Source organism: Cibotium barometz, chromosome 13 (assembly GCF_041138505.1).
Source record: "Cibotium barometz isolate CiBa-2024 chromosome 13, ASM4113850v1, whole genome shotgun sequence".
In the NCBI taxonomy this organism is placed as follows: domain Eukaryota; kingdom Viridiplantae; phylum Streptophyta; class Polypodiopsida; order Cyatheales; family Cibotiaceae; genus Cibotium; species Cibotium barometz.
Genome location: NC_141058.1, coordinates 59,366,461 through 59,510,639, shown reverse-complemented (window position 1 = coordinate 59,510,639; position 144,179 = coordinate 59,366,461). Strand labels below are relative to the sequence as shown.

Here is a 144,179-nt window from a genome sequence, read left to right as displayed (position 1 = left end):
ATCTTCCCCATATTACAAGCTAATGGCCAAGCAGAAAGCACTAACACAGTTCTATGTGCCATTCTCACCAAAACTATTTGAGGCCAGCCTCGCAACGATTGGGAACAAAAGTTGCCGGGAACACTCTGGGCCTATTGAACTTCCTCAAGGCTACCACCAATGCCACACTCTTTAGTTTGACCTATGGTACTGAAGCAGTTATGCCAATGGAGTTCTTGGTCCCAAGCTTACGCATCGCTATACAAGAAAAACTCATGGGGAACGTCTTAGGTTGTAGCCTATTCAAGCTTGAAAAGTTTGACAAAACACGCCTCCTAATTGTATATAGCATGATTGTAGAAAAGCTAAGGTGTAAACAATGGTTCGATGACCAGTTTTTTGAAGGACAAGAAAATGAATGAGGGCGACATGGTCCTCCTCTTCAGCAGAAAAACACATAAAAAGAAACTCAAGCTAAACGGCTTAGGACCCTTCCTAGTTACTGAGATAACCCCGCAAGGTGCTATGCGCATAGAGACACTCAACGGTGTCAAAATGGCGGGATACTTCAATGGTAGTAAATTAAAACGCTACTATGGCCCATTAATGGAAACCACCCTAAGGGCCATTCATGACAAAAAACAAAGAAAAAAAGACCGTGAAGTAATGAAACACACAGCCCAACAAGAGGCTAAAGCAGGCAAGCCAAACTTAGGCGCAAAAATATAGTGGTCAATATGGCCCAAGTTGTAGACCTCAAAGAAGAAGATTGGGAGGTGAAGCCTACTCGGTTATGGTTAGGAATGACCACCCCAATGAGCTTCACCCAAAAATTAGCTCTTGTAGATACTGGGGCTAATTATTACCTAATGTCTTATAAGACATGGCTTTCCCTCGGGGAACCCCCATTGAAAGATACTCCTGCCCACGATCACAACAGTGACCTCTCAAGAATTTCAGTGCTCAGGCACAATCACACTTTTATTCCACATTGGAAATAATCCCTAGGAAGGGAAGTTTTATGTGATGCCTGCAGGAACCATGCGTGAAGAGATACTTCTCAAAAGAGGTTGGATGGGACACAACCAATACAACATTGACTACGATGCAAGGACGACTACCCTATAGCTAGCCTCTGGTTACAATCCTCGTGATGGACGAAGAACGTGTACCCGCTACTCCCTCATGCCAAGAAGTTACCCCTTCACTCACCACCATCATTCCACCCTCCACTCCACACATCTCCATACCGCTCAAAAAGAGACCGCTCCCCACTCCGAACACACCACTACCTCTCATCCTCGCCCCCCACCCCACTTGGCAGCAGTAGCCCAATTCCAACTCTCAAAAGCCACCCAAGTTGCTAATCCCCCACTAAAAACTAACCACAATAGCCTCCTAACAACATTAACAAATGCACACAGAGCAAACCTTCTCCATAGTGGGTACCTAAAAGGCTCCTAACATGCAAGGGTATTATAATGGCACCTCTACTCTATGGATCCCCTGACGATCCAACTCTCATCCTCATATACCGACAACCTAATCTCCTCGTCCCTCTCGTAGAGGCAACCAACTCGACAACCACAAGCCCATAGGGTACAAGATAAATGAAGGCCCAAACACTCTCCAAGGCCAAACTATCCTCACTCACACCCTAATCCGTGCCCAACAACAACTTCCCGGTGGATCCCCAAAGCTATACTTCAGGCTCAACATTATTATGAGGGAAATTTCCACATTTGGGTCTCCAAATCACCAAGTCACCAACTCCCTACTCTTGTCACTCCACACTTACAAACCCTTCAATGGAAACCCAAAGTGGCCTCTGCCACACGAATACTGCAGAGGAGAAAAGGAAGCAAAAGCTTCGTCGACGAGACGACCCCTTCCTACCCCAACAACAGCCCACAATCCATACTGAAGATATACCCTCGACATTGACTACTCCCCCACCCGTCATTGTTAGGCTCCCTCAAAGTACACCCAATCAACGCTTAACCTCTCAAATGCATGGAAATTATGAAAAGCTAGACCCCCACCACTGAACTTGGAACACAAAACATGAAGAGCAAGGGCAAAGTGGCCAACCCAATGCATCAAAAGACGAGCTACCTTGGCTCTCTCATGGGGAAGTGCCAACAAGGAACCGTTGTCACCACATCAAGAAGGTCACGAAAGGTTTGCTAAAGGAGTGAAGTGTAATATAAATACAAGTTTGTGCAAAGTATTTGGAAACTTACCAACAAGGGACAAAGAGAGGTATGGTCACCTACCCAAACGGTTCCAAGAAGTCAATCTTAATGTCCAAAAATCTCCTTAGAGGCCCCATAGACCTACCAATTAAGAAGCCTACCCCATCCTCAAATAAAGTAGATTTCTTAAAGATCTTCCCATCGAAAAAAGTTAAAAACAATGGAGCATAGTTCACTTACGAGTCCTCCACCATCTACCATCCTCTCCAAGGTCCCTTATGCCTCCCACACTACCCTTGTCATGCTCTTCTTCCAAAACTCCATCTCCCTCATCAATTCATCTACCATCTTCCATCCTCTCTCCATGGTCCATTATGCCTCCCACACTACCCTTCTCATGCTCTTCTTCCAAAACTCTATCTCCCTCACTGAGCCCTCCGCCATCTTCTACTTCCCTGAACATATCCTTTGCCGCAACCTACTATCTTGGTGCCATGTCCTCAACTTCTCCAACTGCCTAGATGAGGGGGATTTCATAGATCTCTTTGTCCCTCCACAGCTATGCCCACACCCTTTCTCCACTAACATCATTAGTTAACCGCTCTCGAGTGGATGCACACCCATGGTTGTTGGCATGTCATCGACGATGCTTTATCACCATCTCATCCACCAAGGCAATCATTGTATATACCTCCCTTGGAATCCTTATTTTATACCATCACATCCCACAAGCAGCTTGTAGCTTATGTGCATCACCATCAAATGACAAACTATTCGACATTATTCATGTGGTGTACCCATAGGACATCGCTCAGACAAGGAATAATCCAGAGAAGCCTAGACTTCTATCAGTCCATGAAGCTTGCACTTGTAGTCAAAGATGAAGAGGAGGAAATCACAGACACTACCCAAGAAATGATGATGATTATGCATCCATGGGCAGCAAAGACCTCTTTGAAGAAGGCCTCCTAATAGCTCGTGAAGCAAGTGGTACTAGTGTGCCTCCCTAGGGCACCCTTCACCCATCATACGGCCCCTCTTCCTCCAAACCTATTTTGGCCCCCTAGATAGTGAAGTAGGTGGTACCAGTTTTCTCTCTCATGGCCCTTCACCATCACGTGGCCCCTCTTCCTCCCCGCACCTACTTCGGGGCCCTCTGCCAAAGGCAAAGAGAAGGTACGATTCTTGGCAATACTTTTCCCCCTCAACCAACCCTCTACCTCCTCTACACCTCTCCTCACCTTCACTTCACCACTATCCACTCCTCCTTGGAGATCTCACCTGCCTCAAACTCTGCTATCACCCCGCTCATCTCCCAAGCTCCTATTTCTCCCACCATAAGTCTTGGAAGAGGGTGAGATCCTTGAAGCCCCCATCAAAGAATAACAGCAAATGCACCCACCTGACTACCCATTCAACTAGCACGATCCTCTGAATGGGATAGACATTGACCATGCCCTTAGAATATAATGCCCAAACCCTACCCCCAACCCTAACAAGATCATTGATTTCCTAGATATTAACCTCATCAAGCTCAATCTAGAGCAAAAGTTCAATGAGGGTAGGGGAGACTACAAGAAACCATAGGCCAGCATAGGCCTAGTCACATATGATCTTATGGGTGTCTTTTCTAAGAGTACAGGAGAGTCAATGCTCTCCCCAACCTTGGAGATTCTTCTTTTTGAAGTTGAAATTTCTCTATGTGACGATGCCCGTATCTTTTGAAGGCCAGATATTGGAATGTGAACTGTTATTCCCTATGGTATCTCAAGATAAGCCCACTTTACTTTCCAATCGAACGCAAATAGGCATGGGACCTTTTTGATCAGGATCTGGAGAAGAATCCAAAATTGCAATTCAACTTTTCATGGATCCCTTTCCCCTGACCACCCCTTATCTTTACACCAAAGAATGGATGCTTTTGATTGTGTGCAAGTTTATCCAGGATTACGAAGTTGTGGTGGACCCAAATATGGTGGCCACACCATCCACTTTTTTAGGCTCATCATCATTGTACTTTTGGTGGAATTCCTAGAATGGCACACCTTCGATGAAGGCCTACATGAAATTCGAAATCAATAAGGTTCCCACACTTTTCCAAATACTCGCTTGCAACTTGCACATAAGAAAGATACACTTCTTGCTTTTGGCGTCAAGATTCTTTCTGAATACATCTAGTATATGCACATAACATTCATAGCCAAATGTTGTAAACTGAGACACTGAAGGTTTCTTACTAGGGTAGGCCTCTTGCAATGTGATACCCTTGAGCGCCTTTATGTAGCTCTGATTGAGGATGTAAACTACTATCCTTACTACTTTAGCCCAGAATGTGTTGTAACCCTTTCCCTTTTAGCATGCATCGAGCCATCTCCCATGATGATCCGATTATGGCATTCTATAACACCATTTTGCTGAGGTGTGTGAGTTGTGAGTTGGTGCTCATGCCATTCTCCTTAGAGTAACTATAAAATTTGGTTGAAAGAAATTCTCCTCCTCAATCTGTACATAACTTTTTCACCTTATTTCTTGTCTTATTCTCCACAAGCTTATGCCACTATTTAAACTTGCCAAAAGCTTTAGCCTGATCTCGAAGAAAATAAACCCACATCTTTCAAGTAAGAAGATCTCCCCAATGCAATAATAGACATCTTACCATAGAGATTCGCATGTATCTACTCTAGAGGAGTCTTTACCCTATTGTTGCTCTCCTGTGGAAATGCCTTACACTACTGCTCTCTTGTGGAAATGCCTTGCTCTCTTGTGGAAATGCCTTACACTACTGCTTGCCCATCATGCAAGCCTCACATGGTTCCTATGATTTTGAAAATGCAAGTAAATTAGCTACCATTTCCTTTTTCTACATCACTACAAATCCGATGTGACTAAATCGCATCATCTATGGTGGTGAAGCTCCTCTGCTCTTATCTGCAGGCACTGTAAGGGCACTTAACTCATACAAATTAAGCATCTAGAATTTCTATGTCAATTTTCTTAAAGTGTACTTCAAGCCCGTGATCTATCATATTGTAGCTGATAGTAGGTTTCTCTTGCTTTGAGATACATAGAGCACATCTCACAGCTTCTTCTCTTCACCTATAGCTGCCACAAAAGAGATGGTTCTAGAACCTTCAGCCAGACATTTAGCATTATTTCCAACAACATTGATGGGTTTCTATAGAGGCTTCCAAGAACTATATGAGCCCTTTTTCCAGGTCATGTGTAAGGATGCTCCACTATCCAAATCCATGAATCATCAACAATTGGAGCCTAAGCAGATGAACATACCTCTTCAATTGGTGACCCAAAGTTTAAGCTCGTGGTATTGGCATTGTTAACTACCTCCTTTCCCTTTCATGAAGACTTCAGGGTACCATTCTTCATGCCAGTCTGCTTCTTCCTGTAGTCTTTGATAGCATGACCCTTCTTTATCACAGTATTAGAAGCTCCCTTGAAACTTCTTCTTCTTGTCTTCAAAAGATGCCATGCCTTTTCCTTTAGCATTGGATGAAAATGCAACATCACTTCCATCGGGTCTTCATCTTAAGAAACATAGCACTAAATTCTTCAAATAATAGAGGTGGTACTCTAACATGAGTGTTTAGTGTCGGAACCAAGTCATTGTACTTCTATTATTCTTCAAATAATAGAGGTGGTACTCTAACATGAGTGTTTAATGTCGTAACTGTTGAAAATACAAGTGAATAGGGTGTGTGTGGGAACAAGCTCTTGGATAGAGGCTGTAAAAGAGAAGATGTAATTGTGAAAGAACCTATGAAAAGGTGAGAAGAATCTACTGGGAGAGAATAAAGGGTAGCATGAGAGAATTTAGGAGTGTGGAGTTATTCTGGGAGATAATCAGGGAAAAGAGAAGAGGTGGAGAGAATCAGGCAAGAGGTGGAGATATTCTGGGAGTGAATCATGGAGAAATCAATGGGATTTGATGCTTGATGTAAACTCTATAAATTGAGGCATAGCCCTAATGAGAATTTGCTGGTTTTTGAGTATCCATGCCTACATTAATCTATTTGCTAATTATTCACTAATTACATCTTCATCATTTGCTAATCACTTTGTTAATGATGTTGATTCTAGTGTTTGATCCACCATAGCTCATCATTATGCTCAACTTTCAACATGGTATCAGAGCCATGCCTAGAATCCATCAGATTTATGAGCCCATTATTTAATTAATCAAGATTAGTAGAAAATTATAATTTTCCCTCTTTTTTCAATTAGCCTCTGTACCCCCAGCCAGTGGAGGAGCTCCCTCTCCTTGCACACTCAACCATTGCCCAAACCCTTCTAGCCCAAGATAGCTAACCCATAGGAGCTCCAACCCATCAAATCAGAAGCGTAAACCGCCCACGCAAGCTCCCGATTTTCGTTGATTAAAAAGCTACGTTTTTCTGCAGTAAATCAATCATTTCTACTTCATCAAATCAAATGGGTCTAATTCCTCTTAGCCCCGGGGGTTTTCAAGCATGCTCTACAAGCTGGTGAAGACAGAATTCAGTTTCATCAAGTCTACAGTGAGATCCAAGCTCTTCATCAAATCTGCAGGTGACTTTGGTAAAACAGAGATTAAGCTTTCAATATTTGGTCAAATCTTGTGTTTCTTGGCTTAATCCTCTACTAGACTCATTGCTATTGATGCCTTTGAAAGCATTTGAGCTCATTTGAAGTGGAAGGCACTAGATCTGGACTCCCCGCATACTCTGTTTTTTGCACACAAAATAGAGCATTAATTTGCTAATAAGTGATTAATCAATGCTAATCACTGTATTTTGGTGTAATTGAGGGTTCAAATTAACCATTAGGTATCTGATACAGATCCCTATAGCTTTAGATTGCAAATCGGAGTTGGTTTGATACTCCAACCATCCCGTACGAATTGGTTACCATTAATTTAATGTAATTTCTGGTAAAATTGTGCTGATGATAAAATTGTGAAAATCATCATTTTGTATTTAACCCTTGGTTAATGCCTGTAAATCTCACTCATATTCAAGATTATTCACAGCCAGAGTTGCATTTGGAATGTGCATGAGAATGAATGCTATACGCATTATGTATTGGGCACATTGCATCAGTGTAAAAATGGGAACAAACACTGCCCTTGTCCAGAATAAGCCAAGAGGTAAGACCTCCCGCATAAATTTGGGTTTGCATTGCATAATGATACAAAATAAACATAAAAAGCCCAAAGGAACTGTCAGCAAAACATTGAAACATGTTGCTCACATGGAGCAAAAAGACCTGACGGACAAGCTCATGGCCCCAGCCATGAAAGAAGAAGAATATCTCTTTCCAAGAAGAGGATCCACACCGAGAAGAAGGAACAACGTCAAACTTCATGGAGGCTCCAAGGGAAGTGGAGTCGGATCATCTTTTCTGAGAGAGAGAGAGAGAGAGAGAGAGAGAGAGACCCCACAACCCAATGTAACCTGCCCCAACAAAGTAAAACCACCTCTGAGCCACTGATGATGTAGGCCACGTGGTAGATGTATGTGTGAGCACTTTAGTCAAGGTCGCGAGCACTTATAATAGCCTTGGACACATTGAGAGAGAGAGTGTCAAGGACTATGGAGTTTAGGGACTTGAGGCACTGGTCGCGGGCTACCAGGTAAGAGGGAAACTTGGTATAGGGTCCAGGTGTGCTAGGATTATTCACTTGAGGGGAGGTGTTGAAAATACAAGTGAATAGGGTGTGTGTGGAAACAAGCTCTTGGATAGAGGCTGTAAAAGAGAAGATGTAATTTTAAAAGAACCTATGAAAAGGTGAGAAGAATCTACTGGGAGAGAATAAAGGGTAGCATGAGAGAATTTAGGAGTGTGGAGTTATTCTGGGAGATAATCAGGGAAAAGAGAAGAGGTGGAGAGAATCAGGCAAGAGGTGGAGATATTCTGGGAGTGAATCATGAAGAAATCAATGGGATTTGATGCTTGATGTAAACTCTATAAATTGAGGCATAACCCTAATGAGAATTTGCTGGTTTTTGAGTATCCATGCCTACATTAATCTATTTGCTAATTATTCACTAATTACGTCTTAATCATTTGCTAATCACTTTGTTAATGATGTTGATTCTAGTGTTTGATCCACCATAGCTCATCATTATGCTCAAATTTCAACAGTAACCAAGCCATTGTACTTTTATAGAAGAATTTGTATGCACCTCCAGGATAGCTTCTCACTAGTCTTGTAATCCCCACACAACCATTTGATACTGTAGATTTTTAATCTCGTGATAAATGCTTTAGCACCTTCTCCTTCAGTAAACTTCTCATTAGCAACTTGATTCTCTAAGTTCTAAATCGTAGTCTAATTCCGGGTCTCATATTGATTCCTTAGTATGGTCTAGGCCTCCGACGCCTTAGTTATGTATTGAATCAAATTAAGAATATAATCACTTACATTGGTGACGATGGCACAAAGTTCATTAGCATTGCATCTATTTCATGCTCAAAGAAGTCTAGCATCTATAAGAGAACATGGGGAAGAGGGAGAGCTTGAATTCCTTGGAAGTAAACACACACACAAGAGAGCAAGACACAAGAGAGATGGATGGTTGAATTTTATTCTATCTTCTTCTCTTATATACCAACCATTAACATGAAAAGATAAGAGTACATACTATAAACGAAAGTACTCTCCTACTATAACATACAATGGTTGATCCCATAGTGTAAACTTGATAAGAGTACATACTATAAGAAAAAGTACTCTCCTACTATAACATACAATGGTCGATCCATAGTGTGAACCCGATTATATAAGCTAGCGCTATAACTATGCATGAACCCGATTATATAAGCTAGCGCTATAACTATGCAATAACTCTAACAATCCAAATGGCTGTCTCCACACAGCCTATCATCCAGTGGTGGTATATTAACCATAATCTCACCCCAATCTCACTAACCATCCCAGTGGCATAAGTGTGGAAGCCATTACCCAGGCAGGTCATCAATGTTTGTATCACTAGTTGAGCTCAATATCTCAACACTCCCCAACAAGCTCAACTCCACACACTGCACTCCAAATAAGCTCCTAAACCTGTGGCGCTTCTTTGTGCCCAATGCCTTCATGAAGATGTTAGCCACCTGATTCTTTATGCTGATATATACCAAATCTACATCAACTGCTAGAACCTTCTCCCTCACAAAGTGATAATGCACCGTAATGTGCTTTATCTTAGCATGATATAATGGGTTACTAGCTAGCTATTTGTATACTCATATTGTCACAAAAAATGATAATGACTCTATCCAACCATATCACCAAGTAGCTTCTGAAACCAAGCTACCTCACAAGCTACCATGGTAGCACCCCTATACTCGACAAGGCAATTGTCAGGTATTTCTTGCTACTCCAACTCATGACAGCACTCTCAAATGTACCAGCCTCAAAGAAAAGTCCATAATCAAATGTAGTCTAGCCACATCCAAGTGTGGCTTCCTAGGAGCCTACATAAATTGACTTAGAAGTCTAATAGCATAGCTCAAGTATGGCCTAATATGGTCATCTAGATAAAGCTACCCACTATGCACCTATGCATAGTGGGAGCCTCCAAAAGCTCACATGTATATGTGGAAAGCTTTGTGTTGTGCCTCCAATGGTACTAAAATAGGCGTATAGCCTATTATATCATACTTAGACAACATGTCTAAGCCATACTACCTTTGTAAATAGAAAAATGCCATGAGGCGATCTCACCACCTCTATGCCTAAGAAATACCGCAACTCACCCAAATCTTTCTCATCTCAAACTTTTGCTTCAAAAGCCTCCTGACATCATGTATGTCAACATCACTATCACCAGTGATAATCAAGTCATCCACATAAAAGACTAATAGCATGATCCCTCTATCTATCTTTTTCACATAAAGTGAAAAATCTACATTGGATATCTAAAATCCAATGCTAATAAGATATTCCTCAATCTTGTTTAACCATGCTCTGGGTGCCTGCTTCAAACTATACGAGGCTATGCATAACCTACACACAAAATTTGGGTGTGTATCACTCTCATAACCTAGTGGCTGCATCATGTATACTTCTTCTTATCTTGCGAATCACCATACAAGAAAGCATTGTTTACATCCATTTGATGTTAAGACCAACCCTTTGCTATGCAGCCATACCAATGACAGCTCTCACAGTTGTCATTCTTGTAACCAAGATGAATGTCTCCTCATAGTCAATGCCATATGTTTGTGCGTAAACCTTGGCAGCTAATCTTTCCTTATACTTTCTCATTGATCCATCTACATTATGCTTACACCCACTTACATCCACTTGCTTTCTATTCCTTAGGTAAAGGCACTAACTCCCATGCTGTATTTGTATCAATGTTGTCATCTCCTCATTCATTGCATCTTCCCATTTTTTATTTCCAAGTGCCTACTCAAAATAAGTGGGCTCAAATTCATGTATTTCTTTAACAATGTAAGCATAATGATGGGTTGTATCTCTATCATATCTCAACCTATCAATAGGGTACCTAACCCTCGTAGACCTACATATGCTTGGATCACTGCCACAGGTGTCCTAAAAAATATGGTTTTTCTTTCTCAAGGAGTAACCACAACCACTAATGGAATGCCAAGCTCCTCATCAAGGCTTTGCTCGGATCCGCTAGAGAGTCACCATCCATATATGAGTGACCTATGCTGACAAATCAGGCCAAAAGGTTACTCTACCTTTTCCTTTCTTTTACATAATACATGTGTACCTATATGTGTCCTCAACTTGCCTAACCATATACTAACACTGGATCCACTATTAGAGGCCTCTCTAGGTTCACTAAGCACTTGTGATATTGCTCTACATGTGGGGCATCATCATTACTTGTTACATCTATATCTTCTCTTGCCTTCACTAGTGTATACCAGCTATTCATCTCATCAAAGGCAACATCTCTGCTTACTTGCATCTCAAAAGAGATAGGACTATAACATCTATAACCTTTATTCTCTAGAGCATAACCATGAAGATGCATCTCTCTGCCTTTGGATCCAACTTTGTTCTCACTTCATCGACAACATGCACATATGCAATACACCCAAACACTCCAATGGAGGTCTAAAACTGGCTGTATTCTTTTCAAGACCATTCAAGGTCAAGGCAGCAATGAACACCATATCATCATCATCTCTACTAGTGATCCAATACACACAAGGGTGGTGTGTAAGCCCTTTAACCTTCACTGATGAGTAATCATTTATACTCAACTTTCCTCTGGGCACATTATGCAGCTCCTAATTTAGCTGCATATTTTGATCTTGGGTATTTATGCTATACATCTTCATCAAGGTACTGTACATCTTCACCAAGGTGTCCCAAACCTCCGTAGGTGTTTTTTAATCTTGTATATGCATAATCATAGAATTTGTCACACTAACAGATAACCAATACAAACAAGTGCTCACCAAGTCATTGTTTTCCATTGAGAAATTAATAGATCCAAAGGGATTCAACAATACCCTTGATCTTCAATGCATACTCATTAATGGACATGTTCTTCTTCTCCACTATATGTAGCTCCTACTTTAGTTGCAACTTCTTTGCCTTTGTGTTTGTCTGGAACATCTTCACTAGATTTTACCATGCAACTGTAGAAGTGTTGGCATCCGGTATATGCCCTATCATACTATTTGTCACACTGATTAAAATCCAACATATAACCTTCCTTGCACCTTGGTTCGAGTCTTTGAACACCTTATCTCTACTGGAGTAGCGTTCTCTTCAGGAAATCCCAGAGGCTTCTCATTGTCTCCTTTAACATAATCCCAAATCCTTTTCCCCCATATCAGCAAATTGGTCATTCTAAACTTCCACGCGTGGAAGTTGTTCTTGTGAAACTCCTTTGTCTCACTGATAATTTGATTGATGTTGTCAAACATCTTTGCTTGCAAACAACCAAAAATTGGTCATTCTAAACTTCCATGCGTGGAAGTTGTTCTTGTGAAACTCCTTTGTCTCACTGATAATTTGATTGATGTTGTCAAACATCTTTGCTTGCAAACAACCAAAAATCTACACCACACAATTTTTGTATACAACTTGCAACATAGCAATATTATCTATTGTAACTCTTGTAGCAGTATTTTTGCACAATCTATATGTCACAACATGTGACCAGAGTACATGTATATACACTCACAATTAGCAATACATGTGCAATCACTCTCTAGACAACCAAAATGCACTACTGACACTACAATAACTAGAGTTCGGATAGAGACAGTTCTAAACTCGAACTTCCCAAAAGTGCCTGAAACACCTTGCAATGGTCGAACAGAGGTCGTAACACACTCAAAACACAATTTTGATCGTAAAATTATAGTATAAAATACTACGGACCATGTAGATACCTCTATAGAGCCTCTCAATCAGAGACGTGTAGCTCTCAAAGTACTACACATCATGCATATACCTCTATAGAGCCTCTACACTTGTGAAGATAGCCCCTCAATCAGAGACATGTAGCTCCCAGAGCTACCCAAGGGGTGTCGTACACCAAAACAAGGAAGGGGAAGAGATGATGATACTCTTACCAATGTACTGCTTCCTTTACCTTCATATCTTCCTTTGCTATTGCCGCTCAGCAGCTCTGTAGATTAGGGGAGGAGAGAGAGCTTGAGATCTTACAAGCAAATTACACAACAATGGATAAGACACACACACAAAGATGGAAGGCTAAAATCTTCTTCTCCTTGTTGCTCTCAAAAGAGTCTACAAAAGATAAGTGAAAACCAACATAGGTAATAGAGTACTATGTACAAGCGGTTCTTAATGTGAACATGCTAAGTAGGTGAGCGAGTAAGATAAGTATGCCATAAAACTGAGTTAGACTAGGTAGGTGTAGTCCAGCTATAGAATCAATGGTAAAGATATGTCGTGTCAGCTACTACTACCAAACGTGCCAGTGGTGTAAAGGTGGAACAATGGTCACCCAGGAGGCACCTCATGAGTGTCAGCTCATGTTGAGCTTAACATCTTCACATTCTATGATAGGATATCTTTGGTGTTACAAAAATTTAAACTTTGTAATACCCTAGGTATATTTATATTGGTATTAAGATTTTTGGAGCTTAGCCTTCCTAGGTTTTATCTAAGTTTTCTCTAAGCTTTTTAGAAGGATGATTAAAGCTATTAAAAGCTTTAATTTTAGTTTCTAAGTAAAACCACTAAAGGTAATAGGCAACTAGCATAGAGTCCTTCTAAAACATTTACCTTTAATTTTAAGAACTGCGCCTCTCCATATTCGTGCATCCATGATTATCGGCCTACAATTAAGGATATATATATATATATATATATGTATGTATGTATGTATGTATACACATACATACATATATATATTAATTGTAATTTTATTAACCCAAAATTTAAACAAGTCTCTAGGGGCTTGAACATAGCATTTAAAAAAAAGAAATTTTTGGACGATAGGAGGGTTCTATATATTATATGTATATATATAAAAGCTTGATTATTTAGCCTTAAACAAGGCTTGTATAGCTTGATTATTAAGCCTTTAAACAAGGCTATGAACTCTTAGAATCGGCTGCTTGTGCAAAAAGGGAGAGAAGAAAAGGGAGGTATATATATATATAATTTCAAGCTTGCCCACAAGCTTTGGTAAAGGAAAATTAGCGCATAAGGGACATGAAGCCCCAAATATATATATATATATATATATATATATATATATATATATATATATATATATATATATATAACCAATCTTTTATCAAAAGCCCCTACCCAAGTGAACTGTAGACGACCGCGGGGCGCACAAAAAGAAAAAAAATAAAATATATATTTTCATTGTAAAGCTTAGTAAAAGCTTTCTTGCTAAGGGTTCTAGGCGTGAAATAGCCCGCCCTTTGCACAGCGCGAAGTAAGGAAGCCAAAAATAGAATTCGACCAAGCCGCCATGTGTCCATCCGAGGAGAGGAGATCAGAGATTAAAAATTTAATTAAGAATTTGGGTCCTAATCTCCCCATGTTGCACTTCACAAGTTTGTGATGATTGAAAAAGATAATATTTGAAAGCTAGAACCCTCGAGACCATCCATTATAGAAATCGGACATCTCCACTGGTTTAGCCGCATCTTGCTATGGCCCTCTATGTTCTTCCCCTTGCTGATTCTATCGGTACAGATGGATTATGAAGAGGATTAGTGAAATTAAAGGTGGTTTTGTGGTTTTGCAAACCCACTAATTATTTTCCACCTTACTTTACCCTTTGGGCAAAAGATTATATACCTGTAACAAGCTCGTAGGCCTATGGTGATGGTGTGAGCAATTACCATCCATCAATGATTTGGTCGTTTAGATGTGCTAGCACTTTTTGGTGGCTCTAGTCTAGCATGCTGATCTTCTTTGTTTATAATGCCTCCAATACTTCCTTAAGATCATTGACTTGTATATCATAGTTATGATAACTGAGCTTGTATATCTCTTTAGCCTATACCTTATGATCTTTAAGAGCCACTATCTAAGCCTTCAAACTAGATTCGGTAGCTTGAAGCTCCTTCTCTTTCTCTTCCAACCTCTTATGTAGGGCTTTACATATGTCCTCCTCATTGTGTTGAGTTGGGTATTTACTTCAAGAAGGTCTTTTTGAGCTTGGGACTTGATTTTCTTTAACCACATGCATTTCCTTGATTCTATTGATCCTTAGCTCTCCAACTCTTCATGGTGCTCTTTCTCTTGCACTAGTTCCTATTTATGTTCTTCAAGCTGGTGGCTAAGGGCAGAGAGGTGGGGAACTCATCGAAGGTGGTCACTAGAGGTAAGAAGGTGTTGAGGCATGAAGAGAGTCCATGGCGAGCTCCTATGAAGGTTGGAGGCAAGAAGGGAAGAGATAGTTTCTTTCACTGGTTGCACACAAATGAAGAGATAGTTTCTTTCACTGGTTGCACACAAAAGAAGGGAAGAGATAGTTTCTTTCACTGGTTGCACACAAATGAAGAGAGTCCATGACGAGCTCCTATGAAGGTTGGAGGCAAGAAGGGAAGCGATAGTTTCTTTCACTGGTTGCACACAAATGCTTTCTTTTTGTACATGCTCAATGTGCTAACTTACCAAGCATGCCACCCCTTTCATAGAAGCTCATGCGACCCACCTATACCCTAACTAGAGCTTTACCTTTTGCATTCCTTACAACTAACTATGGTGATATTTGCCTACTGCATGTCTAAATAGCATGGCTATATTAAATGCCCTGGTAGCCCATAAGAAGCAAGGGGCATAATTTTAAATTCTCGCTTAAATGTTTAAATTTCCATGTACAAAGGTTTTTGAAGGAGTACTCTTTGATCACTCTGAATTCTTGATTTTTATCTTAGCATTTTTCATGTAGAAGTTTTTGCATTTGTTATAATAAGGAATGTTTTTCGTTAACACTAGTTGGGAGACTACTGGGATTGCTACCTCTGCCTCACGACTAAGTAACACAGGCCTTAAATGCCCATGGTGGCAGATGGGATCTATGCTCAAAGACGATCATATCGCTCACCGTCATTTCTATGGAGTGTCAGATCCTAGTAAACTAGGAAAGGTAAACTAAGGGTAGTAAACTAGGGTTGCTAACGAGAAGTAAACTAGGGTTTACCGACGTGATTGTGGAAAAATAGATAAATTGGTAAACAAGATAAATTAGTAAACAGTTATTACTAGAAAAAATGGTAAACTAGGCAATAGAGTCTAATTAAGGATGGTAAATTATTAAAATGATTAAATTGGAGATAGTAAACTAGGGAGATATGTGCCTCTATGCATGTTTTTAAGCTTCAAATATTCAATGGAAAACAGGGCTAGCATCAATGACTACTTGGTGAAATGGTAGCATGAAAGTTTTCGCATGGTCTTAGGTTTGAGTCTCATCTCATGTACCCTTTTTGTGCCTGAAGATTGTCAAAAAATTTCTAATGCCCAGGTCTCACGTGTTAATTTACTTAGTTTACCATCCCTAATTTACCAACGTAACAACCTAGTTTACCTTTTCATTGTCCCAGATCCACTATCATTGCCGGTTCCTGATAGTTTATGTCTCACTAGCAACCCTAGTTTCACTCATAATTTACCTTCCTTAGTTTACTCGAATTCAATGGCCTAGAAATGGCGGAGAGTAATGCGATTATCTGTGAGAGTAGATTATATCTGTCATGTGCATTTAAGACCCCGTGTGACTCCGTGTTAGTTGAGGCTGGGACTTCCTCAACACTATATGGCATGGTTTATTAAATAAACAAGAGGTGTGGGATCTACAGTGGGGAGAGGATGCATAAAAATCAGGGGCACGTGGGTCGTCCGCTGTAGGCGATGGGCCCGATTTACTTTTTGGATAAACCAGGGCGTCAGTTGTCGATCAACCACCCGGGTCGCCCAAAAAATGCTATGTATTGAGGATATGTAGCAAAGCTCATTGCTACCTTTGGAGGGGTCGCGGGTTCTAATCTTGGTCGTGTTGGTGTGGCATGATTTACTTTTGCTACGTGCGGTCTGGTTCACTTTTTATTTTTGCCCATAGAGTAAACCCGACCCTAGAGGTAGGCATGGCTTGGTTTCCTTTTTTATTTTGTGCTCACAGAGTAAACCTGGCCTTAAACCTTGGGTTAGAGTTTTTTCACACGTCAACTAAAAAAATTTCAAACATGGGGATTGACCCATGACGTGCTGGTGGAGAGCTGGCAACCTTACCATGGGCCTTAATTTTAAATTTTTTAATGCTAGTTTACTTTAAAAAATTCTAAGTAAAAGTGTCAGGTATAAAATAAATTTTCAACGCAACACCTATGCTATGAAAGTTGAAAGACCTACCATCAAGCTATACCAACATCGAATTCCCTTCAAAAACCATATATAATAAAAAATATTAGCCGAGTTTACTCAAAAAATAATAATAAGCCTGGCCCACCGCCGTCGGTGTAGATTCCGGCGGGCCATAGTGTGCAGCCCGCAGACCACATCCCTACTTTAGATCCCGTGCCTCCTACAGTCTACTTCTTAAATACACCGTGCCATATAGTGATGAGCAGGGACTTTGCACTGTCAAATGGAAAAGCAAACATCATGAGACTGTGACTTGATGACCGCAAAGCACAAAGCACGATGAGCGTGGATGCAGATGCAGGGGCAGCATTGGAGGAACCCGAGAGTCCTCGAGAAAGGTGTGGGGAACTCTGGTGAAATTTTTGAAGGACTGAACCTCTAGGCTCTCGGCGCTCATGATGATGATGAAAACAAAAGTTACTGTGGATGCGGTGAATAATGATAAATAGTGAAAGGCTTATTCGCCTCCTTTTGATGGTGCACTGGTACTACTACTACTACTAGCTACAGGGGTCTCCAGAGTTCTTTTCTCGGTTACTACTCAGCTTGTGAGGAGAAGCCTTCTTCTCCTCTCACCACAGCCTGCTAAAAAGGGACGGTCTGCAATCTCTTGGAACTCTGATTTTGCGATAGCCTGTTAACATACAATGGCTTTTCGAGCACCCACGGCTGGTGAAGGATGTAGACAAGTGGTCTTGTTGGTAGGATGCTTGACTATAACGTTGTTAATGCTGCACTGGCCAAGGGTTGGAGGTTCAAGCGAGACGGTTGAGCTTGGAGCCAGTAATAGTATTACTGTTGTTAGTGAGAAGATGCAAAAAAAGGGGCTCAGGTTGGCCATGGTACATAGAAATTCTCCACTCTCACCAATCCACAAACTCCTCAAAAGCAAACTAGCAGAGCTCAAAGAAGCAAGAATAAGAGACCTAGCCCGCATACAAAGCGTCATTCAGAAGCTACAAAGAGCATCTTCTTCGTTTTCCTTTGATAAGGCCTTGAGAACTAGCATCGCATCAGGAGAGGCCGCTGGAGCAGGCCAGTACTTCATCAACTTCTCCATTGGCACACCACCTCAGAGCTTCTTGTTGATAGCAGACACAGGCAGTGACCTCACATGGGTAAGATGTTCCTACTGTCGTGACATTGATGATGGCAATTGTGCTAATGATAGCTCTCTGTTTCCGACCTTCATGGCAAGAGCGTCCTCGACGTACACCCCCATCTCTTGCCTGTCTTCACAGTGCTTGCTAGTGCCCCCACCCCCTCACTTCTCATGCAATTTCAAAATACCTAGCACTTGCAAGTATGATTACCCTTATGCGGACACTTCCGAGACAGTGGGGGTATTCTCTCGGGAGACAATCACAATCAACTCTTCTTCTTCGTCGTCGTCAGCAGCGATGAGGGTGCCGAACATAGCGTTCGGCTGTGGCTTGCACGACACAGGAGAGAGTTTTGTAGGCTCTTCCGGAGTCCTGGGCCTTGGCAGAGGTTCCATATCTTTCCCTTCGCAAATCAGCTCTATTGCAGGCGCCCAATTCTCTTACTGTCTCATGGATTTCTTTAATAATGTCAACGACAACAACCAGACGTCGTCATCATCACGACGCAGCTACCTTCAATTTGGAGGTGGAACCTTTACTCAGCTCAAATACACTCCCTTGCTAAGTAACCCCTTTAGCCAGAGTTTCTACTATGTGGGCGTAGAGAAAGTTATGGTGAATGGTCAAGTCCTACCCATCCCTGACTATGTTTGGGATATTGATGCGGTGGGCAACGGGGGCACAGTGGTGGACTCCGGGACAACACTCACTTTCTTTGTGGAGCCAGCTTATCGCTCGATATTGAGGGCAATATCTGAAGCCTTGATTTATCCCCCCATCTATCATGTGGAGTCGAGCTTTGATCTCTGCTTCAATACTTCTGGCATTTTGGAGAGCAACTTGACTCTGCCCAAGGTGGGCATTTGCATGCATGAAAATGCATGCTTCCAGCCCCCTCCAAGGAATTATTTCATTGATGTGGAAGATGGCCTCAAGTGCTTGGCTATGCAGGGGGTGGAGTCCCCCTTTGGTTTCTCGGTTTTGGGCAACCTCATCCAGCAAAACTTCCTCATGCAATTTGATTCACAAGCCATGCAGCTAGGTTTTGCGCCCACCGTATGCTAGCGACTATAGCATTGTATGCTTGCTAGCTGGCATGCAAGCTGGCAACCTTTCTTTGTACACACCCCCCGACCCCCCCCCCCCCCCCCAAAAAAAAAAGTCTGAGCGCACCAACCAATTGATTTTTGTCGTACCTTGCCTGTCTCTGGAGATGTCTATGTCCATCATTCTGACGGAGTGCTATAATAAATAAGCATAATAGTTATAAGCGAGCGAGTGGGGTTCAAACTTCACAAGCTCGCATTCGAATTATGACGCGCCCTTGGCTGGCCATATAAAATCTGGACTCACGAACCTATATGTGTAAGTAACCAAACAGGTGTAAGTAATGAAAAAGCTATTGCAATTGTAGGTACTAGGTATTACATGCCAGTTAACGATTCAAAGTAAGGTAAGTATAAGGGCTCCTCAAAAGATTCCAGAGTTTCCCGTGGCTCTATATACATATATATTTGGTTAATCTGAAAAAAAGAGAAGAGGTAGCGTGCACAGGTGAATGCATGTATGCGTGTGTGTGCGTGTGTAAGTGTGGGGTGCACGTGTGTACGCATACACGTGTACGTGCTATGCAAATGGGAGTGCACATACAATGCAAGTGTGAATGGGTGTGCACAGTGCAAATGTGTGCACACATGGGTGTATGTGAGCAATAGGGTGTGCACAACTATAAGGTTCCCGCCCTAGTTGGGTAGAGGGATCCTTTTGATAGGCGGCTAAGTCCCTTGGTCTTGGATTTTGATGACACTTCGATCACTCACAATTACGAGAATATGAGCAAACCGAGAGATCTAACTCTATCTCGCAAGGGAAAGGTAGTCATTCCAAAAGGAATCTATTCTTCAAATCGAATGGCACTTAATGTGTGTGATCGAGGATGGAACAAGTCTCGCACTTGGTTTATAGAAGCGAACGCTTTTTTTCCTTTCATTTTACAAGGCATCATCACTGGCTTGGTTTCCTAAAATAGAACTTGTTCGGGGCCCTACTTTTACTACAAATCATAGTAAATAAATGTGTTAACTCATCAGGTCTACCTATCCATAGGATGACGCTACAAGGGTATAAAAAAGTTACCCAACTCATCAGGTCTACCCATCCATAGGATGGCGCTACAAGGGTATCCATCCATCCACTTTCCCACCACTCACCCAATTCATTTTGTTATTAGGTCTTACCACACTATGAAACATATAAAAGCAAGTTCCTTAATTAAAGAGTGCCTTTGAAACCAACAATATTTACATATAAACAGTACTTACAACAAAATATTCACAAAAGAGACCTTGAAATCGGGTCAGCAATCAAATCCAAGCTTCCATATCCATGTCCATAGACATATCCAAACCAAACCCAAACCAAACCATCGATGATCTAGAATTCGGTCTTACAGTCTTAGCTACTTGGACATATTCCCACGGACCATACATCCTTGTTGTCAACCAGTCCAGCGAGGGCTAAGTCGGCTTGTCGCCCCCTCAGCGCTATCGCTTATACCAAACCCTCTCGCTCCTCAGAGGAGACGTCTACCCATGAGATAAACTAATCCATCGCACTAGCTTGGGGCCTACAAAACTAGGCAACATCCATAATAACATGTCCACCCTCGTAAGGTGGAAATCCAATTACCATTGGCATAGGGAGATTACCCTAGACCGATTCTTGGCCTAATGCCTCCGTGCGACTAATTGTCGTTTGCATGATGATTTGTTTTAGAAGGAGCAAATTCATTTGCATGGATGTGTGCTTTCTCATTTTCGCCTTGAATGTCGTGCAATTCTTCAATTCAGTGGCATTTCGGTGCAATAGTAGTGCCTTTACTTGCAAAGAATAGAAAGAGAATGGGATGTGTGTGAAATGTTAAGGATCACCAAGAGAGAGAATTCTAGCAAATCAAATGGATATCATTTAGGCTTTCAAAAGCTTGACTAAAATCCTAAAGCTTTATTGAGAACAAAGTCTAAGCTCACCTTTTAGTCTCTTCAAATGGGAGGGGGGGGGCTTTTGGAGAGGTATCCTTAGCCAAAGGGCTCTCAAGGGAAGGGGAGGGTAGCCTTTGGGAGAGGCTAAGAGGGTGACTTTAATTCTATTCACACATGGGGAGAAGAGTTGTAGGACATGACCCAGAGCTAGACCATAGCCTCTACGTGAGGGGTGAGGAGTACCTGTAGAAGGGAGGGAAGAGGGGTTTATATTGGTGCAAGGAGGGGTGCTTGCACATGGAGAGAGAGTGCCAACAGGGAGTCAAGTGCATTCGGGTGGGGGCACCATTTGGACAAGGTGCATGGGTGCTAGGTGCGTTGGGGAGGGAGTACCACTTGTCCAAGAGGGATCTTGAAGGGCTGTACGTGGGGGGCAGAGAGGTAGTAAAGGGCCCCAAGGGGGATATGTGCACCACTTGTCCAAGAAGAGTCTAGAAGGGGGGGAGGGGGGGTACGTGTAGGGAGGGGTGCCTGAGGGGCATAGCGGGCATTGTCAGGGAGATTGGTGGGTGGCACGTCCTTGGATCCGGGGTGTTGGTAGACAACATCTGTGGATTTAGGGGCATAGCGGGCATTGTCAGGGAGATTAGTGGGTGGCACGTCCTTGGATCCGGGGTGTTGGTAGACAACATCTGTGGATTTAGGGTGGGTGGTGCCCGTGGATGCGTGTGTGCATAATTTGGTGAGAAATGAGCTCCTGGGTGTTTGGAGGAGCTGTTCATAGGCATCGTATGTTACTTGGGCAGGGCTCACCATGCATGTGCCTGAGGGTGTCCATCGCATATCGGGTGGGACTCACTGTGCACGCGCCTGAGAGCGTCCATTGAGCCGTAGAGAAATTTTAGTAAAATTGTTTGAGGTTGCCTCATGATTCCATGGGCGCTTAATCTCCATCATTTTGACATCTGAAATGTTGCTAATTTTGATCTAAAGCCGCCATATTTCAAAACTTTATGTGCTAATTTAGGCCACTTTGGTTACTCGTTTCAATCTCGAAAAAAGGCATGTCGGGGGTAATTTCTTGCTTAACATTTCAATTTTGAATTTAGTTTTCTCATTTCATGAGTAGAAGGTTCTTAAATTTGCAATCACCTCAAAAAAGGAACTTCCTAAGGATAAAAATATCAACTAAATGTAACCATAATGAACTACCTAAACTATATTTGCAATGGATATGCCACATTGTGCTTAATGTATTACATTTACAATGGGTACAAGCGGATGCAAGTTAGTGCACGTGCATGAATGTGTGTGTGTGCACATGCACATGTGTGTGTGTGCACATGCACATGTAGAAATGACAATGTGTGGATGTGTGATGTGTGAGTGCACAATGTGCTTGTGTAGGTGTGTATGCACGTGCATGTGCACGTCCTTGATGCATGTGGGCAAGTGTGCTTGCATAAGTGTGTGGGACGCATAATGAGTAAATGGGTGTATGTGCGTGCATGAGTGCATGTGCATGTGCATATGTATGCACTTGCTTGTGCACATGCGTGTGCGTGCACGAGGTCCAAAGGTGTATGGGATGCAAATGTGAGATGTGTGTAAACATGCATATGTGACTGTGCATGCACATGCATGTGGTACATGTGCGAATGTGCATGCATGTGCATGTGGTATGATTAGAAAACAAAGTTTGTAGGCTAAAAGAAGGCACTATACAGGCTAAAACAAGCCATCTCAAGGGTATGGTATCACAGGATAGACTAATTTTTCAAAAAGATTAGGTTTACTAGTGTCAAGAGACAAGGGTAGGAATAGGGAAGAGTCGGGCGATTCATGGGAGTCCGGACAAGTGTGGACGGCAAGGGCTATAGTTAGCCGGTTAGGGTCTATATCCGGCGGTTGGGTGGAGAGCTTCCCTATTCTCTTCTAGGAGGCTTTCACGGAGGTCTCACACTGGTATCAGAGCTAAGAGATTTACGCACTAGCCAACTACGCCACCATCACCCCTCGCCGCACAGCCCCTCACCATAGTCCACGCATGAGATCATGGGAGAAAGATGGCTCACCACCTGTGTGCCGTGAGACAATAGCTGCACACTGATCGTCAATAGTATCCTCTCTCTCTCTCTCTCTCTCTCTCTCTCTCTCTCTCTCTCTCTCTCTCTCTCTCTCTCTCTCTCTCTCTCTCTCGGTACCTGTCTGCACGAGAAGGAGGAGATCAATAGTGCAACACCGTGGGGAGAGAACACATAACCACCCCTTACGGCTACGACACCACAGCGTCGGTCGTTCAAAGGCGAACAATAGTCTCTCTCTCTCTCTCTCTCTCTCTCTCTCTCTCTCTCTCTCTCTCTCTCTCTCTCTCTCTCTCTCTCTCTCTCTATCTATCTATCTATCTATCTATCTCTCTCTCTCTCTCTCTATCACCCAATGTGTGGTGGTAGATTGGTAGAGCTTCTTCAAACGGGTGTGTGGGTAAATAAACAAAATGGGCTAGCCTTTCTATCACCCAATGTGTGGTAGATTGGTTAGCTCATGGAGTTGTTATTCAACACGTCTTGTCTTCGAATCTCACTCCCCTCAGATAGATCATATTTGGTCTCTTGGGATTGTTTCTACGACGTTAAAAGAGCTTCTTCTTCTTCTTCTCTCTCTCTCTCTCTCTCCCCCATTACTTGTCTGGGAGAATCACGGTGTCTTCCAGCAGTTGTGCAATGACACACAACAGCAACCGCATAAGAGCGTAATCTCCCTTTCTCTTTTTCTCTACAGGCACACACAGTCGACTGGCTTATCAACTTCCTAGCAGCGCAAGCAGACATTATATAATGTGCGGCAAGAGGCGGCCACGAGAGCAAACATAACAACCCACAGATGATGGCCACGAGAGAACCATGAAAACACCACCAAGGGCAACAACGGCGCGTGTCGACGGCCGTTAACAATAGTAACAAAGGATACACAAGACCGTGATGAGAGTAAACAAGAAGAGTGCAGGCAAGCCACATCACTTCATAGTTAGCAGCAAAAGTTCGATTTTCTGTGAGTTGGTTTTGGTCAAGTACTAGTCTTCATCTTGCACTAGAATTTGAATTGTTACCATGACCTCAAAAGTTTTCGAGCACCTTGAGGGTCAACAGCATGGTGGTCATCCATCTTTCGATACTAATATGGCTGATCTAAATGCGTGTGATCATGGATTTGTGGATTTACATGCACACACTTTTTTAGAATCACGCACACAATGTATTGAACAAAATTTACTTGTTCTTCCTCAAAGTTTACAGACCATACAAGAGACTCTTAAGTAGTTGGTCGCTAATTAAGGATTCGGAGTGTCCCGATTGATACTCCAGGGGCATCTACTTCTGGGGAGTCAACTCAAGACACCAAAATGCTTGGGAATTAGGAAGTGGTAGCTATGCTTAAGAGCATGAAGCCTCCTGTGTTCCGCGAGGAAGAGAAGGAGCATAACAAATATGTAGTGAATACTTTTTTACAAAAGTGGACGAACTTGCACCTTTTGTGAAGCGTTCTCCTGATGTTGTTCATGCTCTCGAGGCAAGTCTTACACTTGAGGGCAAGGCCTACAAGTGGTGGATAGGCCTCCCCAGAGTGATCGATCTACGTCATGGGATGTTTTTGAGGCACTTTTTCAGAAAGAATTCTTACGTGAGAATGAGAAGGATCACAACTAGGATGCTTGGGACAACTGTAAGATGGAAGGTCTCACGTTAACCCAATATATAAGACTAAGGTTAAAACTCAATACCCTAAAACTTTAGAAGAGTGCATAAAGAGTGCACAGATCTTCGATGATAATATTTAGAAGAAATGCACAGCCAAGACACCTTGGGTTGGAGCATCCGACTTCCATAGTTCTAAGGGGAACAAACAACAGACAGCCAAATAAGGTAGTGATGCAGTTAAGAAGGCTAAGGTGCTAAGGAGTCCCTTGTCTCTACAAGATTATGAGCGAGCCAAAAAGGCAAGAATTATCCAAAGAATTGTGGCAAGGATGTTGATAAGGGCCGTAGTAAGGCAACGCATACGGTGCAAGTTTTTCACTTGATGCTTCTCAAAAGTTTTATGAGGTTCAAGTATCACATACCAATGCCACGGATGAGTGTTGTCTAACTTCTACAATGTGGGTACCCTCTTGTCAGCCTTATGATTTGATTCGGATGCATGGACACATTAACGGACGAAAAGTTCGTGTCATGATTGACGATGGGGCTACACATAACTTTTTAAATTGTCACTTGGTTTAAAAATTAAAATTGCCACAAAGCCCTAGTGATCATAAATACATGCCGTTTGGTCTAACTAATGCTCCACGTATGTTTATGATGCTTATGGATAGCGTGTTACACCCGTATCTTGGTCGATTCGTTGTAGTATTTCTTGATGATATTTTGATCTTTAGCCAAACTGAGGAAGAGCATTTGCAACACTTACGATTAGTGTTCTATTTTCTAAGGCAAAACGCACTTTACACTAAAGAGAGAAAGTGTGAGTTCTTTGCCTCTCAGAGATCCATTGTTGGGTCACATAATCTCGGCAGAGGGAATTCAGATGGATCCTACAAAAGTAGAGGCAATCCTCAAGTGGCCTCATCCAACAAATCTAGAGGAATTACAAATATTCCATAGTTTGGCAGGGTTCTATCGTAAATTCATCTGCGATTATGCTAAGTTAGCAGTTCCAATGACAGACCAATTAAAATCTAAGGGTCACAACTTTGTTTGGGGTGCTGACCAACAACATAGTTTCGATCGTCTTAAGGTTGCTATAGCTACCGCACCTATGTTGGCAATAGTAGATCCAAATCAACCGTCTATGGTTAAAACAGATGCTAGTGACCAAGGAGGAATACTGGTATCTTTTGAGAGCAAGAAGTTGGATAGAGCTCAACGAAATTATTCTTTATATGAACATGAGCTTTTTGCCATCATTTATGCTCTAGGGAAGTGGAGGCATTATGTCTACGATGCAAAAATGAAAAGAGAGAAAAGCCTCAAGAAAACATGGATTTGAAAATAAATACTCAAATCCACCAAAAAAGTAGAAAGTAGGTGGGAGCTGAGTTCAATTTAGTAAGTAACCCACCAAAAGCCCAAGTAAAAAGGAGAAGTGAATACTTGGCAAAAGTCTACACAAGGTGCCAAATGAGGCTCCCCCTAATTATCCACTTGATTAATTTTTAATAATTTAATTGCTGACATAAAACACTTATAAGATTTGAAAAGAGAACAATCAAAGATAAACAAAAATTGCAACAAGGAAGCAATAAGGATACAAATTAATGATACCAACGATTTAAGAGATACCCCCTTCATTTGCATCAATTTTTATGGAAGATGAAGCTTCTCCACATTCCCTACTTTGGTTAAAATAACTCTCCACTCACAATAGCACTTTCTAATATCCAACTCATGCATTGGTTAAATCTTTATAATAATCTATGTCTTGTCTCTCCATGTGAGGTCTTATATGTAGAAAACTACAAGTTAGAGTTTTGTCCATAACTTGAGTGAACTTTAAAGTCCACAATTAGTTCTAGAACTTTGCTATGATGAACAATTCTGATGTGATTGGTGAGAGGGTCGAAAATCAACAACAACAGAGGGGTGTCTAAATTCTAAGGCACATGCAAAAATTAAAAGAGACAAAAGCCTCATGCAAACATGGAGAATGAATCCTCAAATCCACCAAAAAGTAGAAAGTAGGTGGGAGATGAGATTTAAGTAGACCACCAAAAGCTCAAGTAAAAAGAGAACTTGGCAAAAGTCTACACAACGTGCCAAATGTGGACCCCCTAATTATCCACTTGATTAATTTTTAATTTAAAAATTGTTAGCCCATTCCTAGGGTTAACAAGAGCTACTACCATTATCTTATATCAAGGAGTCAAGGTAGATACACCAAAAGGTCATACATTCAAGATATGAAGCAATGGTGTCCAAATCTACAACTTGGACGGGCACCTGTAATGGTCCTATGGAATACTTATGGGTGATTTTCATTCAAGAGCATGTGGTAGTAGGCTAGGATGAAGTCCCAAGTGTTGTATTTCATTGATATATTATGAGATGATTCATTGTAATAGCATTAGGTCTCTCATGAGCCTAAAGTGCCCGGTTGGCCACAATTTAAGTGAGTGTGAACACTTATGGCCATGTATATAAATGAATATCTCTCATAATACAAAGAACTCTCCCATTTTGCAATAGAGTCTTACTCTTGCTAATCGTCTTGCTAATGTCTCTCTCTAATGCATGCTAGTGAGTGTGTGTGTGTGTGTGTGAGTGAGTGAAGTGAGGTGAGAGGAGGGACGAGTACACGTAGTGCAACGCAGCAGTGTGACAACACTCGCAGGAGACGTGGTGGGATTTCTTCTTAAGGAGTTATAGAGCTTGGATACCTCAAGGGTTACGAGCTCGGCCATTGAAAATATCCTCATGATAGTTGCAGTTTGCTAGGTAAATCTCTTATTGGATGTGTTTCAAAGAAGGGGGGTTTGGGTGAGCCATAACATTTTTGGCGCCACTGTCGGGGAATCATTCCTTGGCTTTTTCCATCATTTTCCTCTAATCTATGCATTACCCATTTCCCATTGTCTTTATTAATAGTTTCCCATCAAAAAGAGGTGGATTTTATGGTGATTTGGTAGAGAATAGGTCTCTTTTTTATTTTATAAAGAATGTCTTTTGTTTAATTTTTAGCTTAAATTGTTGTTTTTGTTGTTGTTAATGTGGTTTTTAATATTCCTAGGGCTCGCACATAGAGTGTCTTAAGCTTTTTTTGCTTCCCTTTTGCATCAAAAAATACAATAGAATATAAATTTTAGTGATTTTTTTAGCTTTCTTTAGAGCTAAACATAGAGTTAGAATCATTAATTTTTGCTTGATTTGTATGTCTTTTGTTTGATTTGTATACATTAGAGTGTTAGAAAGCATTAGAAGTAGCTTAATCTTTTAAAAAATTTCTCAAAACCATCAAAAAATCTTTGAAATCGACTAATCTTTCCTAATTGATTGATTTTTGTATTAAGGGTGATTAATCTAGCTCAAGAGGCAAAAAGATTAGAAAAAGTAATTTTTGGGATCAAAATTGATCATGTAAGAGGTCAAAATTAGTGTTTTTGAGTATTCTGAGAGCATCTAGATGCATCAAAACACCTAATTACATCAATTTTGGAGGAATTTCTCTCTCTTTTGCTTAATTTTGCATAAAGAGAAGAGACTAAAATTAAGAGTTTAATTAATCTCTAATTATAGATTAATTTACATATTAGTTGATGCACATAGCTTAGCAATTTCATGCTCTATCCAATGATGTGTCCAATGGTGTGAATTAATTAGTGATTAATGGTTAATTAGAGCCTTTGATTAGTCTAAAAGGAAGAAAGATTAGTGAAAGAATTAATCTTTGATTAATTTCTAAGCACTTTTGTACATAACTCATTAAGGCTAATGAGCATTGAATGAAAAGATGCCAATGATTTGTTAAATTGTCCATTTTGGGGGTCATTTATGAAGGGTGTAAGGGTGTATCATTAAAGGGTTGACTTTTTTTATTTCCACTTGCCTTTTGGAAAAATTCTCATATCTCCCCAATTTAAAATTCAAAAAATATTTCCCCCAAATAAGGAAATTTAAATTTCTCTCGACTCCCAAAAAAAAATCAAACGTTTCATACGCAATAAGATCTTTCGCCCAAAATAAATAAATAAATAAAAAGGTCCATCAGCAAAAAAAAGGCATGTTTGAAGACTCATTTTCTCCTAAACTGTGAATCCAATAAACGTGCTCTAGTGCTCATCGGAAAGATAACATCGAGCTTTTCAAAATTGGTCTTGAGTGTCTGAGGGTAAAATCCATCATTTTGGCTTCCGACTAGCAGCAATCAACCCAAAAATCGAGGCGAAAAATGACCCTTACAGCACTAAAAATCGCCCAAAAGCCTGAAAACGATTGCGAACCATATTTGGGTTATTTTTTGCGTGCCTAAATGACGAAATCACGAAAAACTCAGAGACAAAGTTGTAGTACTCCAAAAATACTACAACTCTCTTATACAAAGTTTTTCTAAATTCCTTTTGGAACAAATTCAAAAACGGGCTACAAACAGGGAAAATCTTTTCGAAAAAAAATCATCTTGAGGACAGTGATGGAAAATAGGTTTTGAGACCTCTTCTTCCATCTGGGATGCTAATGGCATGCACTTTTTCTGAAAAAAAATCTAAAGGTCCATGTGTAACAACCTAATTAGGGAAAACGAGCACTCGACAGTCATAATGACCAAAATCCAGGGCTTTCTCTGATGCCCATCCACCCAACTTCCACACTGGACATCGCGGCTTTCCCGGGTATGCCTCTTCTGAATCTCGTCTTTTCTGGGTTCTACCACATGGCTCCTAGAGGGCATAAATCTCGTTCTCTGTCCAGCATTCCCTATCTAACGACGACTGGCTCAAATCTCAAAATCTCATGTCGAGTCTCATCATACACATGTATATCAATCATTCATTCTAAAATAAAGCAATCACAAGTTATACATATCATCTTACACTCATCTCTAGTCCATAATCTTTCAAGGCATGCATATTCAAATCAATCAAAATCAACTTTAAGTATAAAACAAGCTTTTAATTCAAACAATCCTTAACTTCTCTTAGTTTTTTAAGTCACATGGGAATCTGTTTTTAACACAATCAATTATCATATTCTAACGAATAAGATCATCTCTAGTCACCCTATAGCTAAGTCTTAACTATGCTTATATGTTAGTCCATCCGATCTATATAGATAAGATAGTCAATCTTGATAGCAATTTCTAAGGCAAAGCCTGACAACTGGTCTCTTTTGGGGAGTAATATCTTTCAATCTATTTAGAATTAGAGAAAAGTAAAAACTACAAAGTTTTAAGACTTCTAATGCTCTATAAAGCATGTCTCATTGATGGTTCTCTAAAAATGAGTTCTAAGGTCTCTTTGAGAGCATTCAAAATGGCCAAAGTTGTGTTTTCAGCATAAAACTGTTAAAAACAGCCAAGTGCCCCACTTTGCACTCAAATGACTCAAAAAATAAAAGGGATTTGGCTTTCTGGAGTCTCATACATTCTTGCAGAGTTTCTTGTCCTCTAAAACTTTCGTGTTTATCTCAACATCTGATTCTAAACACATGGAAAGATAAACTCTTCACAAAATAGCCCCTAATGAAGGTTATACCTTGAATCTAGTCATAAACTAGTCAAATATTCTATCTTCTAATTCTTTACTCCACCAAAAGTGTTTATTCTATGAGTCGTAGACACTAAGGCAATCATGTACAATTAAGAAAGTTAAGAATTACTCATCATTAAGCGCGCCTTATATCGACTCAGATTCTATGAGTCGTAGACACTAAGGCAATCATGTACAATTAAGAAAGTTAAGAATTACTCACCATTAAGCGCGCCTTATATCGACTCAGATTCACACATACACACTTATCGATTTATTTATTTATTTAATATCAAAAGAATTTAAAGTAAAAATGATAAAAAGAGAGTTTGTGTACTTCTCTGATATATTTAAAGATGTCTTGATTGATTGGGAATCCATGTATACTCTCCAAAAGTTGTGGTAGTGCTTCCTTTGAGCATACTAACTAATTGAAAACTCAATCTTAAATTTTCACTTAATTTTAACACTTAGAATTTTTGCGTGCTCTGAAAAACTGCTAAAAACTTGCTGGAATTCATTACTGAAATCTGTAACATCCAAAACTTAAGATTATCTTTAATCATAACTTGGTTAATCTCGGAGGTATGTTACATTTTCTCCCTGTATTAAGAAAGCTTCGTCCTCGACGATAAAAACATCTTATCCTCAATCATTAGCCCTTGAGAAATAGTTTTTTCTTATTCAACTATTATACTTGATATAGTACTTGAGAAGTTGTATACCTTTTACTTTCAAAGAAAAGTATATCTTCGTCCTAAGATTTCTTCAAGTAGCCTTAGAATGAACGACTTTCTTGTCTAAGATATTAATTTGATATAAAAGCTCTTAACTTGATTCTTCATTTCTTACCTATCTCTTGGATAAAATCAACATACTCGGTAATCATTGCATCTATTAGACTCTCAATATTATAGCATTCTTTTCTCTCAATATTGTGCTCTCTTTCATGTAGATCTTTCATAGATCTTATCTTGGATAAACGATTTTATGTGTTAAGCTAGTCATGTACATGTTTTTGACCAATTTAAAACTTTTCTAAATAAGAGGCAAAATATATTTCTTAATTTACAATTCCATTGGGGAATGGGGGAGAAGACTCGAGCCTAGATCCGACCTTCCCCATAATCTAGCCATACCTACCACTTGGTCCCTAGGCATAGATGGATTTAAATTGATTTCCTTTCCATTTAAGGGTCAACAAACAATTTAAAATTTCTAATTCCAATCTGAATCATGATAATTGTACACTTGAGGCCCATCCTCATAACTATATAAGTACAACACCAAAGTTCTACTCCAGATACCTTGGTCCACGGCCTTGGTATGTCCATGGGTCCAATAACTAAATGAGCCTTGGTATTTCTAATTACTCCACTTTTGGACTCTTCAAGGGGTCATGGGTCATGGCCTCTCCTAGGACTACATCACTAGACCTCATCATGATCACCTTCTTCAATTCCTTCACTGAACATATCAGTGATATCTTTAAATCACTATCCCATGCATGAAGATCATCAGTGTCAATCCCTCCATCCCCATCTGCAATTTCCTTCAAGTTACAAATAACAAACAATGAAACATTCCAAGTTCCTTTGTTACTTCCCATATCTTAGATATTTTTATATGGCTCCATCCTGGGAGAAGAGTCTTACGAGTATTCAACAGGGGTTCCTTATGACCTTTTTTTTTCATCAAGTAAAATTCCAAATAAATTCCCACATCTTAGATACTTTTATGTGGCTCCATCCTTGGGATAAAATTTCAAAGAGTATTCAATAGGGGTTCCTTATTGTTGAAATGTTAGAAAGCATGCGCAAGTTGGATATGGTGGATCAAAGACTAGAGCTAAGTTAAAACACATGATAAAGAAAGATATTGAAAAATGATGTGTATATACAAGAGAGACAACAATACTGGGCAAGAAATAGTTGATTGGTTACTTCATAGGCGAGTGCCCTTTTATAGATTCCATACAACTCAATACCACCTAGTGGTTTAACACAAAACTACGTACTAGAGAAGCTTCACCCACCACAAGCTAAGTGACTTGGTCCCTTTCACATGTACATTTGGCCCCATCCTTCTAGGGATGTGTTTGGTGCATATTTTAACACCCCCCTTCAAACACATAATCATTACAATGGTATTGATGATGACCTTTGATGACTCACCACAACTTATGCTTACCTAAGTGACTTGGTCCCTTTCACATGTACATTTGGCCCCATCCTTCTAGGGATGTGTTTGGTGCATATTTCAATTACCCCCTTCAAACACATAATCATTACAATGGTATTGATGACCTTTGAGACGACTCACCACAACTTATGCTTACCTAACATCCATGCTAGATGATTTCCCTCTTACTATGACTGCTTACCATGACCATACAAGTTTAAGATGGAAATTTAAGCTCGAGGCTAGTTAGGAGTAGTTGGGCTAGAGGTTTAATGGGTGATTTACAAAGATTTACAACACTTTTGTAAAGTTGGGCAATAAGAGTTTGGGGCCGGAAGACATGATCTAGAGAAGGTATTCACTATGGATTGTGAGGGCTTCACGATGCCCCTTGTTGTCCTCCTTTGGTTCTCCATGCTCTTCTCCTTGATCTCCATAATCTTCATGCATAATGTAGGCCTTTTGAGCCTTCTTTTGAAAGAAACAATCTTTCTCAATTGTTAAACACTCCGGTTAACATGACCTTTCACGCGGTTACACCCCTTATACTTTATCTTTTTATAACATCTTTTTGTAACCGCACAATGCAATGATTGTATATGAGATATGGGATGACCAAGCTTATGGTTTGTGTAACATCGGTTATGAGGAATAGATGTACATAGAGCTAGATAACTAGGACGACTAGTTTTATGCCCCCACTGGTAAATGGGCGGCCGAACATTGTAAATATGAACTTTATGGAATATGAAAAGGGACAATCCCATTTGTCTCACTTGAGTTTGCCTTCTCTCTCTTTCTCTCATTGTGAGCTTGTGGTTTCATGCTTGTTAGTGTTCTTACTTGCTTGCATCCTTGATTGTTCTTGCTTGCATCCTTGATTGTCGGTGTATGTGAGTAAGAATGGTAATGCTCTCCTTTTTCTCCTTCTCTACCTTCTCTTTGCTATCTACCATGTCCTTTTTGCATACTAGTGGCATGAGGTCGAGGTTGAACTCTCCATATCTCCTTCCCTCTTGCTCTCTACCTTGCATTGGATCTCTTCTTGGGTGACACAAGGAGAGTGTGGAGTGAGTCCCTAGCGGCTTCACATCGAGGAGTTAACCCTCATAGGGTTGGCCAAGTAATATTCTCCAGATTTGATTCTTGCATGCATCTTTCCTCTCTTCTTTCCCCCATGTGTACAAAGTAGCATGTTATCCTTAACATCTTTGGCGCCGCCGGGGAAGGCATTTGGCTTAGGGTCCTCCACTCTATTCATTTGCTAGAGTCTTTGATTAGCCCGGTTGGAGTGCCTCCCTTCTTCCATCCCCAAAGTGCACGTCATCCCATCAAGCGAATGTTTGTCCCTTCTCTCCCTGAGAAGCGTACACAACTTCGTTTCATATTTTAAAAGCATACACCCATTCGTTCTAAAGCGTACGGTGGTTCCACACCAAAAAAAACCCCAAAAAAACCCAAAAAAAAACTTTTTCTCCACAGAGGGTTCTGCACAGCAGTTCCATATTTCCATGCACCTATAATCCGGTAGATTCGTGCGAAATGACCCTCTTTTTGACAAAGTAAATTCTCAGGATGCTCCTTCACTTATAAGATCAGACCCATCAGTTCAACACCGAGGGGAGTCAGACGGTGCTTGTCTCTGCAGGTGCTCCTGCCATGACCCCATTGTGTGTAGGGTGTGGTATTGATCACATGTATAAGGATTGTCCCTTAAGACCAAGAATGATGGGAAAGGCTCATGAAGGTAATCCCAACACCAGCCTTAACCTGCTGAGTATTAGAGATGGTTGCATCCGAGCATTCCCTCTCAACGTTGTAAAACAAGAGTGTAAAACAAGACTACGAAACCAGCAAAGAGTAGTAACACATGCCGCTGAAGAGGCATCAACTTCACAAAACTAGGGCCAAACAAGAGCCCCTAAACAAGCACGAGCGACCAAGCACTCAAGAAAGAAAGCCACAAAGATCGGCAAGGGTGAAATCCGGGTGGTTATCAAAAGCGGTTCGAAAGATGACACTACAACTCACGCATCAACTTCTTCATCTGAAGAGGAAGATTTGCTATGCGCTGCTCCCCGCCGAGCCATGGAACCTATTAACACGCACCAACTACCAAAAAAGCTCACTGAGTATCCTAACCCCAATTAGGAAAAGGAGAGACTTTTGGCAGCCCAAGAGTTGGTCAAGGAATTCCAAGAGCAATTGGAAGATGAGCCTCCTACCGTGCCTACCTTGAGCCATGTCCATCGGTCTCAAACCTGAGACCCACTGAAGAAGCTCAAGTATATCTTAGAGAGCTTCCAAAACAACCACCCCCACAAAGGATAATAGAAGTAGTAGCTTCCAATTCAGCAGAGCTACCCCCATCAGGAAAATAGGGTGGCCATCTTAGGGAAACAAGCATAGACATCCCTGTTCACATACCTTACAAACAAAAGACTAAGCCAAACCAACCTTCCTTGCAAAATAGTCCCCACTCCAAGAGACATTGCACGTCTCTCTTCCTTCCTCTTGTCTCAGGTCCAAATCCCTCATGGCACTTTGCTCCAAAGTAGCCCCCAAGCCTATGGAATGATCTGAAGGATTGGATGGAAGGATGCCTCAGGGCAAGCATGCAAGAAACCATGGAGCCTGATAGCTCTAATGAATCTGAGGAAGAGGAATTTCGTATACCCTATAAGGTGACTGGAACCCTACAGTTCGAGTGAACAAGCTTGGACAGTACTTTGAAGGTGATGAACTCAATGCAGCCTTGCCAATAACCTTCAATGGCCACCAAGTTATAGCAATCTTGGATGGAGGAATAGGAGTAAGCATTGTTACAAAACAATGCTGGAAAAAATGGGGAGCACCTGCCTTGGATGACACCACCTTTTTGGTTAAGCTTGTTGATGAAGCCACAGCTAGAACCATTGGTCTACTAAGGGATCTTAAGATTAAGATCCTGGGAGAACTACTTACTACCACACCTTTGTAGTGATGAATTTTGGACGTCAACCAGTCTCTTACGACTGCATCCTTGGTAGGCCATTCATGAGAGAGTCAAAAATGATTCATGAGAGAGTCAAAAATGATTCATGAGAGAGCCATTTTGGATGTCAACTAGTCTCTTACGACTGCATCCTTGGCAGGCCATTCATGAGAGAGTCAAAAAATGATTCATGATTAGGATATCGACCACATATACATTCGGCGAAACATGGAAGGTCCACCCCATGACACTAGACCATTTGTTGCAGAGGACTCTGTCACAACTACGACATGATCCACTGGAGTCCATTTGTGCTAAACATGCCATAAGACACTTGAAGATGAAAGGGAGAGTGAGGGTGTGCACCGCTTCTAGATCCTGAAGACTCTGATAACTAGATGCATATCCTTTCTACCCTAGACATTTTTCCTAGAGACGCATCGGTACAAGGTTTTCTACTACGACAAACGAGCAAGAGATTACATCTCTATATATGCTCAGTTCAAACATACCTACCCAATGTCGCCACTCAAGAACTTGAACATGCTATTAGAGCAAAGCCATCAGGGGGTACACACTCTCATAGAACGCACAGGCCTAAGGGATTTCCTAGGCCAGAACGATATGTCTTCATAGACGATTCAGATACCCATTGGTTAAAGTATGTGGGAGATGTGGAAGCACATGACCACTTCAATGAAATGTGGCAAAAGGAGTTTGTCAATAGCTCCCTTTTGATCCACTCTACCATCCCACAAAGCCAACAAAACCCACTGAACCCAAACCAGACTCAGAAAAGCTTTGCCACTCATCGCGAAAGCATGCTACAAGAAGCTAGCACTTGCAGAAAAAGAAGCCAAAACGACTAGTCGATGAAGAAAGTGCTAAAGCTGAAGAGACCACCAGCGGATGACAGATCGATTCATTCAATATGATTTGGCTCAAAGTTCTAATAGTGGGTAACAAGGGACCTCTTATGATGTTCCACCAACCAAAGTCAAGGAGATAAACTTGGCTGGCCCCGGGGGGAAGGCTCGAGGCCAGTGTATATTGGTGAAGACCTCTCTACAGAGGAAGAGACTGAGCTTATCGCTACGACGCTGTGTCCAAAAAGATGAGTATGTCTTCCTCCTTGAACAGGCTCACTCTGCCTATGCTGGAGGGAACTTTGCAGCAGATATCACTCATTGTAAGGTCCTCACAGTGTTTGGGTTATGGTGGCCCACTCTAATGGTTGACGCTGTAGAATACGTCAAACGGTGTGATGAGTGCCAGCGTACAGAAATTCCCTATTTCAAAGACCACATGCCCCTGCACCCTATAGTGTCTTTACAACCATTCGAGAAATGGGGCATAGAATTCATTGGACCCATCATTCCGGCAACCAAATACACTCAAGCCTGATACATAATAGCTGCTCTACGAATTATTGCACCAAGTGGGTAGAAGCTCGTGAAACCCGCAAGGCCGATGCTAGATCCACTGGTAAATTCCTCTATGAATCAGTCAATCACCCGCCGCCTTCGGCTGCCCTCTTGAGCTTGTCAGCCGACAATGGGACGCACTTCATTAATGAGGTAATCCAATTCCTCTTGCAAGAGTTCCTTGTCACCCATAGAAAGTCCTCCCCATATTACCCCCCACAAGCGAATGGCCAAGCGAAAAGCACAAACAAAATCATGTGTGCCATTCTGACCAAAACCATGGAGACCAACTGCAATGATTGGGAACAGAAGTTACCGGGGCTGCACTTTGGGCTTATAGAACTTCATACAAGGTAGCAACCAATGCCACCCAGTTTAGCTCAACATGAGCTCACACTCATGATTTGATGTGCTTAGGTGAAAGTTCTGCCTTTACACCACTGACATGTTTGGTACCTACGGTACTGAAGCGGTTATTCCCATGGAGTTCTTAGTCCCTACCTTATGTCGCAGTGCAAGAAAAGCTCACTAGAAATGTCTTAGGCTATCAACTATTTGAGCTTGAAAAGCTTGATGAAACATGCCTTTTTGCAGTATACAGCATGATTGCCAAGAAGTTGAGGCATAAACAATGGTTTAATGACCAACTTAAGGACAAACAAATGAATGAGGGCAACATGGTCCTCTTATTCAGTACTAAGATACATAAAAAGAATCTCAAGCTCAGAGGCCTAGGACCATTCCTAGTCACCGAGATAACACCACAAGACACAGTGCACATCAAAACACTTGAAGGTGTGGAAATGGCTGGTTACTTCAATGGTAGAAAACTTAAACTATTATGGACCTCTCATGGAGGTCACCTTAAAAGCCATCCATGATCAAAAATAGCGAAAGAAAAACCATGAGGATATGAAACGAGCCGCATAACAAGAGGCCAAAGCAAGGCAAGCTAAGCCTAGGCAGAGACATATCATGGTTAATATGGCCCAAGTGGTCAACCTTGAAGAAGAAGACTGGGAAGTGAAGCCTACTCGGTTGTGGTTTACGAATGACCACCCCGACAAGCTTCATCCAAAAATTAGCTCTTGTTGATAATATAGGGGCTAGTTACAATTTGATGTCCTATGAAACTTGGCGTTCCCTTGGGGAACCCTCACTCAAAGAGGCCCCTGCCCCATTGTTACAACTGTGGCATCATAGCATGTTCATTGCGTAGGCACAGTCACACTTTTGTTCCACATTGGAAATAATCCCTTGGAAGGGAAGTTCTATGTGATGCCTATAGGAACAATGCATGGGTTGGATGGGACATAACCGGTACAACATCGACTGGGATGCGCGAACAACGACCCTAAAGTTGGCTTCTGGCCAAGTTACTATCCTCATAACGGACGAAGAGCCCATACCCACTATTTCCCCTTGCCAAGCACTTCCCATTTCACCACCCACCATCATTCCATCACCTCACCCCCATCAATCCATCCCCCCAAAAAAGAGGCCATTTCTCATTCCAACCACATCAATGCTTCACACACCTCCCCCACTACCATGCACGGTAGCAACCCACTCTCACTGGGTCCCCTCACTAGCTTTTGCCTCACCAAACCAAACTAACACTACTAGCAAAACTCCACATGGCTTACCATCTTGCCTTTGGGTACCTAAAAAGCTTCTCAAAGCACAAGGTTATTATGAAGGTGAATCTAAATTGTGGATCCCCAAAAGATCCAACCATCCCCTTCATCCACATGCAACCAAAGCTCCTCGTCTCCAACCCTCAACTGAGTTCCAACCTCAACTGTACCCAAAACCAACTCTCCGGTGGATCCCCAAACCTCTTCTACATAGCCCAAGTTTCCCAAAGAGAGATGATGCTAGCCAAGGCCTAAGAACGAGTTGTGTCGTCTGAGGATCTATACCAAACAAACCTATTGTACATGCAGTTTCACAAACAAAGTTTGATGAGTAGACTCAACAGTTGGGGCATGCTCAAGCAAAGAGCAATACTACTACTGCCCCTCACCAACGGAGTCACTAGCAGAAAGAGAAAAGAGAAGGCCAAAGCTAGAGCTTAGGCAGACGGGTAGCTCAACATCCCAACATTGGCTTATTGCATTGGGCATAGTTGTGTTAGTCGCCAGCTAACAAGTTGGTGCGGAACCATGCAAGTGCCGGGTCTTGACCGGACATCGACATCAATGCTATGCTTGTGAAGGCTTATACATGAGATATCTATGTATATATCTACTTATCTATGATAGTTTAGTTTCTTTGGTTGTATGATTTAGAGCTAAAATGCTACTAGAACTTGATGTACAAGTAGAAGCAATTCTTCTTCCTTTTAAAAGTAGGATTGAAAGTAAGAAATGAGTTGTTTTCTTTAATTATATGTGTATACTAAATAATATATTTTAAATAAATGCCTATGCTTTTATATTTAGATGATTCAAATATATAATTGCTAATGAGGATGGTACTCTTGGCCTCAAAAATTGAATAATTGCTAATGGGGATGGTTCTCTTTACCTTAAGAAATTATGGGAATTTATTTAGAATTATGCTTGATTAGAAAAAGGAAGCAAGGTCATAGGTGAATATGCACCAAACATATCCCTAGAAGGATGGGGCCAAATGGACCATGTACTAAATGTGAAAGGGAACAAATCACTTAACTTGTGGGTGAAGCTTCTCTAGCATGTAGTTTTGTGTTAAACCACTTGTTTTGATGAAACCACTAGATATTGAGTTGAATAGAATCTATAAAAGGGAACTTGCCTATGAAGTAATCAATCAACTATTTTTTGCCCAATATTGTTGTCTCTCTTGTGTGTACACATCATTTTCTACTATCTTTATCATGTGTTTTAACTTAGCTCTAGCCTTTGATCCCCCCCATAGCCAACTTGCACATGCATTTCAACATTTCAAAATGGTATCTTAGAGCCAAGAATAGGTAGGGATCCTAGGTTGACCTCCAACCCTAGATTTGGTGAGATTAGCTCACATTTAATGCTCTCTCATCTTTTTCACTAGATTCAACAAGCTGCCAACCATACCCACAGCTGGTGCTCCCAGCTCACTCATTCATTGTCCACCAAAATTTGTGAGGGTCTTCCCTATCTCTGGGGGTGCACCAGCGTGGCACACATCAATTAGGATGAGTTGGCTATATACGCTACGCTATTATCGTTTCCCCCGAACCGAGTCAGTTTCTGCTCCCGCGTGGTCGTACAGTCTGTGCCGCCTCTATAGTCCACCATTGCTTAATTTCTCTTAGCTGTAGATATGACCACATGTGCCCTTGCTTTCCCTAAGAGGGCTTGGTCGATAGTCGACTAGCCTAGGAGAACGAAGCTCACCACATCAGGACTTGGCTTTCTCTCAACCATAGCCACACAAGCTCTTCTAACTCTAATCAGTGTGACTAATTATCACTAATCCTATCTTATTTTGGCTAATCAAGTGTTCTATATAAGAATTATCATTTTATTCTACCTCAATGTTTGTCTTGGCCTCTCTTGCAAGGCTCAACAAGTTTCTTGACATCAAACCCAAGCCTCTTTCAAGCCTTTCACAAGCTTCTAGTTCAAATCTCTTATTCAATCACTAAGAGCTTCAATCTTTAAGGTGACTCAAGTTTGAGTCCAACCCTCTTCAATACTTGCTCTAAAGTGTGTTTCTCAACTCTCTCTAGCCTCACATGACACTACCTTCTGCTTTAAGGTTGTAAAATTTCCACACTTGGCAAACCCACATCAAGCTCATCCTTATGAAGAAAGGCCTATGGAGCATCACAAGTGGAAAGGGGAGGAAGCCAAGGGACCAAGCAACTATTCCGGCATGAGAGACCACCAGAGATGACAAAGAAAGAGCCATCATAACTCTTGAGTCTGATGATACATACATTCACCATGTGGATGGGTGTGAATCTTCCAAGGCTTCATGGGATCAATTGGATACCCTATTTGGGGCTCAATATAGGAGCTCTAAGTTTGTTTGCTTATTGAGTTTTTAAAACTTGATATGAAGTCTACAAACCATCTTGCATCTCATCTTAACTATATGCAAAGTCTTATGACCGTTGCAACTTGTAGGCATCTCACTAAAGGTGGATGAAGACATTGCCATTGTGGTACTCAAGTCATTGCCTTCTGATTTCGACAACATTGTGACAACTTTGACCAACATGCCTATCACAAAGCTTGTTGATATTGAAGATTCTCTTTTGGAGGAGGAGAAGAAGAAGACGAAGTCCAAAGCAAACGAGGACACCTTGTCCAACACTTCACCAAATCAAGTGGCTCTCTACACATCAAACAAAGGCTACAAATGGAAGGCTAGGTACAACTCTTCAATCATTTGTGATTTTTGTCACAAACCTAGTCACATTGATGTTAAGGATAACATGCTACCTTGCACACACGGGGGAAAGAAGAGCAAGAGGGAAGGAGCTATGGAGAGCTCAACCTTGCCTCATGCCACTAGTATACAAAAAGTACATGGTAGATAGCAAAGAGAAGGTAGGGAAGGAGAGAAAGGAGAGAATTACCATTCTTACTGACATACACCAACAATCAAGCATGCAAGCAAGCAAGAACACAAACAAGCATGCAACCACAAGCTCACAAAATGAGAGAAAGAGAGGGAAGGCAAACTCAAGTGAGAAAAATGGGATTGTTCCTTTTCATATTCCGTAAAATTTCTTATATACATGAGCTCATTTTACAATGTCTGGCCGCCCATTTACTAGTGGGGGCCAAAACTAGTCTTCCTAGTTCTCTATCTCTATGTACATCTATTCCTCTCATGACCGACGTTACACAAACCGTAAGCTCGGTCATCCCATGTCTCATATATACAATCAACACATTGTGCGGTTACAAAAAAGATAAAGTACAAGGGGTGTAGCCGCGTGAAAGGTCATGTTAACCGGAGTGGTTAACATACCCCCTCCCTAATGCAGGTCCGTTCTCGGAACTGGCCGGTTCTAGTGGTAATAGATTGAGTAGGTGTGGATGAAATCCTGACAATGAGGTAGGAGCAGGAGGGGCTTGATGGAAGACCTTGTAGCTCATCCAAAAAGTGGTCTTCATCATATCTTTGAAGGTGCCAAGCGGGCATCCACATAATGTGCTCGTAATAACCGAAGATCTTCTTGAGGGTGGGCCCTTTGTTGATGTTGAAAGCAAGACCTTGTGTGCCTTAAAAGTAATGGTCCCAGTCAGGAAACGACTCCATCAACGTGATGATGAGATTGAAGAAGCGAATGGTGGCAATCCCAGCTGGGGTCGGAGATTTGGTCCTAGTGGCGGATGAATTCATAGAAGTGCTGGACCATTCTTTCTTCAGTGCAAGGATGTTGCGCGGACGGGGGAGCGAACCAAGGGAAGTTGAGCTTCAACTTGGGGTTCTTCGTCTACTCCTCATAGAAGACATTCCAGGCCCATTATCTACGAATCGGGAGGTAGTCGGGGCTGATCCTGATTGCGCGGCGTGGCGTGTTACACTATGTCTCCCAGATAAAGGGTTTGGTGAGGAAAGGTCGCGCCTCTAGGTTGGCTGCTCACCCATGAGTTAGAACGTTATGGGGCGAGCAGCGGGGCGGGTGGCCGGTGGTAGCCGCCCCCGCGGGTTCGGGGTGGGTGGTCGCGCCGCCATGGGTGATGCTTTGCCTCGAGGTACAAGCATAGTATGTAGATGTCGAGGCAGCAGGTGATGCAAGTGAGAGGCTCAGCTTGGAGTTGTCGACCAAGCAGGATGGCTATGGCATGCTCGAACTCCATGCGATCGAGGGGATCACGCCAATTTAGAGGGTTGAGTGGACCTTCTGACACTCCGAAGGTGGCAGCAGGGGGATCTCCCCTTCTTCAAGGTTCTGTGTTGGGGGTTGCTAAGTCGGCGAGACGAGGGTGGAGGGGTTGTTGATGTTGGGGGTCCCATGGGCGAGGCTAGCGTCGAGGATTGGTGGGGGTTTAGTGGATGTGGAGGGTATGTCTTTGAATGTTGTGTGCATTCCTAAAACTGAAGAGATAAGAAAGGTGGTGAGGGGGGTGGGGTGGGAAAATGCATGGGAGGAGAAGAAGATTGTGCATGAAAAAGGGAAAGGGTAGAGGTGCCAGAGGGGGGTGGTGATGGTGGGGATTGGTTGCTAGGAGGTGCGGAGGTGAGCTTTGTGGTGGTGGGGGAGGTGGGGGAGAAGAGGTTTGTGGGGGTGGAGGTGGAAATCTACCCTGCCCATCATCGCCTCCGTCGTTGTTGTTCGGGGCTAGGCCAGCTTTAGCGGGCGGCAACTACATGTGAAAGAAAGTTATGCGCAGTAGCCTCGTTTTGGCGATGAAATCCAATGGGAAGGCGACATGTGCATCATCAAACTGGCAGATGCAAGTTTGCTGCCATCACTTTGAGCTGTTTAAAACATCTTTGGTACAGAATCGACAGGCCTTCTGTGGTATAAGGGGGGAGATCGTCCGCCCAGATAGAAAGATAAGCAATGTTGATGAACCGTCAGCCAACACCCTGTAAGTAATGGAGCGCCCCTGTGGATATCAGAGAGGGGTAGGGGTAGGGGTAGAGGCACAAGCCGTCAGGGGATAGACAGATCAATGAACTCTGTTGGGTCCGAAGGGAATCCAAATCGTAGGGGCTAACACCAGCCTATAAGGGTTGCTTGGAGAGCTTACAAAAATCATGAGGGTGGTGAAAAGAAAGGAGGCCCTGGAAAAAGAAATGGGGGTAATGCTTTGGATGGGGAGCTTAGTGAGGAGATAGGTGAAGTTGTGGTGGGACACACTGGCGATGAGGGTGTAATGCTTTTTGGATGGGGAGCTTAGTGAGGAGATAGTGAAGTTGTGGCGGGACAGGGGCTCATCAAGATAAAGATTATGCTGTAAAAGGTTCAAACGGACACTCTAATGGAGGTCAATGAGCTGATATGGTGTCTGTGGGGGGAGGGCTAAGATGGGGACCTCAGTGGCCATGTCCATCAGGGCGTCCACCTTACGGGGTCGAGAGTGTTGGAAGAGGGAGCAGAGTTAGCGGAAGGGGGTTGGGTTGCCTACGCCTTAGCTTCTCCAAGGTGCTCTTCAAGGGTCTAAACGATTGCCTCTGAAATGTCATGGTTCCTGAGGAAATCTCTTTGGGTATGGGCAAGGGTATCCTTTGCTGTTTGGGCCCAATTTTAAGCGTCTTGATGCAGGCCCTTGGTGATGGTGAGCTTATGATGCGCCCTCTGTGCTGCCTCATGAGCCTGAGTCAGCTACTCCTGGAGCTTTGTAATTCGGGCAAGGGCACACAAGAGCCTACTACTTCCCCACCCGGTTGGGGAGGGGCTTCTTCCTTGTCCAGTTGCTATTGCCTGGTAGCTGCTCTGGCCCTATCTTGTAACCTTAGGCACTTCCAACTGGTTTATGAATCTGGCAATTTCTTCCCAATTGGAAGGCCTCATGGCACCTATATGTTGTGCCATCTGGATTAGTATTATTAACCTAAACACACTACCTTGCACAAGAGAGGGAGAAGAGAATGAAACCATGCAAGGAGGATTACCAAAAACTGAGCAAAGAAAACAGAGCGAGGCTGATAAAGCGAGCAAAGAAAACGAGCAAACACCCCCACAATCCGAGTGCTTGGGAGCCTAATATATTCAATAACAACGTAATGGGTGAAATGATACAAGTGTAGAACAACACATAAAATATGCATAATTTGGCAGGGCACTATCCACATCCGTTCTAGGCATTTCCATCACGCAACCCACAATTCTAGTTTGGACAAAGTGTCTTGGTGGATGAACTTATGCATCACCTCATGAAGTCCCAACACTTTGATGAATACATAGTATAGGTGTTGGCATGGCACATACAGTTTCTTCCCAGCCTCCCTTTGCGTGAAATCCTCACATGAGCATCATGGATATTCAGATATGGTGACTGAATATGTCAACTCTTTTGATGTAGATCCTTCTGTCTTAAGGAAAAACACATGGCATTCCCTCACAACAACTACATTTTCCTTCACCACTTCAACTACCATCACTTTTGCTCAATTGATTCTCTCATGGAACTGCTTGCTCAACTTCAATCTCCACCATGGCAATGTTCATGCATGGTTTTTGACAGATTGCCAAGACAAGATGTGGGAACATGGAATGCCATGATATATGTGTACACCGAGCAAGAGCTTTTGTAGCTATTCAACTCTTTTGGCAGATGCAACAAGAGGACATGGATCCAGATCAGATCACTATAGTCGGCGTCCTTAAAGCATGTTCAAGTATTGTAGCCTTTGAGCAAGGCTTACAGTTCACTGCTTCATATGTGGGATAGGTTTGGAATCAGATTTGTTTATTGGGAACACCCTCATTGATATGTACAGCAAATGTGGGAGTCTTGATGATGTCCTGCCACATCACTAGGCTATCGTGTGGGTTAATATTTCACGAGTTGATCTTCCCGATTTCTCAATTAACCATCACAGTACTGCTTTTGCTGAAAAAGCTCGAATGCCTCCTCACAAAAATCATATTGTGCATAACCTAATATCAATGCACTCCAAGTTACCACATCTCACTCTGGCAACCTGTTGAACATGATGATTGCATTATCGAGGCTGCCACATCTGACATACATAGAATCATGGTTTTTTAAAGGGTATAATGTAGGGAGCCTTCTTGCAGAATGGCCCACCAACCAACGGCACATTTTGGGCCCTCACTGAGAGTGACACGCCAATAACAAAGGCCATTCTGAGACATGGAGAGCATCGCATATTGATACACGGTGTTGCTGGCTATCTTTTGATTGGGGAAGACTTGATGCGTGGCGTTGATTTCAAAGGGCTACTCAGATGTGGAGAGCAGCACGTATTGATATGCGGTGCTACTTCATTGACTTTCCTACAGGGTACGAGTTGGAGGTGGGAGGTGGTATGCACCCTTGGAACATGCTAAGCGAGGGGCACATTCAGCACGGTGTCACAATGGGAGCAGCATCCTTGGCAAATAGTGGATGGTTGGTGTTATGGGTACCATTAGCAGGTGTTCCATCTCACTGAGCTTCTTGTTTTGTTTCCCTTATAAAAAATTGTTCGACTAATCTACTAACTATTTGTTCTGCTGCTTTCGGACAAGCGGTAACTTGGTTGGAGCGCTACCTGCATGTCCATGGACTTGAGGTTGGGTGTTGCATCTTCCTCCAACGACAAATTGCCACATGGATATGATTTCCAAGTCGGCATCGAACTGGTGGTAAGATTGTTTGCATTGCTCCACTTAAGTAAATTTGATCGTTAACACGTGATTTACAGACCTCTATCATGCAAATGAGGTCATCCTTGTTGGTGTTTGCACGGTAAGCAGCTATCACACAACCTGTCATCCACTGGTGGTATATCAACCATAATCTCACCAACCATGCCAGTAGCATAAGTGTGAAATCTATCACCCAGGCGAGTCATCAATGTCCACCGTAGCACTAGTTGAGCTCGATATCTCAACACTCCCCCTCGAGCTCAACTCCACACATTGCACTCCAAGTAAGCTTCTAAACCTGTGGAGCTTCTCTGTTTCCAATGCCTTCATCAAGATGTCAACCACCTGATCCTCTATGCTGACATATACAAGATCTACATCACTTGCTAGAACCTTCTCCTCACAAAGTTATAATGCACCTCAATGTGCTTCGTTCAAACATGGTATACCATGAACTATGGCAAGATTAACCATTTTGAGGTTAATAGACATTCTAAGATTTCCATTCTTTGTTGATGTGCAAGATTTCATACACAAATCTTACGTCATGACCTTGTCCTAATGATGTTCTTTTAGTTGCCTCCCTTGTCTTGGCTTGGAGCCTTGTGATGGATTGAGAGATTGTATGAATAAGTCCTCCTTGTATGCTCAACAAGTTCAGGCTCATTAACGAAGTGGTAGCAGATACTTCTACCACGAGGGCAATTGATGTCACTCTATTGAGATAATCCTTATAAGCATGGATGAATCTACTTATAACATATTCCTCTATAAGGAATTACATTGGGGTTTGGCACAGGATTCAGAGTGCTTGGAACACTCGAGGGATTCGGTGCATGGTCTTTGTGAGGACACTCCGTAATGGGGTGTGGGCCTTTGCATCAATGGCCTACATACCATATTGTTGAGGTCTCTTGCTTTTTGTTACATCATGGCTTCAAACAGAGAGGCATAGTCTATGGGTGAGCCCTCTTCAAGATACGCATAAGGGATTATAATGTTAATGTTAATATATATAGATCTTGTTGGTCATAAGACTCATAACTCTCTTGTTCCTGGATATGGCAACTGGGGTGGTCTGTGCATACCTCGTGGTAAAGGGTTTTGATAGGTAGTATTCTTGTTCCTGGATATGGCAACTAGGGTGGTCTGTGCATACCTCGTGGTAAAGGGTTTTGATAGATAGTATTCTTGTTCCTAGATATGGCAACTAGGGTGGTCTGTACATACCTCGTGGTAAAGGGTTTTGATAGGTAGGCACTGGAGCTTATGCTTGGTGGAGTGAGTGGTGGGGCTAGTAAGGCTAATGGTTGCATTGATGTGGGGCGCATCTATCTTGGTGCTAGTGTCCAACCTGTTAGGTTTCCTTGCTACCAACAATGAGTTGTATCATGGTTCCCGTGGCACAGCAATGAGCACAAAATTATTACCAAAGGTTAAAGATAACATTGTGGTGGTGGCTACATTATCTAGAAGTGGATATGTTCACTTATGGGCAAGTTCATGATGAAGCTTTAATCATATCTTTAATACATTCCTCTACATTCATGATGAGCTTGATCATATCTTTAATCACTTTACTAATCAAACATTAATCATCTTCTTGCTTCAAGAAAGCTTCCATAGTGATACTCCCTCATGAGTGCCAACATGTGGTACTCCATGTATTGAGTATTATTTTCCCTTCTTATATCAATTATTGCTTCCACCGACCACTAACATTCATGATGTATTCCATGTGTCTCACTTCCTCTACATTATCTAGAAGTGGGCAAGTTCATGATGAAGCTACCTCCAATGAATGAGGGATTGATTGAATATGTACCCAAGAAGATATTGGGTACAAGAGGGGGCACTTTGCAACCGAACCACGATGGAATACTTTGTCAAATGGTGTGGATTACCCAATGAAGAAGCTTCATGGCAACTCGCCTCAATGTTGGAGGGATATCAAGGGTTATTGGATGCATTTGGGAAAGATAATACTTGACATATTCACTGTACTTTACATTAATTAATTAGTGGCCGCAAGTGGACACTAATTAAGTAATGATAAGCAAGGTCGCAACCTTAGAAGAGACCCAGCTACGTGCAAGCCCATGCCGCCTTGCACTCAGCATCTACGAGCATCGCAGACCAACAATCAAGAGGTCAGTTGGTTAAAGTGGATGGCTTGTAACCCAAGGTAATGGGTTCAATCCACTGCTGCCTACATTGTATGGTGCTACCTTGTACCTCCTAAACCCGTAGGTGTGTGTTTGTAAGAAGGGTATGCGGGACCCTCATGTAATACAAATTGTCCAACTTTTAAAAAAAAAGAAAATCTCTCATAAGAGGTCCCGGATGATGCACCGCACAATGATCATGCCATAGGTGGTAGCTTAGCCTCTTCACAGAATCACTATTTTGTATGTCGCTTGGCTTTTTCATTTCTTTTCTTTTTCCATGAACAAATTACCTATTACAACTTTTTTTCCTTTCTTTTTTGTCTCATAGCCCCTTGGGTTTTTCTATCCTTCTTTCCTCAACTTCGCTAGTACATTTCAACAAGTTCATATCTTTATATTCCAGTGGTTTGTGGCAGTATCCCAGGATCTTGGATGAGAATGTAAAGAAAATACTTATCTTTAGTTGGAGAAATAATTTAGTTAACAAAATTGGGCATTCCCACTGTTTGCCCCCATTACTCTCAATAAATGAGCCCAAAGAAATGTCCTAGCCCACGAGAGGAAAAAAGATTAAGCGTAACAAGAAGAGATTAGTCATTGGAAATCGCTATCTGACTGGGCTTCGGGTTCTATGGCTTCTTCCTCACCTTCACCACCCTTCTTCCTCTTCTTCGTTTGTCGCCCTGGATTCTCTTCTTCCGGTCGGCTTCTTTTCTCCTTCTTCTGATTCCGGTCCTCTTGCTCTCCTCTCTTTTCCTCCTCTACCACGTAGGCATCACCGCAGCTTACACCGCCACTCTCTTCCTGTTGCTTTAAGCTCTTGTGCTTCTTTTTCTCTTCTTTCCGCAAGGCTTTCAGCATACACTCGAGCTCTCGCACGTCTCCTTCTTGATCCACCTGCGACACAAGAGAGGATTTTAATGCTTACACACACACACACACACACACACACACACAGAGGGGAGTAGCTTACAAGCATGCCTCGAAGGAGCTCCTCAGAAAACTCAGGAAACCTCACGCAAACCTTCAAGAACTCCTCTTCCTTCAAGATATCCATTTTCAATTTGGGGCCTCCAGTGCTACTGTCGGGAAGTGCTGTGGGTGCACCTTTGGTCTGATCAGATGATAATGCAGATCCATTGCTATCTCCCACTGCGTGTAAGTAACGTCCTTTTTCTTCGGTCTCCCCTCCTCCAGACACAGAAAGTGTCTTGTCGTCACAGCAGCCAGTGTCTTCATCCTTCCCACCACCGTTGCCTTCTGCATCAGAGTCATCTGCAGAGCTGCGTTTCAGCGACTGGATAACATCTTCCATTTGCCGATTAACCTGAATACATCCATCACACTGATATTAAACCACCAACCTGTAAAACAGGTTCACACTTCACAGTGTGCACTTCTAAGTTACCACCCGCTAATGCCTTATGTAACTATCGAATGCACACCACACCAGAACAGAAGACCAACCTGTGGATTGAGCAAGAAGTCACTGATGTCGCCTTGACAAGAGGGACAGCGTTTCACAACCTTCTGAACACGCAAAGAGCGCCCACCCACACCCGTTCGCTCACGAATATCTTTCTGCCCAGAAAATGTGGCTACAAGACAAGACTTACAAAAGTTGTGCCCACAAGGGGTCGAGAGGGGCAGCTTCAGAACCTTCTTACATAGCCCACAACCAAACTCTGTAACCACAGCAATGGGATAGGATGCTAGTGACACCTCTCTCTCTCTCTCTCTCTCTCTCTCTCTCTCTCTGGCATTGGCCACCGAGTTGGATGAGGACTCAAGAAGGCCAACGAAGTACTTGGGGACGAAGTACTTCGGGACAAAGTAAGGGCGGCAAATGCCAGACTCAAGGAGATGGAAGCCACCTCGAAATGGATTGAGGTGGCCAAGAAAGGCCTTCACGAAACCTCCAAACAGGTGGAGGTGACTAAGAAGCATAAGCTAATCCTACCTCTCAAAGCACCATCATGACGGTAACATTGGAAGAAGGCAAATGCCGGCAGGCGAAGGCCTTGAATGTGAGAGTCACTGGGTTCCCTAAAGGATATCACCTAAGGCAGAGGGTGAAGCACTACGCAAACAAATGGGCATCATAGAAATCCTGTTTGTTGATGTATGGCGAGCAGTGAAGGACTTCATGAGGGAACAGCCCCTCCCCTCAAGTTCAAGGATCAAGAATAAGGGCAACCACCTTGGGGAAGAGGGTGACCCTACGTAACACATAAATTTACTTGAATGATGACCTCACTCCTCTACAAGCAAACATGGCATGGCCCAAGCCATGGAAGCACGGAAAGCCAGAAAATGGGCAGTCTATAGTGATGGTAGGGTTATCACTACAAAGAGGAGCCCCACATGACAAGGCCAGGTCTATGGGACCACAAGCATGCTTCACATGGCTACTTGGAACTGCAACAGGACCTTATGGTCCGGCCCAGGTGGTTTGCAAAGACTTACATAGGGAGACATTGTGTTCTACACCAAGACTCATCGGAGCCCAAACAGGGGCTACCCTCACTGTCACAGTATGTATGGGAGTCGGCTCACAGAAGCCAGACCCGTACCACGGTTGGTGGGGGGGGGGGGAAGGGGGGGGGGGAGTGCAAGAGGAGTGGCATGCTTATTTAAGCCTCATCTGCATAGACTATTCCCACTGGTCAGACGGGATGTGGCGGCCTGGTCCATGTGGATGCACTTTGCCAGGCCTAGCTTCCCACTCATGCATATTACAGTATGCGACTTTCCACCCAAGACATCTGCCTTTGCACGAGACCTGTTGCAGGATGGCCAGTCTACGTATGCTCCCCGATTCTCAGTTATTGTGGAGTTCTCCCAACAAGAGGATATTCTCTTGTTGGGTGACTTCAATGCATGAACAGTTAACAGGCACATCTGTGAGATGTCTCCTGGACATGGGAACCATGCATGAATTACTCATAATCAACAGGATGTTCCGTTGGCCTGCCTCAAACAGTTTGACCTGCTTTCCGTACAATGGGGGAGCTAGTACAGTGGACTATTTGATGGTGTCTCCTGCTCTTATGTGACATATCCAAGACTTCACCGTCCCACCACCTCTCCCATCAGGGCTGACCACGAATACCTCACTTTCACCATCTCTTGCACATCCTACCACCCCCTTCGTAACCCTTCCATATCCAGCTTTACATGCATTCATTTTCATCACAAGCTCGACTATTTCTACACACTAGGGAAGTGTAATTGGCCCAAGAAGGGTTGAGCACAATCTTGACACAAACTTAAACTATTAATACTATTAAACAAGATGAAATGTCACAAAACCAAATAAGATAGCAATGTTGAAATTTAAATGACATTGCAATAGGGCCACAAAGGGCCAACCCCCTTGTAATATGATTGTATTATCAAGGATTTCTGAGGATACAAGCTTCATGGGCATCACATGCTAGATTTCCAATAACATCCATGCAATACATTTTGCAAACACGTTTTGTCAAAGTCGGGGTTGATTCCACAGCTTTTGTGTCGCGAGAAACCCCACTCCCCGATCCCCAATGTCTTGCCACAAGCAACTATGCTCCATTGGCATCCATACACAAGCATGTGTGTGCCAAGCCAAGTCATAGAAGACCTTCATGGTCAAGCACGCGGATGTAGAGTAGGTAAAGAGAACTTGAAGAAGCTCTTAGAGCTGAATTAGCTGAATTTTGAGAGAAGAAATCAGCTTTTTTTGCTCAAATTATTGGCGATAGAAATGCTCCAAAGCATTTTCAGCAGATACATATCCAAGAGATGGGAGCTGAAAAGGACTCAATGTAGCACTCGTTTGCCAACTGCTCCAAGAGTTGGAGAAGCAAGAAACCATGCCAAAAAGTATGTGTATGGACTGGTTATGCTGAAAATTGTTTTTCAGCACCTCCTCATGAAAAAGGCGCACGGGGAGGATAAGTTTTTCTATACAACTAATAGGTGACCATTGGGCCTCCTCAAAAAGAGCCACACCTCTCCCATAAGTGAAGAGGGTGCCCATCAAGCTATCCATTTAAAAGATTGCCTCATTTATGAGAGTTTGGCCAGCTGCCATCCGATAAGTGCTCAAACTCACTTATAACCTGTCCACCCAATCTTTAATGAAGTGTGATGCCCAAACTCACTTATAAGTTGTCAGGCCCCGTACTTTAATAAAGTGTGGACCTGCGAAGCAACAAAGTGAGCTAAGGCACAAATAAGCTTAAACAAAGAGCTTACCATCTGCTTATAGCCCACAAGCGAGGTCAGAATATAGATTCACACGCACACTTCACGAAAGGGCGTCCCTTGCCCATAAACTAGACACGCAAATCTTACAGGCAGTAAAACATTTCACGCGAAAACAGTTCCAAGCATGCAAGTATGCCATGCATAAATTCATGTATTGGACAATCTCCCTTTCATTTAGCTTGTAGCGGGCACGTAGACATTATGTCCCCATGCCAATAAGAATACCGTAATCTAGATATGAACGCGGACCAAAATCCCTGGTCTCTCATATCCAGCCTATTGGCCCTTGGTGTAGACATCAATCCCCTACCATGAGGTGCCAATCCACATGACCCTTGACGTAGACATAACTCACAGATAACTAGCTGAGCTAAGGTGATTCAAAGATGTCCATGGTTATGAGTGTAGAGAGAGAGAGAGAGACAGAGAGAGACAGAGAGAGAGAGAGAGAGAGAGAGAGAGACAACAAAGCTCTAGAGAGGTACAATAGATTACACGACTCAATGCCTTATCTTTTGACTCACAATAATCACACACACAAATAGAAGTGTGCTACATGGCACACTTACCCTATCCACTCATAAGAGTGGTTTCACACACACGAACACACATACATATAAGTGAGTGTTCAAACCCCTTTAGGGGCTCTTCACACACAGTCACAAGCAAGTACACAAACAGGATGGACACACGGAATGGTACACACATGAAGCTTATGAGTGGTTTCACACACATTAACACATATATATACCTTTAGGAGCTCTTCACTCACAGGGTACACAAACAGGATGGAAACACGGAATGGTACACAAACATGAAGCTTAGAAATACGCAACAAACCCCCCTTCGTTAGCGAAGGTAGTGAGACTCTCAAGTAAAGAAAGTTACTACCACCTACCCTATCCAAACTGCCTAAGAGCTAGACTCACCATATGTAACTTCCGTGACATGATCACAAAGTCTCTCCTATCAAGATAAGACCAAGTAGAGGGAGGCCAACAATTTGTCACCCCCTCTCGCTCCTATCTAGGGCTTTATGGAAATATCAAAAAGCCTTTTATGACACAAGGCGGTAAAAACACATAAAAACTTACACACATGATGAACACTTGTCAGAAATATTTTTTGAGGGACGACCTAGACAAAGGACCCATATTAACTCTCACACATAAAAATATAAATATTGATGGGAGATTAGATCCCCCCTCTTAAATTGATGCCCCTTGTGGCATCAACGCCAAGCTATTGATGATTGACCAATCATTTTAGGCCCAAGGGTCAGTGATTTAACGTATGTTGATAAAATCAGTGGGACCCAAGATAAGGGTGTGAACAAGTAACATATAAATGAGCCCTTATCTCTCTAAGGTTTAAAGCCTTTACGGCTTTTACCCTAAAATAACAAAAATCGTATATCTTTATTCTTCGTGGTGGCTACGTTGGAGAGATGATGGCGAGACGTAGACGAGGACGCTGTGTAGGCCATAGAGCTATGGCTTCTTTTACCCTAAAATAACAAAAACCGTATCTCTTTATTCTTCGTGGTGGCTACGTTGGAGAGATGATGGCAAGACGTAGATGATGGCACTCTGTAGGCCACGGAGCTATGGTTGCTAGTGGAGGCGGCAATAGAGCAAGTGTGTGCTGGTCAAAGCTCAAGCAACGACATGCACAGGCTCTTGATTTTCTTCAACTGCCTTACCTTGCAGCTTCTGCTTTCCTCTCTTTCTGGGCCAACTCTTTGTTCTTCTTCCACCTCATGGAACAATTAAGCTTTAGTTCATCCGTGACATCAATTTTGGCTATCAACTCAATGAGAGGAGGGTTGCACTACATAACTTTTTGTAATTCCTCTTCCCTAACTTTTTGTAGTTCCTCTACCCAGTTGTCAATAAACTCACGATGTGCATTGAATGCACCAACGTTTGAAGAACTTCATCCCTTTCCTCAAATTGGAAATCCATATCAAATTCAGAGCTACTCCCTGTAGTATCCATTTCACTTTCCATTGTTTCTCTTGATGTTGTCAACTTTGTTTTTCTCGTAGTAATTGAGGCGTTGGTGTCTCTTCCAATCTAGACTCCTCAACATTGGTGCTTATGCTTGAGTCATCCCATTTGGACTCAAGTTCACTATAACCAATCCTCTCGGCATTAGAAACTAGATCACTAATCATTCGTAGAGGCACGACCTTAGGGAGCTCCTCTAGTGTAACCTATGTAGATCCTCTAGTTCCCCTATCGATTGTAGCCATCATATGCATCCAGTTTAGATCACCTTCAGGCTCAATAGCTTGTTTTTTTAGCTATTACAAGCAATAGATCGAAGTGGCCTTTTAACGTAAGGTTTTAGACCTTTTATATTCGGTTAAATTAACAAGCCATGCGTAGGTGGTGCAAAGCGTCGACGTGAGGCGGACAACGGTGCCGCCTGTTCCACTAGCTGTGCTTCGTGGATTGGCAACGCTCGATTGAGCAGCAACGGCTCAAGCAAACATGTGCGTGGAAACAAGTAGAGGCAGCAGTAAGGCGAGTGTGCATAGAGAAGCGGACTACAAAGGGCTCAGAGCAAGGAGCGTGAGCGTGAGCATGAGGAGAAGCAAGAAACCATAAACCAAAAAAACCCTAATGACAAAGAAAATACACAAACCAAGTCCTAATAACCATTGTTGCTCCTAGGGTTAGCACAAGTATGCAACTGAGCTAAGGCGGTTCAAAGATGTCCATGGTTATGAGTGTAGAGAGAGAGAGAGAGAGAGAGAGAGAGAAAAGCTCTATACAGAGAGACAATAGATTGCATCACTCAATGATATTGATTTGATTGTAATGCTTCACCAAGTACAATGCGTTTATAGGCCTTAGGCCTTATCTTTTGACCCATAGACACAAGCGGGTATACAAAAAAGAACGACACACATGGGATGGTCCACGCACATGAAGCTCTGAAATACCCAACATTCAATTCCTCCAATGTCAGTCCAGCCTTAGAAAAGCGTTACATACGACATAGCAAAATTCTTCTTAATCGTGGTTAGGTCAGCCCCCCTCCAAAGAGAGTTTTTGCTTTGATTGCTGCAAGAGACTGAGTACAAACAAAAGGCTGAATACTGTGCTAAGACTGAGCTATCGTGTCAAGGTTATCACGTTGTTTTGTGAGTGTTTCTGTTTGGATCTTATCGACCACCTTCCCATCTTGGTGTTTAAGCCTTCTCTGTCCCTCTTGTGCGGCTTTCCGGTGGCCTTTATATTCCATAACTCCCAATGTAGCAAATATCTACTCCTTCTGAGGAGTGTGGCAATGACTTCTACTAAGCTTTTGGCAGCTCTTTTATGGCTTTTCTAGATGGACTGGGAGCAGTGCTATGATGCTCAACATGAGCATCTCTAGCTATCCACACTAGCAGATGGCCTATCATGGGAGGTGGGTACAAAAAAATTTTGGGATGATGAATATCACATAGAGGATGATGTCAGTTGGATGACAGTAGTCAGCAAGCGGAACCTGGCCCATATAAGCAAGCTGCAGCGGGCACGGTACCTTCTGATTTTTAGGCTTCTTTTCATCGGCCTGGGTGCGGATCTTGGGTTGGCACATCATCTCGTTTCCCCGGGTCCAACCAGCCTTGCGGGAGCATCCTTACCTCATTTATCACCGGCCACCCAAACACATGGCAAATGTTGAAAACATATGGCAGACCAATGGCATGCAGCCTACTATTCCCACAGTCCAAAATTAGTGCTACCTTTGATGGGCAGGCCACATGTGCAATATGGTCCCAATCACTTTCCCACTTTTATGACCTTGTGTGATGCCTTTTGGCGCTGATTTTGGAACGACAAGACATCCTCATAGAATGTAACATGTGTTGTAGAAGCACATGTTCATGATTAACGCTAAGCAAAGAAGATAACGCTAATCCTATGTTTAGCAACGACACAAAAGAGAAGGAGAGATAGACCTAATCTATTGTATATTGCCAAAACATGCTATATATACAATGATCTTGCTGATTCACAGCTTCATGATGCATACCAAAGATCCTTGCAATCGAACAAGAGAACCTCTTGCTGATCCACCATTGTGTCCTCTGCCTTGCAGACTCTGAGAAATGGATCCTCTTGATCATGATCCTAATGAATGCCTAATGATCCTATTTATAGGAAAAAGGTATGAATTCGAAATCAAGTCGGTTTTGTCTATTTTACCCACAAAACATTGTCCAAAAAGTCATATTTTATGTCCAAACTATGCCCCAACCATTGGGCTATGTCTTGGGCACTTCCCGGAACCTGTAGGGCTGCAAATTCCACTCTAAATCTGTCCATATATTTGCTAATGAGAATATCCATGTCTATGAGCATCGGGATTAACGAATGCACGTGACATCCCCTCTTGCTAAGCTTGGAGCACTAGGGCAATCCAAACACCTTTGCTCCGATTCCATTCCGGTCCAATTGAAGATTGTACTTCATATCCATCGACTTAATCCCCAAGCTCTCTGGCTTGGTCTTCAAGTTCTCTGACTCGGTTTCTGAATCTTCTGAAAACTCCTCTGAATCTATCGGGAAGACCTCATCCTCCTCCAAATAAGATTTGGAGAGATCCACCTCCTTGGAAACTATCAGGTTGACCTCATCCTTCTCGAAATAGGATTTGGAAAGATCCACCTCCTCGATCTGTGGTTCTAGTTCTGGTTCTGGTTTGGCTTCTGGCTCTAGTTCTGGTTCTAGCATGTTCAACCCGGGTAATGGCACCTCCTCGGAAACACCTCTTTCTATGATCACGTCTCTCGATAACTCTCGTCTTAGAAGCTCTCTTTTCATTGGGTAAACGCTCTCGATCATGGGCTGCTTCACAACCCTAAGTGATTCCTTCTTGACCTTTGTTGATGCTGCCATGAACTGTGCCCATGGAAGCTTGCAATAGTTTGATGTGGTATAATGGAGGCTACTCAAAGATCGGAGCGCAATTTAGTAAAAACCACAACCTCCAAGAAAGGGAAGAAAAAGCGTGATGTAGATTCCTCGGATGATGAACAAGAAAGAAGACAAGGACACTTTGGAAGATGACTCAAATACGAGGTCGGTATTAGAATCCAAGCACAAGAATTGCAAGACGAAAGGCTCATCTGAGTGACATCACTGCAAACAAGTAGAATATCTAGATATTTATCCTAATCACTCTAAGAGTGGGTTCACACACTTGCTCACTTCTACTCATAAGTGAGTGTTCACACACACACACACACACACACACAAGAACATTAACCCTTTTAGGGACTGTTCACACACAGACACAAGTGAATACACAAATAGGTGTGTACACGATGGGTACACACACAGAGACAAATACGCATATACGCCAACAAACCTCCCTTCGGAATCAAGGTGGTGTTATAAGGATTGACCTTCATATCTATGGCAATTTGGACCCACTATTGCACATGTGATTCAAAAGATCACATTGGCCAACACCTAGACTCTCACGCTAGGCCTAATAAGGGGCTTGACCACACATGATACACCTTCATTTTCAGCCACCAAGTTGGCTCTCTTGTTCCTTTGCCGTTCTTTTGAAGCAACTGTGCCGGGAGGATATCATCCCCCCTCCCTCCCGATTGGCAAAATACTTTACACGATCTTCCCCCCGCGGAGTGGCTAGGCTCCTTCACTTGCCATGATATCTCCTTAGCGGTCACACGTCAGGTGTGTGCGTGGGGGGGAGGCATGAGTTGGAGGGGGGACACTCATTTTCACAATAGGCCCTCAGGACCCGCTAACCCTCTCCCCTACTGAGGATCTCCACAATGGATCTCTGTTTTGGGTGAGGATTATTGGTTTCCATGATCACCCATTTCACATTGACCCTCCTCAGGCCAAGGTGACCCACAATAGATCTTGGTGACTTTGACTTTGGGAGAGCCGTGTCCTGACGCGTGTCCAGTGAGGCCCAAGAAAGTGGGAGTGGCAAGACCCTTTCAACCCAAAGAGCCCGACCACCCCCTTTTTTCACTACACGGTGAGAGTAGGTCGGAGGATCCAAATTCATGAGATCAAGCGACAACTCACTAGACCTTCCAAAGCATCTTTTACTTCCTGCTTGTAGGACAGCTATTGGTCAAAGAAAATCACTCTATTCCTCTAGCAACTAGCCCAATGCAACCTCGCCGCCGTCGACACTTGGTTGGCCATCAAAGGACAACCAATACACTGTGTGCGTTGCAACCATCCCACATAATCAGAGCGACACTCCCTTTGGGACTGTCCCAAAGTGCAATAGGTTTGGCATAGGATGGTTCGCCTCTACACAACGCTATGGGCTGCTCCTCGCATCTTCACCTAGGGGCAATAAGTAGCCTAGGTGACTGAGCCCGGCCTCGCTCTCTCCTACGAGGTGGCAAGAGGACAAGCTCTCTGACTCTCTTACTACAAGATTGATATTGTACCCACTCCCGACAAATCGTCAGAGCCCTGGTCTCTAGGGACTAGTCAGAGATAGGAGATCATCAACAACATTGATGCATGGCATATATAGCAAGCCCACTGCAACACTCTCACCCCTCCTACCAAATCCATCCGTTCCATATGGACCGACATCATTCATACCCTCTACGGCCAATGGGGAAACCTTCAAGGAGGTTCAACAAGAGCCTTTTCTGAGCAAATGGCGCTAGGTCCCTTTCTCTCGAATTGGGTCAACGAGATCACTTGACATTATAGGCCGCTCGTATGCCCCCCCTCTCTCTCCCCTTTTTTCCGTTGTATGAGGTAGGTTCGCTCCAAGAGCAGCCAACCATGGAGGGAACCTCCCCAGTTCCTACTTTGCAAGATTTTGAGCATGTACATTTTAGCCTATGGTTGGCCCAAATACTGGATTTGTAGGCGGTAGTACTGCAGGTTTTGTATGTGAAGTGGTAGAATCAGTGACAGATGACTTGGATAAGTACACCGCTGTATGGGTATGCCACAGAATTAGAACGCCCTAGGATTTCGTAGGTGCCTGAAATCAAGACGCCACCCTATATCAGCCCTAAGCAGGACTCCAAATCGATATGTCCACGATCAATTATTACGTCTCCAAGATCGTTCCCTGGATCGTGTACATCATAGTTGTTTCTCGTATCGGTAGGAACATGTTCGTACGGTACGACACCGTACAATATCGTGCGGTACGATAATGCCCGTTTATGACCGTTTGAGCTGCCCGTTTATGACCTTTTTTGCGCCATTTTATGACCATTTTGTGGCCTTTTTTGTGGCTGTTTTGTTTGCCTTGTGACATGTGTTGGGCCAAATCTTTGGCACTTGGCACTTGCCTATGCCATGGGCCATGGGCCATGGCCCATACTTATAAAATGCCCACCCCCAAGCTTCCCTCAAGACTCTCATTGCTCAAGTCACAACTATCAAGCCTCTCTCTCTCTCTCTCTCTCTCTCTCTCTCTCTCTCTCTCTCTCTCACACACACACAACTCTCAAGCCACTCTCTCCCCCGTCTCTCAAGCCTCTCTCTCTCAAGCCTTTAGGCTCTCTCTCTCTCAAGAGTCAAGCCTCAAGGACTCAAGCCTCTCACTCTCTCATTTTCTCAAGCCTCTCTCTCTCTCTCTCTCTCTCTCTCTCTCTCTCTCTCTCTCTCTCTCTCTCTCTCTCTCTCTCTCTGTCTCTCTGCACCCATTTCGCCAGCATTTCGCCTCTGCCTCCCTTTCCGCCATTTCGCCTCTGTCCAGCATTTCGCTTCTGCCTCCCTCCCCGCCATTTCGCTTCTGCCTCTCTCTCTGCTCGCTGTGCGCCGCCGCCGCCGCCGCCACCCTGCTCGCCCTGTTCGCTGTACGCCGCCGCCGCCGCCCTGCTCACCTCCCCCGCCTGCTGCCCTGTTCGCTGTACGCCGCACAGGTCTGGTGGCAATGGCCACCCTTGTTCTCCGTTAGGATGTGTGCCTGTGCCCCCCTTTCCCCACGGGCTGCCCTGTTCGCTGTACGCCGCACAGGTCTGGTGGCAATGGCCACCCTTGTTCTCCGTTAGGCTGTGTGCCTGTGCTCCCCTTTCCCCACGGGCTGCCCTGTTCGCTGTACGCCGCACAGGTCTAGTGGCAATGGCCACCCTTGTTCTCCGTTAGGCTGTGTGCCTGTGTCCCCCGCCTGCTGCCCTGCTCGCTGTGCGCCGCCGCCGCCGCCGCCACCCTGCTCGCCCTGTTCGCTGTACGCCGCCGCCGCCGCCCTGCTCACCTCCCCCGCCTGCTGCCCTGTTCGCTGTACGCCGCACAGGTCTGGTGGCAATGGCCACCCTTGTTCTCCGTTAGGCTGTGTGCCTGTGCCCTCCTTGTACGCCGCACAGGTCTGGTGGCAATGGCCACCTTGTTCTCCGTTAGGCTGTGTGCCTGTGTCCCCCGCCTGCTGCCCTGCTCGCTGTGCGCCGCCGCCGCCGCCGCCACCCTGCTCGCCCTGTTCGCTGTACGCCGCCGCCGCCGCCCTGCTCACCTCCCCCGCCTGCTGCCCTGTTCGCTGTACGCCGCACAGGTCTGGTGGCAATGGCCACCCTTGTTCTCCGTTAGGCTGTGTGCCTGTGCCCTCCTTGTACGCCGCACAGGTCTGGTGGCAATGGCCACCTTGTTCTCCGTTAGGCTGTGTGCCTGTGTCCCCCGCCTGCTGCCCTGCTCGCTGTGCGCCGCCGCCGTCGCCGCCACCCTGCTCGGCCTGTTCGCTGTACGCCGCCGCCGCCGCCCTGCTCACCTCCCCCGCCTGCTGCCCTGTTCGCTGTACGCCGCACAGGTCTGGTGGCAATGGCCACCCTTGTTCTCCGTTAGGCTGTGTACCTGTGCCCTCCTTGTACGCCGCACAGGTCTGGTGGCAATGGCCACCTTGTTCTCCGTTAGGCTGTGTGCCTGTGTCCCCCGCCTGCTGCCCTGCTCGCTGTGCGCCGCCGCCGCCGCCGCCACCCTGCTCGCCCTGTTCGCTGTACGCCGCCGCCGCTGCCCTGCTCACCTCCCCCGCCTGCTGCCCTGTTCGCTGTACGCCGCACAGGTCTGGTGGCAATGGCCACCCTTGTTCTCCGTTAGGCTGTGTGCCTGTGCCCCCCTTTCCCCACGGGCTGCCCTGTTCGCTGTACGCCGCACAGGTCTGGTGGCAATGGCCACCCTTGTTCTCCGTTAGGCTGTGTGCCTGTGCTCCCCTTTCCCCACGGGCTGCCCTGTTCGCTGTACGCCGCACAGGTCTGGTGGCAATGGCCACCCTTGTTCTCCGTTAGGCTGTGTGCCTGTGTCCCCCGCCTGCTGCCCTGCTCGCTGTGCGCCGCCGCCGCCGCCGCCACCCTGCTCGCCCTGTTCGCTGTACGCCGCCGCCGCCGCCCTGCTCACCTCCCCCGCCTGCTGCCCTGTTCGCTGTACGCCGCACAAGTCTGGTGGCAATGGCCACCCTTGTTCTCCGTTAGGCTGTGTGCCTGTGCCCTCCTTGTACGCCGCACAGGTCTGGTGGCAATGGCCACCTTGTTCTCCGTTAGGCTGTGTGCCTGTGTCCCCCGCCTGCTGCCCTGCTCGCTGTGCGCCGCCGCCGCCGCCGCCACCCTGCTCGCCCTGTTCGCTGTACGCCGCCGCCGCCGCCCTGCTCACCTCCCCCGCCTGCTGCCCTGTTCGCTGTACGCCGCACAGGTCTGGTGGCAATGGCCACCCTTGTTCTCCGTTAGGCTGTGTGCCTGTGCCCTCCTTGTACGCCGCACAGGTCTGGTGGCAATGGCCACCTTGTTCTCCGTTAGGCTGTGTGCCTGTGTCCCCCGCCTGCTGCCCTGCTCGCTGTGCGCCGCCGCCGCCGCCGCCACCCTGCTCGCCCTGTTCGCTGTACGCCGCCGCCGCCGCCCTGCTCACCTCCCCCGCCTGCTGCCCTGTTCGCTGTACGCCGCACAGGTCTGGTGGCAATGGCCACCCTTGTTCTCCGTTAGGCTGTGTGCCTGTGCCCCCCTTTCCCCACGGGCTGCCCTGTTCGCTGTACGCCGCACAGGTTTGGTGGCAATGGCCACCCTTGTTCTCCGTTAGGCTGTGTGCCTGTGCTCCCCTTTCCCCACGGGCTGCCCTGTTCGCTGTACGCCGCACAGGTCTGGTGGCAATGGCCACCCTTGTTCTCCGTTAGGCTGTGTGCCTGTGTCCCCCGCCTGCTGCCCTGCTCGCTGTGCGCCGCCGCCGCCGCCGCCACCCTGCTCGCCCTGTTCGCTGTACGCCGCCGCCGCCGCCCTGCTCACCTCCCCCGCCTGCTGCCCTGTTCGCTGTACGCCGCACAGGTCTGGTGGCAATGGCCACCCTTGTTCTCCGTTAGGCTGTGTGCCTGTGCCCTCCTTGTACGCCGCACAGGTCTGGTGGCAATGGCCACCTTGTTCTCCGTTAGGCTGTGTGCCTGTGTCCCCCGCCTGCTGCCCTGCTCGCTGTGCGCTGCCGCCGCCGCCGCCACCCTGCTCGCCCTGTTCGCTGTACGCCGCCGCCGCCACCCTGCTCACCTCCCCCGCCTGCTGCCCTGTTCGCTGTACGCCGCACAGGTCTGGTGGCAATGGCCACCCTTGTTCTCCGTTAGGCTGTGTGCCTGTGCCCTCCTTGTACGCCGCACAGGTCTGGTGGCAATGGCCACCTTGTTCTCCGTTAGGCTGTGTGCCTGTGTCCCCGCCTGCTGCCCTGCTCGCTGTGCGCCGCCGCCGCCGCCGCCACCCTGCTCGCCCTGTTCGCTGTACGCCGCCGCCGCCGCCCTGCTCACCTCCCCCGCCTGCTGCCCTGTTCGCTGTACGCCGCACAGGTCTGGTGGCAATGGCCACCCTTGTTCTCCGTTAGGCTGTGTGCCTGTGCCCCCCTTTCCCCACGGGCTGCCCTGTTCGCTGTACGCCGCACAGGTCTGGTGGCAATGGCCACCCTTGTTCTCCGTTAGGCTGTGTGCCTGTGCTCCCCTTTCCCCACGGGCTGCCCTGTTCGCTGTACGCCGCACAGGTCTGGTGGCAATGGCCACCCTTGTTCTCCGTTAGGCTGTGTGCCTGTGTCCCCCGCCTGCTGCCCTGCTCGCTGTGCGCCGCCGCCGCCGCCGCCACCCTGCTCGCCCTGTTCGCTGTACGCCGCCGCCGCCGCCCTGCTCACCTCCCCCGCCTGCTGCCCTGTTCGCTGTACGCCGCACAGGTCTGGTGGCAATGGCCACCCTTGTTCTCCGTTAGGCTGTGTGCCTGTGCCCTCCTTGTACGCCGCACAGGTCTGGTGGCAATGGCCACCTTGTTCTCCGTTAGGCTGTGTGCCTGTGTCCCCCGCCTGCTGCCCTGCTCGCTGTGCGCCGCCGCCGCCGCCGCCACCCTGCTCGCCCTGTTCGCTGTACGCCGCCGCCGCCGCCCTGCTCACCTCCCCCGCCTGCTGCCCTGTTCGCTGTACGCCGCACAGGTCTGGTGGCAATGGCCACCCTTGTTCTCCGTTAGGCTGTGTGCCTGTGCCCTCCTTGTACGCCGCACAGGTCTGGTGGCAATGGCCACCTTGTTCTCCGTTAGGCTGTGTGCCTGTGTCCCCCGCCTGCTGCCCTGCTCGCTGTGCGCCGCCGCCGCCGCCGCCGCCGCCCTGCTCGCCCTGTTCACTGTACGCCGCCGCCGCCGCCCTGCTCACCTCCCCCGCCTGCTGCCCTGTTCGCTGTACGCCGCACAGGTCTGGTGGCAATGGCCACCCTTGTTCTCCGTTAGGCTGTGTGCCTGTGCCCTCCTTGTACGCCGCACAGGTCTGGTGGCAATGGCCACCTTGTTCTCCGTTAGGCTGTGTGCCTGTGTCCCCCGCCTGCTGCCCTGCTCGCTGTGCGCCGCCGCCGCCGCCGCCACCCTGCTCGCCCTGTTCGCTGTACGCCGCCGCCGCCCTGCTCACCTCCCCCGCCTGCTGCCCTGTTCGCTGTACGCCGCACAGGTCTGGTGGCAATGGCCACCCTTGTTCTCCGTTAGGCTGTGTGCCTGTGCCCCCCTTTCCCCACGGGCTGCCCTGTTCGCTGTACGCCGCACAGGTCTGGTGGCAATGGCCACCCTTGTTCTCCGTTAGGCTGTGTGCCTGTGCTCCCCTTTCCCCACGGGCTGCCCTGTTCGCTGTACGCCGCACAGGTCTGGTGGCAATGGCCACCCTTGTTCTCCGTTAGGCTGTGTGCCTGTGTCCCCCGCACCAACGTGGAGCTACTTGAAGCCCGAGATGCTTTCTTGCCCAAAGCATTGCCGGAGGATCGCCATGGAAAGTTCCTTGAGGAGCTCATAAGCTGCAATGACCAAAGGGGAGGAGCCACGTTTGCATCTACTACTTGTTGGAAGAGGAAATCCCTTGTGAAGCCCCTCTTTTGGTGGGAGACATTTGGGTATGCGCTCTCAAGCCTCCAAAAGGTGGCTTTGAGAATCCTAGCTCAAGATTGCTCTTCGGGTCAATGTGAGAGGAACTGGAGTTCCTACTCACTTGTACACACGAAGTTACGCAATCACTTGAGCACGCAACAGTTAGAGCGGCTAGTGTATTGCCGCGCTAACTTGCACATGGTGCGCGCAATGCAAAAGATGAAATCGGCAAGACAGGTATAAGTTACAACTTATAAGTTATAAGCATTCAAATTTCAAACTTCAATGTTTATTGAAACTAAATTCTAATACATTACTTGTCACTTGATCATTGTACAATGTAGATGAATGTGGATGCATTCAGGCTCACAAGGAGCACTCTTGAGAGTGTTAACAAAGTGTAAGATGAGGAGGAGGAGAGGATCTATGCAGAGATCTATCGAGAGCTCGAGTCGTTTGATCGATTACCTACTCGCACTCGTCTTGGGCGTGGAGGTAGTGGCAGAGGAGTGCAAGTAGGAAGCCGTGGATGTACGATTCGTGGTGCTTCCAAGGACATAGTGCATACCTATGTGCGGCGTGGTTCGGGTAGCTCCACACGCGCTCTTGCAGATAAGGATGCTCCCTTTGGCTTCTCACAGGAGCTTAGAGAGCCCGAGTTCGATGATGAGGGCAACCTTCTTAGCGATGGCGACTTCGGCGAGGCCACTGATGTGTCCTCTTCTCATGAGGATGATTTCAACGAGAGCTCTGATAGTGATGCCTTTGTCTAGTCTCTCATTGGGCCATGGCCCTCTTTTTGTACTCACTTTTTTGTACTCGCACCTGGTGCGCATGATAGCATAGCACCTCTATGCTTTATGTACTTTTGTTTGTCACTTCAAACATGTTTTTAATGAAATTTTGGTTTGAAACAACTTCTCTAGACTCTACCCTTCCAAATTGAAAATGTCTATGTTTGTAGATGTTCTTTAATAATAAAAAAACCATATTTTATCGTACGGTATCCCAAATTTTCATATCGTACCGAAAATTCCCGTACGATATCATATTTTGTACCGTGACAACTATGGTGTACATATATGCTGGATCAACACAGATGTACCAATGCAGATGTGGCTCTGCAACAACAGGTTAGCAATCTATGTACTGAAGCAAAATTTGAATCTCTGTACACCTTCCAGATCCGTTCTGCCCCGGAACTTGCGCGTCCACATGTTAAAACACTACACATTCTAAGAAACATCGTTTCATGCTGATTTCCCATGGTGTAGCGATCTAGCAGCATATCAATCCAGTGGCATACTAATCCTTGGCACATGCCGATTTTGGAGCTTAAGGGCTGTCGTTGGGTGATGCGCTCTTGAAAATGTATATAGACATACCGGGTTAATTGCTGCGTAAGTCTGTACTTTTTTTTTGTCGGAAAAAGATCCTTCTATTAGCTACCGAGAAAAACAGCCAAAATGTTTAAGTACAAATCCGTCCCCAAAGGGGAAACGTGAGTCAAGATGAACAAAGGGGAGAATGCACTCTCCCGGGTCCCCCTAGAGACTCGTAATAGGCCGGCCCTCCTACATCCATAGCCGCCATAGTCTCTCTCTGGCCACCTTGGCCGGTGGAGGGTCAATGTGCCACTTATGTGTGTGAAAACCAATCACGCTCACCCTACAAGGTAAATCAGCTGAGGTCCTCTAAGGGGGTCTCTGATCTCTCCAATTTGCCATGAAGCCCAATAGAGAAGGTAAGTAAAGCAGGAGTACCTGTCCGCGCCATGAACTGCCAGGGGGAAAAAGATCCTTCTATTAGCTACCGAGAAAAACAGCCAAAATGTTTAAGTACAAATCCGTCCCCAAAGGGGAAACGTGAGTCAAGATGAACAAAGGGGAGAATGCACTCTCCCGGGTCCCCCTAGAGACTCGTAATAGGCCGGCCCTCCTACATCCATAGCCGCCATAGTCTCTCTCTGGCCACCTTGGCCGGTGGAGGGTCAATGTGCCACTTATGTGTGTGAAAACCAATCACGCTCACCCTACAAGGTAAATCAGCTGAGGTCCTCTAAGGGGGTCTCTGATCTCTCCAATTTGCCATGAAGCCCAATAGAGAAGGTAAGTAAAGCAGGAGTACCTGTCCGCGCCATGAACTGCCAGGGGTATATTGTGCCTACAAGTGAGCACTCCCAGCCACTGTGGAGGAGAATGGTCCGTGAAAAGTTTTGAATTGAAATCAAAGAGTTGCTAGAATAGTTCCCATTACTCAAAATGATCCATAAACTCTGCAATGGAGAATAAGCAAACATGTTTACAAAATTATTGCACCGTCTTCTTTCATCTTAACATGCACCTGTACAATAATCTACTTATAAAGTTCAGATTATCATCAAAGTAAAGATGTTTACAGATCTCCTTTTTACACAATATGGCGGGTAGGGGATGGGAAATTTCCCGTGCATGCGAGATGTGTGGAGAAGATATGTAGGATAGTACCCAAGTCTGTGGACCACCACAAAGCTTGCAACATGAGTCCCATGAAACTGTAGGCCACTGGTGTCCAGCTGCATGAGTAAATGTAATGGTAAGGCTGAATACCAAAAGGCAGTCCACATGACTCTAAACAAGCGTATATGAACTTGGTATACCATCTCTCCAACATGACCATATGCCAATACTTCCGCTCGTGTCTAAATCTTCAAAAGTATATGCAGATTCTAGAGACAAAAACTTGACCATGATAGCTTCCAACAAATCAGTAAGGTCTATTGCCAAAGCTTAAACCCAACCATTATAGAACAAAGCCCTCATTAAATATTAATTATGCATGCTCTAGAAAAGGTTCTCACACAAGACAATGCTGCCCAAAAGTAGATGCACGTCCCGTGCATAGAGATTTAGATGTTGTATACCCTTTTCACAAAACTTGCCAAAACTCTCATTCCTTTAAAGGGTCAGAGGCATAGCTTTGAGTAAGCTCCTAGCACCATATCGGAGCCCAGTCTAATTTTTCCATCACTCTCATACAGAGAGTAGAGTGCACAAGCACTCAAAGCAACAAGAGGATAATGAGCAAACTGCTCCCGAAGAACTTGTTCTCCAATACTTGACTTATAAAAAAGTCTAGCATTACACCATGTTTGGCCTCTAAGAGGATTCGAGGCTTGAAGTGCTTTTCTAATCCCTTTAAAGTCTACTAGTTACCTCCTTACAATCAAAGGAATACTTGACGCCTAGATGGTACCACCAAAAAAATTAAGCTGACACTGCTACAATTACTACTGGAACAAATGTTTGACCTCCACAAGATTCAACCAACAAACTTTCCTACACTTTTTTATATACTTGTTGCCGTCTTACTGTAGAAGAGCAGGGTATGCCCCGAAGATTTAAGCAACATATTAATTTGACCCTCAGGGGTCTTCAAGCATCTTAAAATGGCATTCCATATCATCCTATCATTACCTTTAAGCAAGCGTTGCCCCATGGATATCAATTTTCGGCTTCCTTGTCTTTGTCCAGTAGCACCATCTTCAATCTTCCTACTAGTCGGTGGTGGATTCACCCAGCCCCAGACTCCCTCCTCCTCCTTGAAAAGGAGCAAGTTATAACAGCCAATGTAGAACTTAAGCTTCTTAACAAATAGCAAGAAACAATTGGCTGGAAATTGAAACAAAAATTGATAATTCACAACACCACTCACTACCTTCCAGTCCCATGCTGGTTGAGATTTCCTCTCTGTCAAGTCAACAGCATCTTTCAGCTCGTTAATTTTAGGAAAAGGTCGAGGCCTATCCCCAATCTGGTCACTGAGGAATCAAAACCATCGCATTCAGTTGAAGATCAAGAGTCTCTCTCTCTCTCTCTCTCTCTCTCTCTCTCTCTCTCATATTCAACACATCCTGTGTTCGAATCTCATTTCTCTTCGGATAGATCACGATCGGTCTCTTGGGATTGTTCCTACGATGTTAAAAGCTTCTCTCTCGTCAGGTGTCTGAGTAAATAAACCAAAATGGGCTAACCCTTCTTACGCCCAAATGTGGCAGAAGCAGTTAGTGCATGGAATTGACATTCAACACGTCTTGTGTTCGAATCTCACTTCTCATCGGATAGATCGCTATCGGTCTCTTGGGATTGTTCATACGACGTTAAAAGCTTCTCTCTCTCTCTCTCTCTCTCTCTCTCTCTCTCTCTCTCTCTCTCTCTCTCTCTCTCTCAAATCTGCACGAGGCCCCCCTTCGGACTGCACAGTGGTGTTCGCCCTCCTTGCTCTGGTTCACACATGGGCACCTGCACCCCCCCACGGCTGGCCCACAAATGCACTCGTCATTCGCCTCTTACCTGCACGCACAGCTCTTGTGGTGTCACATGCGGAAGCTCTGGGAGTCTTCTTTCAGTCCTAAACATCATCTTGGAACAACCTGATGCAAAATGCAAGCACAAGAGATGGAGAGAAGAAAGAGAGATAGCTGAGTTTCAGTATATTCATATGGTACAAAAAGGGTACATCTTGGCTAGCCCTTGGCTGCCCCTCGAAAGGTGGTAAATCACCTAGTCTAAAACCCTAATCTATGACTCAACCCATGGAGGACTACAATGAGCCAAGCCTTGCCTATTTATAGGCCTTGAATGCCTTGGTGGGCTGGCCTACCTACTGTCGGCCAGGTCCCCTCGACCCAATATCCGACTTGTTGCAACCGATAGATATCCTTCCGCATGCACACTGGCCGACAACTTCCTAGGTAGTCCCACAGCCATCCTACCTATGCCTTAGCTGCTATAGCTCCACAATCAAGTCCAAAACTGGTTCTATCTGGTTCTTTATCTTGTTGCCCTTCAAGGATATAGCTCTAAGAATAGCCTGCACATGTCTTGCACATGACATCTCCTTTTGGTAAACTTGATGATAGGATTCCAAATTCTATTCTTGGATGACTATCATCATCCCATTGTCTATTCACGGAGTCCCAAACCTGTCATCCTTCCCTTCTTGGCAACCTTTTCACTGAAAACCCTGCCCGGTCTCCAAATCTTCTCCAACTCTGATGAAGATCTATCCATATGTTCCATCATGTCCCCTTGCCCTTCATGCTCCGTCTTCTTTTCTTGAGTATTGAATCTGGCACTCTCACCCCACCCCTTGGAGGATCACCCTCCCTGTCCCCCCTAGGTGGTGAGACCCGAATGTAAAAGAAAGATACTACCTTCTAACCCGAGTCAACTCATCATGCACACCTCCCATGTTAATGCAACCAAGGTAGCAAGGTCAGCATTTCAGTCACCCTCTGGCTCCTAACTAGGATAAATGAGAAAAGAAGCCTTTTATAGCATTAAGGCTCTTGTTACCATAGGAAAGGAAAACACACACAAACAAAGATACAATCAGATTTTAGAGGGACATCCCGAGGCAGAGAACCCTTATTGACACTCACACGTAGAAACGTAAAGGAAAAGTGATAAATCCCCCAAGTTGGGAGATGCTTCCCGCACAACTATTGCACACGTGTGCACATTCTTGCTCTTTAGTGATGTTATCGATGAAGCTCTTGGTAAGGATGCCTCGAAAAATAACATCGGTGTACCTCATGGAAACAACTGCTAGGACATTTGACCCATGACTCTCAAAATGGCAAGGTTGAGAGAGTCAATTAGGGTTTAGGAGTCAAACAAAATGTAGCACATGATGAAAGAGCACAATTTTAGTAGAAGCCCTAAATTTATGGATGTATGGAACTTTAATTCGTCAATTTTGCCCTAAAACTAGAAAAAGCCCCAATTTTTAGGGATTACAGAGGCCTCAATTTGATGGATTTTGTCCTAAATTGGAAAATCCCCAAATTGATCTTTTTGACAAAGTCAATTTTTGTTGATTTGTTGTTTGCAGATGCTCAGCTAGTTGCTTTCTTCGAAATCATGAGAGGATGAGCTGTTGTCGAATAAGGCCTTTTATAAGGCTTTGAAAAGCCTTATGCTAAACGCTAAGGCAACCACGCATTGCGAACACGTCGACAAGAGAGATGGAAGCGCAGAAGAGCAGGAGATGACGAGCGAGTGCTGATGCAAGCAGACGACAGCGGGCAGTAGCTCGAACGAAAGGCAACGTGCAGGTGGGCGAAAAGCACAAAGAATCGCCAGCCACATCAGAGAGAGAGTACACGGGTAAGTGGTTAGGGAATTCCAGGCTTACAAGATCGGAGCACGAGGGCTAATAGCAACTGAGGTGGCGCAGGAAGCGACTGAGGTGGTGCATGACATGGCAAACAGCACATGTTTAGACGAAAACGAGAGCAACTAGTGGCAGGCGCACAAGCAAGAGCAAGTGGGTGGTGCCACGAGTGGTGTAGTAGCCGACCTGGGGGAAACGCTGTGGGCAAGCGACAAGTGGCAAGCCGTCAGAGGGCAACGTGCTTGTGGCACTAAAGGGTGAGAGGAGCAACGAAAAAAAAACGCAAAAAAAACCTTAATGGCTAGCTCTGATACCAATTGAAAGTCCAAGGTTTGCAGGATCAAAGCTATGGAGGGTGGAAGCGCTCCATGATGTGTGCAAAGGGATAGAGAGAGAGAGGAGAGAGAGAGAGAAACAAAAGTATATGCTAGAGAGAGAGCATAGATTGCACCACTCACTAGAGATTTATTTGATTGATATTGAACAAGGCCTTTGCATATATAGCCCTTTCAATATACCAAACCCTTTGACCCTTATTAAATGCGCGCTCATCCACCTATAAGAGGTGGTTCACACGCGAATACTCTAAAGCACACTTACAACCATTAAAGGGATTGCTCACACACATACAAGCTCCAATATATCCCAACATTGTAGCCATCTACTTGCAATCGGACAAGAGAAGCTCTTGTTGATCCACCACTGTGTCCTTGCTGTCTTGCAAACTCTGATAAATGGATCGTCTTGATCTTTGAATGATGATCCTAATGAATGCCTAAATTTCCTATTTATAGGGAAAAGGTATGAATTCGTAATCGAGTCGGTTTTGCCTATTTTTCCCACAAAACATTGTCCAAAAAGTCATATTTTGTGTCCAAACTATGCCCAAAAGGTGTCCCAACCATTGGGCTATGTCTTGGACATTTCCGAGAGCCTGTAGGGCTGCAAAATCCACTCTAGATCTGACCCTAAAGCTGCCCATATATTTGCTAATGAGAATGTACATGACCCCTGTGAGCATCAGGAGTAACGGTTGCACATGACATCCCCTCCTGCTAAGCTTGGAGCACTGGGATAATCCATAGACCTTCGCTCCAATTCCATTCCAATCCAATTGAAGACTACACTTCATATCCATCGGCTCAATCCCCAAGCTCTCTGACTTGGTCTTCAATTTATCTAGGCTCAGTCTCTGGATCTTCTGAATCACATTAGTCTCTTCCTGCTCCTCACAAGATTCGAAGAGATTTTCTAGAAGCTCCTCTAAAACTATCGAGGGACGACCTCATCCTCCAAATAGGATTTGGAGAGATCCACGTCCTTGGGAACTATCGGGTTGACCTCATCCTCCTCCAAATAGGATTTGGAAAGATCCACCTTCTTGATCTGTGATTCTAGTTATGGTTCGGCTTCCGACTCTAGCGTTGGCTAAAACCGATCCCGTCAAGTGGGAAAGACTCCGTTGAACACCCACACGCGTAATAGCACAACTTTAAAACCACAATTTGAAATGGACAACTTAATACAACTTGAAATTGAAATGAAATGAAATGGATAGATGGACACCAACACTGGGGCCGAAACGGGCCGACCCCCCCTCAATATATGATATATTTATTGGGAGTATTTAACGAATACAATGCTCCATGGGTTCCAAGAACTAGATGATGTCCATGTACATATGAATACAATACCAAACAAATAGGCTCGAAGTCGAAATTCGATGTAGATGTTCGAAGCAGAACAACCACTGACTGATCCAGTCTCTACGGTCCTGTGCTTTCACTGGACTCCGCGGAGAGCGCCCAACTGGTGTTCCAAGACCACGCACAAACAGGCGCTCTCGTACTAACGCCAAGGTCTCCCGATCTCAGCACCTTTGGACCGTGGTTTTCCAAAAGCTTGGACTACCCGCCGGCACCGAACGGGTGTTGCCGTGGAGAGAGTTCCTTATCAGATTTATCACAAAATACTTTACTTAAATCTGAAAATTTCACTTACTTGTAGGTTGCAGATTGTAGACCAATACCCGAGGTATTCGTGTGTATAGCTACTTGAGTGGGATACCAAGATGTAGCCACTTGAAGAAAGAAAACACCGCCTATGGAAAGGAGGTACAACCACTTGGCCGCCAAGCAAGTGCAACCACCTTGAAGACGGTACAACCACCTGTATGGAGAAGAGGTGTTGGTGATGGAGCGCGCAACCACTATGCTGAGTAGGTAACCATCTGCTGGAGGGTGGCACACAACCGCCGGCAAGAGTGGGCAGCAGGCTGGTAAACAAGCACAGACACCTGCTGAGAGCACCGCCACCTGAGAGGATGGGCAACAGTCGCCTGTTGGGTAGGAAGAAGCGCCTGGCTGCAGAGAAGGAGAAGAAGACACTGGCGCCTGTGCAGGAGATGGACAGCAACGTATAGAACCGCCTGGCTGCTTCAGGTGGGAGCAGTCGCCTGTAGATAGTGGGCAGCCGTGTTGAAAGACAGGCGCAACCTGTGGAGTATGCAGACGCCTGTAGATATTGGGCAGCCCTGCTGAAAAACAGGCGCAGCCACCTGTATGGGAAGAAGAGCAGCTGCTGTGCAGGAAAGGCAATCGCCTGTTGGAGAAAGGAGCGCAGCCTGTCAGCCGGGTACAGAAGTGCAGAAGAAACAGTTTGCTCGTGTACATGCGCAGCTTGAAGGAGCGAAGAGATGGACGCCCGATTCTCCACGAAGGGTGAAAAACGATTCCTGATGGTCCACGATGGAGGTGGTGGCTTTAATTTGTAAGGGTTGGAGTGGAGTTACACGAATAATGCTGGCTGGCTCACCACGCTTGCATGTGGGCGGCCAGCTCTTTGGGGGTGTGGGTAGGTGACCATGCACCCACCCCCACACACACAACTAAAGTGTGGCTCCCCACCTTGGCCCCTAAGTGGGTGCCCAAAGGGGGTGCCCACTTTTAAGTGAGTGTGAATATAAAACCTTATAAACCAAAGGGTTAGAAATATAAAATATTAAACCAACATGTGCAATATACTTACCACCTGTTCACATGCACCAAAACTAGTCAGAAGACAGAGCAGATTTCACGACTCACTGGCAGGCGTCCCCACTCGGTAAGTGACACGTCAAGCAGGCAAACACAAAAATACAAGTCATGCGAAAACAGTTTCAAACATGCAAAACATGTGTGCATGTACAATAGTATCATGGACATATCTCCCATTCATGGAACAAGTACAAAATATATGTCGGCACAAAAATGGCACGACGTAAAACATAAAAACCTGGTCTTCCTATGGAGTGACAGTCCCATAGGTAAGACACAGTTCCAAGCACGAGCCTCCCTATGGTGTGATAGTCCCATAGGCAAGACACGGCACGAATACTAGCTCTGGCGTGACAATCCCATGGATAGAACACAGTCCAAGTCATAGACGGGTGGCACCAATCTGGCTCTCGTCCATGCCAGCAAAATACTGGCCTCTTCACATGAGACACCTGCCTGGCCTCAAGTGAACGAGACACAAAAACTGGAGATGGACCAAATGGTCGGCCAATTGGTGACATCCTCCCGGGCTTCTAAAGAGTTGTCCTCAACTGAAAAGCCTCAAGATATGCCTGCAACAACTGTGGGTAATCAACAAAATAGTCCTCATTTACCCACTTGGCATCAATAGGCAAATAATTCTTAAACTTCACAAGGTATCTCCTGGAAAGCTTTCTTGCAAGTAGCTTTCTCTCCTTGTGAAAAACAATCTGTTCTGGCTGGAGGATCTCCTCGAGCTCTTCAATCTCTGGCGGATCTACTGTGACAGGCTCATCAGGATCTGACCCAACATATTTCCGAAATAGATCCACATGAAAAGCATTGTGAATCTTCCAATGACTAGGTAAAGCAAGCCTGTAGGACACTTCATTGATCTTCTGAATCACCTTGAAGGGTCCATAATAGCGAGGAGAAAGCTTAGAATATGATCTTTCTCGTCTTGGCCTCTTCCGAAGCCTAGCCTTCTCAAATTTCAGCAAAACCCAATCACCTTCTTTGACTTACATGTCCCTTCTATGCTTGTCAGCAGCCATTTTATGCTTATCTTGAGATCTTGCAATGGCTGTCCGCACCTGACCAAAGGATACATCCAAATCACGAACATATTCATCAGCTGCAAAAATCTCATCCTTTGTACGAAGGATGGGTGGCAATACCACTCTGCCATAGATAATCTCAAACGGAGCCTTTCTCGTGGAGGCATGGATCGTATTATTGTAGGCAAACTCAACAAGTGGAAGATACTTCTCCCATGCAGTCTTTTGTTCTGCCACATAACATTTCAACAAATCCAACATAGCTGAATTTGCAGCTTCACTTTGGCCATCTGTTTGGGGATGATAAGCTGATGAAAACTCAAGTTTAGTACCCATGTTATCAAATAAAGCCCTCCAAAAGAGGCGCGTAGTCCTGGGATCTCTATCCCCAACAATGGATTTAGGCATACCATGATGCTTTACCATATGATCAGCTTTAATGGTTTTCTTGACGGGCAAGAAATAAGCTTGCTTGCTAAACCTGTCCACAATGGTCCAAATAGCATCATTCCCATGCTGGGATCTAGGCAAGTCCATAATAAAATCCATAGTAATACTTTCCCAAGGTTGCGAGGGAATAGGCAATGGCTGAAGCAAACCTGGAGGTTTTTGCCTGTCAAATTTCACCTTTTGGCAAGTAATACATGCACGCACGTAAGCCTCAATGTCTTTACGCATGCTCGGCCAAAAGAAATACCTCTGAATCATGCGTGTAGTAGGCATGATACCTCTATGACCAGCATAAGGTGGAGCGTGACATTCGTCCATAACCTTTGGGCGCAAATCCTTCACCACACACAGCCAATTATCCTTCATAAGATAACCCTCGTTGATAACATAAGAGGCATGTGAATGACCAGCCATCAAATCAGTCCATATATGGCAAAAATCAGCATCCAAATGATACAAATCTCGCATAGGAGATAGGTCACCATGAGAGGCCACTTAGACTGCAGCTACATAAGGCCTCCTGGATAATGCATCGGCCACCACATTTTTCTTTCCTGGTTGCACAATCTGAAAATGAAACATGGAAAGAAAGTTTGCCATTCTCATCTGCTTCTCCGAAAGCTTTGCCTGATATAGAAAGTATCTCAAGCTTTGATGATCTGTCTTGACTACAAATTCAACCCCAAGAAGATAATGTTTCCATATCTTTAAGGCGTGAATTACAACCAAGAGCTCTTTCTCACAGATATCCATATGAAGCTTAACATCATGCAAACGACGACTCTCGTATGCAACTGCATGCCCTTCTTGATTTAGAACAACTCCTATGCAATCACCACAAGCATCACATTCAACTACGAATGACTTGTGCAAGTCAGGAACAATCAATACTGGACCACATATAATAGCATGCTTGAGCTGCAAGAAAGCATCCTGTTCTTTTGAGGTCCATTTGAAAGTGATTTTCTTTTTTATAAGATCATGTAGAGGAGTGGCTATCATAGCAAAATGCCTTATGAAACGCCTGTAATACGAACATAATCCCAAAAAACTACGTACTTGATGTACGTTTTGCAATTCGGGCCAATTCCGAATGGTCTCTATCTTTGCAGGATCCATTGTAACTCCTTCGCTGGATACAATATGACCCATATAATGAATTTTTGAAAGGAAAAACTTACTTTTCTTGGTTTAATGAAAAGTTATGCTTCCGCAACTCTTCGAACACTATGACCAAATGAGTTCGGTGTTCCTACTCATTCTTGGAGAAAACCAAGATATCATCAAAGAATACTCCTGTAAATTTACGATGGGGTCGGAATATCCTATCCATCATACGATTAAACGTAGCAGAAGCATTGGTGAGACCAAAACACATTACCAAAAATTCATATAATCCAAAGGCTGTCCTGAATGCAGTCTTATGGACATCTTGTGGAACCACTCGTATTTGGTGATAACCACTCTTCAAGTCAAGTCCGCTAAAACAAGCTGAGCCATCAAGCTTATCCAAAATATCATCATTTCGCGGACTTGGGAATCTGTTCTTGATGGTAAGCTTGTTCAAAGCTCTATAGTCCACACACATACGAAATGATCCGTCCTTCTTTTGAACAAGAAGCACAAGGAAGCAGTAAGGTGAGGAACTAGACTGAACCAAACCTTTCTCTAAAAGCTCATTTACCTGCTTCATGATTTCTTCTTGTTGTGCCGCACTCACTCGATATGCGGGTTTGTTGGGTGGAGAACTACCTGGCACAAGATCTATGGGGTGATCTTCGAGCCTTTGGGGAGGTAATTCTCCTGGCAAAACAGTCATTGAATGCATAAAGAAAATTCAACCTATCATTAGACATAGCATCCACATTTTGATGATTTAGCACAAGGCTATCACGCACAAAAACCAAGTACACAGAAAGACTCTTTTTCATTGCTTTATTAATTTGGATGTGTGATGCAAGTGGGATGGAATCCCCTTCTTTGCCAGCATCAATAAAATGCATGCGGCTTTTATGCATAAAAGAAATCATATTGGACTTGTAGTCTTTGCGGGGCTCAAGCCTATGATGCCATAGCTTGCCCAACAATATATCACATGCATTTAGTGGAGCAACTAGGAAATGTTTATTATCACATGCATTTAGTGGAGCAACTAGGAAATGTTTATTATCAAGGTAGTCCTGTATATGGATGCGCAACTTCTCTATCAATGGGATAACCTGCACCTCTTTACCAATAAATGCAGCTTTGGCTTCAATCTGAGGTCCCATGTTCTCAACCTCAATACCCAATGCAGCTGCCATTTGCATAGAGATGAAGTTATCGATTGCACAGTCATCAAACATGAATAAGGCGGACTGATCCTTGATTTGCCCCCAAGCCTTGCAAACCATCCGCTCTTTTGCATCATGACTTGTATTTCCTTGCACATCAGTTAGCCTTTGCTTTGGTTTGCGATCTGGGCATTGTCGAAACATGCGGTCTTTGCTACCACAAGAAAAACATTTTCCATCCTTGACATATTGCTCTCTTTGTTCCGGGGTTAAGCCGAATTTGTTCTTCCTTGGGCCTGATCTTTATATGTGTTATTTTTAGCTTTACCACCCTTGTAGGTCTCCCGGAAGTTCTTTTTAGGTGGCTGTCCACCCTTTTGCAGATTTGGGACAGCCTTGTCTTTCCTCTTTGAACCTCCTTGATCCTGCTTAATTTTGAGCACCAATTGCTCCGTAGCAAGAGCAAAAGCTGTGAGCTGTTGCAAAGTATGTTTCGTGTGCAATTCAATGCCCGAACGATATGTTGGTTGCAATCCGGAGCGAAACTTCCTCTTTCTTTCATCCTCAGTGATTTGTATAGTGAAGAGGTGGAGAGAATCAGAGAAAAGAGGTAGAGTGAATCAAGGAAAAATCAGTGGGATTTGATACTTGATGTAAACTCTATAAATTGAGACATTGCCCTAATGAGAATTTGCTGGTTTTTTAGTATCCATGCTTACATTAATCTATTTGCTAATTACCCACTAATTACGCTTAATTATTTACTAATCACTTTGTTAATGATGTTGATTCTAGTGTTTGATCCACCATAGCTCATCACAATGCTCTAATTTCAACATGGTATCAGAGCCATGGTAATTTGTGAGCTCATTATCTTGCTAATTATTTTGCTAATTAGGATTAGTAGAAAATTATAATTTTTTCTCTTTTTTCAACTCACCTCTGTATCCCCAGCCAGTGGAGGAACTCATTCACCTTACACACTCACAATTAGCCCAAACCCTTCTAGCCATAGGTAGCCAACCCAATGCTCTTCAAGCTCATCCAAACAAAAGCGCAAACCGTCAACGGAGTTGGGAGAAATCGACGATTTAGCAGGCCCTGCTTTTCTGAAGGGGATTTGAGATTTCCGCTTGCTCAGTTTAAATCACTCTAATTCATCTTAGCCCAAAGTGTTTTCAAGCATGCTCTACAAGGTGGTAAGACAGAATTCAATTTCATCAAGTCTACAGTGAGATCCAAGCTCTTCATTAAATCTGCAGGTGACTTTGATAAAACAGAGATTAAGCTTTTAATATTTGGTCAAATCTTGTGTTTATTGGCTTAATCCTCTACTAGACTCATTGCTATTGATGGCTTTGAAAGCATTTGAGCTTATTTAAAGTCTAAAGCACCAGATCTGGACTCCCCGCATACTCTGTTTTTTGCACACAAAACAACGAAATAATTTGCTAATCAGTAATTAATCAGAGCTAATCATTGTATTTCGATGCAATTGAGAGTTCAAATTAACCATTAGGTATCTAATACAGATCCCTATAACTTCAGATTGCAATTCGGAGTTGGTTTGATACTCCAACCATCCCGTACAAATTGATTACCCTTGATTTAATGTAATTTCTGGTAAAATTGTGCTGATAAATTTGTGAAAATCATCAATTTGCATTTAACCCTCGGTTAATGCCTGCAAATTACACTCAAATTTAAGATTATTCACAGCCAGAGTTGCATTTGGGAATGTGCATTAGAATGAATGCTATACGCATTTTGTATTGGGCACATTGCATCAGTGTAAATATGGGATCAGACACTGCCCTTGTCCAAAATAAGGCAAGAGGTAAGACCTCCCGCATAAATTTGGGTTTGCATTGCATAATGATACAAGATAAACATCAAAAACCCAAAGGAACTGTCAGCAAAACATTTGAACATGTTGCTCACATGGAGCAAGAAGACCTGACGGACAAGCTCATGGCCCCACCTATGAAAGAAGAAGAACATCTCCTTCCAAGAGGAAGATCCACACCAAGAAGATCTAAAGGAAGACATGGACACGAGAAGAGAAGCTGCCACAAGAAGAGAAGCTACCACAAGAAGACTGAAAGAAGAGACAAACGCGTGGAAAGATACTGCCACGACAAGAAGACTGAAGAAAAGAGAAGATGTGAGGCTCCAAAGAGTGAGGAGCCATGTGAAAATCTCTGAGAGAAAGAGAGAGAGAGACCCCACAACCCAATGTAACCTGCCCCAACAAAGTAAAACCACCTCTGAGCCACCGATGATGTAGGCCACGTGATAGAGAGATGTATGTGTGAGCAATTTAGTCAAGGTCGCGGACACTTATAGTAGCCTTGGACACATAGAGAGAGAGAGAGTGTCAAGGACTATGGAGTTTAGAGACTTGAGGCACTGGTCGTGGACTGTCAAGTAAGAGAGAAACTTGATATAAGGTCCGAGTGTGCTAAGATAACTTGAGGAGAGGTGTAGGCACTAGCCGCGGACTATCAAGTAAGGGGAGGCAAACTTGGTATAGGGTCTAGGTGTACTAGGAGAAAATTAACTTGAGGGGAGGTATTGAAATATACAAGTGAATAGGGTGTGTGCGGGAACAAGCCCTTGGTTAGAGGCTGTAAAAGAGGATGTGTAAATGTGAAAGAGCCTGTGAAAAGATGAGAAGAATCTACTGGGAGAGAATAAAGGGTAGCATGAGAAGATTTAGGAAGTGTGGAGATATTCTAGGAGATATTCTAGAAAAAGTGAAGAGGTGGAGAGAATCAAGGAAAAGAGGTGGAGTGAATCAAGGAAAAATCAGTGAGATTTGATACTTGATGCCTTGGCTGTCCATTGTGTTTAAGTGTGCTAAAAGCGGGGTGTCCAGTACACAGGTTCATTTCCCCACTAGAAAGAGAGAAACAACCGTGCTCTAATACCAATGAAACCGATCCCGTCAAGTGGGAAAGACTCCGTTGGACACCCACACGCATAATAGCACAACTTTAAAACCACAATTTGAAATGGACAACTTAATACAACTTGAAATTGAAATGAAATGAAATGGATAGATGGACACCAACACTAGGGCCGGAACGGAACGGACCGACCCCCCCTGAATATATGATATATTTATTGGGAGTATTTAACGAATACAATGCTCCATGGGTTCCAAGAACCAGATGATGTCCATGTACATATGAATAGAGTACCAAACAAATAGGCTCGAAGTCGAAATTCAATGTGGATGTTCGAAGCAGAACGACCACTGAGTGGTCCAATCTCTACGGTCCTGTGCTTTCACTGGACTCCGCGGAGAGCGCCCAACTGGTGTTCCAAGACCACGCACAAACAGGCGCTCTCGTACTAATGCCTCGCTCTCCAGATCTCAACACCTTTGGACCGTGGTTCTCCAAAAGCTTGGACTACCCGGCACCGAACGGGTGTTGCCGTGGAGAGAGTTCCTTATCAGATTTATCACAAAATACTTTACTTAAATCTGAAAATTTCATTTACTTGTAGGTTGCAGAATGTAGACCAATACCCGAGGTATTCGTGTGTGTAGCTACTTGAGTGGGATACCAAGATGTAGCCACTTGAAGAAAGAAAACACCGCCTATGGAAAGGAGGTACAACCACCTGGCCGCCAAGCAAGTGCAACCACCTTCAAGAACCACCTTGAAGACGGTACAGCCACCTGTATGGAGAAGAGGAGCAGCCTTGTTGGTGATGGAGCACGCAACCGCTATGTTGAGTAGGTAACCATCTGCTGGAGGGTGGCACACAGCCATCGACAAGAGTGGGCAGCAGGCTGGTAAACAAGCACAGACACCTGTTGAGAGCACTGCCACCTGAGAGGATGGGGAACAGTCGCCTGTTGGGTAGGAAGAAGCGCCTGGCTGCAGAGGAGGAGGAGAAGACACGGGCGCCTGCAGGAGATGGACAGCAGCGTATAGAACCGCCTGGCTACTTCAGGTGGGAGCAGCCGCCTGTAGATAGTGGGCAGCCCTGCTGAAAGATAGGCGCAGCTTGTGGAGTATGCAGCCGCCTGTAGATAGTGAGCAGCCCTGCTGAAAAACAAGCGCAGCCACTTGTATGGGAAGAAGAGCAGCTGCTGTGCAGGAGAGGCAATCGCCTGTTGGAGAAAGGAGTGCAGCCTGTCAGCAGCCGGGTACAGAAGTGCAGAAGAAACAGTTTGCTCGTGTACATGCGCAGCCTGAAGGAGCAAAGAGATGAACGATTCTCCACGAAGGGTGAAAAACGATTGCTGATGGTCCACGATGGAGGTGGTGGCTTTAATTTGTAAGGGTTGGAGTGGAGTTACACGAATAATGCTGGCTAGCTCTCGGGCGGCCAGCTCTTTGGGGGTGTGGATAGGTGACCATGCACCCACCCCCACACACACAACTAAAGTGTGGCTCCCCACCTTGGCCCCTAAGTGGGTGCCCAAAGGGGATGCCCACTTTTAAGTGAGTGTGAATATAAAACCTTATAAACCAAAGGGTTAGAAATATAAAATATTAAACCAACATGTGCAATATACTTACCACCTGTTCACATACACCAAAACTAGTCAGAAGACAGAGCAGACTTCACGAGTCACTGGCAAGCGTCCCCGCTCAGTAAGTGACACGTCAAGCAGGCAAACACAAAAATACAAGTCATGCGAAAACAGTTTCAAACATGCAAAACATGTGTGCATGTGCAAATAGTATCATGGACATATCTCCCGTTCATGAAACAAGTACAAAATATCTGTCAGCACAAAAATGGCACAACGTAAAACATAAAACCCTAGTCTTCCTATGGAGTGACAGTCCCATAGGTGAGACACAGTTCCAGGCACGAGCCTCCCTATGGTGTGACAGTCCCATAGGCAAGACATGGCACGAATACTAGCTCTTCCATGGCGTGACAATCCCATGGATAGAACACAATCCAGGTCATACACGGGTGGCATCAGTCTAGCTCCCGTCCATACGACACCATCCTGCTAACACACGGGTGGCACCAGTCTGGCTCCCGTGCATGTCAGCAAAATACTGGCCTCTTCACATGAGACACCTGCTTGGCCTCAAGTGAACGAGACAAAAACTGGAGATGGACCAAATGGTCGGCCAATTGGTGACATGGCTCTGGTTTTGGATCCAACTCTAGCATGTGCATCCTGGGTAATGGCGCCTCCTCAAAAACACCTCTTTCTGTGATCACATCTCTCGAGAACTCTTGACTTAGAAGCTCTCTTTTCGCTCTCGGTCATGGGCTACTTCACAACCCTAAGTGATTCCTCCTTGGCCTTTGTTGATGTTGCCATGAAATGTGCCCATGTCTCCTTGAGATGTGCCCAACCTTGCTCATACAAAAGTTGGGCCTGATGCGCCTCTTCTTGAAGCTTTACTTAATGTGCTTCTTTCTCACGTTGCCGACGGTCCTCTTCTATGAGTTGTTGCCTATACTCAGCCATGATTTGTTCATGTTGGGCTTGGCATTCTTATTCCCTTCTTCTCGTCTCCAACGACTCTATACTCACACCGTGGCGCTTCTTTCCAAGCATCATTGCTCTCCATCGAGGTGTGGTTTTTGTGGAGGGAGTAGCAAAAAATGAAGTCTTTTCCTACCTAGGTTAGACCTAGGCTAAGTCTTGTGCAGATTTTACCCTACATGCAACCTATGCTACATGCAAAAATGGGCTGAAACCCTAAAAACAAAAACCCTAATTTGGTTTTTCCACTTTCTACATTGAATCTAGGACTGAAAACACTATTGCTAGGATTGAACTCATGCAAAATATGAAAACCCTAATTTTGGCCTGCAAATCCTAAAACACATACCCTAATTTTCAATATGCATAGGTTCTATCTAAGCTCATGCAAGATTGACATAAGCTCTGATATCAATGTCACATGCGGCTCTGGGAGTCTTCTTTCAGCCCTAAACACCATCTTGGAACAACTCGATGCAAAACGCAAGCAAGAGAGATGGAGAGAAGAGAGAGAGAGAGAGAGCTGAGTTTCAATATATTCATAATACATATGGTAAAAAAGGCTACATCTTGGCTGCCCCTCAAAAGGTGGTAAATCCCAATCTATAACCCTAATCTATGACTCGGCCCATGGAGGACTGAATGAGTGACAATAAGACAAGCCTTGCCTATTTATAGGCCTTGAAGGCCTTGGTGGGTTCGCCGACCTGCTGTCGGCCAAGTCCCCTCGACACAATACAAGACTTGCTGCAACCAACAAATATCCTTCCTCATGCACACTGGCCGACAACTTCCTGGGTAGTCCCACCCCCTTCCTACCTACACCTTAGCTGCAATAGCTCCCCAGTCAAGTCCAAAACTGGTTCTATCTGGTTCTTTATCTTGTTGCCCTTCAAGGACATAGCCGTTAGTATAGCCTGCACATGTCTTGCACATGACTCGTGGGGTGCACCTTTGCCACACGTCCCTGTGGGCTTTGTATGGGCTGCAACCTCTCCCCCCTCCTAGAGCCTGCCTAAATGCATTAAAGGCCTTGATGCACAAAAGAGCTTCCATTTACATGCCCACCCACGGGTAGCCCCCTTGCTGCTCACCACGCTTTCTGGCCCTCCATCTGAGCTACACACTTACACTGTTGCCCCCTCCCATCCTCTTTGGATTCCAAGCGTCACCTCACGTCCTAGTGACCAATCGGATGCCTTTCCAGCAACGTTGCTTACGAATGGTCCCAGTTTGAGGAGGGCTCAAGGCTTGATTCCTACCTCCTCAGCATATGGACTAGTTGAAGGACATGTCTGCAGGGACTCACACAGCTCCCAACCCGTTCTTACTTTTTCTTAATAGGATCATACAATAAGGTCTTCAATTACAAAAGACCAACAAGGAACGCTTAGGCACTTTCTTGTATGGGCTAGACCAATGGATGCAGTGGGATGTCCGGAGTCTAAATCTCCAAACGCAGGCAATTGCCGTGCAGATTTCCCAAAACATGGATATGAAGTACAACCATGGCAAACCCAAGTCCACCCAAGGGCTTGAGCCCACGCCCTCTCAATGGGAGTAATAAGGCTCAACACCAAGGGTCTTGTGAGACCCAACCCACGTCCCAAGGAGCTGGTGCTTCTAAGTCCAAGGCATTTTAGAAGAAAGACAAAAGTAGGGCAGTACCTATTGGAGCGGCGTGCCTCTTCTACGATACTTTGGGATATCCCAAGCATGAGTGCCCTCAGAGATCGTCATCTACTCTCATGTGTACGCGTACCTCTATTGCTTTAATTGGTTGAGCAGTCTCCTCTAGCAGAATCTCCCCCACCAACCCCATTCACCGGTATCATCAGTAGGGAGCTATAAGTTGAGCAGGAGGGAGTTCCCCCATAGTGTCCAAGAGAATGTAGAACACTTCCACCTAATTGCTAGGATAGAAAGAAGAGTGCAACGAAATCACACATACAGCACACAAAAGAGTCTTACACTATTGCTCTCTATTATGTACAAGAAAGAAGTAATACAACTGCAATTCAAGTACAAGATGTGGCTGAGAATAGAGATGTCAAATCACAGCCATGTGACTTATTGTACACTCCTTCGCCTAGAGAGGAACGCTCTAGAGAATGGCTGAGCAAAACTCCAATATCCATACTCCGACCACTAATGCATCGGCTCAGATGGAGCACAAGAAGGAAGAAAGCAGAACCAAGAACAATGATCCATTGCACCAAATCTGTATCCATCGGTCTTGCTCAGCACCTATATGTCTAAACCACCCCATGTCCATTGGAACACTCCAAGTAATACATCCACTGATACAACAAAGTCAAAACCCCGGTTGTTGTCAATACAATCTCCAAGAAATCTGTGTACTGTGAAGATACAATGACTAGCCTATCCCCCCACAAATCTAATGACATGTCCTTTCGTGGTGCCTCCATGACATCAGACGCTTGAAGATACTCCACATAATGCAAACCGCAAGTGAGACAAGTCCTCCTAAATGACCCCAAAAATTGAAACGATCGCCACTGATGGCAAACGACAACTATGAAGACTCTCTCAGAGACCTGGCTGAAAACTTCCTTTATTCATACATGCGGCCTGATCCAATCAAGCACCTTGGGTGTGTGCTCGACCCGAGAAATGAAAAAAGCTAAGACGTGCACACATGCATCTCCTTCACACTCATCCTCCGATTGAGAATAAGCTTACTCCTCGGATTTCTCCTCCGGTTTTGAAGAGGCTTACTCCTCCGATTTCTCCTCCAAGGTCCTTAGACAATCCTTTGCGATGTGATCGATGGAATCACAATAAAAGCACTGCCTAGCAACCATCTTGGTACAATGCTCTTCGGGGGTGAGGCGAGTCACCGAGCGGCGAGACTCCCCCAATTGCCTTGTCCTTACCATCCTTGTCTTGGACTGACTACCTTTGTCTTTGCCTTTCCGCTGCCCCTATTGTTGAGTCCCGTACTTGGAACTTGGGTTGTAACAAGACAACCCACATCTGAAATATCATGGGGCCGATGTGCACGGCAAAGATGATTTCAAATCATCCACAAATCGCTCAACCTTCTCCGACCGCCGGTGGACAGTCCTCTTCAATTCACGCTCATAATCTACAAGAATAAGCTGCCTTGAGACCGTCTTCCGACAGTCAACCCAACAAGTCACAGAGTGTTGCCTAAGGTGATCTTCCCACCACCACAAGGGAGAAGCACCCGTCAAAGCCATACGCACCAAAGAGTTGAAAAATATCTAAACAACCTGCTATTGCCAACGTGGCAACCATTTCACGGGTCCAATTCATGACGACTTCTCTGTCCATCTTCCCATTGAACTTAGGAGCCTTTAGAAGCTTCAATAATTGAGCTCCTTCCTCGTGAGGCATGGAGGAAGAACTCAACAAACCAATAGCCCCCCCACGTCGAGCCAATGAAGGCAAGCGAGAATTATTCGGAGAATCTAATAGAGAGAGATTGTTATGTAGCTCGTAGCGACTACGAGGAGATGGACCGCCCTCCGGAACCGTCCACCTGAGCGTGGACGGCAAGCAAGCCGGGGTTCAAGGGAGAGGGTGCCCGCGCGTAGTCCCTCAGGCAGCCGAACATGTGTAGGTAGACAAGCCACTATATATGTCCGGCGGTGAGGATCCCTATCCTCATTCCTTCTATGGTTGGGTGGTGAACAAGAGCTCCTTCTGACGTGTCATTGCTACACTAGTGTAACTGGGACACTGCCAAGGAGAGTCGATATGACACGAACGACATCTCACTTGCCGACTAGGCGCAAGTGTAGAATGATGACTACCGGACTAGGAGTAAAGCTCATCCAATACATCCTTGCCTGCATCCAAAGAAGTGAAAATTCCTCTTCCAAAAAGTTTTGCCACTTTGTCCTCAAAATCATCCAACACTTGCTTCTAAGCACAAGCCCTTGTTGATTCCATATATAGAATAGTAGGTGCACAAGGTGTCGACTCCATCGTGTCGAGACGAGCAGATATAGCCTCCATTTTAGCCGCATGCACCTCCTTGGATGCCTTCATGCTAAGAAGCAAATCGATGAGCTGTGAATCCATGACAAAAATCAAGTGATCAAGGACCAAGAAAGCAGGATTTCAACAATGCGCCATGAGGAAAGGGTTTGGTGGAGCAAGGAAGCACAACATACCCTACTCAACCCAAGTGCGCTAAAGAGAACCCAAATATTCACTTTTCCCAAACCAGAGCTTGTGCAATTTTGGAATATATGTGCTCTAGAGTCTACCCTATCCAAGCAATCAACACACAGTTGCCAAAAAAGAAAAGAAATTTGTAGGTTCCTTAAGCTCTAATACTAACTGTAAAACACTTACATCGATGTGCTAGGGTTTTCTAGAGATAGAAAACGAAATCACACACACAGCACACACAAGAGTCCTAAACTATTGCTTTATATTATGTACAAGACAAAAGTAATGCAACTGAAATTCAAGTACAAGATAGGGCTGAGAATGACGACATCAAATCACAGCTCTATGACCTAATGTACACTCTTGGCTAGCACTTTGCCTACAGATAAACGCTCTACGAAGTCCGACACTAGGGAAAGCGGATGAATATGACGATCTAGCTACCCACATATAAATATGTGCCAATGCTCCTAGTCAACTGATAGTATTGTTGTTGGCCAGTTGTACCCTACTGTCGTGTCATTAGTGCCACATCCCCCCATCGCCACATCATCATTGCCATTGGCAATGCCACGTGTCACCTGCATTGTCTAACTCTGCCCATCGGCAAATATTTGATGTTTGGCTCTACCCTGCATACTCGTAGGTGTGTCAAAGAGCAAGGGAACTCCACTAGTGATTCTATGAATCAAAAAGACCAAAGTTACGTCCAAGTCAAAGAGTCTCCCGAGCTCCTCAAGTGTGTCCGGGTCTTATTAATGACTGGCAGTCATGGTCTTGTTTGATTGCAGCAATACTGAGGATGTCTCATGCAAGAGGAAGAAAGTATTAAGAAGAGCTAGAAAGAAGTACATACATAAGCAACATTGGGAAGTTTGTAGTCGAATCAAGGAGTCCGTTATCTACCAAAGAAGAAATAGGAATATGCCATCTATCGATCAAATCTTTGCCAAAAAATCAAGTCAAGAAGACAATAGTCCCAAATCCCAATACACAGGACCCTCTAAGAGTCGACAAGCACTCCTACAAGAAAGATCCAACATTGTTGACAACTTGTCCGAAAGCAATGGTAGACATGTTCTGTAAACAACATGAGCAAGAGGAAATGTCATGTGCACATGTGCTCAACTAGGGTGCATGTGGACACCTTGCTTAGCCAGTACACTTGAAAGATCATTTTGATGGGCATTGTGCATGCTATGAGCCCTTGTCCAGGAGCTGCCTACCAAACAACATCTAGGTCTAGAATCCCGTCAATGTCACAATTCATGTGCAAGTCACACTATAAACATTACACAAGGTGTGCCAAACACTTGTTAGACATTTGTCGCATGCTTCTACCACTAGTAGGAGTCAATACCTTCATAGAAGTCAAGTCAGAGTCCTAGTGTGTGAAACCATAGTCCATGGAGCTAATGACACCGAGAAGGGGGAGATGGACGACCAAGAGAGACAATGTGTCAAGCCCTAGGCTAGCAAACCCTACGAATCGCAATTAAGTATAGCGCACAAAAAGACTAGCATCTAGCTCACCGCCCAACCATAGAGGCATTCAAGCTCACCCCCCATGCATGAGGGGATAGTAGCATCAAAGATATGACTCCACGTGCAAAGTCCCTAGCATCCCATACCACCAATACACTACCATCGGATGCTAACATGGAGTAGTCTCAAGTACTCGAGTCCAAGTCTGAGGATCTCTAACTCAAACTGACTCATAAAGCCACTTATATAGGTCTCCTATAAACCAAGAGCCGAATATAGCACATGTCTCATAAAAGCTACTAACCCCCAATTAAGATGCCTTACCCCTAGGCTAAGGTTTATCCTAGAACCTGAGAAAGCGACTCTTCAGACTATCCATTGACTCCCATGTAGCCTCGACCTCACACCGTCCTTTCCATTTGTACTTTGAATAGATGGAATGTCGAGACCGTCTAGTACATTTATCCATAACCAACTCGGGTTCCATAGCAATATACCGCATCACCTTTGCCCAGACGTTCTTTCAAATGGCTAATGTGAAACACAAGATGAATCTTGATTCCAAGAGGTAGTGCTAACCATTAAGCCACATCACTATTCTTTGTTGTGATCAAGAAAGGACCACAACATCAAGAAGATAATTTGCCAATCCTCATCGTCATAATAGAGTCGTTTAGGACTTTAAGATACACCCCATGCCCTCTTGTAAAACTCTTCGATCTATCACTAGGTGGTTAGTGTAATACACAGCATGATCCTGAGAACTCTTTACGCTCTCCCTTGCAACTTTCAACATATCCTACCTATCTTGCAAGAAATCCACTCTTGATTGCAACTTGACCCCCTTGTAGTCCTACAGCAACAAGTGACTTCAACAAATAACCATACATACACATAAATGGGCTAAACGAGTAGCCACATGCTTATTGCTGTTATAAGCAAACTCAATCTGTGGAAAATACCTTTCCCACTCAGACAGTCTCTTGGAGACATACGCCCTCAACATATCCTCATAGTCTGGTTCATCCTCTCCGTCTAACCATCTAACTCAGGATGATCTGACATGCCCAAGCATATTTCCAATTTGGAAAACACTAATTGCTAGAATTGTGAAGTGATTTAAGGATCCCAGTCACTGACAATCTCCTCATGCCACCCATAGAGCTTATTCGATTGCTCCACAAAGAGCTGAGCCAACTCGTGACTCTTTACCGACGACTTGGTAGGGATAAATCTAACCATCTTCATCAATCGGTCCAGATGACCCGGATGAATCATGGCCCCTACTAGTCCGGGGTAATCCAACTACAAAATCCATCAAGACACCTTGTCACTTGTTCTCAAGAATTTGCAAAGGATGCAATAAGCCTCCAACTCTAAGCCTTTCAACTTTATTAAGCTAGCACTACGTACACTTCTACACAATCCTCAAGAAAAGATTTCATGCACGGCCAATAGAAATGCCGGCCAACCAAGGCCAAGGTACTATGTATGCTTGGGTGCCCCACACTAGGTGTATCGTGGCACTCATGCAATATTAAAGCTTGGACATCCAGATCACTGGGCACACAAACCTTGTCATTCTTGAACAGTAATCCACCTCTAATGGAATACTTTTCCATTATCTTTCTCTCAGCATCAGCACTCATCAGAGTGTCTAACTTAACCTGAAGGTCTTAACCCTTGATAGCCTTGGGACATAACATACTTCTCCTCTTAAGAACCATTGATGTCCTCAACAATGAATCCGAGAAAGCGACTCTTCAGACTATCCATTGACTCCCATGTAGCCTCGACCTCACACCGTCCTTTCCATTTGATCAAGTACTTTGAATAGATGGCATGTCGAGACCGTCTAGTACATTTATCCATAACCAACTCAGGTTCCATAGCAATATACCGCATCACCTTTGCCCAGATGTTCTTTCAAACGGCTAATGTGAAACACAAGGTGAATCTTGATTCCAGGAGGTAGTGCTAACCATTAAGCCACATCACTATTCTTTGTTGTGATCAAGAAAGGACCACAACATCGAGAAGATAATTTGCCAATCCTCATCGTCATAATAGAGTCGTTTAGGACTTTAAGATACACCCCATGCCCTCTTGTAAAACTCTTCAGTCTGTCACTGGGTGGTTAGTGTAATACATAGCATGATCCTGAGAACTCTTTACACTTTCCCTTGCAACTTTCAACATATCCTACCTATCTTGCAAGAAATCCACTCCTGATTGCAACTCGACCCCCTTGTAGTCCTACAACAACAGGTGACTTTGACAAATAACCATACATACGCATAAATGGGCTAAAGGAGTAGCCACATGCTTATTACTATTATTGAGAAATAGATAGAAGTCATCTCAAAAACGTATACAAATCATGTCTCCAGATTTTCATTGCACAAATAACAGCTAGAAGCTTCTTTTCTTGTGTAGGATACCTCATCTATGTCTCTGAACGCTTCTTGCTTTCAAAGGCTGTAGGTCTCCCATCTTGGAACAAGGCAACACCTATTGCATAATCATTGGCATCCATTTCAACCACAACTTAGCAACCGTGCAAGGAATCAAAGAGTAAAGAAAGCTAAATATAGTCGCTTTAAGTGGGTAGAGCACTTAAGCTTCAACTTTTAGTGTAGGCACAACTCATGGAAGTCAACTTTTAGCCCACACTTCAAGCATGCACGCTTTTATGAGCTTGTGCCCCAAAAAAGCAAGCGTAGCCCCAAAATAACAAGGAGCCTAGCTTTCAACTTTCTTCTCCCCTTTTTTAGCATAAAAGCCACTTATCATCTTATGGCTAAAGTTGCTTAAAATACCCCAAGCACTTGCTTTTTTTAATGAAAAGTCATGTGCTTCTATACTGAAACCATGAGCCCATGGTTCAGTCGGTTTCAACCCTACTAGCACACAGGTGGGTCTGGAATGTACATCATGTGTGTCAAGCCTCCATACCCATGTGTCTTAGGAAGATAGCATTGTAAGGGAGTCAAAAGGCACAGCATAGCACCCTACAATTCACAGCTTTTCTCTCTATCATACACGCGCCTTTCTCTCAACAGATGCCAAAGTATATTGGTTATGGTTACCTTCCATAGGGATTTTTTGGTTCACAGATTGAGGAACTGATGTTCACAACCATACAAGGAAAATGTCATTACGTTTGTAAGCATAGTTGTGTTTCATTCAAACTAACATTTCATAAACGTTTCATATGAATGAAACACATTTCATTCGTGTCCACCTCGGAACTGTTCAATTTAAGCGTTTTTAACCCAGATTCTTTAGTTTTAACTTGTAAACATGTTTTAATGTGTAAATGATGCATGTTTAATATTGTTTTGAACGGAAGGTACCATTTTTTTTACATATTATAAACTTACGTATAAATTTTGGAGCCTGTACTCCCTCTTTGTATGAAACGTTTTTGAAGCGTCTAGGATTTGAAAGAAACGTTTATGAAACGCGTTTCATGAAATGCCTAGCAACTACGTCTGAAAGCTAAGAAAACGAGGAAACTTGCTAAAACGCCTTTGATAGAATGTGTAGTTGAGATATTTTTAAAGATGAAGTTTATGGAAAGAGCCATCTCTTAAATTGGGACATGTGGCAAGACTATGGATCAAAGTGAGACAAGTGGCCTAACACGTCACCTTAGCTCTCCACTTGTCATTCTAGCTAGCCCCAAATTTATACATTGGAGCCCTCTCTCTTCATTGGAGCAAGCTCTATTGCTACAAACTAGCCTCTACACTACTTCACTTTCCTCGACAAAAGGATCCTCTACCTCTCTAGCTTTTCTATGGCAATATTCTTGGTATATCAAGTGTACTTGCCATTGTACTTGTACCAATCATTATGCTTGTTGTACCAACCAATGTACCTCTTGTACTATCGCTATACTTGATGTACCAATCACTGTACTTCATGTATCAAACATTGTACTTGTACCACCATTGTAACTATTGTACCAACCATTGTACTTGTACCAACCTCTATACCTAGTGTGCCGCCAATGTACTTGTTGTACCAACCCATGTATCTACTTTTCCAGATTTTGTACCTATTGTACCATCTCTATTGGTGCTACCCCAACCTGCTTGGATTGCCCATGGTGTTGCGCAACTTGTTCATAGTGCTTAGGATGGTGCCTAAAGCTATCTAGATTGTTCTACATCGATTTTATAGCTACCGGACTTTGTATTTTGCTTCAATTGAGTTTTAGCATATAAGGCATCTTGAAGACCCGTGGTGATGGGAAAGATCAGTACCCTCATCAAAAGAGATGGTTTTCACATGAGAGATGCCAGATTATCGATAAGCAATCATCATTTGACCATGCACACGAGCTATTATCGAAAGAAGTCCTAGGGAGAGTAAGGCCCTCAAAGCTTGTACATGATAATTTTATCCTTGGGTAATAAAATACTCGAGGGGGGGTCCGCCCATTCCGGCCTATGTGGTGTCAGATGTGCACATCTCTCTTTTACAGTTTTGTAGAATTAAGTAGAGCATATATTTAAGGTTGTGGCCAATTTAAGTGTTTAATTGCATTAGTGATCGAGTGTTTCGTGAACCCATGTCACCAACATAGACATTTCCCAATATGAAAGGTGTATGTGGCTACAGAAACTCCTAGTGGGAGTATTTTATGGCATGGCTATAACAAGATGCTACAGATTTGAAGCGGTGTTCCTTGACTTGAAAAGCGGTTGTCTCTTGGCTATGACGAGATGCTACAAATAGGAGTGAAATTGTTGATTAGACGAGCGAGGCTCGTATGATTGATGGCTAAGCTCTTATTCTATGAAACAACACAGTTGACTCTTATTGAGCTCTCCTAATGAAAAGGCATTGATCTAATTGTTAACTAATTCTATACTAATGACAATACTAATCTAAGGTGAACTTATAATGAGTGTGTGCTAATTACGATACACTAAAGTACAATTAGACACCAAGATGAATTAGGTTGGATACATAAAGAGACTTGAGACCCTTGGGCTTGTACATCAATGTAAGATAAATCTCTTTACTTGTGTCTTCATGCTAGACTTGCTCTTGTTTGGTTCACTCAACCCTCTCTATCTCTTCCTTGTGCTCTTTGACACCACATTTCTCAACACCCCTTCTTTGTGCCAAATCAATGGACTACTCAAGGTGGTTAGATGTTGGTTACAAAATGTTATTTGACTTTTTACTTTCTATATTCCTTATGTGCACTTTAGCCTCTGTGCTACTTCAGCATTTCCCCTTTTCCTTAACGATGACTTGACCTATCTTTGAGCCCTAGAGGTCATCTCTTAGAGTGAGGTCTCCCCCTTGATAAATACTTGACCTTTCTTTGAGATTTAGAGGTCTCTTCTAAGAGTAGGGTTACAAAATTTTGGTTATTTCTTCTACCTTGACTACATCATCAATGCCAGAGGGTATGACAAGCACTTTTAGTAAGAAGAAGAAATTATTTAACAACAAACGTTTGTTTAGGAGATTGATTTTTGATTGCGTGCTTATTTGGTCTCTTACAACATGATAATTTTTATTAAGAGTTTGTCGATGCCGAGCTTGAACATGTCGATGATGATGACTTTATAATTCTCATTGATGGCACCCATGTTAATAAAGATTTTTCTCCTTATTTTTAAACGGACGCGACTGCCTAGCGATGGCGCATGTCCTCCTTCAAATCTGCTCGGCTAAATAATCTTGCATCACCGATCTATGTTGCAACCGCTTTCCCCTGCCTTAGCATCTTTACGTTGACTAATTCGCACTTGCAATCGTTGGCCTCTGATGAAGATGATCACTCGGAAGAGCATCTCTTCTTCTTGATCTTGTCTTCTGCATTCAAGGCCTTCATCTTCTTCTCTGCCTTTGCAACGTTGGCCTCGTTTAAGGTGGAGGCCATGGCAAGGGCGGATGCAAAGACACCAAAAACCAAGGCACACCTCTTCATGATCTCACGCTCCTTAACCGCCTTGGCCTCTTCTGCAGCTTCACTCACCCACCTGAAAGTGTCGTCGTCCTTGTGTTGTTTGCCCAGGCCGTGTCGTCATTGTTGTCTCCTTGAGAACCTTGGTTGAGACCAATGTGCATATAGGGGTTGCAACTGTGAGAGAAGCCATTGCGGCACTCTTGTGTGTCTACCTAAAGCCTAGTTTTTTTTGTGCTTGCGGTATGGTGTGAAAAGCTTGGTCGTCTGAGTGAGGCAAGAGGGACTAGAACTTTCATGTCCATGTAGATTACTACTGTGAGAAGCTTTACTGTGGGTTGGCTATGGAGAAGATAAACAAAACACAAGGTTGTGTCTGGCAAAGAGAGAGCTGGATACTATGAATAGGCCGCAGTGGAAGAGAACACTAAATCATGTGAAGGGAGTAGTTTGTGATTCTCACTAGTGACTAACAACAGCCACTAAGTAGACGTTTTCTCTTGTGCCGACAACAATACAAGTCCAACAACACCAATGTTTATTGCTTTAATTTTGAGACTCTTAATTGAATGATAAGAGAAACCTCTAATGTACCTAATTACATTCTAGTCATGTACTCTAATTACTTACTAATGAAATGAAAAAACTATGCTAATAAAGAGCTAGACCTAAGCTCTGATACCATGTTGAGAAGCAAGAATCGAGCTCTCCTAATGACGAATCATTGACTCGATCATCAACTAATTTTACACTAATCTAAGGTGGATAGAAATGAAGAAAACTCATAAAATGAGTGTGCTAATTGAGATACAATCAAGTACAATTAGACACCAAGATGAATTAGCTTGGATACATAAAAAGACTTGAGATAAGTACAAGTGATGATTCATGGCTTGAAATGACCCCCTTTTATATGAGGTACACCCTTGGGCTTGTACATCAATGTGAGATAAATCCCAAGGTACAATTTGGAACTCTATGAATTGTGATTTCTCACAAATACATGGTATGGTGTGCACAAGCACAAGCTCATATTTATGAGATATAGACATTTTACATGGAAGAGGACACCTATGGAGGTCAAGGTTTGATGCAAAGTCTTTACAGAGGTTTAATTGGTATGGATATGCCTGAAAAACGACCACAAAATATAAGTTTACAAACTATAGACAAGTCGCAAACACAAGTTAGGGACACTTGGGAGACAGAATTAGCTCCACGAGTTGCTAAAAGGAGCCAGGCATGTATTTTGAGTTGGTCAACTTACAAAAGAGGACAGGGGAGTTGTTTTCAGCTGGCTAACTTGCATGTGTGCAAATAGCTGGCTTGGACATGTGCTTTTCAAACTCTCTCTCTTGCGCTAACATACAAGGTGGTGATTTGCTGTTTTTTGTTCTGGACAGCCCCATAACAGGCTTTATAGTACTCTCTCTCCATCATGTGCAGAAGCAAAGCTTTTATAACTCATATCATATTGGCACAAGCTCTTAAGTGTTTTCAAGCTGAAAACAAAATTTCAAAAATGGACAACTTGTTTCTTCGCAACAAATTAGCGTCTTATGTTTGCTCTTGGGTGCCGAAGGTGTTTCATGGTGACCCAATTTTAGACAGTACCTCTAGGAGCGAATTTAGAGAGTTTCATAGCAAAAAGTTGCTTGCTTCTCAAGTAATCTTGAAGACTTCGATCTTGAGTTAAAAGTGTAGAATTTCGTAAGTGTGAGGGACAATGTTCTCGCAAATTCAATTTCTCTCTTTGATTGGAAAACATAAATACTTGGAAAATTCTAGTGCTAGGCACCCGCATCCTTTGTTTGAAAGATTACTCCTGAAAAATAGAGAATTCTGTCGAAGGGGGGCGATTGATCCAATCTTAATGTGGTGTCCTATACATATGATTTCATTTCTCAACATGTGTGAATATGTTCATTGACTATGGCTAGTGTTTAAATGTTTAAGTTCAAATTGATGGTAATGCAAAAGTGTGTCGAAAACCTTAGTCCCTCGGGCTCGGTCCGCCGGTTCAATTACAACCCACCTATGCCCACTCGGAGTTACGTTTGTATCAGAGCATTGGCTCACATTCATGTGTGAAGACAACCCTATGGGGATATAAACACTGACTATTAGTGTCATTGAACACTGCAAGCCTATCCACTTATGGAAGTGGACATGCATCATGAGCATGAACAAAAGAATGTTTGGCTTATGGATATGAGTAATCTATTTTGGAAGCATAGACTTCACTTTTATCCTTCGACCCGTTTATTGGTATTCAAGTAATTTTATCATAGCCCATAACAATCTCTTCCGAAGACAAACTTGACAGACGATAGATAAGTACTTTTCCATTGTTATTTGTTTTGTGTTTAGCAAATATGCATTTTAGATGAGCGCTTATCCTTGTATATGTATACAAGAAAAAGGGTGAATTGTTTGCCTTGAGTTGGTTGAGAAGTCTAGCATCTATTATATGTATCATTATCATCTAGATATATGGTTTCCTTTTCTAGGACGTATCGGATTCATTGAGTCCATGACAACCCATTGGATAGAGGATTTTTTTGTGGATTTCTATTGGCAGCCAAAATGCTTGTAAAACTATTGGTGGGAAAAATGTTTATGGAGCACCAAGGTATCCCATGCAATTTTTCAGCTTTTTTTGCTTTCCAAATTCGAGATCGTGAATAACTTATGAGGTTGTTTCTCTTAGTTGTTTCTCTTTACATGTATGCATTTGGAAAGCGATGCTATCATGGACATACTATTGGACATCATGAAACTACAAGTCCTGGATTATTTGACCTTAGATCTATGCCATTTAACGTAGGCCATTTAAAAAGTAATACTATCATGGATATACTATTGGGCATCATAAAGTTGCAAGTCTTGGGTTATTTGATCTTAGGTCCATGTCATGCATTGTGGAATTTGGTATTTTAAGGTTACTATTTTTGGTGCTCTATCCAACCATGCAATAAAAATAAGAATTTGAATTACTCAAGGAACCTTTGACCGTGGAGACATGATAATAGTAAGAGAAAGTCATAACTAATTGTACTATCTAATTTTCACGATCTATTATTTAACTAAACAATCTAAATACTTACTTGAGAACTTTAGGGCTTAGAAAAGAATGGAAGAGAGAGAAGATCGCCATGCAAAGCAAGAGCAAGATAAAAATGATCACCATGGCGATGGTTTATCATTTTACATAATTAGGTGAGAAGAAGATTCTGATTTTGGTTAAGTAAGAATGCTCTTGCACAATTACTTCTTAAGAGTGGCAATAGTTTATCGTTTCTTTATAAAAACTCGGAACCTTTACTACATTAATTTAAGAACGACCAACGACATTTGGTAACTGCGCAACCGTCAATACCAAACGCGAGCAAAAAAGGTAAAACTCTCTGAGTAAAACCTTAAATCAGTCCTGTCTCAGTTCATAACAGATTTACCTATTTCGTACTCATTTCAATTGGCAACAGTCAAAGCAAATTCTCTTCGGAGAGAGATTACTTATGTGGGCGATTAGAACTCCGTCGGATGTGATGAGTGCTCTCTCTCTCTCTCTCTCTCTCTCTCTCTCATAATCAATAGTTAACACAGACCTAACAAAGATTAAGAAGCTTCCGCTATGCCACATGTAACAATCTCGAATGAGGCATAAGGGAGCAAAACTAGCCAAGATGCAAGCAACTCCACAGAAGGGCAGGTGGACAGTATTCCACGACACTAGAGCCATCATCCGCATCCGCAAACCGCAAATTCTTAGTCTTTTATCTGATGTATCTCTATAAAAGCTCATCAGTAGTATTTCATTTTATGCTTCTGATTTTTGAAGCCATTGTGGCCATGTGCTTATGCCATGGCTCAACCAATAACAAACTAGCTAGCATTGGCAAATTCTCAGTTTCTGATGTATCTCTATAAAATAGAAATAACCTTGACATGTTATGAGATTTATTTATTTAGCACAAAGCATAGAGAATGTTCCCATACCTTGTCCAGGGAGCGGGCTCGTTATCACACCTTACAAACAAATAGCGACAGACTTTGAAACCCTGCTTTCATCATTTTTCACCCGCCGTTAAAAGTAAAAACGAAAAGATGGCCAATTACGAGAAGCATTGTTTAGCTACACATTTTACAACATTAAAAAATGTAGCTCGCTTACTTGAATGCCATTCTTTCGCCAGCATTTTTCGATGCGATAAATCCCATCATAACGAACACCACTCTCAGGAGCATAAGAGGAGCGCTTTTCTTTGTGAGACCTGACACAAAGCACGCTAACCAATTCAACAACCAAGGGCTCAAATGGCAAAGTCAAGCTAAAGTAAAATCAATTCTGCCAAAATATCATTATACCATCAGGTTGGCAACACCCACATGAAAATTTTCAAACACAACCAGGCAATTTTGATAAAAACTCACTTGAAGCAACAGATTTGCCATATTCACAATAATAATGACAACACAATCCCAAATGTGCACGATAAATTTAGTTTGATACTATCATACGATGGTAATCCAAAACATTGGACAAGATGCATTTGAAACATTGGAACTTAAATCCGGCAGAACTAGCAATATCTCAATTCAAGATCGTTTGCGAGGAATCGAAGAAAACAAAGTGACAAGTGTTTAAATCGGCTATCATGCAAGTGTGGTTGCCGCTACACAGTACACCATGTAGCAACTAGCTGATAAGAAAAAGACTACTCAGTTTAGACAACTGCAGAAACATCTTCTCGTTCAACTTAAGACACACACATACATGCATCTGAATACCCCAAGGGGGTACCTCCCTATATACACTGGGTACCCCCTATACACTGGCCTCGTGAAGGCCATTGTTGGGACAAGCCCTACACGTACACACATGCATCTGAATACCACAAGGGGGTACCACCCTATACACTGGCCTTGGGAAGGCCATTGTTGGGACAAGCCCTACACGTACGTTGCTCGACCAAATGGAAGTAGACACCTGGAGCTGGCTCCTAAACACCCGGGCCGAAATTTATCACAGAAAAGTCGAATTTGGTTGGCCACATTGGCAATCAAATCAATTGTGCCGTACTATGCACACCTTGCGAAGTATGAACATTGCCAATATATACAGCCTACTGCCCAATGCATATGTTTTTTTATCAAACAACAAATGCACAAGCGAGATGACTCAGTGCTGAGATTTAGAGGTCACCTTACCACCCGAACTGGATAACCTCTCTTGCAACTAACTTTTAAAGCCAAGTTGCTTTTATCAAACTTTTGATCAAACGATTGCTTATCGTTGGTTCGCTTGTTACCACTTAAATCTCTCCCACCACTGCCAAAGGCACAAGAACAAAGGTTCGTGAAATCACAAAACAGGCTTTCAATAACATCTTTGAGACCAGATGTTCACCCGCTACCTGCCAGTGTAAAGAAACCATTCGCCATGGTCTTCATCATCTTCGTATCCACCAGACAATGCAACTGATTGAGCTCCATGATCTGACTGCCCCGCAATCCCTGCAACATGTGGAAGATGTGCTCCCCACTGCCTGCACTCCATCCTATCTTCCCATGTTTCCCCAACCAAGACACCCTGACCTCTTACAGGATCGTTCTCAGATGTTATGGGGCCAAAATGATCAGGAGGCACCGTTACAAAGATCTTGCCACTGGCAGCATTAGCTTTCCCTGCCTTTTTGGCTCTCTCAGTGGTGAAACACTTATCAGGCCTATCTTGGTTCTGAATGTAATGATATGGCTTCGAAGGCCCATTTGCAGAAGGAGTTGATGAGGATTTTGCCATGCGAATGGCTACAACAAGGGCAGAATTGATTCGAGGCTGGCTGGCCATTTTTGAAGGAATCGGAGTGCGGCATTTACCACAATCTTTCTTTCCCTGTCCAATCCAACGCTGAAAGCACTTGAGGCAAAAGTTGTGCCCACAAGGAGTCTGCATGAACAACAGAAGTTGCTGAAGCTACTGACTAGCATGGCAATCACAGATGAACTCTCAAAACAGTGATAGCATTTGCAAATAGATGATGTCTGCAGCGGCAAAACACAAAAATTCAAGCAAAGGCATGCCTTCGGGCGGGGGTGTACGCAGTCCGATGACCAATGACTCTAGCATGCAGCCCGTGTCAAGAATACCTGGAAGGTCGTGCTCTAAAGCTAGATGATACCTAACATTGCAATCAAAAAGTCAGACCTACGCCATGGATTGACGCCAAGCTTCTTCGGCTTGCAATCAAAAAGTCAGACCTACGCCATGGATTGACGCTAAGCTTCTTCGCCATTGCATATCAGAATAAGAAAAAGTTGTGATTATGCCACCCCAAGCTCCTTCGGTTTAATGTAACAGAGAAAGAGTTCAACTCCACATAATATGATACCTAACAATAGAGCTTAGCATACAAACTGTGCCTGACCGTAAGTTAATACCAAAAGCAGACCTTGCACATAACAACTCTCATCAAAAGAGTGGGAGTTATTACGATGCGGAAAGGCAGCAGAGGAGTGTTTGACTCGTTATCAATAGCGAGGATGATGCAACAGGAATAAAAACTCCTGGATTGCATGAGAAAGAGCCGCTTTAAACCCAAAACAAACAAACAGAAAGAAGCAGAAGTTTTGCAAAGCATGTCCTACCGTGACTGGCCGATCGGCGAGCTGCATACAGAAGATGCAATTCAGGTTCTCATCGAAGATTTCGAGCATCTTGTGCATCTTCTTGTCCTGGGCTCCGTTGGCTGCCACGCTTCCCGCCTTGCTCATCACATCCTGGCACATCCTCGCCTTCTCCTGCTCTGACAGGCTTGGATCCGTGCGGATGGCTCGAACCCGCCTCACCACAACGTCGTCCCCGCCGCAGCTTCGCGCTGCTTTGGCAGCGGCGGAAGGAAGGACTTCCTGCTGGACGGAGGAAGGCTCGCAGTCGGGACAGAACCAGTCCCCGGCAGGAACCGAGGTCATGGCAGGGTGGAGGCAGGCCATGTGCCATGGGCTGCTGCAACTGTTGCATAGTATCACTTCCGAGTCCGGGGGAGTTATTTTGCACACCATACACTTGCCGTCGGCATCACAAGGTAGCTCCGCCATCTCTTCCCGCGTAGAACGGTCTACCGCACCGTTACCCTGCTGGGGAATTCTTACTGAGCACGCTCACGCCAAACCAATTTGGGCGGGAAAATAGAAACCTTCCCGCCTTAGGGTTGTAACTATCCTCTCTGTGTATAGGTAGGTACATCTGCAAAATTTTCAATTCATTACTTGTTGTCCAATAGGCACACCCGAAATGTTTTTTTAAAGCAAGTTCTTATCAAAATGGCAACTTGGGCTAGTAGTAGTTTACCTTCTCTCTCTCTCTCTCTCTCTCTCTCTCTCTCTACCTTCTCTCTCTCTCTCTCTCTCTCTCTCTCAGGGAAAGCTCGCATTGTAATGTTCGATGTTTTGCCGAACGTCCGAGCATACAGAGACGTCTGTGATGGGTGTGCGTCCCTACCTCTCTCACTCTCTGCTCAGAGACTCTCTCTCTTTGCGTAGGCATCAGGCAGATCAAAAGATGCTTGCCTCATGCCAGCCCCCCTCGCTCTCTCTCTCTCCAGGCTCGCTTGCCTCTTGATCACCTTTGTTTTTTGGGCTCGAGGGGTGAGGAGTATTATATGGTAATGGGTGAATAAGCGGGGTCCCTTCGTCTCTTGTGCATTGCATGGTGCTAGGCGGCTACTGTTATGACCTTAGCAAGGACACATCGATAGAGCCTGGAACCCAATGGAGGCATACTAATGCACTTCATGAGTAACATTTTTAGGTGAGGTTGTAGTCCAAAGACACAAAATGTGGTGTAATGTGGAGGTCAAGATAACATTTTTGGGTGAGGTCGTAATTCAAAGACACAGAGTGTGGTGTAATGTGGGAGGCATGTGAGTATGGTGTGTGGCCAGTAAGATACACATCGGTTAGGGTCATTGGCATCACATCACATCTCATCCATTTACATCTATCCCGATTCACATCACATCCATTCACATCTATCCCGATTCACATCACATTTCATTCATTCACATCTATCTCGATTCACATCACATTTCATTCATTCACATCTATCCCGATTCACATCACATCACATCTTATTCATTTACATCACATCACATCACATCTCATCCATTCACATCATATCTCATCCATTCACATCATATCTCATTCATATCACATTCATTCACATCTATCCCATTCACATCACATCTCATCCATTCACATCATATCTCATTCATTCACATCTATTCCGATTCACATCACGTCACATTCATTCACATCACAGCTCATCCATTCACATCTATCCCAATTCACATCACATCTCATCCATTCACATCTATCCAGATTCACATCACATCTCATTCATTCATTCACATCTATCCCGATTCACATCTCATCCATTCACGTCTATCCTGATTCACATCACATCCATTCACATCTATCCCGATTCACATCACATCTCCTCTATTCACATCTATCCCGATTCACATCACATCACATCTCATCCATTCACGTCTATCCCGATTCACATCACATCCATTCACATCTATCCCGATTCATATCACATCTCATCTATTCACATCTATCCCGATTCACATCACATCTCATCCATTCACATCTACCCCGATCCACATCACATCCTTTCACATATCCTCACATCTCATTCTCATATCTCATTCACATCCACATTCATTCTCATATCTTCATTCACATCTACATTCATGTACATCACATCACATCCACATCCACATTCATTTACATCACATCAGATCTTATCGCATCCACATCCACATCCATTTACATCACATCACATCCTTTCACATATCCTCACATCTCATTCTCATCTCTTCATTCACATCCACATCTATTTACATCACATCACATCGCATTCACATCTTATCACATCGCATTCACATCATCTTATTCATATCATTCACATCTTATTCACATCGCATTCACATCTTATTCACATCGCATTCACATCGCATTCATATCTTATTCATATCTATTCACATTTAGTAATATTTTCTATTTTCGATACCGATGGGACTTTTCTAAATTTCTGCCAATTGCTTGGCCTAGTTAAAGGTACTTTTTCTCAACGGATATTTTCATATTCCTTCTCAAATTTCTAAAGTGAAATATATTCAATATTCTTCTTTTGGGTAAAAGATTCATGAGATTTACAAAAATCAATTCTACCCATATTTCCCAATAATGCTCAAAATTTCACTTTTGATAAATACTCATAATTTGAATTATGCTAAAAATTCATCTTTTTCCATTTAATTTCTTGGATCTCAAATATCATTGGAATTTCTCTTTTTTGCATTTAAATGATTAAATTCCAAATGTCATGGAAATTTCTCTTTTATCATAAGATAAATTTATCTAAAATTCCTCTTTTCTTTAATAAAAATATCCATTATTTCAAATATGCCAAGAATTCCACTTTTACCATTTAAATGATTGAATTCCAAATGTCATGGGAATTCCTCTTTTATCAGTTAAAATTTTCTCATGCATAAAACAAATGTCTAAAATTTCTCTTTAAATTAAATAAAAATATCCATTATTTAAATATACCAAAAATTTCTCTTTTTTCATTTAATTACATGGATCTCCATTATCATGGAAATTCCTCTACCAAAATTTTCTCTTTTCTTAATTACTTATTTATGCATAAATACTAAAAATTAGTTTTCCATAAATGTGATGAAAATCATTCTTTTAGCATAGGATGACCATGGTAGGAAGTCCTCTTTTTACATTATGCATAAAAATGAGCTATGTATTAATTTCTAAAATTTTTGCCATAGCTTCACTGCTGTTACTAATAATTTTTAATATTTCTAGAAAGAATAAGACTTTGTAATACAATTATGATAGAATACTATCCTTAGACTTAAATCCAGTTTATGGAATTAAATCATAAGTTTACCATAATTTTATTAGCATAAAAGCATAAAAAGCCATTTTCTTAACCTCTAGCTCAGCAAGCTTAGAGATTGATTTTGAATTAAGAATTTATCAATGAGAAGCATTCATTTGCTAAAGAATTAGTCATAGAAATGACTAATTCTTTTGGAAGAGAGAGATATACATAAAAAGCATTCTAATTAAGCATAAAGATTAACTTTTTGTGATTAATCATTAAAACTCTTAGAGAAAGCTTGATTTGCATTAAAAACAACTAAATAGAAACTTCTCAAGCTTGAGAGGGGTTGAGAAGTGAAATCATTTGAGAATATTAACAAAAACCATGAAATTCCTTCTTACCTCTAGGTTTGGCTTGCTGCTTTATCTAGAAGTGAAGCCCCCGACCAATCAATTGGTGTAGTGAGTTGAGAAGAAAGCTCCAAGAGTTGTTGAAGAGAGAGAGAAGCTCCAAGCTCCCCAAAAGCAGAGGATTTTTAAGGGATAATAGAAAATATGATTATTTTAATGTAATACTAGCATGGTATAGCTCACATATGACAATACAAAAGAATGAGGGTCTATTTATAGGTGAGGGCGGTCACTAACTGAGTCCAACTAAGTTCTAGAATTTTCCATCTTCAGTTTGGCTGAATTTGGACAAGATTTGGACTAGTTTAGCTCCCATTTTGATCCCAGTTTGATCCAGGAGAGAGGAGAGATAAAAATATCTCAATATTTTTTAATTAAAAACCTTCCCACACATGTGAAGGAGGCGCCTACCTCAAAGGTCTCCCCTTCCTTACCAAGGTGTCAAAAATTCATCATTTCTCTAAAATATCTCATTTTTTTAGTAATATCTCTTAATTTTTAACTAATAAACCTTGTACTCAGTCAACTCTTCATCTTATGTGAGCATTTGCTCATTTTTGGGTATTTTCTTTTATTCTTTGGATTTATCTCATCCCAACACTTGGATTAATCCTATTGGTCCATAGGAACCTTAATTGGACCATAATCCAAAAAATTCTGAAAATCTAGACCTTTAGGCTAAGGTCCCTTATATCATTTTTAAATGATTCCTAATGTACATTGGAAAGTTCATTTTGAACTTCTGTTTCAGGGAAAACTATTTTAGACACTAGGAGGATTTTTATATCCAAAGATATCTCAATTTTGGATTACCTCTCTCTAGATATTTTCTTTCTCTAGGCCAAAACAGGGTAAAACAAGATCTTTCTCCTATTTCAGAGAGGGGAATAATTACAAGAACAGAAGGGGAGGTTCTTATACCTTTACTCCTCAAAGGCTGGAGGGAGGAATCTTATATCCTACCCCACTTAAAAAACGCAAGATGCCCTCATCTCGCAGCAGCAGTAGGAGGACAATAAACTCTTTCACCTTAAGATCCAATTGATTCTGGGGTTCCTTATAGTCTGGTCAATCCACGCAGAATCCTGGGATAAAGATCCCTTCTACAAGAAGAACACACAGAACTCATTATCAAAGATCAATTCATTGAGAACATATCATTCATATCCTTAACACAATAATGGTCCATCAGAGCTAAAATTTTATCAGAACATTCCTCCACGAGAATTTCAGTTATGTAGGTTCTCAATTTGTCATCCCTTAATTAGATCCACTGGATCAAAGGTCAGACAGCAATAATCTGTCAACACAATCCACTTATTTCATAGTGATTTGCTAAAGTCATAATCGTCTTCTAGTTACTAACATCATCATTGGGATTCATCCTCATTGTGGTTTTGTTCAACTTATCTTCTTTCAACCAGAATTCAAGAATCATCATCTTTCAATCAGAATCCAAATCAACTCATCATTTCTCAAGCAGAATTCTAAAATCATATCAACCAACATTCCAATTCATCCTCTGGATAGCATTTTTGCTTATAACTTCAAGGTCTTCGATTTACTTGTATATATTGTCAGTAAAGAGCTGCAGATATACCCATGGTCATATCTAGGCCTCAAGCAAGTCAGGGATTCCATACAATTGCGGTACTTCCATCTGAAGACCCAATTTTCAATTTATGAATCTTCATTATGAATATCAATTTGTATGAATTTCATCACACAATTATAATCTTTTACTGGTACTTCATAAATTTTTGACATTTCTAGCTTTTCAGCTATTCCACTTTAGCCAATTCGCTCTAATACCAGCTGAAAGATCCCTGCCCCCTCCGCACAACAAATTCGGGGGTGCTAGCAAGCGGAAGTAGCACTTATTGCGTAGGGCAGAGCCTCTCACTCGGGGCCTTGCCACCATGGATATTCGGACAAGAGACTAATCCCTCGGTTCTTCAAAAACCGAACCCGGAAAAACTTCCCTCGCCCAGAAAGCACGGGCGATTCCTCCAGGATATTTTTATTCTAACGTAGTCACAAGAACCTTAACTAACCAAACTGATCCGACCGAACCTTTAAGTCACCTGATCAGATCAAGGAAGAGATTTGCACTTGGATCATAGAGACCAACGTTTTTTTCCTCATCAAGGGGCACAGGTGTTGATTCTTTTCCATAGAACAAGGACTGTCCGGGATTTACTTCATCTATCGTACCATAATAGAATTGAGTCTCATTTTAGGGATCTATCAATCCAGCCTAACCCCATCCAGCCCCATGGGTTAGCCAACCGCCCAACCACTATAGTGATAGGATCCATTTAGGAATTTGGTTATATTTTGTCCCAGGTACCATGGAAAAGTGTTCCTAGGCTCCCAACCGGTGCTTCAAGAAAAGTTCAAGATAGTCACACTACTTACACAGCCAATATGAAATTGCCTTTTTCACAGATTCTGTTGTCTTTAAAACAATCTTTTAATCAAACCATATATCACTGATCATAATCCTCCAAAATATCTAGCTTGAATTCTAATTTCCAATCATTCCTTCATCGGTGTACCTATGGCATCAGTGGCAATCAAAACACTCACCACCTGTTCACTCAGGGGCCTTTTCAATAGTTCCTAGCTCATAGTACCCAGCAATATAATCACATAAGAAAATCCAAATGGACTCTCCATTCAAGATTAGCAAGATCAACCAGCAGATCCATATAAAAGAGCCATGGACTCATCCGTTGAAGACCAGCAAGGACAATCAACCAGATCCATGCCCGAGTTCAGAACACAACTCTAACACCTTGTTCCATTTTTCTTCCTCGACGCACGCATGGGTATCTTTAGTGACCCAAAGCCCGAGCATCGTATGGTCAGCACCCTCTAGGCTCCTTTGCAGGTCACCTAGCGTGTCACTCATAGGCCGCTTCCTTGGTCCCTCATCCACCGTACCGGAAGCTCAAACCGAAGCCTCGGCCGACCTTGCTCTACACGAGACGTCCTCCATTGACTCTCCGTCAGCTGTTGCAACTTTATCACTTAGGTCTCCACGACCTCATTCACAAGATGGTCAAAATGCTTTCCCAGCATTCTTGACATAAAACAGTCATTTAAAAACAAGTCATAAATACAGTTTCTAGCGAACTCTCATCTTTTCACATTGTTCCATATCATTTCTCGTTATTCGACATTCTTCTACATCAAGTCACATTGCTTATTCCACATCCATACATATGTATTCTCATCGTCTTCATCTATTCTCATCCAATCACATCATATTACATCTCATCACATCTATCCTCATCACATCTCATCGTCTTCATCCATTCTCATCCAATCACATCATATTACATCTCATCACATCTATCCTCATCACATCTCATCGTCTTCATCCATTCTCATCCAATCACATCATATTACATCTCATCACATCTATCCTCATCACATCTCATCCATTCTCATCTATCCATATAACATCACATCACATCTCATCCATTCTCATCTATCCATATAACATCACATCTCATCCATTCTCATCTATCCATATAACATCACATCACATCCATTCACATCACATCTCATCCATTCACATCTATCCCGATTCACATCACATCTCATCCATTCACATCTATCTTGATTCACATCACATCTCATCCATTCACATCTATCCCGATTCACATCACATCTCATTCATTCACATCTCATTCCTTCACATCTCATCAATTCACATCTATCCCGATTCACATCTCATTCATTCACATCACATCTATCCTGATTCACATCACATCACATTCATTCACATCACATCTCATCCATTCACATCTATCCCGATTCACATCACATCACATCTCATCCATTCACATCTATCCCGATTTACATCACATCCATTTCGCATCACATCTCATTCATTCACATCTATCCCGATTCACATCACAACTTATTCATTCACATCCATTTCGCATCACATCTCATTCATTCACATCTATCCCGATTCACATCACATCACATCTCATCCATTCACATATATCCTGATTCATATCACATCACATCCATTCACATCACATCTCATCCATTCACATCTATCCTAATTCATATCACATCTCTTCCATTCACATCTATTCCGATTCACATCACATCTCATCCATTCACATCTATCCCGATTCACATCACATCTCATCCATTCACATCTATCCCAATATTCACATCTATCTCGATTCACATCACATCACATCACATCCATTCACATCACATCTCATCCATTCACATCTTTTTTGATTCACATCACATCACATCCATTCACATGACATCTCATCCATTCACATCTACCCCGATCCACATCACATAACATCATCACATCCTTTCACATATTCTCACATCTCATTCTCATTTCTTCATTCACATCCACATCCATTTACATCACATCACATCTTATCACATCCACATCCATTTACATCACATCACATCCTTTCACATATCCTCACATCTCATTCTCATGTCTTCATTCACATCCACATCACATCACATCCATTTACATCACATCACATCTTATCACATCACATTCACATCACATTCACATCGCATTCACATCTATTCACATTAAATAACATTTTCTATTTTCGATACCGATGGGACTTTTCTAAAATTCTGCCAATTGCTTGGCCTAGTTAAAGGTACTTTTTCTCAACGGATTTTTTCATATTCCTTCTCAAATTTCTCAAGTGAAATATATTCAATATTCTTCTTTTAAGTAAAAGATTCATGGGATTTACAAAAATCAATTCTACCCATATTTTCCAATAATGCTCAAAATTTCACTTTTGATAAATACTCATAATTTGAATTATGCTAAAAATTTATCCTTTTTCATTTAATTTCTTGGATCTCAAATATCATGGGAATTTCTCTTTTTGCATTTAAATGATTGAATTCCAAATGTCATGGGAATTCCTCTTTTATCATAAGATAAATTTATCTAAAATTCCTCTTTTCTTTAATAAAAATATCCATTATTTCAAATATGTCAAGAATTCCACTTTTACCATTTAAATGATTGAATTTCAAATGTCATGGGAATTTCTCTTTTATCATTTAAAATTTTCTCATGCATAAAATAAATTTATCTAAAATTTCTCTTTAAATTAAATAAAAATCTCTATTATTTTAATATACCAAAATTTTATCTTTTTCCATTTAATTACATGAATCTCCATTATCATGGGAATTCCTCTTTTTGCATAAAAATAAAATTACCAAAATTTTCTCTTTTCTTAATTACTTATTTATGCATAAACACTAAAAATTAGTTTTCCATGAATGTGATGAAAATCATTCTTTTAGCATAGGATGACCAATCCTAGAATATGGTAGGAATTCCTCTTTTCACATTATGCATAAAAATGAGCCATGTATTTATTTCTAAAAATTTTGCCATAGCTTTGTTGCTATTACTGATATATTTCAATATTTCTAGAAAGAATAAGACTTTGTAATACAATTATGATAAAATACTATCCTTAGACTTAAATCTAATTTATGGAATTAAATGATAAGTTTACCATAATTTTATTAGCATAAAATCATAAAAGCATAAAAAGAATTTATCAATGAGAAGCATTCATTTGCTAAAGAATTAGTCATAGGAATGACTAATTCTTTTGGGAGAGAGAGATATATACATAAAAAGCATTCTAATTAAGCATAAAAAGCATTCTAATTAAGCATAAAGATTAACGTTTTTTGTGGTTAATCATTGAAACTCTTAGAGAAAGCTTGATTTGCATTAAAAACAACTAAATAGAAACTTCTCAAGCTTGAGAGGGATTGAGAAGTGAAATCATTTGAGAATATTAACAAAAACCATGAAATTCCTTCTTACCTTTAGGTGTGGCTTGCTTCTTTATCTAGAAGTGAAGCCCCCAACCAATCAATTGGTTTAGTGAGTTGAGAAGAAAGCTCCAAGAGTTGTTGAAGAGAGAGAGAAGCTCCAAGCTCCCCAAAAGTAGAGGATTTTTAAGGGATAATAGAAAATATGATTATTTTAATGTAATACTGGCATGGTATAGCTCACAGATGACAATACAAAAGAATGAGGGTCTATTTATAGGTGAGGGAGGTCACTAACTGAGTCCAACTAAGTTCTAAAATTTTTCAGCTTCAGTTTGGCTGAAGTTGGACAATATTCAGTTTGGCTGAATTTGGACAAGATTTGGACCAGTTTAGCTCCCATTTCGATCCAGTTTGATCTAGGAGAGAGGAGAGATAAAAATATCTCAATATTTTTGAATTAAAAACCCTCCCACACATGTGAAGGAGGAGCCTACCTCAAAGGTCTCCCCTTCCTTACCAAGGTGTCAAAAATTCATCCTCTCTCCAAAATATCTCATTTTTTAAGTAATATCTCTTAATTTTTAACTAATAAACCTTGTACTCAATCAACTCTTCATCTTATGTGAGCATTTACTCATTTTTGGGTATTTTTTTTAACTCTTTGGATTTATCTCATCCCAACACTTGGATTAGTCTTATTGGCCCATAGGAACCTTAATTGGACCATAATCGAGAAATTTCTGAAAATCTAGACCCTTAGGCTAAGGTCCCTTATATCATTTTTAATTGATTCCTAATGCACATTGGAAATTTCATTTTGAACTTCTATTTTAGGGGAAACTATTTTAGACACTAGGAAGATTTTTATATCTAAAGATATCTCAATTTTGGATTGTCTCTCTCTAGACATTTTCTCTCTCTAAGCCAAAACATGGTAAAACAAGATCTTTTTCCTATTTTAGAGAGGGGAATAATTACAAGAATAGAAGGGGAGGTTCTTATACCTTTACTCCTCAAAAGCTGGAGGAAGGAATCTTACAGGAAGAAAGTAAGGATCTACTATGTACTGGTCTTCGTATTATGAGGAAGAGCAAATCCATGGATCTCATCAGTACTTAGTCATCATCTCATTCATTAATTTGGCGTTAATTCCATTTGATAAGATTATATCCTATAATCCATATGTCCATACTAGTTTGTTAATTTTGCACTCCATCGTACCTCTACTAAAACAACATTTGCAATGATCTCTATGCATCATGGTTGACTCCATATCGCTACACTTCTAAAGCCAGCAATCATCGAACCTGCAAAAACAGCCACATTGCGAACTAACATCGTTTGATTGCATCGTCCGCTATATTTCAAATTTTTTACACTATACACAGTCCATCAACATTCATCAAGCTTTGTCATTGTCTATGTCCGGCAACTACACCATAGCCATTCACCTCTGCAATTGGCCTTGGTGGTGGCCAATAAGCCTACTAAGTGGTCCTACATAGCCGACCTTCACCATTATGGACATTGGATTATCTGTTGCCACCGAGCGAACTACAGATAGGACACTTCTTTACAGTACTAGTGGCATGACCCGTCTCTAACGGGCAAGGGTATTCTTGCATGCATAAAAACACAGACTTGTCCTCAGGGGGCATAGAGATAGACCTTATATTTGAAGCCCGTCACTCACGATCCTCTTCACTCTTTAAAGATCTTTGTACACCCATTCTACCAAACTCATAAGGAAATTCCCATGGATCAACATTCATGGTCGAATTACCACTCTACCTTGATTGTTTGGATGGTCTATAGAGCCATCTCCAATTTATAAAGTGCATTTAACAAATTCTAGTTATGTACAATCATAAGCACTCTGAATGACCCCCATGTTTTGGGTGAGCTTTAAAACATTCATATATCTCTAAATATATAACTGGCACAACGTTGCATCAACAATGCGGTCCCTTTGCCACAATGGGTAAGATTTGCCTGAAGTCACCACCAAAGAGTATAATTTTCCCACCAAACACTATATAACTTTGTATAATGTCTTTTAATATCGTGTCCAATGCTTCATATGCATACCAATACATCATTGGAGCCCGTTCCAAATGATCAACCTTGCAAGCTTCAACACCTCAGCCAATGGGTTATTACCTTTGATTATTCCAGACAATGCACATGCCAAAGCAACTTGATTCTCTCCACATAATCAAGACAGCAAAGCATTATAAAAATATGTTTTGCCTGATCTACCTGGTCCATCAAGGAAAAAAAACACCACCATTGTTCAAAGAAACAACCTCAAAGATAGTATCAAATGCACTTGATCGACAACTATTTAAACTTCTTTCCATGGAAACAACCAAATCAGCTTGTTGTCTTCCATCAGCAAACCATTGTTAACAGCAGCAACACTTGATCTATCAGGAATAGGCAACCCTTCAAAGTCATGTAGCCGTTTTTCATATGGTTGTAAGAGGTCTTGCATGTGTAACAGAGCTTGATTCTTAGCTATAGAATGACAAACACCAACATCAGCACACCCCTTGTATAAGCCATGGAAAAATCATCGGAAAGATCGATAGAGATTTTGTTCCAAAGCTATTCGAGAGATATAGGCTCTCAAAAAACTAGTATAATGACAAAAAGTTGACATAGTTAGAATCCTGTTTTCTCAAATGCAGCTTCTTGAAGACATGTATACCACTCTTCATCACTCTCCAACATTCCTATGCTTCATATGTAGCCTTAAAACAGGGATACAAATGTCCGTTCACTATTCGTACATCCTCAAAAGATTTACAGCCTTTACACACTATGAGTAACATGCATAGGTAGTATTGCTCACCTGCACCACTCAGGCTAACATTATACATATGTCCAATCATATTTTTCCTTTTCTTTTAGTCTATGATTGAAGAGTTGTACTCCACACCTACTTACAAGGGAAATTAACATATAGCAAGCTAGTTGCATCTGCATTGATTAGCTATGAACCATTCGGTGAGAGTAGTTCTTTGGTTTCTATCACAACTAATTACATTATGTAAATCACCATGGTCATTGAATTAACATTATTTTACATCAAAATATAAACATGCAACGTTTGTATATCATGCTTTTCTTCATGCAAATCATATTGGTATAAGCGCCAACATGCCTCTGACGCAGACACGTATCATGCATCCAAATATTGACTAACCTCATCAATAACCCCATGTGTATCTTGTAACTCTATAGTAGCTTTATCATGTCCTTTGTATACATACTTATACAAATACTTCATTGTTGTAATGATAGAGCATACTTCTATATTAATATGGGTTTTGTATCTCGTAGAGAGAAAAGGGTTATATGGAATAATCCATTAACTATCCACCCTATGATCCTTTACTTGAATAAAACTATCATCGTCTCGTCGCGTATAAGTTGAATACCCATTGTCATCAACGATAGTAGTCTCAGAAAACTTTCGAGGATAATGATGTTTGCAACTCCCACTAACCATGCAAGGAGAGCACACATTTAGTTCCCCACATGGTCCATGGACATTATAATGACTGATTATGTGCTGTAACTCACGAAACATCACCTATCAGGAAGTTTAGCACATACCATCTTATCATAGTGAGTAATCTCAGTCGGTTTACATCCACTTTCCAATATTAATAATATATGTGCATGTGGCACAAGCCTCTTTTTTTAAATTCAACAACAGAAACAAATCCCACTACCCTTTCAAATAATATCAATAATATATGTGCATGTGGCAAACCTCTTTTTTTGAAATTCAGTAATAGAAACAAAACCCATTACCCTACCAAATAATGATTTTTTCACCAATAAGTGCATCATATTCTTATGCTTCTCAAAGAAGACTCGTGCTATCAAGTCAGGCCTAACTCGCCAGTAAAGCATTGCTTATTTCATCCCACTTAGGATTAAGTAAAGGTAATAAAGAGGTCAGGTTTACCCATCTTCCTAACAATATTGAATCATGATATAATTGATGCATATATCGAGGCCCGCCAGTATATGTAGATGGTAGAACTATCATGTGTCTAGCAATGTCCCCAGAGACTCTATTGACCCCATTGCTTATATTAACCATATCTACAAGCCCTTGGTATACTTCATCATGCAATGCTTTCTAGTTATTACGTATCCATACTAATCTTGAATCTTCCATGCTACTATATGCATCAAGAATGTATTGTTGCAAAAGTCGACCACCGTATAGAAGGCATTTGAATCTTTCCTTATTTGTAATCTATATGCATAATATTGCTGTTGAGTTATAGTCTTTGTCTCCTCATTTGAACCTTGTTTATTCCAACCATGGAGTGGAATTCCAACATGCCAATCATCCTCTCCTCAAGGAAATAGAAGAACATATGAACGATGCAACTTAGATATTCTTTTTATAGCACTTGTGCGAGACATTATTTGAATATCTTTATGACCTATATGAAAATCATTTACCTCACTACCTGTAGGAACTAAGTATTGCCTTAAGATTGATCGAGCTTCAATGATGATGACCATTATCAAATCTACATGTGAACTTGACTGCCACACTTCTCTCATTGTACGAAATACACAGGCGTACAGATTATGTTCATATATCATTCTTTGTAACCTTTTAAGCACGCTATGATTTAAAGAAGAAGTCTATTCTCCGGTTCATGCTCCATATCATACATATTTAATTTGAAAAATTGAGGAGCCACATCTCGTTTCACCAGGTATTACAAAACTAACATGGATTGAAAATTTAAATACCCCTCCCCCTAGTGAATTGATTATCCAAGTGAGCACCCAGTGAAATGAATGCCAAGGCATTGTTATATGAGTGTATATTCTTCCTATGTTCCTTACTTGCATTATTATTACCAAGTAACAACTCAACCAATGTGTAGGAGGAGGATTTTTCAAAGGTAGTAAAGACATGTTACCACTTGCACACAGTGTTTGCCCACATATTATCGAAGCTTTCTTGATGCCTCACATTCCCAAATTAGTGCACCACAAAAATGGCACTTATAAGCAAGCGCTCTTAAAGAGTGAAGAGCACAATCTTGGAAACATAACACCATGGTTTCTAGGTGCTTAACATTCAGAGGAAATGAAAACACACGCCTTATAGAGTGACATTTGCTCATAGAAGTCGCATTGCAGCTTTATTTGAGCTACCCAAGAAGCTTCAAGAATACCCAAACCCTCGTCACACGGGACCCTTTCGTACTTCCTGCAAAAATAATTAAAAACTTATAAAATACATCAAAAATTAAAACAAAGACTTGAATTAAATTGAAATCAAATCACATAGCATAACATAAGGCAAGAGATAGAATAACATCACTATCGAAACAAGATTGGGTACAATCTCCCCCACCATGCCGTGTAGCTCCACTTTCGCGACATGAGTATTTAGAGAATTTTATTAATAAAAATAGCCAAGGAGCTAAGAATAGATGAGTGTACAAATTGGCCTTGCTTTTTCCACTTCTTGGCTTTACATATTTTTAATCATACCAAAATCCCTAAGGCTTGTACATATAAAAAACCTTTGCTCAAATAAAATTGCTAGTGGACCTTGTTGTTACATAAAATGACTTTATGTACATTTACACCTATACATTAATCTTGTGCCCACTTGCACATTCTATTAAGCTGAATCCTACATAAATTAAACATATTTTTATACGATTATTAATTCATAAAAAATAATCGTACAAATTAATCCTACATAAATTAAACATATTTTTGTACGATTATTAATTCATCAAAAATATGATAAAATATATACCTGTAACATATATAATACCTTTCACATCACTAACAACAAAGGAAATAGGTTGAAAATTATTAATAGGACCAATATCATCTATATAGGTAGCTCATTTAAGTCAAAAGAAACAAGGTCTCATGCCATATCTCTATGTGCCTGAATATTTTGATGTTCATTGATAGGTTCTTGAAGGACCGTAACATTGGGAGTTGCTTTGTTACCCAAATATAAGTGGATTCTAGCACATAATTCTCTATGCTCCTCCTCGTCTTCAACCCTTCAAAATGTTTTGATTTTATTTACATTAAAGTACTCCGTTAAATTAGCAATAATTTATTTTTGAATGCAAGTCCTTGTTAGCAAGTCTAAGTGGATTCTAGCAATAATTTATTTTTGAATGCAAGTCCTTATTAGCAAGTCTAAGTGGATTCTAGCACATAATTTATTTTTGAATGCAAGTCCTTATTAGCAAGTCTAAGTGGATTCTAGCACATAATTCTCTATGCTCCTCCTCGTCTTCAACCCTTCAAAATGTTTTGATTTCATTTACATTAAAGTACTCCGTTAAATTAACAATAATTTATTTTTGAATGCAAGTCCTTGTTGGCAAACAATTACAGCGAGACACGTGTGTTGCATCTGAGATTCAAAGCCGACACACTTGGTTCAAACTTAGGTATATACAGCTCCTAACCATCTTCAACCTCCTTCGAAAAACAAAAAAACAAATACTAATTTGCTTTTTACAAACATTCTTAACTTCAAATGGACAACAAAATATTATCTTATTATAATTATTTTACTTTAAGTCCCATTATCCTCACGTATGATCTTGGATGCGTGTATCACACATGTGACCCTACTCTTAGTGATAGACTCTGCATAGTAAGCGAACATGATGTAATTATTAGAGAAATTTATAATAGATAAGTGTGTCTACACTAGCAAATACAATCCATTTACATCTCTAATTTCTTATATGACACTGATAAGTGAAAACCTCTTTCAATCTCAAAAGAGAGAGAGAGAGAGAGAGAGAGAGAGAGAGAGAGAGATAAAAAGTTGAGAGAGATAAAAAAAGAAGCACGAGAGAATAAAATAGAAAGAGAGATATAAAGACTTTAAGAAAATAGAGAATTCATAAATATCACCACGGAGGACCAAATCTAGAAAGTTGCAATACAATTTGTCCCTTGAACAAAAACATCATTACTCTCACAAAATCTCTAGGGAACTACCTTGGTTTCCAATATATGGCTCATCTTTTTCATAATAGCATTGAGTCGATTAACGGATATCTATAGACTCAATACCTCCAAGCCTAATGTACGTACTTGCTCTTTTAGAGAATCGGCTTGTTCTTTCCATTCCCTATTACATCCACATATATGTTCCCCAATTTCAACATGCAAATTTTCCATAAAAGGAATTATGTCTAGTTGGGTAGCTTCTATGCGACCACTACTATCAAGAACGCGATGAAGATGATGTGTCGACTCATCTCTTAGCGTATCTTCCCTCTGGGTGCCACTTCCACGAATCTCATCCCAAAGGGCATTTAAGTACTCCTTGGAAGCAACCTGATTTTTCTTAGTGCGCTCACATATGTCCACAATAGTTTGTAGACGTTTAAAGCTTGGCTGTCCAGATGGAGACCTTGACCGAGCAAGGTGTTTTGCAGCTCGAACATTCATAAACTCAAGCGGGGTAGATAAAGTTACTTTAGAATTAGAAGCTCCATATGCAGCCAGTATTTGAGCCGTTGTTATCATTCTGGATCTCCATTTGTTGAAATTCAAAATGAATATCTTAAGGCTCTCCAAACATCTCTTTATATCTTTTTCAACATATAACTTAATACTAATAACCCAACTATATACCAACACTATATACATGTAGATACCTCATAGTTGCAAAGAGTACATAGTGTGTACTCTTAGCAAGACATATAATTGTCTCTCTAAATGTCTAGTATTGGCAACCATAAAGAAAGTTCTTTACTTTGTAAGCACATTTCTCTGTTGTTTTAAGGCTAATATGGTCTTTGTAAAAGTACTAAAATAATTTATTGTATGTATATTCTCTTAGGCCCATATATTTTATCTCTAGAACTCTCTCTAGAATGAAAGACAATGGTCTAATAAATGAAAAGTTTATAGCATAGCTAGCCTGGCATATCAATATAATAAACTCTATTTATGTGCACATATTAAAGTATTAGATAGGCAAAAATCATTATTACATTCACATTTACCATACAAATTATCAATATTAAAACACTCAATGATGAGAGAGAAAGAGATATAGAAAGTATTTTAATGTGCAGTCTCTTCTCTCTCTCTCTCTCTCTCTCTCTCTCTCTCTCTCTCTCTCTCTCTCTCTCTCTCTACATTCACATTTGCCATACAAATTATCAATATTAAAACACTGGAGATATAGAAAGTATTTTAATGTGCAGTCTCTCTCTCTCTCTCTCTCTCTCTCTCTCTCTCTCTCTCTCTCTCTCTCTCAGCTAACCAAACATATGAACATAAATAAATCTCTTTATCTATGCATCACATATTAACTGCAAACACACAAGTAGATAGAGAGAGAAGGGCAACAATAAAACTAACCTCAAGTTGAAGACAGAATGATATTCGAAACCACCAACTTTGCTGGCCATCGACCTTGTGCTTACCTCTCCACAATCACACACAGAAACCAAAACAAAAAAAAAACTTATGGTCTCTCTCTTTCTCTCCCTCTCTCTATTTTTCTCACGCTGCCCCAGCTACATTTCACACCAAACACACATAAAAGGTGAGAGTAACTATTTGTATATTACATGTGTGTGTGTGTGTGTGTGTGTGTGTGTGTGTGAGAGAGAGAGAGAGAGAGAGAGAGAGAGAGAGAGAGAGAGAGAGAAGAGACATCCATTAATATTCTCAAATATTATTACATCATTATCTTTATCAATTTCCTTATCGGAATGCACTTCAGTATTTCCCTAAAAAAGAAGCGTTTTTCCTCGAAGCTCCTACATCTATACCCATAATATAAAAGCCATCTCGTAATCCTAATAGTCTTTGATTAAGAGGAGCTTGAGATTGTCATCTAGCCTATAGGGGTCTAACATTATATAAATATACCGTGGATTAGCATCATGACATCCATCAAATCCATGAACTTCCCATTTTGGGCTAGGTTGGTATCCATGGTATCCAAAAAATACCCAATTGTGGCATCTCCTAAAAAAAGATCATATTTGACAATTTATTATTTTCGTAGGTCACCTTTAAAATGTCTAATGACATATCTCTGCATAAAACATAATCAAACTCACATTAAATAACAATCATGATCTTTTTTATAGTGAGCGAGAGAGAGACAGAGAGTAGAAGAAAAAGAGGGAGAGAGAAAAAGACAGTATATATAAAAAAGACATTAAAATTACAAACTCTTCAAATACTTAAGGAGACCTTCTAGCACCAATGGTCACAAAAGAAAGACACACCCATATTTAATTTTTAATGAACTTAATGCTTTAGAATACATTTAATAGCTTTATCAATACATGTCGTACTTGATCTTTGTCACCACCAAAGACCCTATAGTCTATTTCATAAAAATCTATCAAGCCTAGATTTTCTTTAATATACACGAACATAATATTTTCATCTATTTTTTCTCGATCTAAATGTATAATTATTTTATAAGCATCATCCCATCCAGCAAATTCAACCCCCTGATGCCTCAACCCATCCACTATAAAAAAAAGCGATGCTCGAACTCTATAGCCAAATTCACCCTTTCCTCAAAGGAAATGCTCCTCATGTGCTAAAACGAATGCGAGTCACCTCTTCCATCTATGTCAATCATACATACATACATTTATAGTAAGATGTTAACATAGGTAAGTAGATGCATGACATATATGTAGATGCGATATGTAAATAAACATGTATAATTACAAAACATGAAAATTAAAAAGCAATAATACATAAAGAACATGTATATTCAAAAGAAGGTCCTTTTCTAACAGTATAATTTTTTTGGTTATACATAACACACACACACACATATGTATGTATGTATATTTACATACATACATATATATGTGTGTATGTCTGGTAAACACATGTTCTTGCTTGCCTTGTGTGCATGCCAAACACACACACACACGCACACGCACACGCACACGCACACACATATGTATGTATGTATGTATGTATGTATGTGTATACATACATATGGGTGTGTGTGTGTGCGTGTATACATACATATGTGTGTGTGTGTTTGGCATGCACACGCACACGCACACACACACCCATATGTATGTATACACATACATACATACATACATACATACATGTGTGTGCGTGTGCGTGTGCGTGTGTGTATACACATACATAATGGGATTATGTGTTTTCTCAAACTCAATTGTGAGAATGAGATTATGTGTTTTCTCATTAGTCAAAATGTCTTATATATAAGACTCCTATTTACAATGCCTGGCCTCGCTGCCCAAGTAAAATGTCTTATATATAAGACTCCTATTTACAATGCCCGGCCTCACTGCCCAAGTAATGTTTGGGGGCCCAAAAGCTAGTCTAGGCTAATTTCCTAGTCTAAGTATACCATTATTGGTATTACACAAGTCGTAAGCTCAGTTTTGACTATCTTCTAACATTACCCAAATCATAAGCTTGGAGATTTCCTATAAAAATAAATTACATAAAGTGCATTGCAAACCATGTGAGCTTAATATATTTCATTATGTTGATGATCAACAATTTTGATGCATTGCTTGAAAAAGGAACATAACACTAGTAGACAAGCATGGGAATCTGAGAGCTAAGGTCAATTGAAAAACTCTTAAGGAGCTGTGTGTATAAGTGAATAACATGGCAGTGGACACCCAAGAAGCTAATCACTAATTTTAAGAAAAGAAAAAATAGGTTGCTAAAAAAGAAAAAGCAAACCATGCAAAAAGTAGTGGATGTGGGCAACATGCCTCAAGAATATATGCAAAGTCACCCATTCTCATAAGTTGTTGACCAAAATACTTTCAAGGAATACTTATATGTACATGAGTGGAGCCATGGTTGGAAATAGATCTTGTTATATAGCACAAGGGTTCAGAGTTCTAAAGATTCTTAGATCAAAAGATAAGTAAATTGGTCAAAAGGAAGGCAAGTGCATCTTAACAGACACACACAATAATCTGCAGAAGTAACAACACTCAAGGTAACTCAAGAAAAGGAAATTATGGGCTTATAGTAGGAGAAAATTTCCAAGAATCAACAAGAGCTCGTGGGGCTAAACATACCCACTTCTAGCATCTCTACTCCATTATCTTGGACGATTCATTTGAGGCCACTGATTTGTTACATTCATAAGCAAGCATTGGGCAATGGTCCACCTCAAATATGTGTAATGAAGCAACAACTTTTAGATTAGGTCTAGGACCATGGTCATGGGCTCAAGGAAAAACGGGGGCTAATGGGCACTATTGTATCTTTTGGACATCTTTTAATATTTGGTCACTTTGACTCTTGGAGCCTCTTAGCTTTCATACTTTGGCTTATGGAAGGCTATTTCCATTATCATGGTGGGAGATTAAACCACTTAGGCATTATGTGTGATATGTGTGTGATATACGTGATAATTGTATGCTAATATACGTGATGATTTATCCCATATCTTAGCTTCTTAATCTTGCTTAATCTTTCTTTAATCTTACATTAGTGATGCTTCATTCCAATTGGTATCAGATCTCTTGGCTTCGATCTTGATGCTTTGATTAGCGATTGATTTGAGCCTTAATCATTTTTGAAATTGATTTTCACAAAAATTTTAGATTTACTAATTCCTTGATTTGAGAAGATTAGCAATGAAATTTGTGTTAATCATTTTTTAATTTATATTAATCACTATTTTCAAAAACTCTAATCCACTTTATTCCTTAATTTCTTGAATTTCTTGATCTTCTTAATCTTGATTTCTTGGAATTTTCTTGATTCTTGAAATTAGGGCTTATAGAAATTTCAACAACCAAATTTTGAATGATTTCTTGCACTATCTTGCTTAGGGAGCATAATTTTTCAAAGATTAATTCTTAGAGCCCTTATTTCTTCAAGATTAAAATCCTAGATTGCCAAATTCTTGAGTTCTTGAAGGAATACTACAAGAAGAAGGTTGCTGTGCAAAATCTTGGTGTAGTTTCAAGAAAGTGTGTACTATATACTTTGTTGTGCAGTTTCAAATGTAGAGTTAAAGATTCAAGTGCAGAGTTGAAGGACAGTGAAGATCTGTTTCAGGATCAGTGCATAATTAAAGATTCAAGTACAGAGAGCAAGGTTGGTGTAAAGATTCACAATTGTGAGTGATATTTGTCAAAATCCTACATACTCTTTGCTATTTGTTGTAGTTCTTGTTGAATTCTTACAAAATGGTTTGTGAAGATCATCTTTAGATTAGGTTGTTTACAACTTAATCAAGTAGACTAGTATTAATTTATACAGATTAATGTTAATCTTGTGAAAGTCTAAGCAAAAAAGTCACAAAAGTGCTACCTTGATAAAGAAAGTGGTATAGTTTTTGAAAAGATTTGATTCCAGATTGTAAGGTCCCCCCCTTCCTAAATAGGGGAAACTGTTAAGATAGCCCACTAAGTCTAACCTTAGATAATTTCCTACTCGTCGACACCTTGACCATGTACGATACAAGGATACGATTAGTAGGTAAGACCTAGTTCTATCCTGTAGGGGAAAAATGGTCTTTCTAAGGATTTCTAAAATCAGACCACTCATAGAGTGATCGAACTAACTCGGGCAACCTCTATTCTTGACTTTTAGAAACAACATTTTTTTTCCTCATCTATGCTGCAAGGCACAGCCGCCGCTGACCTAGTCCTCTAGAGTAGGGTTGCCCAGGGATTTATTTATCTAACGTAAAGCTTTAATTAATTTATTGGAAAGTTACCCGACTAATCATGTCCACCCGTCCATAGGATGTTGCCATCAGGGCATTTCATCCTCCCACTTTCCATCCAAATCATGCATTAATTTATTTTCTAATTAATCCTACCACACTGTTTAACATAAATAAACAAGTTTCTTAATTAAAGGCCTTGTTTAACATAAATAAACAAGTTCCTTAATTAAAGGCCTTGCACATTGTGTGTTTAAACAATCTTTATCAAATGATACAACAATGTTTACAAATAAATGATTAAAAAGAAGAAGAAAGATACAATGTTCAGAATTATTCATAGCCAAATATAGGCTCTTTACTTTATTCTGCTGTCGATGATCTAGAATTCGGCCTTCTAGCCTCTACAGACTGGGCAATCCCTATGGGACCATACACCTCATTGTTGGTAACTGGTGAGAACTCAAGCCGGCCTGTCACCCTCTTAGGCTCCATCGCTTGATCCTCCAGCCTCTCAGAGGGATGTCTATGCACTAAGGAGGGCTTATTCATCGTACTAGCCTGGGCCTGCAGAACTAGGCAACATCACAATGTTCACCTCCATATTGGCGAAATCTCATTCTCCCAATGGTATGAGGGACACCTTGGGTCGACTCCAAGCCTCGCTTAACATCGCTACCCGGCTACACAAGCACAGAAACGGGGTTAGCGTCGAGGTGGGGAGAAGATGTACCTGTACTTCTTAACTCAATTAAGATAACAATTTATAAACTAAACCATAGAATATGATAGATATTATTACTTTCTTGAGAAAACAACAATCTCACGAAATTTTGGAATAAAGAAAAGTGGCATCTTCTTTCTCAATACCTTAAAGTTAACATTAAAGATTAATCAAAAATCTCTTTTTAAATGATGACCAAGCTAACCTGGTCATTAATTCATTGTGGGGCTCCCAAGGGGAGAGATGGGGCATCATCTGGAGGACCAACTTCTTTAGACTTGTTGTGCACGTCTCTCGAGGTGATATTTTGGTAGCCATTCTTCCCGCCTTCTTGTAGCTCATATTTTTGCGAATCCAACGCTTCAGTCGGATCACAAATCGGAGCTCATTTGCTCAAGTTATGAGCAAAAAACTCCTAGGTGTGAACCACCTCTAAGAGCCTAAAAGCTATTACTAAAGTCACCTAATGGGGGGGGAGGGGGAAGGTGTCCTTAAATTGGATTTGCAGGGGAGAAGGCTGTAGAGGGAGAGAAGGGAGAGTCCTCCCTTAAGTCTATTCACACGGGGGAGGAGGGGGGTAGCAGCTAAGGACACTCTACCCTCAAGGGTGAGAGGAGGCAAAAAAAATTCTATAGAGAGCTTACTTGGAGATGGGAAAAAATGGCTTGCTGGAAGAGGGGTGCAGAGGGCTATCGGGTACAGTCTCGCACACAGAGTGTTGGGTACGACTTGTCAGGTACAGTTAGCGTGCAGAGTGTCGAGTGCGAGTAGAGCAGGGTGTTGGGTGTCTCGACCACGAGATACTAGGGGTTTATCTAGGTGCAAGTACGAGTACGGGTGTAGGGAAAGGAAGAGCAAAGTGTGGGTGGAAAGGACGGTGTACGGAAAAAGTACACTGACTTGTGGCTTGTATGGGCCTAGGGAAAGGAATGGTACCTGTGCATGGGCAAAAGCTATGGTACGCATGTACCTTCCGGGTCAGAGGTAGTATGGGCATCCACGTGGCAGTCTATGTAGACCGTACGCTAGGGCGGTCGGCCTTTGGTCCTTGTGTGGGCGTTGTACGGGCTCTTGGGTGTGTGTACAACATCTTTTTGGGACGGAGATCCCTAATTTGGGGCGTGGGCCTCGATATGCGTGAGCGGTGTGAATAACATTTTTCAGCGAAAATGTCTAGGGTGTCTCCTGGGTCGTAGGGGTGCAGATCGTCCATCAATTAGACACCCGGTCGTGCATTTATTAAGGTTTAAGTTTACCGTATTTTAATTGAAAATAACCAAAAATTTATGTATAGGCTCAATCCGGTGTCCGTTTTGGATACTGTAAAATCCTATATTAGAGTAAAATCGCTTCGCAGATTCCAAATTTGGACTCAAAATTCTAAGATTCTAAGTGGAAACATCTCTTTTATTAAAATTGTTAAATTTTACACCACAAAAGACCATAAATTCATTGGCATATATTATTATTATTGAAGATGGGCATGTTACATCCTTTCTTCCTTAAAGAAATCGAGATGTCCTCATCTCGTCTCATGAATTCGGGGTAATCCTTTAAGAGTCGCTTCATTTTTCCAAGTTGCATTCTCTTCAGGGTAATCTTTCCACTGTACTAGATGCTCTACAAGAGTTCGATTACGGAGCTGTCTTTCTCTAGAATCTATGATCGTACTAGGTTGCTGCAACTCAAGGACCCCCTGAGTTGGGATTACAACTTGCTCATCATTAAGAACATGATTGAGACTAGGTATATAAGGCTTTAACAAACTTACATGAAAACATTATGGACCTTGATATGGGCTGGGAGCTAGAGCTTATAGACACTTTTACCCAAACACTTGATAATTGTATAGGGCCCACAATATCTTGGGCTGAGTTTCTTATATTTTCCAAGTGACAGAGAACTACGCTTGGGTCGCACTCGTAGAAGAAGTTTGTCTCCTTCTTCCTGTAATATCCTTTCAGACCTCCTTGTGTCAGCATAATGCTTTTGCTGATCTTGAGCAGCTTTAATATCTTTTTGGATCACCTTGGTCTGTTCCTCCATCTCTTCGAGCATTTTTCTGGATGCCTCAACTCTTATGGTTGGATCAGAGAAATTTAGAGGAGAAAAACATTCTTGCCCACATAGAGTGCTTTGAATGGTGACATTCCTATGCTCTAATGGTAAGAAGTATTATAAGCAAATTCTACTAGAGGAAGATATTGAATCCATCTTCTTGGTTCCCGTCCACAATATGCTATGAGAATGTCTTCAATTACTTGATTGATTCTCTCAGTTTGACCATTGGTCTCTAGATGATAAGCTGTACTAAAGCAAAGTTGAGTTCCCAAGGCTTGAAATAAGGACGCCACAACTTTGAAGTGAAATCAGAATCTCGATCACTAACTATTCTCTTCGGGAGACCATGAAGCTTGAAGACCTCCTTGACGAATAATCGAGCAACATCAAAAGCTTTAAAGGTTTTGTTTGTTGTGGTATAAAGGTTTTCTTTGTTGTGGTATAAGATGAGCTACTTTGGTAAGCAAGTCCACTACCACTAAAATGGAATCATATCCTCCTTGTACAATGGGGAGACTTGTGACAAAATCCTTACTAATGCATTCCCATTTCATCTGGGGGATATCCAAGGGTTGAAGCTTCCTAGGCATCTTGACTCTTTCAACTTTGATCCTTTGACATGAGAGACATTGCTTCAAGTACCGAAGAACATCATTTTTTAAGCCCACCCAATGATAGCTCCTCCTTACAACATTCAATGTTTTTGCATAGCCTAGATGCCCTACAATGGGGATATCATTGGCTTCACAAAGGATTAGCTTCTTTAGAGCAAGATCCTTAGGAATACATAGCGTGTGATTAAAGTAAAGACTCCCATCATGGATGAAGTACCCCTTGATTAGATTTTTCTCTTTTTCTGAAGTTCCCCCTTCTTCTACTAGCTTCACCATCCTCTGGTAATTAGGATCATGAGATGAGACTTCTTTGACCTTGTCCAGTATGGGATCATTTGGCATTGAGATTGCACTCAAGAAAGATTTTATCGGGCTCAGTGCATTTGCTACCACATTATCCTTCCCAGGGCAGAATTTGATGTTGAAGTTATATTCTTGTAGGACTTCAATCCATTTCCTTTGCCTCATGTTGAGGTTAGGCTAGGTGAAGATCCACTTCAGACTCTTGTGGTCAGTTTTACCACCTGGAATTTGCCTCCCAAGAGATAATGTCTCCATAATTTGAGACGATGAACAATTGCTAAGAACTCCAAATCATAGGTGGCATAATTTGCTTCAAATTACTTCAGCTTGCGAGAAGTATAAGCCATCGGTCTTCCTTCTTGTCCTAGGACACCACCAAGTGCTAGACTACTGGCATCACCTCAAATTACTTAGTGAAATCAAGAAGTTTCAAGACTGGCACTGAGGCAATGATGGCTTCGAGCTGATCAAAGTTGACTTGGTGGATTGGCAACTACACTATTTTGTGATCCTTCATAAGAAGATCTGTCAAGGGTGCCGCTACCAGGGCATAATCTTTGATGAAAATCCTGTACCCTCCTGTGATTCCCAAAAATCCACAAACTTCGCGGATGTAGGGGGTGGCCATTCCAGTATATCCTTGACCTTGGCGAGATCTACTGAGATACCATCTTGGGAGACAATGAATCCAAGATACTCGATCTGATGAGTAAAGAACGTACATTTGCTCTTCTTAGCATAGAGTTTATGTGTGGTGCAGCAATTGCATAACTCTGCGCACATGCTCCTCATGCTCTTCCATCGACTTGGAGTATACTAAGATGTCATCAAAGAAAACAAGCACAAATTCATCCAAGTAGGGATAGAATATATCTTGCATTAGGCGGTTGAAGTTGTAGGAGCATTGGTTAACCCGAATGACATTACAATAAACTCATAGTGGCCATAATGGGTATTGAAGGTAGTTGAAGTTGTAGGAGCATTGGTTAACCCGAATGACATTACAGTAAACTCATAGTGGCCATAACGGGCATTGAAGGCTGTTTTGGGTGTATATGCTTCCTTGACTTTGATCTGGTAGTACCCAGTCCTTAAGTTTATTTTTGAGAAGAATTTGGTCCCATGAAGCATGTCAAGAAGTTCATCGATGCGAGGGATAGGATACTTATTCTTGATAGTGACTTGATTTAACCCCCATAGAGACAAAGAGTGCCATCTTTTTTTTGGAAAAGAATGGGTGCTCCCCAATGAAAGCTGCTAGGGCATACAAATCCTTATTCAATGAGTCGGGAAAGTTGCCCCTTAATCTTAATGGCTTGAGGAAGAGACATTTTATAGGGTGTTTTTGAGACAGGTTGAGCACTAGGGATCACCTCGATTTCATGATCAACTTCTTGAGGGGGTGGTAGCCCTATGAGCTCGTCTCAAGAAAGATGTCAGTGAATTCTTAGAGCCAAGAGGGTTCTGTTTCTTTACTGGGTTCAACAAGGTTGTTGAGCTTAACTAGGAAAACTTGTTGTCCCCTACGTGCTCCCTTAAGAAGATGCTTTGCCTTGACTACCCTAGACTTAGGTTTACCTGTTGTCCCCTGAACTGATACTACTTGGCCATGCTCATTTTTAAAAGTGATAAATCCCTGGTTACAGTGAATACTAGCATTGTTTGCAAATTAACCAATCCATCCCAAGGATCCCATCATAAATTCCTAATGGCAGGACTCTAAAATGGCCATGAGTTTGCTCATTACCCAGTTTAAAATCAAGGTTTCCTACAGAATGTTGAGACACTACTTCCTTCCCACTAGCTAGTTCTACAACCATTTTTCTAGCTGGTTTTTCACCCAAGTTTAATTTTTGTAAAACACCTTGGAGAAAGAAATGAATGGATAGTGCCACAATCAATCAAAAGTTGGAATGGCTTACCGTGATGAGTGGCTGGGGTTTGAATAATTCCAAATTGTTGATTTGGACCTTGATGCTCTACCGCTGCATGGACGGTGGCACGTTCTTTTTCAGCTATCTCCAAAGTTGGTTCTTCGCTTATAGCACATGCAGTGCAAGCAACTGCTTTGCGGCCTTTGCCACGTCCACCACCTCTTACACCTTGGTGGATGGGGGTTCCACGGCCTTGATTTGATCTACCACTTGAGGAAAAGATAATGCTAGCTTGGGGTAGTTGGCCCTAAAGTGTCTTGACTCATTGCGTTCAAAATAGAGGCCTCTCTAGAAGAAGTAGCATACGAGCGGGGAACAAAGGAGTTGGTTTGCCGCCCTCGGTTGTCGTAGGGAGCATTATGTTGGGGCTTCTTGTAAGATTGATCTTTAGGGTTTGCTTTAGGGTAAGATCTCTTCTGAGGCTTAGCTTTACTAGACTTCATCAACTCAAGAGGCTTTGCTCATATAAGAGCATCTTGTAATGTGCTTGGCCTCATTGCTTTCGAGGTGGGAATCCAAGGGTTCATTCAAGCCATGGAAAAACGAGCCACTTGCTGGGAAGTCATCATAGCTAGGGCATACATCCGGAGAGTGATGAATTTAGAATAGTATTCTTCCAAGGTAAAACTGAGCTGCTTGAGACTCTAAAACTCATTCATCTTGATGGATTCATGAGATAGCGGGAGATATCATTCCTTCACAGCTTTCTTGATATCCTCCCATGTTTGGGAGTATTCAGTGACTCCCTTGTCACGGCACCATTGCTTCCACCAGAGTTTAGCATCCTCGGTGAGGCAAAATCCAGCAAGCATGGATTGGTCTGCCGCTCTAGTATCGATAGCAGCAGCTGAGAAATAATCATCCACCATTGCTCCGCTCCAGTATATCGGACAGCAGCTGAGAAATAATCATCCACCATTGCTCTGATCCAAACCTTAGCAGGTTGCATTTTCTTAAGTAGGAGCTTCTTCTCCTGGACATCTGTATATAGCGCATTGGGGAGTGGAGGCTGATCGTCTTGGCCATCATCGTAAGATTAAATTTTAGGATTACAAGACTCATACTTTACATTACTCTCATGCTTTTAAAAGTAAAACTTTGAAATCATTTTATTTCTCAAATATTTACAAGGACAAGTTTTATTATTACAAAGGTTTGAGACTAATATAATTAGTTTTATTCATCATAAAAGAAAATCCTAGGCTCAACTAGACATGAGACTAGAGCGATCCACATAGGTAAAATATGGGGGTTTCGTCGTAGTTTCTAAGACACAAAAGATTGATGGTAAGTGGATTGGGCTGTGTCCCAAAACGGCTACTCTGTGTCGATGGGTAGGACCTGCATTACTTGGTCATATACCCAACGGTCTTGTGGTATGCGATTCCCATCTATGGTCACAGAACTGTCAGGCCTGGGAGTACCCACGAACCAAAATAAACGAACCATCTTCAACTTTTTGATCTAACAAATCCACTTAAAATCGGTGGTGATGTTCTCAGTTTGGTCCGCTCTGATGAAAAATAACCTCGGCCCGCAATTCCAAAGGTGATCTCTACCCCACCCTCTTTGGATACGAGTGGTATGAGGGAGGGAAAATCTCTCAAGTATCTAGATGCACCATAGTATCAGGGAACTCAAAATTTGAAGAGTGATAAGCCGTCTGGAAGACTAAGAATCTCGAGTAGGTGTCACCCTCTTCCTACATTCATTAAATCACCAATTCAAATTGTTCTAGTAAGTTATTTTATCAATCAGCATTAGATAAAACATATATTCTAAAATAATCTTAAATAACAAGTCTTAGGAACTAAGATCAGATCTGATACCAATTGTAAGGTCCCCCCCTTCCTAAATAGGGAAAACCTTTGAGATAGCCCACTAAGTCGAACTTGGGATAATTTCCTACTTGTCGACACCTTGACCATGTACGATATAAGGATACAATTAGTAGGTATGACCTAGTTCTACCCCGTAGGGGGAGCGTGGTCTTTCTAAGGATTTCTAAAATCAGACCACTCATAGAGTGATCGACCTTAACGCGGGCAACCTAGTTCTACCCCCTAGGGGGAGCGTGGTCTTTCTAAGGATTTCTAAAATCAAACCACTCATAGAGTGATCGACCTTAACGCGGGCAACCTAGTTCTACCCCGTAGGGGGAGCGTGGTTTTTGTAAGGATTTCTAAAATCAGACCACTCATAGAGTGATCGACCTTAACGCGGGCAACCTCTATTATTGACTTCTAGAAACAACGTCTTTTTTCTCATCTATGCAAAGCACAGCCATTGACCTAGTCCTCTAGAGTAGGGTTACCCAGAGATTTATTTATCTAATGTAGAGCTTTAATTAATTTATTGGAAAGTTACCCAACTAATTGAGTCCACTTGTCCATAGGATGTTGCAGTCACGGCGTTTCATCCTCCCACTTTCCACCCAACTCACACGTCAATTTATTTTCTAATTAATCCTACCACACTGTTTGACATAAATAAACAAGTTCCTTAATTAAAGGCCTTACACATTGTTCGTTTAAACGGTCTTATCAATGATACAATAATGTTTACAAACAAACGATGAAAAAAAGAAAAGAAAGATACAATGTTCAGAATTATTCATAGCCAAATCCAGGCTCTTTACTTTATTCATAGCCAAATCCAAGCTCTTTACTTTATTCTATCGATGATCTAGAATTCAGCCTCCTAGGCTCTATGGACTAGGCAATCCCTATGGGACCATACACCTCATTGTCAACAAGCGAGGACTCAAGCTGGTATGTCACCCTCTTAGGCTTCGTCACTTCGTCCTCCCACCCCTTAGAGGGATGTCTACGTGCTAGGGAGGGCTTATTCACTGCACTAGCCTGGGCATGCAGAACTAGGCAGCATCACAATATTTGTCTCCCCAATGGCGAAATCTCATTCTCCCAATGGTATGAAGAATACCTTGGGTCGACTCTGGGCCTCGCTCTAATGTTGCCACTCGGCTATACAAGTACATGGAAACGGGGTTAGTGTCAAGGTGAGGAGAAGATGTACCTGTACTTCTTAACTCAATCAAGACTCACAATTTATAAACTAAACCACAGAATATGATAGATATCATCACTTTCTTGAGAAAACAACAATCTCACAGAAATTTTGGTATAAAGAAAAGTGTCATCTTCTTTCTTAATACCTTAAAGTTAACATTAAAGATTAATCAAAAATCTATTTTTAAACGATGACCAAGCTAACCTGGTCATTTATTCCTTGTGGGGCTCCCAAGGGGAGAGATGGGGCAGCACTTGGAGCAACTCCTCTAGACCCACTATTGTGCGCATCTCTCGAGGCGATATTTTGGCACTTTCATGAAGGATCCATTCTGCTTGCCTTCTTGTAGCCCACATCATCATGAATCCAACGCTTTAGTTGGATCACAAATCGAAGCTCGTTTGCTCAAGTTATGAGCAAAAAACTCCTAGGTGTGAACTACCTCTAAAAGAGCCTAAAAGCCCTCACTAAAGTCACCGCTAATGGGGGGAGGGGAGCGTGTCCTTAAATTGGATTTGCAGGCGAGAAGGATGCAACTAGAGGGAGAGAAGGGGGATTCCTCCCTTAAGTTTATTCGCACGAGAGAGAGAGAGAGAGAGAGAGAGAGAGAGAGAGAGAGAGAGAGAGAGAGAGAGAGAGAGAGAGAGAGAGAGAGAGAGAGAGAGAGAGAGAGAGAGCAGCTAAGGACACAATACCCTCAAGGGTGAGAGGAGACAAAAAAAAATACGTAGAGGGCTTACCTGGAGATGGGAAAAATTGGCTTGCTAGAAGAGGGGTGCAGAGGGCTATCGGCAGGTACAGTCCTGCATAGAGTGTCGGGTACGGCCTGTCGCGTAAAGTCAAGGTGCGAGTAGAGCTGGGTGTTGGGTGTCTCGACCACGAGGTACTGGGGGTTTATATAGGTGCAGGTGTACGGGTGCAGGGAAAGGAACAACACATTGTTGTTGTTGTTGAGTTGATCATTGTTGTTGTTGTTGTTGAGTTGATAGTTGTTATGTCTTCCTCTTTGATTATTTGACTTTCCTTTGCATCTGTGTGTAGAGGGCTTTGTCAGTGTTACTTTTGCTGAAGTGCTAAAAATATAATAGGTTGAAGATACAGATGGGCTACACAATCCTGATCGAGACAATGTGCTAAGAGAGCAAGCACCTATACATCAATCACCAAAAAGAGAGGTTCCAATGGTAGCTTAACCCCAACGGTGAGAAAAATTGAATCTTGAGCAAGAAGCTAGTGGAGAAGACTATAGATGTTCTTTATAGCTACTTTCCTTTAATCCTCGTCCCTAAGGATCTGCTTCATTTTGTCTAGTGAGGGTTTTTTCCCCTTAGAATGATGAGGCCTTGAAAAATACCTTCACCATAGATGTTCTTTATAGCTACTTTCCTTTAATCCTCCTCCCTAAGGATTCGCTCCATTTTGTCTAGTGAGGGTTTTTTTCCCTTAGACTGATGAGGCCTTGAAAAATACCTTCATAGCCCATGGATGATGATTGTAGCAAGCTAGTTGTTGAACATCTTATCTCCCACATCTATCAGTTGTTGTTGCAGATGCGGATCTTTCACCCGTTTGATGAAGTCTGTAGTAGTCTCATTGGGCTTCCTTATCTCATTTGTGAGTTCAGCTCTCAAGGTAATTTGCCTTGAAGTGCTTTTGGACTCATACACCTTCTTCAGGTTGTCCCAAGCTTTTTTGGGAGTCAGCATCTCTGCAAATGGCTGAGGATGTCATCCTTCACACTTAGTTTTATCATGTGGATAGAAAACATGGCCTTCTTGTCCCATTTTACTAATGCTTCAGCAGTCAAATCAATTGGTCTCTCCATAGAAACCATATCCCAACAATCTTGGAAGAATAATAGTAAATCCATCTTCACCTTCCAGGTTGCATAGTTTATACTATTGAGTTTTTCAGCTCCCTCCAAGTGTAGGGTACTCAAGTTAGGTGCCATTGAGTCACTAAAACAGACTATGGATTCTGATAGCTAGAGCTAACTCTAAAAGATGATTCTGACTATGGTAAACCTAGCCAAATGAGTAAAACTAGGCAAATGCTAAATGCTGGCTCGAGAATGTGGAAGGCTATGTGGTAACATGTGACTATTAGTAGCAAGTTGTTGGTTGCCAGCAGTAGGTCGACGACTGTTTACTCGCAGGTCGACAGCTTATCAGTAGGCGGGTCGACAACTTGTCAGTAGGAGTAGGTCAACTCAAATGGCTGACTTTAATATTTAATGTAGAGGGTTGATTCCATCAGCCTATTCAAGAAGCTGATTTTGATAGCTAATTCAGGCAGCTAGATTTGGTAGCTGGTTTAGGTAGTTGGCTCCGATAGCTCTTTTAGATAGTGGGTCATGATAACTATTTTAGATAGCTATCTCAAACGATTAGAAGATGACATGGCATCAGCAAGTCGAAGGATGATGTGGCTTCCATGTTGGAAGATGATGTGGCTTCCACAGGGGTCAAATGATGATGTGGCATCATCAACGAGTTAAAGGATGACATGGCTTCTTTCGTCTCGCAGGTCAAAAGATGATGTGGCTTCAGCACATCGAAAGATATGTGGTTTTCACATGTTAGATGATAACGTAGCTTTAGTACATCAGAAAAGATGATGTGGCATCAATAAATCTGATGATGACATGGCTTCAGCACATCAAAAGATGATGCAAATTCTACAGATCTTAGTCTGCAGAGATGAAAGTGGTTGATGCTAAATCTACAACCCAAGTACAGAATGCAGAATGCTAGAATGCACAAAACTAACTTAGCAAATTGTGTACCGCCGACATGGAGCAGAACGGCCAGATCTGAGGTTGCATGTGACTAAAGCTAATACTACTACAGAGGCTAGGTGGTGCCTCTAGTACAGGTTGGTATGCTTGATCTCACTAGAGGCTAGGTGGCACCTAGGTAGACTCTACACAATGGAGTAAACAAGACTAGGTGGCACCTAGGCAGACTCTACAGAGGCTAGGTGTGGCACCTAGGTAGACTCTACACAATGGAGTAAACAAGGCTCTGATACCATGTGAAAATTGTGAGGACATGAGGAAATGCGATACAACGCAACCAACAAGTTGAAACCGAGCATTGTTTATATTAGTGAATCAGATGAGATACAATAATGATAAATTCTAACTCTAATCTAGAAGGGCTAATCCCCAAAACCCTATCCTAATGCTAAGGAGATCAATTAGCTTATATATTATAATCAATACATCGCTGTAAGTGTTAGGCTAGACTACACACTCAGCAAGTGGCTTCTTGTACACTTCTTATTTACTCTTGTTCACTCTCAACAGTTGTGTACAAAATTGGCTTTTATAATGATCCAGAATGAGCAGCTCGTCACCTCATTGTGCTTCATCTCTACCGATGTAATCAGGTAGGTGTGACAAAAATTCTACAGTTAAATCACAGCCGTTAGGTCAGGTATGCAAAATTATCTCCTGAGGCGATGGCAACCTGCAATTTCCTCCTTTGATGTAGGGATCAATTTCCTTTGATGTAGGGATTGATTTTTACCAAAAAGGCGGCACATCTGGAAGGCTTAGGAGACCTTAGAATGGTGTGAATCTTGAATCTTTTAACACCACAAGGTTTGGGGTATTGGTTGTTGAAGAATCAAGTAGATCAATAATTGATCTACATGCAAAGGAGGGGTGGCATCAGGCTAAGGGTGCAAGTAGTGTGTATGCAAATGCACAAAAAAAGGGAAAGCATGCTAATGGTGCAAGTAGTGTGCATGTAAGGCACAAACAGGGAAAGCAAGCTACGGGTGCAAGTAGTGTCCATGCAAAGTCACAAACAAAGGAAGGAAGGCAAGCTATACACCCAAACAAGCTGGTGTGTATGCAAAGGAACAAACAAGGGAAGGAAGCCAAGCTAGTGCACATGCTAAGGCACAAAAACAAGGGAACACTCTATTGTACTCACACGAGCTCAATCTTGATGCTTTACATCCATTTGTTCACATACATCCACTATCTGTTGTAGTACTACAAACAGTCCACTCTAGCTTGCAATGTTACACAATACGGAGCACTCTAGCTTGCAATGTTACACAATACGGAGCTCTTTAATGTACCAAATTACCAAGAAATTATCCAATTGAGTGTATATCATATGCCTTTACATCCATACATGCTCTATGTCGCATATAAACATCATCTGAGGTCACCAAGTGTCAAATACATGCCAAATATAGCTCTCTATTTTGTTCAAGAACCTGTAAACTGTCAAATATTGGCACTAATCCACTTCCAATCCATTCAAATTGCATGCAAACCTTAGGCGAGACATTCATTGGTTTCATATCAAGTTGCTCTAGCCATGTGTAGGCTCAATTGCACTAATTTTGACCAAACAAGTGATTAATTAGATGATTAAGTGCATTTGTTTTGTTAATCTCAATTAACAACCCTATTAATCATTCTTAATCCAGCATGTTTTGCATTAATAAATCCAAATGAGTGCTTTTGGGTTTCATCCAAAGATGCTCGGGGGTCAATTTCTAAGCCATTTGAGCATTGCATGCATCCATTTTAGCTATTTTTTAAATTTCTACCGGTCTAGGGATTTTTTGCGTTGATTTTCAGCTTGCCACACTAAATGATATAATTCCTCCAATGTGGTTTGGTTGACCTTGAGTAATGGTTAGGGTGTCATATATATGCCTTAGCTACACTACAATCACCGCAATGATGCATAGAATCAACATTTGCAAGTTCCACACATTATGAGATTCCATAGCCTCAATGTTACCTGTAAATCTTTCCATAACCTCAATGTTACCTGTAAATCTGTCCCACTTGCTCAAAGATTGTCTCAATAGCTTGCCAATGAACCTTTACTCTTTTCCAATAAAACATACATCAAATACATCAATCCCACAATGCTCCACACAATGCCATACATTCACACAAGCCTCTTCAGAGCTTCCAAGGAAAGCTTGCAAAAACTATTTTTGACTTGCTTTGGGCAATCCACTCTTTGCTCAAACTTTGTCAAATCACCTATAATCTACTCAAGGGTGTTTAGCTATTCTTACCCGATAGGCCAAGCTCTTAGATCTATTGATTTGGTGTGCTCTACACCTTGTCTTTACTCCACAGCTTCAATGCAAAACTCCCAAAACTAGAAATTTCCCTCTTGCTTACTCACTCATTCAAGAAACCCTAATGAGAGCTAACCATGCTCTGATACCATGAAAAGAGAATAGAGGGGAACATAGGAGACACACCTAAACAATAGTTTGTCTCATTTCATCAATGCACAAGGTAGAGAAATTTCATAGCTTTCCTTTATTGCACTCCACAAAAAATATCACATTTTCCTAATGATAAGTTCACACTGAAATAACCTAAAGCTAATGTCCACACACTTGTTGGTGAGCTAGATGTGGCCATTATTGTCTACACACACACACCGCTAGACTGGTGTCCACATGCTACTACTATCCCCCAGATCTAGGATAAAAAATAAGATGCCTCCATGAATATATAAGTGTAGCTGGGTTGGTGATTATTCCTCCTACATAAATCTAAAATTATAGTAAATGGGATGAATGTTTTCAAAAAATGCCCTAAAATGTCAAAAATTGGGTGAATATTTTCTAAAACCCTTCAAAACGATCAAAATTTGGGCAAATGTTTTAAGATGCCAAGCAATTTCTTTTGGAAAAACCCAAAAATAGCAAATTGGTAAAGATTAGCCCTTATTTTTTTCCTTGCCCATATCTCGATGAGCTTGCATTCTCAACATGTGATATGTGTGTGATGCTAATCTACATGATGATTTATCCCATATCTTAGCTTCTTAATCTTGCCATCACTGACAGTGGTCTCTTACACTTTTCCTTTGATCGATGTGGGAGATTTCTTAGCTTCATCATCGATGTCATCCTTTCCATTTGACCCTGGGGATCATACTACTCATGTTATGGTATTTGGGTCTTCCATGACAGTGACTTATGTCATGATTTTTGGCTTCCATACATGTTTGATTTTTGCATGACCACTCTTTGATTTTGAGGACAAAATCATTATAGTAGGGGATGGTTTGTAATGAAGCAACAACTTTTAGATTAGGTCTAGGACCATTGTCATGGGCTCAAGTATAAAAGGGGGCTCATGGACCACTATTATATCTTTTGGACATCTTTTGATATTTGGTCACTTTGAATCTTGGAGCCTCTTGCCTTTCATACTTTGGCTTATGGAATACTATTTTCATTCTCATGGTGGGAGATTAAACCACTTAGGCATTATGTGTGATATGTGTGTGATTCGATGCTAATCTACATGATGATTTGTTCCATATCTTAGCTTCTTAATCTTGCCTTACTCTTGCAATAGTGATGCTTCATTCTAATATGTTAAAGATTTCATGTTTGGCTAGGGGTACTCACCTTTGATCAAATAGTCACATTTTGGCAGGATGATCATACTCTTCCTCGCCCCCATTAATATTGTGTCTTAAGAGCATCACCTCCACAACCATCTCTAAACTAATGACAAATTTGCATTATGTCAACTCTTTAATTATGTACCAAGCTTGGCTCGGGTGGATTTATTGAGCTCTTAAGGGCTAAAGAGGCGTGCTATATTTAATCCCCAAGGAACTTATTTTAAGGGCTAGACAGGGGTGCTACATTTGAACCCCAAGGACCTCATTTTGATGGGATAGATCCAAGATGGAGCATCACCTCTAGAAACCTTTAAAATTGAGCTCCAAGATCATTACTTGTTGATGCTCCAAGTAAAGCCTCTTATCAAAGCCTCAAATATCCTTCAACAATAATACCCAATTTCGGGCATGTATGTTTTTGCCTTGAAAGACTCATTGTTCAAGAAAAGATGTACACATTTCACTGTGAATAAATTATAGATATAGAAATCAAATGGCCACTTATAGATCTGTCACATTTTGACCAAGCCAAAAAAATTATTTAGATCCATGGAAGGTGGTAATATGGGTCCCAAATCACCAAGCCTTGAGAGTGATGATTCACCAAGTGGTGATCACATGCACCCAAGACAAGCAACTCAAATTTTAGGCACATAATTGGGTCTAATAGGTGCAGAGGTAGCCTGGAAGTAGAATGCTTCCCTCATGGCTTTCATTGATCTGCTTTATACTATAGGATGAGGGGAAACTCATTGGCAAAAACATTCAAAGGATGGGTATCCTATACCTATTGTCACTTTGTAGTAGATATGTAATGAGATTTTCTAGGTGAGCATGCGGGTTAATACACTTATAATATCTTGATTCTCAATCTCAATACACTTCTAGATATATTGGCATCTCACCACTTTCGAGCTTGGAATCTCCACAATCTCTCTCTTTTTTTCTTTGAGCTCTAGTATGTGGGGAAATGGCTTGAAGCTATGCATTCTTTCTTTGTTTTGTAAAGGATGTCTACTAGAAAAGAGGTGATGTTAACCCGGTTAACATGAATTTAGGGTCACACTTTATTTTTGGAGTTTATATAAAATTTGACTAAAAATAGTAATTTATTTCATAAATAGCAAGTTGTGCTTGCAGGAGGGCTAGAGTGTATTGTTCTCCATTTGCTATCTTTTGGTAAACTTATCTTACTAAAAATATAAAATTTTAAAAATAGTAAGTTTGTGCACAAGCATCTAGCAACTTATTGGCTTTGTAAATAAGGCATGAACTAAGTGTGGCAATGCACACACACAGACACACAGATGCTTACACACTCTCGCACGTGCACACACACGCACACACACACATTCACGCACAAACAAACACATGCATGCGTATAAATACACATAAGCATACATGCACATCGTCATACACTTGCATATGCACATGCACATACACACGATTAGGCATGGATGCAAAGTCACACACACTCACATGTGTGCCCATAATAGAATCTACGCACTTGCACATGCACATACACACGATTACGCATGGACACAAAGTCACACACACTCACATGTGTGCACATAGAATCAACACACACCCAATCACACACACTCACATGTGTGCACATAGAATCAACACACACCCAATCACACACATGCATGATTATGTACACACACCCACACACATGATGCACATACACACACTTGTGCCTGCACACACACACACACAACATACACATACAAATACACGTGTATGCACACACACACACACACACATGTAAATATACATGCATGCACACACTTGAGTGTACACACACATATACACACATACACATATGCTTGCACATGCATACACATGCACACACATGCATGTATATATAGATATGCATCCACATGCGCAGGCAGATAGATGTGCATACACACAGGCTTGCATACATGTACACACATACTCTCATGCATATGTATATATACATATGCATCCACATGCACAGGCAGATAGATGTGCATACACACAGGCTTGCATACATGTACACACATACTCTCTTGCATATGTGCACACACATACACGTTCATATACTCTCGTACTACACACATGATGCACATACACACACACACTCGTATGCTTGTACACACACACACACACACACACACACATACTCTCTTGCATATGTGCACACACATACACGTTCATATACTCTCGTACTATGCACGTGATGCACACACACACACACACACTCGTATGCTTGTACACACACACACACACACACACACACACACACACAGACATACACATGCAAATACACACATGCAAGCACTTGAACGTGCACACACACATGTGTACGTATGCATAAGCACACATGCACACATAACATAGGCGTACATGCACATGCACACAAGTATGCATGCACACACACATACTTGTATATATGTGCAAATATCCACACACATAGAGGCACACATACACTATCTTGCGTATGCGTACATAGAGACACGTACACGTGTATACACATAAGTGCACGCCCACACAAATGCACACACGGTGCTGCAAACATGCAATTTTGTCAACACACACAATCATACGTGTGCACACATAGAGTCGATACACATAGTCTCAGCGTGAGGAGACCGCCTTCATAAAGGCTTTAATACATACAGGTGCACTCACACACTATTGACATATAAAGGCACACATACTCGCACATGCATGTGCACACACACAAAGTTGGCATGATATACACATGCACACATATATGCATATACTCGCACACTATTGACATATAAAGGTACACATACTTGCACATGCACGTGCATATACATAGAGTTGGCAAGACACACACATGCACACATATACACACATACACTTTCATGTGTGTGCACATACATAAACACGTAGAATCAACGCATGCACAATCACACACACTTGTACGTACACATAATATCGACACATATATGCGTATGCATGCACACACGCCCCCACACATGTGCACCCACATGCACATGATATGGATACACACATGTACACACACTTGCATGCTTGCACACACACACACACACATGTATGCTTACATGCACACGCTTGCACACACATGCACAACACACACATAGACATACACATGCACACACTCGAGTCTGCAAACACACACACAAACATGTGTATGTATGCATGCACACATAAGTGTTCATGTATGCACACATATACATGTGTACATACATGTACACACAACACATATAGATATACACATGTACATGCACTTGGTGCATACACTCAAGCATGCACACACACACACACACACACACACACACACACATCTGCACATATGCACACACACACACACACACTTGCACACATAAGTGCTCGTGCCTGTGCATACACATACACACGTACACACACATGCATCCACACACACAAGCACATAGGTGCACACCCACACTCTCTTGTATACAGACATACACATGCATACACGCTAGCGCGTGCGCGTGCACACACACACACACACACACACACACACACACACACACGGGGTGACATAATCGCACACATATGTACATAGAGTTAACACACACAATCACACACACGTAGACAATCACACACTTTGAGCATGAGTTGCCTTCATTAAGGCTTTACTACATGATGATGCACTCACAAAACACGTGTGCACACACTATCAACACATAAAGGCACACACACTTGTATGCACGTGCACACAGTTAACACACACATGCACATGTATACACACATACATGTCCATGTGTGCGTGCGCACACATGTAAAAACAAACACACACACACACACACACACATACACATATACACATACACACACACACACACACACACACACACACACACATACACATATACACATACACACACACACACACACACACACACATACACATATACACACACGTACATTGCCTAAGCACAAGGGTCTATACTTGTAGTAGCACAAGAGTGTGTGTGTGGTGTGAGAGAGAGAGGGTTAACATGCAGGTGTATACATGTGTGGGGTGTGTTTGTGTGTTAAAGAGAATGCAAGGGAGAGGGAGAGCTTGAGTTCCTTGTAAGCAAACACACAAATACAAGAGAGAACAAGACACAAGAGAGACATGGATGGTTGAATTTTCTTATATCTTCTTCTAAGGGAAAGAACTCTCTTACTATAACATACAATTATTGGACCATAGCGTGAACCTGACTACATGAGTTGGTGCTACTATAGATATGTCATAACTGTAGTATTCCAAAGTGGCTACCACATAGCCTATCATCCATTGGTGACATATCGACCATAATCTCACCAACCATGCCAATGGCATAAGTGTCGAAGATATCACCTAGACGGGTCATCAATGTCGCAACACTACTTGAGCTTGATATCTCAACACTCCTCCTCGAGTTCAACTCCACACATTGCATTCCAAGTAAGCTCCTAAACCTATGGAGCTTCTTTGTGCCCAATTCCTTCATGAAGATGTTAGCCACTTGATCCTCTGTGTTAACATATACCAGATCTGCATCACCTGTTAGAATCTTTTCCCTCACAAAGTGATAATGCACCTCAATGTGCTTCGTTCTAGCATGGTATATTGGGTTACTAGACAACTGTATGCTACTCATGTAGTCACAATAAATGACAACATTCCTATCCACGAGCTTACCACATATCACCAATTAGCTTCTAAAACCAAGCTACCTCACAAGTTGCCATACCAACACTCCTATACTCTGCCTCTGTACTCGACAAGGCAACTGTGTTTCTTGCTGCTCCAACTCATAGAAACACTCCTAAAAGAAAACATAAAGCCTTTTGGTAGATATCCTATTTTACGACACTACCCGCCCAATCAACATTTGTGTACCCATGTAGCTGTATCTCTGTGCCAAACTTGTAGAAAGTCCATAATCAATTGTATACTTTATTTACCTGTGAATCTATCTAGCCACATCTAAGTGTGGCTTACTAGGGGCCTACATAATGTTAGAATCTATGTGATCTAGCATCCATCCTTAGTAAAAAGCTTTGTGGAAAATCCTCAGTGCTACGCTAGAATAAGTGGTCTAAGGTTGAAGACTCCTTTTACTTGATTACCATGTGTGTAGGTCAAGTAGGTGACTCCTTGATTACCATGTGTGTAGGTCAAGTAGGTGACTCCTTGATTCTAGCCATCACCTTTTAGGTGAGTCAGCAGGTGAGAGATCTTAGGGAAGGTGGAGTGATTCTAGGCCTCTATGTGCCTCCTCCTCATGACTCTACATAAACTGGCTCTTCTACTCATTCAATAGCTAAGTGGAGAGAGTAGAGTGCATACTTTGTGTACTTGCTTAGTGCTTAATATACTAAGTAGTTCTTTGTGGTG

General features: G+C 42.4%; 2 protein-coding genes across 3 annotated transcripts; one reads left to right on the top strand and one right to left on the bottom strand.

Annotated features, from left to right (window-relative positions):
- Positions 1 to 17,228: 17,228 nt before the first annotated feature.
- On the top strand, positions 17,229 to 19,284 carry LOC147632891 (aspartic proteinase NANA, chloroplast-like). Its single transcript, XM_086807795.1, has one exon. The coding sequence runs from the start codon at positions 17,670 to 17,672 to the stop codon at positions 19,188 to 19,190; it is 1,521 nt and encodes a 506-aa protein (XP_086663921.1). The 5' UTR covers positions 17,229 to 17,669; the 3' UTR covers positions 19,191 to 19,284.
- A 29,495-nt stretch (positions 19,285 to 48,779) lies between these two features.
- Positions 48,780 to 102,149, bottom strand: LOC147632890 (E3 ubiquitin-protein ligase ORTHRUS 2-like). 2 transcript variants are annotated; one of them, XM_086807793.1, is made up of 12 exons: positions 101,544 to 102,149; positions 100,313 to 100,845; positions 100,102 to 100,227; positions 99,070 to 99,169; positions 98,895 to 98,956; positions 68,587 to 68,689; positions 68,346 to 68,469; positions 67,377 to 67,444; positions 67,018 to 67,165; positions 49,806 to 50,023; positions 49,312 to 49,665; positions 48,780 to 49,235 (listed from the first exon to the last, which is right to left on the bottom strand). In XM_086807793.1, exons 1-12 carry the CDS (start codon positions 101,991 to 101,993, stop codon positions 48,933 to 48,935), a joined length of 2,589 nt encoding a protein of 862 aa, XP_086663919.1. In that variant the 5' UTR covers positions 101,994 to 102,149; the 3' UTR covers positions 48,780 to 48,932. The 2 variants fall into 2 exon arrangements, with proteins under 2 accessions (XP_086663919.1, XP_086663920.1); XM_086807794.1 differs by lacking the exons at positions 67,018 to 67,165; positions 67,377 to 67,444.
- Positions 102,150 to 144,179: the final 42,030 nt, after the last annotated feature.

Coding starts and splice junctions, on each gene's coding strand:
- LOC147632891 (XM_086807795.1), top strand. CDS start 17,670: ATGGCTTTTCGAGCACCCACGGCTGGTGAAGGATGTAGACAAGTGGTC.
- LOC147632890 (XM_086807793.1), bottom strand. CDS start 101,993: ATGGCGGAGCTACCTTGTGATGCCGACGGCAAGTGTATGGTGTGCAAA. Junction 67,445..68,345: donor GGGGCAACGCTTGCTTAAAG/GTAATGATAGGA, acceptor TTACTCATGCAG/CTGGACACCAGTGGCCTACA. Junction 67,166..67,376: donor GTGGTGGTCCACAGACTTGG/GTACTATCCTAC, acceptor TCTCCATTGCAG/AGTTTATGGATCATTTTGAG.